This window comes from Archocentrus centrarchus, chromosome 5, assembly GCF_007364275.1.
Source record: "Archocentrus centrarchus isolate MPI-CPG fArcCen1 chromosome 5, fArcCen1, whole genome shotgun sequence".
Lineage (NCBI taxonomy): Eukaryota > Metazoa > Chordata > Actinopteri > Cichliformes > Cichlidae > Archocentrus > Archocentrus centrarchus.
This window is the reverse complement of record NC_044350.1, coordinates 18,016,732-18,158,286: the sequence shown is the minus strand read 5'-3', so window position 1 is coordinate 18,158,286 and position 141,555 is coordinate 18,016,732. Positions and strand designations below refer to the sequence as shown.

The 141,555-nt window shown below is 40.9% G+C and overlaps 10 protein-coding genes across 14 annotated transcripts in view; 3 read left to right on the top strand and 7 right to left on the bottom strand.

Moving 5' to 3' along the window:
* eps8l3a (EPS8 signaling adaptor L3a) overlaps positions 1-3,600 on the bottom strand; it is a 17,309-nt gene extending 13,709 nt beyond the window's left edge. The window contains exons 1-7 of the mRNA XM_030730254.1: positions 3,485-3,600; positions 2,615-2,709; positions 2,430-2,503; positions 2,144-2,208; positions 1,890-2,048; positions 926-1,075; positions 768-832 (exon numbers count right to left, since the gene is read on the bottom strand). Coding sequence (XP_030586114.1) covers positions 768-832; positions 926-1,075; positions 1,890-2,048; positions 2,144-2,208; positions 2,430-2,503; positions 2,615-2,694 — 593 coding nt within the window. The 5' untranslated portion in view covers positions 2,695-2,709; positions 3,485-3,600. The remainder of the gene's footprint in view (positions 1-767; positions 833-925; positions 1,076-1,889; positions 2,049-2,143; positions 2,209-2,429; positions 2,504-2,614; positions 2,710-3,484) is intronic.
* A 3,597-nt stretch (positions 3,601-7,197) lies between these two features.
* On the bottom strand, positions 7,198-12,445 carry irf6 (interferon regulatory factor 6). Of its 3 annotated transcripts, XR_004019959.1 has the most exons (9): positions 12,212-12,445; positions 11,778-11,956; positions 10,685-10,880; positions 10,497-10,595; positions 10,118-10,378; positions 9,387-9,779; positions 9,105-9,223; positions 8,391-8,681; positions 7,198-7,544 (listed from the first exon to the last, which is right to left on the bottom strand). XR_004019959.1 is itself a non-coding variant. In XM_030729068.1 (8 exons), the coding sequence occupies exons 2-8, from the start codon at positions 11,949-11,951 to the stop codon at positions 8,454-8,456; spliced, it is 1,470 nt and encodes a 489-aa protein (XP_030584928.1). In that variant the 5' UTR covers positions 11,952-11,956; positions 12,212-12,445; the 3' UTR covers positions 7,198-8,453. The 3 variants fall into 3 exon arrangements, 2 of the variants coding, with proteins under 2 accessions (XP_030584928.1, XP_030584929.1); XM_030729068.1 differs by having other exon boundaries at positions 7,198-8,681; XM_030729069.1 differs by having other exon boundaries at positions 7,198-8,681; positions 11,778-11,952.
* Positions 12,446-21,944: 9,499 nt separating this feature from the next.
* Positions 21,945-29,752, top strand: LOC115780453 (proline-rich extensin-like protein EPR1). Its single transcript, XM_030729650.1, has 5 exons — positions 21,945-22,152; positions 23,858-23,946; positions 25,687-25,777; positions 26,345-28,679; positions 28,779-29,752. Exons 1-5 carry the CDS (start codon positions 22,074-22,076, stop codon positions 28,861-28,863), a joined length of 2,679 nt encoding a protein of 892 aa, XP_030585510.1. The 5' UTR covers positions 21,945-22,073; the 3' UTR covers positions 28,864-29,752.
* A 1,069-nt stretch (positions 29,753-30,821) lies between these two features.
* Positions 30,822-34,299, bottom strand: wdr77 (WD repeat domain 77). Its single transcript, XM_030729464.1, has 10 exons — positions 33,924-34,299; positions 33,485-33,670; positions 33,264-33,405; positions 33,064-33,113; positions 32,721-32,791; positions 32,547-32,604; positions 32,142-32,213; positions 31,934-32,042; positions 31,783-31,851; positions 30,822-31,706 (listed from the first exon to the last, which is right to left on the bottom strand). The coding sequence occupies exons 1-10, from the start codon at positions 34,030-34,032 to the stop codon at positions 31,559-31,561; spliced, it is 1,014 nt and encodes a 337-aa protein (XP_030585324.1). The 5' UTR covers positions 34,033-34,299; the 3' UTR covers positions 30,822-31,558.
* A 9,242-nt stretch (positions 34,300-43,541) lies between these two features.
* On the top strand, positions 43,542-59,544 carry LOC115780552 (protein polybromo-1-like). 3 transcript variants are annotated; one of them, XM_030729808.1, is made up of 31 exons: positions 43,542-43,660; positions 44,923-45,134; positions 46,398-46,547; positions 46,680-46,777; positions 46,875-47,022; positions 47,125-47,274; positions 48,831-48,947; positions 49,033-49,101; positions 49,181-49,279; positions 49,361-49,446; positions 49,531-49,616; positions 49,730-49,946; positions 50,423-50,564; positions 50,754-50,848; positions 50,951-51,230; positions 53,172-53,277; positions 53,381-54,020; positions 54,127-54,338; positions 54,449-54,634; positions 54,744-54,901; positions 54,999-55,250; positions 55,334-55,479; positions 55,783-55,940; positions 56,043-56,226; positions 56,375-56,576; positions 56,689-56,890; positions 57,027-57,179; positions 57,704-57,862; positions 58,219-58,271; positions 58,703-58,916; positions 59,153-59,544. In XM_030729808.1, the coding sequence occupies exons 2-31, from the start codon at positions 45,081-45,083 to the stop codon at positions 59,314-59,316; spliced, it is 4,980 nt and encodes a 1,659-aa protein (XP_030585668.1). In that variant the 5' UTR covers positions 43,542-43,660; positions 44,923-45,080; the 3' UTR covers positions 59,317-59,544. The 3 variants fall into 3 exon arrangements, with proteins under 3 accessions (XP_030585668.1, XP_030585667.1, XP_030585669.1); XM_030729807.1 differs by having other exon boundaries at positions 57,701-57,862; positions 59,153-59,316; XM_030729809.1 differs by lacking the exon at positions 57,704-57,862 and having other exon boundaries at positions 57,027-57,095.
* Positions 59,545-62,897: 3,353 nt separating this feature from the next.
* On the top strand, positions 62,898-73,473 carry cse1l (CSE1 chromosome segregation 1-like (yeast)). Its single transcript, XM_030729159.1, has 25 exons — positions 62,898-63,024; positions 63,842-63,934; positions 64,068-64,210; positions 64,774-64,875; positions 64,970-65,115; positions 65,207-65,297; positions 65,421-65,528; positions 65,739-65,831; positions 65,916-66,083; positions 66,170-66,299; positions 66,415-66,480; positions 66,633-66,835; positions 66,970-67,054; positions 67,257-67,318; positions 67,405-67,541; positions 68,891-68,994; positions 69,118-69,215; positions 69,315-69,465; positions 69,570-69,778; positions 70,074-70,171; positions 70,288-70,373; positions 70,560-70,641; positions 71,321-71,467; positions 72,445-72,676; positions 72,819-73,473. The coding sequence occupies exons 2-25, from the start codon at positions 63,850-63,852 to the stop codon at positions 72,906-72,908; spliced, it is 2,916 nt and encodes a 971-aa protein (XP_030585019.1). The 5' UTR covers positions 62,898-63,024; positions 63,842-63,849; the 3' UTR covers positions 72,909-73,473.
* LOC115780144 (retinol dehydrogenase 10-like) lies at positions 73,119-75,846 on the bottom strand. The gene is made up of 5 exons (XM_030729160.1): positions 75,264-75,846; positions 74,419-74,517; positions 74,185-74,330; positions 73,947-74,078; positions 73,119-73,859 (listed from the first exon to the last, which is right to left on the bottom strand). Exons 1-5 carry the CDS (start codon positions 75,711-75,713, stop codon positions 73,739-73,741), a joined length of 948 nt encoding a protein of 315 aa, XP_030585020.1. The 5' UTR covers positions 75,714-75,846; the 3' UTR covers positions 73,119-73,738.
* Positions 75,847-78,816: 2,970 nt separating this feature from the next.
* On the bottom strand, positions 78,817-118,051 carry LOC115780944 (potassium voltage-gated channel subfamily B member 1-like). The gene is made up of 3 exons (XM_030730405.1): positions 117,754-118,051; positions 116,297-116,962; positions 78,817-82,985 (listed from the first exon to the last, which is right to left on the bottom strand). The coding sequence occupies exons 2-3, from the start codon at positions 116,849-116,851 to the stop codon at positions 81,141-81,143; spliced, it is 2,400 nt and encodes a 799-aa protein (XP_030586265.1). The 5' UTR covers positions 116,852-116,962; positions 117,754-118,051; the 3' UTR covers positions 78,817-81,140.
* An 838-nt stretch (positions 118,052-118,889) lies between these two features.
* On the bottom strand, positions 118,890-126,314 carry LOC115780411 (prostacyclin synthase-like). Its single transcript, XM_030729586.1, has 10 exons — positions 126,192-126,314; positions 125,478-125,601; positions 125,036-125,211; positions 124,498-124,641; positions 123,988-124,115; positions 122,651-122,832; positions 120,979-121,135; positions 120,000-120,181; positions 119,477-119,628; positions 118,890-119,348 (listed from the first exon to the last, which is right to left on the bottom strand). The coding sequence occupies exons 1-10, from the start codon at positions 126,248-126,250 to the stop codon at positions 119,198-119,200; spliced, it is 1,455 nt and encodes a 484-aa protein (XP_030585446.1). The 5' UTR covers positions 126,251-126,314; the 3' UTR covers positions 118,890-119,197.
* Positions 126,315-127,348: 1,034 nt separating this feature from the next.
* Positions 127,349-141,184, bottom strand: thumpd3 (THUMP domain containing 3). The gene is given in 14 exon segments (XM_030729587.1): positions 127,349-127,884; positions 132,814-132,919; positions 132,921-132,939; positions 134,402-134,506; positions 134,605-134,720; positions 135,138-135,211; positions 139,526-139,652; positions 140,192-140,508; positions 140,511-140,579; positions 140,582-140,615; positions 140,705-140,796; positions 140,859-140,937; positions 140,939-140,982; positions 140,985-141,184. Coding segments are annotated over 14 exon segments (1,518 nt in total). The 5' UTR covers positions 141,112-141,184; the 3' UTR covers positions 127,349-127,675.
* Between the last annotated feature and the right edge of the window lie 371 nt (positions 141,185-141,555).

Here is a 141,555-nt window from a genome sequence, read left to right as displayed (position 1 = left end):
CAAGCATGACATCTCAGTATACTTCAAACCAAGTCACACCCTAAGACAAAAACTGGTTCATCCCAAGGACAAACCCGCCAAACACAAGATCAGCGATGTAGTGTATGCTGTTCAGTGCAGTGAAGAGTGCTCGGACCTCTACATTGGTGAAACCAAACAGCCTCTTCACAAACGAATGGCACAACATAGAAGAACCACCTCGACAGGACAAGATTCAGCAGTACATCTGCATCTGAAGGAAAAAGGGCACTCTTTTGAGGATGCCAATGTCCACATTTTGGACAGGGAAAACAGATGGTTTGAAAGAGGAGTGAAAGAAGCCATCTATGTCCACTGTGAACAACCATCATTGAACAGAGGAGGTGGATTACGTCACCAACTTTCCCCCGCTTACAGTGCTGTCCTGAGCTCCCTTCCCAGACGTCTCAACCCCCATTCACACCTTTGTTCCAGTGACCTCAATAGGCCACAGGAAACAATGGAGCGGAGTCCTAAATTGGTTTCAACTGAAACCACTGATTAAATATGACCCACGCCCCCTTCACACCTGGGCACATGTGTTCACGCACATGATCAATAGAGGGTCATAACCACCTCCAAGGGACTACGCCCACAGGGGTTTAAATACCTGGGTCTCTCCACCATTTGGTTGAGAACTGAAGAAGCCTTTCGGATGAGAGGTGAAACGTCTTCAAGAAACAAAAAGAAGTCCAGTCGCCTTTTTCAAGCTCCAGAGACCCTTAAAGTGCACAGTGATTTTACAGTACCCGATGCCTGCATCCTCTCGCCTGCGCGACAGTGCCAGTGAGAGGTATTTTTCAGCATAGTCAGCCTGTAAAAACGAAAGAAAAAAAAATCACTTGCCCTTTGCCCTCACTTGATATGACTCATATCATAACAGCCATCTCCACGGGTTTGCCCTCACCCTGACATCCTCACACTGGAACATGAAGACAGTGATGTCACGTTTCCTCCTGGGCTGGACTGACACTGTGAGCAGGGACTTAAACACTCCAGCGTCTAGCAAGGCTTTGAACTCCCGGATATCACTGAGAGGTATCAACTCCAGCTCCTCCTGAAAAAACACAGTAACAAGTACAAAGTAATCATGAAGGCTGCTGTGTTGTTAAAGTAAGTTTGCATACTGCATCACTTCATAATTGTTCATTTGGTTTGGTTCAGGAAAGTACTGACTGGTGCAACAGGTTGAGACCTCTTGTATTTTTCTGATATATCATTATCACTTTTTTCCACCTCTCCTGTTTTTTTTCCTTGTTAACATGTCCAGGGGTCCTCACCTACATCCCACCCACAGCAACCATTTACCTTCACAAAGGGCAAAATGCACCACAGTGAAATCCAGAAACCAAACACTCAAGCAAGGACAGAGAAACAAGCAGAAACAACAACAGGCAGCGTGGTGGTCCAAGTCGCGACAAAACCCCCACTCTCATCAAGACCGCCAGAATCACCAGAGCCCGAACACCAACACACAGAGTGGTGACGGGAGCCCACATGAGTGCAGAAACCCCAAGTGGCAGCAACCTACAGCGAAGACCAAACTGCAGTGGACACCAGTGTGCCGAACCAGAAACATGTAGGAAGGCCTCCAGCAGTGCCCGAGGCCCCTGCCGAGACCCAACAGAAGACAGACGGCACATCCTGGTCTCACCGAGGCAACATGGCCCACCAGGAAGGGGAACCCACAGCACTGCAGGAGCTGAGGGACAGTAAGCAGACCCAAAGCCCAGGAAAGACACCAGCCAGCACAACCAGGGCGCTGGGGCAAACCCTAGAGGCACAGACTGACCCAGCTCCACAGAGTGCCCATTCACCTTTAAATAGATTTTTGGGATGAGTTGTGCTGATTTTTGTGCTGCATTTGTTACCTTGTTTTCAATGTCCGTGAGCAGCAGGTTGGTGTCTTGCACCTCCAGTATCATGTTCTGACCCCACACATGACCCATCTCATTCAGCAGGTTCAAACGTTCCACACAGTCTCCAGTGTTTCTCAGCTCCTTCCCATCCAGGTCACAAGTGATCAGGTGCTGTGAGGGATTAACACATGAGTATGACACTATCCAGAAGCATTAACACCTGTATGTATAATAGATGAATAATAAATAATGTTTTGATACTCCACCTCCACTCTGCACTGAAATCTGTCCATCATCTTGTTTATTGATGCTGCATACTCCTGCCTCTGCACTGCTGAAACACAGCATAGAAGTAAAAACTTGACAGGTGGAAGCACAATGTGCTGCACAGAACATACAATACTACAGCGGTTGCATCACAACACTAGAAAGATGATGTAAAACTACAGCTATAGAAGAATAAATAATCAATAAGATCAATCACAGTTATATAGAGGGAGTTAAAACCAATTAGTAAATTAATAAAACCTACAAAGACTTCAGTTTACGTACAGTAAATTGACTTTGCACTTGGCCTGGACAGATTTGATGTCTGTGATGACACTTCATCCATAGTGGAGTAACCACTGTCACAAAAAAACATCAAAATATTAAATATAAATCTTTGAAAAATGAATTAATTAATGAAGCAGTTGGGCATTTGATTGTTACTCAGATAAAACTGCCAAAATACGTACTTGGACTGGAGTGATCCTGCATCGCTGCTGTTATCATAACCAAAGGGGCTATTATTCCTGTACATGCTGACCAGGCTCATCTACAGTATCATATACTGTAAGACATGAATCATACACACACACCATACATGAAATAAACCCATAAATCTTTCAGCTTTACAGTTGTAGATAATGTGGTAATTCTTAGCTAATTAAAGCAAAAGAAAAGAAAAGAAAAGAAAAGAAAAGAAAAGAAAAGAAAAGAAAAGAAAAGTGTCGTTGTTCACTTCCCGAACTGGAAATGATCAAAAGCTCAAGAAAAAAGTATTGATCATCATGTGGTGACACAGAGGTGTGATTAATCTGTGGTGCTATAAAGGTGTGAGTTTTTATACAACAGTGTTACAAACCAATATGAACAGTGGCACACAATCAAACACACTGAACACACTCGAATATGGTGCATTTGAGGGAATTTGCACTGTAAGTCTAACACATGTTCTAACTGATTTCAATATGTATACTGCAAAGGAGCACTTACAGCAGATCTTGTTGAATGACATATCAAGAATACATGGAGTAAAAATCCTGACTGATATATATTGTGTAATTGATTGAGAGGAAAATTACGTAACAATGGTCAGTGGAACCCAAAATCATAAACCCTTTCAGGGCTGGATACAAAATCATACCCAAACTCAAAGATATAATTGTTCAGTTGTTCCCTCAATTAAAAACAGCAGTACATTTTCAAATTTTGTTGACAGATTATGATGTAGATTATCATAAACTCAATTGCATCTTTCAGCAAACCTTCACCGTACATCGTTCAGACAACTAATAAAGACATATGCAATTTACTGCTTCTACTTGTCACAAACTCTTTCTTACCTTTTATTGCCTGCCACATAAATGTCGCTGTTAATTCCTTGTGTGTTCTTTATGCTTCAGATCAAATTCTGTTCATATTTTAATCCAGCACTTTGGCTTCTTCAGCTTAGACTTCCTCATTAGGGAGAAGGACAAAGTTCGCTGCAGGTAGTAAACAGCTTCGTGGAGGGGCCGATTTAGATGAGGGCGTGAGATCTTCAGTGGTATCCTGTTTGAGCAAAGGTTACCAGATATGGTGAAAATCACCCTGCTACCTATAAGGGCTTAAAAGAAAACTTGATCAGCATTTTGTCTTTTTTTTTTTTCCATTTGTGAATATTACGTTAAGGTGACATCTTTTTATTCTTCCATATGTATGCTCTTTATCTATTAAATATTCAGCTTTTATATATTTTGTATATTCCACTGCATTTTTCTTGGTGTCACCCTCCATGTATTCTGTATATATGGGGCTAATGCTAAATAAGCATGAATGGAACGCTCTCTCTTTAGCCTTAAACTCTCCATTAAAAGAAGGACTGTGGCACTGCCCACTTGGTTTTATGTCCTTTATATCACAAAGTCCAACATTAACCAGGAAGAATTCCTCAGTGATGTAATAAATATGGAGTCCAGCATGCCTATATTTAGTTCAAATGAGCTCACAGAGTTCACATCATCTGATTTGATAGTTTACATAAGATTGATATCATCCATCCAGAAAATTAACGGAAGAGCCTGCAGAAATCGTGCCAGTTGAACAGCAGAGGAAAGCGGCTGCTGTAACTCTCTTATCATAATTTTGAGGCGGTTGTTCAAGTTTGGCTGCCTCATGTTGCCATTCTGCTGCATTTCAGAGAGAAAATTGCTACAGAAATTTGTTGTAACTGGCAGATTTAGGTAGCTGCTTTGCAGATTAAGGTCTTTAAATCTTGAAATGGTGTGTGAAGTCATGTTTTGACTTCACACACCATTTTAAGATTTAAAGACTAAATGTATGAAAAACAGAGCAAATTTGCTCCTCTGAAGTCAACATTTTGCAAAAGTATAATGAGTCATTTTGCTTTTGATACTAAAAATTACTGAGAAAAGTCTTGAGTCACCAATGATTTCTTTATATCTTGTTTCCAATGAGCTGGACTTTCTTGTAATTTTTTAAGTGGTCTTTAAAGTGGTCCTGAGCAGCAGTTCTGCAGCTTTCTGAAGCTCTTTCACAGTTTCTTCTTGGACATTGGCTGCTTTTTCACTCATTTTCAGTCCTGTCCCTGAACATTTTCAGAGGAATGCTTCTTTTGTTTTGCTTTGTTTTTGTTGTTGTTTTTTTTTGTTTTTTGTTTTTTTGTTAAGCCACCTACCACTGACCTTTGAATTATTCAAGAATAATAAAGGCACCTAACTGAAGGGATGAACCTGTGTTGTGTCTACACATAACAAACAACTTACCAAGGAACCAACTTTAAATTGTAACTTTATAAGAACACATAATTTGTTCCCAGAGGCGCTGCTTGCCATCAGGTGATTGCTTGGGGCCCCAGGCCAGTGGGTGACCCTCATGGCCTGACAAATTTATTTAGCTGACCAGAGCGTGTGTCTGGTTCTGCTGGCTATGATGTTACAAAGTTGAGTGTGCAGTTTTTTTTTTCTTGGTGTCACTTCATTCATAACACCACAGTGATAAATGCCGGTTGGAGGGGCCTCCTGTGAATTTTTGCCAAGGGCCTCCACAGACTCTAGAGTCACCAGTTTGTTCCCATTTCTTTAGGTGATTCAATGAAAAATGCCAAAGATAACACAGTTTGACAGGCAGAAAACAATACTTTTTACACCAACAAGGTGATTCCCAAAGAGCTTTTAGTTGAAAACTTGGCATATAAGATAAGATAAGATAGTGTTTATTTGTCACATGCACAGTTATACACAGTACAATGCACAGTGAAATGTATTTTGTACCTGCAACCATATATACACACACATATAAATAAGAAGAAGAATAAAAATAAAAAAAGTAATTCACACTATACACTATACTCTATATACTATACACTATACACACTTTTTAAATTATAATATTTACATTGTGCAATAATGGTCCAGTTAGGGCTCAGAGTTGAGCAGACGGATGGCTTGTGGGTAAAAACTCTACCAAATACCAAATATTGACTTTCAAGCTTGTTAGAATTGTACAAACTTTTTATCTTATATGCTGTATTTCCATGGATGTTTTTGGATGTTTTAATGAATCACTGCACCTATTTCCCATTTTACTAACAAAATATAAAGAAATGAGGGGTGGCTTGAGACTTTTGCACAATGCTATATAAAACTACTTTAAAACAAATATGTTGCTTTCACTTTGTCTGTTAGAATAGATCAGGGTTAGGGAACTCCAGGCCTCGAGAGCCGGTGTCCTGCAGGTTTTAGATGTGTCCCTGATCCAGCACACCTGAATCAAATGACTGAATTACCTCCTCAGTCTGCAGTCAAGTTCTCCAGAGTCCTGCTAATGCCTTCTATATGTGATTCAGGTGTGCTGGATCTACTTCACCATTAAGCCACTTTTAGTTCTTAGAACAAGTATATTATTTATGATTCAAACAGGTTTGAAGGAAAAAGGTATTTCTAAGTGACGCCAAAGTGTAACTGACTCGACAGACTGACATTCAATGCCTGTTCTGGGACCAGTTCAGGGGGACTTGTTCAACTAAACTGCTTGAAGTCAGCTATGTTTCATGAGCACATTTATAATTTTGGGGGAGCTGATGTGCAATTTACTCAAATATCTGTCATGCTTCAGTATTACCAGTGAGCTTCAGCATAAATAAACTCTGTTTTAACATGGAGCTGCAGATACAGTCTAAAACATGTCTAACCTGGGTTTTTTCTAAACAGCCAGTTCATTGGATACACCAGTTCAACACTAAAATGTAATCAGCAATGGCAGTGCATGAAGACATGAAGACATGAACAAGACGACCTGCTGAAGTTCAAACCTAGAATCAGAATAGGGAGAAAAAAAGGTGATTTAATAATGTGGAATGTGATATAGTTGTTGGTGCCAGATGCACTGGTCTGGCTGCAGTACTTCAGAAACTGTTCATCTGTTGGGATTTTCTCATACATTCTCATTAAACCATCTCTAGGGTTTACAGAGAACAGTCCAGAAAAGAGAAAACATCCACCGAGCGTCACTTCTCTGTTTCACCTTGTTTCCAGAGGTCAGAGCAGGATGGCCAGACTGCTTCAAGGTAACTCAAATAACCACGTGCTATAACCCATGTATGCAGAAGAGCTTCTCTGAACAAACAACACTTTTAACCTTGAAGCAGATGGGCTACAGCTGCAGAAGACCACACTGAGTATTGTAACACACCATCACAAAACTCGTATCATCTTAAACTGGGTCTTGAACATGTCAGTGAGTTCACTGTACTCAAAAGGCCTCCAGAGTCACCAATAGAGTCATCCAATAGAGCACCTTTGGGATGGGAGATTCACGTCATGGACGTGCAGCCAACAAATCTGCAGCAACTGTGATGCTATCACATCAATATGGACCAAAATCTCTGAGAAATGTTTCCAGCACCTTGTTGAATCTGTGCCATGACGAACTAAACCAGCTCTGGAGACAAAAGGGGGTCCAACTTGGTACTTGCAACATGCATCCAATGAAGTAGTCAGAGCCTGTATTTTATCCCTTTTGCCAAAAGACAAAATAGATTTATTTTTGAAAGGATTTCTCACACAGTCAGTTGCATTTTTATTGATAAAATAAACATGCAATCACAGGGTAAATACAGTTACATTCAATAAGCCATAAAACAATTCAGACCCAAAGTGCAGCAACATCCATTTCAGAAGAGACCCATTACTCAGTATTGTTTAATACAATGAAAGATATGAATGCAAAACATCTTCTACTGTAAGAGTAAGTACAAAAGCCAGATAAACTGTGGGCCAATTGACCACGAAACTCATACATACAGTATCGCAAAAGAAAAGACTTTTTTTGGTTACTGTGGCCACATACATGTGCGGGATCTCAAGTAGCTGGGCACCAGTGGACTGCTTAGTTATGCGTGAACTGTAGAAAAGAAAAAAAAAAAATCTATCAATCCAACTTTAATTCACATTTGTCTATTTGTCTATTAGTTCAAAACTCTACAAATCTCTAGATGCTAGACATGTAGCTTCAAAATATTTCTGCCCAGTTTCACGATTGGCAGACTCTAGGACCCTTCTAGGATAAATAAGGCACAGTGCAATATCTGTAACTTATTAACTCTGTTAAATGTTCCCTTGCAGCAAGCAGGACTTTGGCCAGTGAAGCCACCACATCAGTCTACGGTTTACGCACATATTGAGTAATGCAGTATTCAAGGCACAACTTTCATATAGAGAAAAGTATAATCGCAGCAAATTTATACCAGACAAAACATTATAAGTGTAAAAATCCTACAGTATTGGCTACACTTCTAAATATGATTACATGTAAGCAGTTCTTTGCTTACAATAGGTAACGCTCAGATGAAGTGTAGTGTGAAATACACAGATAAACACCAACGAGGCACAACATTAAAACCACTGACAGCTGATATGAATAATATAATTGCTACAATGCAGTGTTCTGCTGGGAATCACTGAGCCAATTCATGTTACTTTGACAACATACCTCCCACCTAGAATCATCACCCTGGCAATGGGCCACTGCAATGTGCTCAAAAATGACTTGAGAAACTCAATAAAAGAGCCCACAGAATTGATGCAGGATCTGTACACCCCAGATCCCAATCCGTTTAAACATCTGTGGACGCCCCACTCCGCAACCCACAGGACTCAAAGAACTCAATGCACTGCCAGGACACATTCAGTGTCCAGTGTCCATTTCCCATTGAGCAAGAGCTGTTTTAGTGTCACAGCAGAGACTTACACTGATTATAAGGCATGTGGTTTTAATGTTGTGGCTGATCGGTTCACAGGTTTGGCTGCTTCACTAAGTCTGCAAAGCCTGGGAGATGTTCAGGGCTGAGCCAGGTGGCAATGCCCAGTTTTCTTGACCCTGGTGGGTCTGTAGCAGGCAGTAAAGCTGCTTTAGGTGGGTCACTATGTTATCCTTGATGTCTGGGATGGAAATCTGGAGGCGAACGCTGCCACTGTCGAACGATCGCGTGTTGTCGCTAGAAAACATCTCGCTTATCATTCGGGCCACCACTGGAATGACCTGCAGGACAAAGGAGGGTGAGACGATCAGTGAGCTGGAGCAAGAGATTTAATGTTCAAAAACAAATGTGACCAAATGAGATTCTCTGCAATCTTATTTGTTCACACGTTGCAAGGATGTAGTCTTAAAAACGAGACAATCAGCCATTCTCCGGTTGCAGGTTCTCTAAAGTGAGGATTTGCTGATCATCTTTGGTTTAAATACTTTGGGCTTTGAAATTTTCACTACAGATTCTTAAAACTTCTGTCATTTTTTTTTTTACGATTTGTTGACATTTAAAAATGAAGATCTGTATGTGCTGCAATGACATGTACAGCTTAATTTTTTTTTTATAAGCAGTTTTACATGTAAGAGTTAAACATGCTGTTTATTGCCATCCATCATCCCTTGATGACCATTAAAATATGCTACACATTTATTTACCTGAACAATTATAAGTTTCCTCTCCCTGGGTCTTCCATCAGGCCACTCCTCCCCGAAACACAGATTGATTTCATAGTCAGGAGGGTTTGGTGACTGGCTACGCTGGTGAGCTATCACACCTGCACAGCAAACAAATAAGTATTAATAAAATTAAAAAAAAAAAGATTTCCACAACAAATTGTGTCATCTTTCTAGAATAAATCTTGTCTACAAAGACACTCATATCTACTGAACCAATGTTATTTTATGAATCGAAGGATAATCAGTGAAATTATTACTTACCAGCGAGAAAAGACTCAAGACAAAAGAGTTTGACCTTCCTCTGCCGCTCTATGAGATTTGGAGCAGTTGGATTTGGAGCGCAGGGGCCAGACCAGTACACTTTGCACTGGCAGAGACGGACTGCGTAGATATCGTGGCCGCTGACCTCCAGGATCAGACCTCTGTCCATCACATCCAGAAGGCGGTTAGTGAAGACCCTCTGCTTGTCATTGGTAATGTGCTCCGTGGTCGGAAAGCGTAGCTGTTCCAGGTTCACTGGCCCAAACAGCTCCTCCTGATTGACCATGGGCCCGAGGTCTCCGTAGAACAGCCTGCAACCAAGCGGGTTGCTGACCGTCACTGTAGGACACATCTCCTTCCCTCTGTACTGAAACTGCACCTCCAGGTCTGTCACTGGATCAGAGATAACGGTGGAAGTTATGTTTGTTATTGTTTCTTGAAAAGGAAAACTATGCAATCAGTCAATTATCAGAGAAGAGACTGAAGAATTCTGATGAAGACTGAATTAACTGCCTATTCATCTATTAAGAAAGCAAACATATTGCTGTTTAGAGAAGGATGAAAGATTTGAGGTTTTTCGGATGTTATATTTTCCTCATTTAAATCTCGTGACGTTCAACTGGACTGAGAGAGCTACAGCAGGTATCCCTACACCTCAGTCTGTCGCAACGCATCTGCCAAGTGCCCAAGTGGAAGACTTGTATCAAGTATTAGCAACAGTCCACACTCACTTGGAAGAGAACTGATCCACGTTTCTGGAGAGGCAAACAAGGTGTCAGGCAGGGGAGGGGGCTGCAAAGATGGATCAGGCAGAGTAACTGTGGGCATGTTGTGTGTTGTTTGCTCCATCTCCACATCCACAGGTTCCTCTTTAGGCCAGGTTTTAATAGACTCCTCTTTGGGCCAGCCCTCATTTGAAGGGGGACAACTTGAAGGCTGCATGGATGAGTCAGGCCCCAGCGGAGACCACATAATATGAGGAGAGGGAGTGCCTACATGAAGAATTAGTTTATTGTCAAGAGCAATCAAACTGCATCCCTTTGTTTTGCTTGTTGACACACAGTCACAAAACATAAGAACAGATGTAATGTTTGAAACAAAGCTATTCACCATTGGATGGATACGGCGGCAGCGACTCTGGTGTATCTGGAATATCTTCCTCAAGACCATCTTCATCACCTGGAGTCCAAGGACCAGCGTCTGAAGAGCCTGTGGGGTGAAAGAAATGGCAAATGTTACAAAATGAAAGATGAACTAAGGAAGAAGAAAGCGAACCACATTAAAGCGCTCTTATTTGCCTTGGCTGCTGGGGGGCTGGGGGATGTCACAGACATCATATATCTTCCAAGGATTCATAGGGATCTCTTTGGTGCCATCATAGATGAGGTTGAATTCTCGGCTTTTGTTCAGGGCACATCGAAGCTGAGCTTTCCACTTTGCGGGATCGGGTTCATCAACTCCCTCCTGGAACTTCCCAGTCTCCACAGCCCATGCCTGGAGGAACATTTAGATAGAATGGAGGTATCAGTATCAGACTGTTGTTTTATCGATTTTCTATTTCTGTGCAGGATACACTCATTCTCTCCTTAAAAAAAACAAAACAAAAAAACCCCCCAGCTTTTTTACTGATTGGTGATGCATTCTTTGAGATCTCATTATAACTACCCAAGATAAAAAACAGTGATGTTCTGGTTGGCATGTATGTAAGGAAACGGCGGTGAAACATATCACAGCTATGCCAGAAGAATAAGAGTCCCGTGCATAAAGGCTCCATTTTTCAAGAGGTACACACATCCGATCACAGATTAAATCCTGTTTAGTATTCTTTACAAAACAACTGACATTTATTTAAAAAAAAAAAAAAAAAAAAAAAAAAAAAAAAAAAAAGAAAGAAAGAAAGAAAGAAAACAACAACCTTTTCTTTTTGTGGACTATCTTAAAAATGTGACTTTCCCATTTAATGTGGTGGGTGTACAAAACAAAAACACAACATAAAACACCTGCATACTATTTCTTAAAAATAAGACCCATGGCTTGTACAAATAATGTTAGAAGTGAGACTTTTTGTAACTGGGCTGCAAAAGCAGAATTTGTATTCAAAGACCTGTTTAATACTACTACTAATACTACTACTACTAATAATAATAGTATTTTAAAAAGAATATTAAACAGGAATTAATGAGCATAAAACTTTGTAAAACATGGGATAAAAAAAACACACACACACACGCAGAAACCTCTACAGCTGGATTAAGGATTATTTTTAAATTCTGACTCCCTAAGTAATAAAGTTAATCACACACACACACACACACACACACACACACACACACACACACACACACACACACACACACACAGCTGTTTTAATTGTAGCCAGTGAGTTTTTACCTTAAAGATGGTATCCTCATCCTCGTGTTGGGGTGTGTGCCGTGTGGCGTGTTTCCATGGGATCCTGAAGCGCATGGCCTCACGGTCAATCCACGTCAGTCCCGGGTATCGCCCGCTTTCCACCTGTGCGACCAGCCAGGGCTTCAGGCGGACACGTCGAGGTGTGACTGCCATCCTGACTGCCGAGAAAACAAAACTAATCAGTCCAACCCGAGTCGGACTGGAAGTCGTAATAACCTCCCCATATCCCAGGGATCATAAACGCACCAGATGGCAAACCATGTTGCAGCAGTTTTAAGCTAACATAAATAAATAAAGCTGCAGTTGCTTTTAGACCGGACCTTGTGTGTTGTGAAGGGCAGCAGGTGCGTATTCGATCCAAAAATCAAATATCCAACGCAGCCAAACACGATAACAAAGGACGACACACATACCTGTGGCAAAGCAGGAAGTCGGATTTCTCGTCGGCCTGTTCACCAATAGCTGGAGGGGGAAAAAAAAGGCCGCCGGTTGCTTCAGTGGGTCCAAAGTCCCCACGAATCACCCTCGAAACAAACTCGCCGATTATCAGTTCGACGAAAGTAACTAATAATAACGACGGGAGGAGAGTTAGAGCTCCGAATGGCTTAAGTTTCTCACTCCACTTGGTCCTTCCCCTTTCCCCACCGAAACTCAGGTACGGGTGTGACGTCACGCCTGCAACACACCTTTTCTGAGCAGCGGGTTGATCGTTTTTCACCAAGCATGTGGACAGGGCACTTTTCCCACGAATATCCGATCTATTCTTGATGAGACAGCTCTTTTGCTTTAGGAAAGCATCTGATCTAATTTTATAGTGTTCCTGATTTCGGTAGTCTGCATTCATTGTATCATTTATTTTTATAAATAGCGCGACATTTAATTAATATTAAGACCACTTTTCTTTAAATATCTATTGTGAGATAAGACAGTTCTCATCCATCCATCCATCATCCATTTTCTTCCACTTATCCATTTCAGTGTGGTTTATTCGGAGAATTAAAACTAGCGCTTTCATGATAACACAATATTTGTCTCCTCTTATCTTTACCTACTTATTTTTCTATACATACACACGTATATTTTCAAGTCTTTTGCTTTGAATAGTTAAGAAATTTAAGACTGACTTGACATGACTCAGCTGGCAGGAAAAGGGGGAGTTTCCACAGAAAAAGAAAGACTATTCATTGCACACAATGAAGTGTCTCCAGACAAGCGGACGGTTGATGATGATCCTATCACTATCAGGAGCCAAAATACATGATGACAATAACAAACCACTCCCTGAAACTACTCGCGGGTTGCAGAAAGTGTGTCACATAGCCTGCTTTTGTGATTTTTTTTTCCGGGTCTTAGCATAATATGCATAATGTGTTTGCTGCTTCCTGTGTAATGCTAATAGTAGGTTTTTGCTTTCTGGGATGGAAAGAGATGGGTGCAAAGGGCCTTCAGTGGGTGGGTGTGATGGGCTGTTTTGGGTCATATGAGTCAGTTTGCTGTCTGTAGTTTATCAGTTTAGTTAACAGATGTTTCCAGTTTCCCCAACAGAAATCTAACCAAAAGTGCTGTAGGTTTACTAGATCATTTAATAGATACTTTATGTGCAAAAGTATTCTTTTTATTTTGCTAAGACCCCATGGCCCTGAACAGGATAAGCAGATGAAGATGGATGGATGGATTTACTGAAACATACGGAACATGGAAATACAGTATATAATGCTAAAATTGATATTTTTTTAGTTTAGTTTAATTTAGCTTTTTTTTTTTTTTAAGTGGAGTAATAGTTCTCCAGGTTTTTTGAAGGTCTTTCAAAGTTTTTCTTTGGACAAGGCTGCTTTTTCATTCATTTTCAGTCAAGTGTTGTACCTGACCATTTTCAAAGGAATTTTTTTTTATTAATCCACTGAATCAGGAAAGAATATAAAAGGCACCTAACACAAGGGTTGCTAAACTGTCTGTTATGTGTAGACACACCACCATTTTAAAATTGTATCTTTAGGCAGGGGTGGACGTTAGCACTGTTGCTCACAGCATGAGGGTCCTGAGTTCAAGTCCACCACCTGGCAAAAGCCTTTCTGTGTGGAGTCTGCATGTTCTCCCTGTGTCTGCGGCAGTTTTCTCTGGGTACTCTGGCTTTCTCCCGCAATCCAGAGACATGCAGGGTTAGGTTAACTGTGATTCTAAATTGCCCATAAGTATGAATGTGAGTGCAAATGGTTGTCTGTCCCTCTGTGTTAGCCCTGCGACAGACTGGCGACCTGTCCAGTGTCATAGGACAAGGCAGCCCTTGTCCTATGACACCTGGGATGGGCTCCAGCTCCCTGCAAATTGAATTGGATAAATGGAAGAAAATGAATGGATGCATCTTTAGGCACTTTGTTTCTAGCAGGCTGTCATAACAACATAATTTGTTACAGTTTTTTTAGTTGAATGTATGAAAAATGCCAAAGATAACACAGTTTGACAGGCATAGAATAGTATTTGATTCCCAAAGAGTTATTAGCTGGAAACTTGGCATATCTCAGCATGGTGTGCAGAGTGTACTTAAAAAAAATTGAGAAAACTGGACAAGGGGAGGACAAGAGAAACAGTGGGAGACCAAAAACAACAACAGCTATCTACAGCAGACGAACAGTATCTGAAAGTCATGTCCTTAAGAAATAGGAAAAAATCCAGCAAAGACCTGACACAGGACCTGAGAGATTCATCTGGCTCTTCAGTTGATTCATCTACCCTTCACTGAAGCCTCATCAGAAATGGTCTCAGTGCAAGGGCGGCTGTCAAGAAGCCATTCTTAAGGAAGAGAAACTGAGAGAAAAGGCTGAGGTGTGCCAAATTACACAAGAACTGGAGTGAAAAATCACTGGAAACAGGTCTTATGGAGTGATGAATCCCAGTTAGAAATGTTTGGTTCACATCATCAGTGTATGTGGAAAAGGTCAGGAGAGAGGTACAGCAGTCCTGAAGATATACTTAACCAAAGTTTTAGAAAGCTGCCTGAGCAATTTCAGGCTGTGTTGAAGAATAAAGGCAGCCAAGATTGTTAGAATTGTACAAACTCTGTTTCTGCCTTATATAATGTATATACTATGTAAGTTTGCAGATGTTTCAATAAATTTGCTGCACCTCTTTCCCACTGACCTAACAAAATATAAAGAAATGAGGGGTGGCTGACTTCCTCTTTTCTGGAATCACGGCACCTAAATTTGACACCAGAGATTCGGTTTAAAACTGACTTAAATACTTAAAAATGACTTGACTGTTATACTTTTCATCCAGTAGATGTCAGCTTTGCCCTGCTGCAGAACATTTATGATTCAAGATTTCTCACACCTTTCTGTCTTGAATGTATGCTTATATGCTAGGAAAGTTGATTACATAAATTTTGTAGTAAACAACAGCAAAATGATTGTAATGTCAATGGTTTGGGCAAAGCTTAAACCAAAAAGCAGAAAATTTAAATCCCAGTGGGACATGAAAAGTCACAGGAAATCATTCATAACCACATGGAACAAATTTCATAGCACACTATCCAGAAGTTCTTCTGGATAGTGTGGATAGTGTGTACTCGAATGGCTAAAAGACACAATATTCATGTTGATAAAACTATAGCATGTACCATAAATCAGGACATGTGACTGAGTGCCTTTGGAAACTCTTCTTCTCTGGGTTGTGCTCTTGTAATGCAGGTGGTGGCAAGAGCTCAACATCAGCAGTAGGAGGCGGGTGAACCTCCAGTACTGTTTCAGAATATTTATATATATTCATAGATGTCCTTTCTTAGTCTTCTCTCTGTGATCTTACCCATTCACTGGGTTACTAATTCCATTTGCTGTCACATCGATCTTAGACTTCTAAATGTGTTACAGCAGGATGTGCACTGTGTACACATATTGTTTTGGTTTCATTAAGCTACTGCTTCCATCACAACAGGAGGTTTATTTAGTGAGGAGAATACACATTAATAATCAAATTAGCCACAAAAAGTGCCAACATTATTTGGCATACACAGTTACATTGTTAAAGAGTTTAAATCTGAAATGAAAACATAGACAAAGATAAGATAAAAAATCCCTTTATTGGTCCCACAATGGGAAAATTTCAGTGTAGCAGCAGCAAGGCATTGTACAGGACACAATAAGCTAAATTATAAAAAGATAAAAATAAATAAGAAAATGTAAAAAATACAGGAGGTAGGATATAAAGAATGATTAAAAAAATCTGATAAAAACTGTACACACTATGCACAGTATAGACAATATAGACAATATGACCAGTGTAGATGATATGTACATAGTAGACACAAAAGTATACACTCTTATGTCTGGGAGTGATGCTGATTAAAAAGTCTCACTGCTGCAGGCAGGAAGGACCTGCGATAGTGCTCTCTCAAACATCTGGGGTGCAACAGTCTGTCACAGATGGAGCTTCTCAAGGCTGTCACCGTGTCACACATGGGGTGGGAGTGAAAAAAGGATCTTTATGTATTAAAATTAACTCAGAAAAATCTATACACAGAGTGAGCAAAGTATACAAAAACCATAAATCATTCTCAATAGAACAAAAGAGCAGTAACAAAAGAGGATATAAATATGTAGTACCCTGACTGCATACAGCAGTGTGCAACAAAGACAGAATATAAACACAGTCTACCAATAAAAATACCTAACTTCCAGCACTGGGATTCATTACACAAACAGCGCCTTCATTACTTGGAGAATCCACAGTCCCCTGTGAACACCCTTCACAGTAACAATGAAAACGAAAGCTACAGCGTGGGTCTACGATGCTGCGATGCACTGAAACTGCTGTACTGCACACATTCTTTCACAAACTAAATATTAAGATATCATCACTGCTTTCGTTTGCTCTTCTAGTGAGTTCATATCTCATCATAATAATGGAATGCAGAAATATTTACGGTCTTTTAGGTTTTCATTTCCTTTTACTTCAGTACCTGCAAGCTATCTTTGTCATTTTATGATTCATGACTAAAGTGCCAGTGGAACCAGCCAGAAGGAAAGAAGCGCTGTTTAATGAAACATGTCAACATGTTTATTACTTATTTAAAAAGCTCATGGTATCAGTAACTATTTCTGTTCCTGCTGTCTCATCCTGGACAGTGCAGTAGGTCCAGTGCTGTTGAGCAGGTAAACCATTAAAAGCACAGTCACACTGCCGCCACATTCCTCGCATTTCAGTGAAAATCATGGGCATGGTCAACTTCCATCAGGTACAGAGGAACTGGTTGAACCAGCCTGTCTCCATGACAACCAAGCGCACCAGGCTGACTTAGAAACACTGTGATTGTAGCCGACGTGAAAAAAGACCGACTGGTTTTCTGGACAGCAGTGAAAATCTAAACAATACAATTAAAGCCAAAACTGGTCTTATGTAATTACATTCTATATTTAAATGTGTGTATTTTTCACCCTGTAATTTAAGTAACTAGTAACAAGATGTATAGTCATTAAAACAGTCATAGTCATTAAAGTTTCATTTAAAATCCAACTTCATGGATTTTAAATGAAACTTTCAGCTTTAATTTAAGGGATTTAACTGTTTGGGAATTTCAGCCTTTTTTATATATAGTGAGAGGCTCAAAAGTATTTAGACAAACTGGCATAAGTGTAAATATAAGGAATGTTTTTAATACTTGGATGAAATCATTTGCAGTCACTGACTGCCTGAAGTCTAGAACCCGTGGACATCCCTTGAAATGCTCTGCTAGGCCTTTACTGCAGCCACCTGCCGTTGCTGCTTGTTTGTGGGTCATTCTGCATTCAGGTTTGTATTTAATAACTGAAAAGCGTTCTTTGTTGTGTTGAAATCAGGTGACTGACTTGGCCATTGATGAATGGCCCTTTTTTTTTTTGCCCTGAGAAACTATTGGGTTTCTTTTATAGTTTGCTTTGGCATTTGCACTGTGAAGCACTGTTTGATCAGTATTGGAGTATTTGCCTGAATCTGAACAGAGAGTATAGCCCTGTACACTTCACAATCTTCCTACTTCTATCAGCTGACATGCTGACATCAGCTGATATGCATAAACACATTCCATTAAGAATGTGCCAGGCTTCACCTGAAGATGCAAACAACTAATTAGCAAGATGAAGATGACGGCCAGGCTGGAATTTGCCAAGAAGTACTGAGACAAGCCTCAGAAATTCTGTGACAAAGTTCTATGGACTGATGAGACAAAGATGAACCTTTACCAATGTGATGGAGAGGCAGTTTGGAGAAAGAAAGGATTTGCTCATGATCCCAAATATACAAGCTTAACTGTGAAACACAGTAGAGATGATGTCATGGCTCGGGCTTGCATGGCTTCTTCTGGGACAGGCTCATTAATCTTCACTGATGATGTCACACATGATGGCAGCACTATAATCCACTCAGAAGTCTACAGAAACATTTTATCTGAATGTAAAGAAAGATGCAGCCAAACTGACTGGGAGATCCTTCATCATGCAGCAAGATAATGACCCAAAACACACACACACACACACACACACACACACACACACACACACACACACACACACACACACACACACACACACACACACACACACACACACACACACACACACACACACAAAACTACAAAGGAGTTCATCAGGGGCAGGAAGTGGAAGGTTTTAGACTGGGCAAGTCAATCTCCACACTTAAACCTGATAGAGAGTACCCCCCCCCCCCCCCCCCCCCCCCCACACACACACACACACACACCTCCCCCACAAAACAAAACAAAACAAAACAAAACAAAACAAAACAAAACAAAACAAAACGTTTAGTGATGTCAGTGGGTCACAGGCTTGATGCAGTTAATGCAAGCAAAGCATTTGGAACTAAATATTAAGTCTTATTCACTTTCATCAATTTTTAAGTTCATCTGTTCCAACACTTTTGCTCACAAGAAAAATGGGTGGGTTCAGCCAAAAGGTGCCATCTTGTGAACTGTACAGCAGATCCAGATGTAAATAACTGGGAATAAAAACTGAGACGCTGATATTTTGTTTCATATTGATTTTTGATGTCAAATCCAAATGTTTTCAGTCTACAGAAATAATAAAGGGATTGGCCTCACAGTTCCAACACTTTTGAGTGACAGCGTACATGAACATGTCTTTGGACCTCATATTAAAAATTCTAGTGAACAATTAAATAATGAAACTTCATGACTTTTATCCAATAGTTTGCCATGGAATAACAAGGGAACAGGCCTCATTTGGCCATGAAACTGCTAATCACTTAACTGTCCAATTAATTCTATAAAAATGGCTGTAATTCCTAAACATTTAAATCAGTAATTTTGTCAAACCTCTTAAATTAAAGCTAAAAGTCAGCACTTCAATTACACATTAATTGTCTAATCTAAAATCTGCTGTGGTGATGTATAGAAAATTGTGTTTTTGTCCAAAAATGTCAGAACCTGACTGTAACTGTTGCTGTGTGATATAAACATAAAATGTCAGCTTAGTATCTTATTTCACCATTTTAAGCTTGTTGACACGTATATTAATAAAAACCTCTAACTGCAGCTGTAAAATAAAAGTATTGGCATTACAAGTGAACTATTTCCCTCTGAAATGTAATAAAATACAAAGTATAGAGTATATCATAAAACTGAATACCAGTGTAAAATGAGCATACTTCTAGAGCCGTACTAATTAGGACTTTGGTACCAACTGTAAACAACCCCAAAGGCCCTCTGGTTGTTGTTATACTGTGATATAAGGTGGATGGCTGCTGTTGTAGGGTCACTGTAAGGGGTCAGGGTATCTGTTAAAGATTATTTATCTTTTTTAGTTAACATCATATTCATAGATGTCCTACTTCTACATGTCACATGCTTCACTATCCTTAAGAAAGTGGCACCAAGGAAAGTTTTATTTCAGTAATACCAGAGATTTATGTAAAGATTAAAAAGGAGGTTTAATACAGAAACCTAATATTCCAACTTGAGCTAACAGCTAACAAGCAGATATGTCTTGTTTAAGCACCTGCTACACATTAATGAAAAGAACGCATTTCTCCACTACAGAGTACCTATTTTAGTTTTTGATTACTTTTACAACACTTTATGGCTCCATTTGATCTTTTTTTATGTTTGGAATGTTTGCCAAGTTTTGGTGCTTGCACTCAAGACAAAGGAGACTTGTGCTTTTAGTTTTCACACACCATAGCATTTTTAAAACTGTTGTTCTATTACATTTTATATTAATATGTCAAAAAAAGTATTTTAGGTGCACTTGTAAATCTCACATGATGCATTTTTGCTTCAAAGGGCATCAAAACTATGAAGACATTATGATTTCTATATCTTGTGATTGGTGGGAATGTGTGGAAACCTAGTTTTCCTTTCCTTGTTGTTTACGACAGGCCATAAACTAACTTTGTTTCCTGTTTCTGCTTTTGTAATAGAAAGTTGAATGAACACACCGAGTAAGAACCTTTAAATGACAAATGTCTTTTATGTCAAATGAATGCATGGCCAGTCCCTGTCGGTACTCTAGCTGCAGTATTTCAGATCAGCTGAAGACTTTCCAGGGACGTTTTAGGGCAACCTGATAGTAATGCATTACAATAGTCCAGCCTAGAATTAATAAATTTATGAACTAGTTTTTCAGCATCACTCTGAGACAGGATGTTTCTAATTTTAGATACTGCACAATGAAGTACTGCACAAGAAAGCAGTCCTACATATTTGTTTAATGTGCTCACTGAGGGATCCTGGTCAACCATGACTCCAAGATTCCTCACAGTGTTACTGGAGGCCAAGGTAATACCATCTAAAATAAGCATCTGGTTAGACACCATGTTTCTAAGATTTTTAGGACTGGGTACAATAACCTCAGTTTTATCTAAATTTAGAAGCAGGAAATTAGAAGTCATCCAGGCCTTTATGTCTTTAAGACATTTCTGCAGTTTCACTCATGGATGTGTGTCAATCTGGCTTCGTGGATAGATAAAGCTGGGTATCATCTGCATAACAATGAAAATATATGCTATGCCTTCTAATAATACTGCCTAAGGGAAGCATGTATGATGTAAAAGTATTGGTCCTAGCACAGAACCCTGTGGAACTCCATGACTAACTTTTGCGTATGAAGAAGCCTCCCCATTTACATGACCAAATTGAAATCTATCAGATAGATATGATTCAAACCACTGCAGTGCAGTACCTTTAATACCAACAGTGTGCTCTAATCTCTGTAATAAAATATTAAAATATTGTGGTCAATGGTATCAAATGCTGCACTGGAGTCTAGCAGGACGAGCACATGAGAGCCTCATTTGTAACCTTCAATAATGCTGCTTCTGTACTGGGATGTACTCTAAATCCTGACTGAAACAAATAAACCATTCCTCTGCAGATGATTATTTAACTGTTTAATAACTAATCTTTCAAGATTTTTTTTTAAAGGAAAGTTAGAAAAACATTTACATTTGTACTTTGATGTTTGATTTTATTGTATTCTTTCTACTTTATATTTATGTAACAGAAAATTATGTTACACTTAAGCAAAAGTGCAATCAGCAAAATGTACTCTAGTAAAAGTGAAATCACCACGAGAGAGAAGGAGCCCTGTTAGGATTAACCTACATCATTAAAATGCAAGTTTATCTAATGTTGTGGCTGTTACAAGTTTAATCTAGCACACTTTACAAACTGATCATGGGGTTCATATTTGATATTTTGATTTAATTTCTAAGTAAAAGGTAAAAATGATCAAATCCCAAAGTTTTTAAACTAAAAAAAAAAACAAAAAACTGTCCGTCTGTTCAAACAGTGACCTTTAGTGACCCACGTACAATAAAAGCTTCCTTGTCTTTTTAAGATGCCATAAAAGTTAAACCGCGTCCCTGAGCATGTTTATGTGATCAATTCGACCCAGATGTAGTGATATAGGTAGACCACCGCGCTAAAGTGCGGATGCTGACAGCCTCATCTAACAGTGACACTGCCAGGACATTAATAAACTTGTGACAAGGTTTGTGCTGGAATGCAAGGAGAGCCTCACCTGTTGCTGCTGCTGTTGCTGGGAGTGTACGGACAGAAACAGGGAGGCACAGTAAAGTGGGCGGGGTTTGCTCCATTTTCTCTATCTGTTCGAAAAGTTTGCACCAAATCACTGGAATCAGGTGTACCTGGAGAAACGCTGTCGCGCAGAGCCGCCCATTTGCGCTTTACCTCGGATTTACCTGCCGGTGAGACTGCGCCAATGAACCGCTGAAGCCGAGAGTCGTCAACGCATCAACTAATCAATAACAATGAAGAAGGGGTCGCTGAATTTTCTGAGTCGAAAGAATCACTCTCTTTTCGACACCGATGTCAAAAGGAATGAGCTCGGTGAGTACTTTGTTTTAGGCTTACAGTGCTATTATGAGAGCAGGTATTTAAGCTTACAGTGAAGAATAACACGACCTTTGGACTTGGTGTTGAAATGAAGACACATCTGTTTCAACGAAGCTCCCGTATGTAGATTTATACCTGCTGACAGGAGTGAATCCTACAGGACAGTTGGGCTTTTTCATTTCATTGGCGTGTCCTTTTAAATAGGCAGCAGCAGGTGTCTTCTAAGAAATGTGATCAATGCTTGTGACAAAAACAAATACATGTGTTTAATGTGATCTGTCGTCTTCAAACTGTTCACCGTCATCCGAGTTTAAGTTTTGAAAGAGGTAACGGAGGTTTTTGTCTAAAATAGCTAATGGGTACTTTGGGTAGATGAAAACAAAAATCTGATGCTTTTATTTACCTAACACAAAGTCACTCTTCTGGGCATAACAGTATAAAACAGTATATTTACATAGTATAACAACAGAGTGTGTGACGCAGTTTAAAGCTGTAGGGAAGGAAACACAACCTAATAATCACAATATTATGGCCATTCAAATGCAGGACAATTTCTACTTTCACACACTGATAGTAGTTTACTGATAAGTCAACTAGCTCTCAGTGACATCAGTGACACTGGACTAGACAGAGCAGGAAACGAGAGGGCAATTGCTATGCAAAGCTGCAACAGGAGAGAGCTCATTTGGCTATTTAAATCAGAAAGGGGTAAAATAGGAAAATAATAATTTGGTTAGACTGATATACTTGTTTATTACAGCAGGCTCCACTGTCACTCTGGTTCCTGTCTCAGCTTTTGTAATAGAAAGCTGAACGAGCACAAAGACACTCTTAAGAGATCTTAGAGTGACACGTGCCTTTCATCAGTTTTTACTGGAAAAAAGGAATGCACGACTTTTTAAGTTTCCATTCTGAAATCCTGAGTTTCCCAGGAATGTTATTGTCTTCCATAACTTAAGTTGGGGAGGATCATGTTTCGGGTCTTTGCCTCGGTGTGCTTTTAAGTCATCCTTGAGCGTAGCCTGTGTCTTGGATTGCTTTTGATTATAGGGGAAATGTATGCGACATACAAAAAAAAAAAATCAGGCTTTTCCACTGACACAGGAAGACGACTATATGGTCTCTTAGTCACTTTGACTTAAAAATGGAAGACCATTGTGTCTCACTGTTTGCAGAAAGGACAAAAGGTAAAGCCACATAAAAGCAGCATGTGATGCAGATCCTTTCAGTGAGTGAACACAGTTACAGCTCGGGCTTGAAATCAAATCAATCTTCCGAGCTTTGCTGCAGATCAATCATTTACATCTGCATATATGATCACAACATTGCAGTTATGTACAGTATAAATTAAGTGGTGTTGCTGTAATAGATTTCAGTTGTCACCACAACTGCGTTTTCACTTAAAAATAATGGTGAACTTTAAATAAAGACTGCAATCATCAGCTCAGCTGTGCCTAGCTATTTTGTTGTCAACAACTATGGGGCACACAGCAGATCATTAAGCTGACTGACAACTACTTAGAAGACACACAGTGCACACAGTATCTCATTACCTGCACAGGAAAGTTTACAACCTCACTGTTTTGTCCTTTACTGGCAAATTTATTAAAAATTTAACAGCTAAAGCAGTTAATTGAAACTTGTTTTGCTATCAGAGGCCTGCCAGATATTATTGATCTATTATTTTTCCTCTTCACAGAAAACGTGGAGCTGCTCCTTGGGCCAACCGCAACTCCTGAGTCCGGGACTGCCAGCGTGCGGGCCAGACCTACGGTCAAGCATCATGCTGTGAGTATCTCATTAAAGCTGCATGGTTCACATGAATTTTTACATTCATTACCCAGTTTCTGATGTAGATGCAACATAAGATTTATGCGTGAACAGCCTCACCATTTATAAAGCCTTAAACCCTGTCCCTGCAGCTGACACTTTACTTTTGGTATCTGATGTGTGGCGTAGTCTGCACACTGAGTCTCCAAATAGAGCTCTAAATATACTTTTCCCTCATGTGAGAGTGAGAATGCTCACATCTTATTTATTTTTATTTATTTATTTTTAAATTCTGTCCAGTAATACTATGAAAGATGCTGTGCCTCACAATGATGCTGCCATAGCAGGAAGTTCACAGCAAAAATTATATTGCCATAGATGCAAATCTGCAAGAGTAAGATTTTATTTTCAAAATAGACAATAAGATTATTGATTAAATACATTGTTACAAAAAAAAAAAAGACTAGTTTGGGGCTCTTATGTGCAGTATGAGGGAACGGCCTTTTTCCAGATTAGGTAAGATGCACAACTTCTGTTCGTAATTGCTTTTTTTTTTTTTTACGTTGTGCTATTAATAGATTTAGGCAGGATTTCATTTTAATTAAGTTTGGAACAGTTCATCTTAGGTACATGCCTCCTATCAATAACATCTCGGTGCAGACAGAAATGACAAGCTCATCTGGGCGCTTGGTTCACACACCTCACCTCACCTCAGTGTTTTAGGAGTGTTCTGTGGCATGTGGATGCGGCACACCCTGCAGCACATGGGCAGTGCTGCGACAGATGAAAGTGAGTCATTGCGCTGAGAACAAGCGAGATGGAATCAAACTGGATCATGCTGACTTTAATGACACGCCCTCGCTCTGTGATGCAGTTTTCATACCTTTCCAAATAGCTACATAAGTTGGATTATTAGCAAAGGAGGGTGTTATCCAAGGAGGAACTTATCTATTGATATTATTACTGTATACAATCAGCCTGGCTGAAACACAGTATACGGGGAGCTCTTAGGTCATAAATCAATCGAGTTCACTTAAAAAGACTGCTGTTTGGTTGATGCTTTTCTCCTCAAATGGCCTGTAACAGACTTAAATTAGAAGATACAGCTGTTTTGTATTCCTGGAATGATTATCTGCTCCTTTGAAGGGCATATATCCTCTTCAGTCTCTTGGCTTTGTATTGTGTCAACATAGTCTCTGTTTATTTTAGTGCCTTAAAGAGCAGCTCTCTCCATACCTCTATTTTGCCCCTCTCACATACAACATAAACATGCATGTATCTAAGTAACACGCAATTTTCTCAGCCAGGCCCATTTTAGACAATGTGATGAATAATAGGTGTATCCTCTGATTCACCACATATTTCTCATGACTCAAGTATGCAAAACGTGTTGTGTATGACTTTTCTTTTTTTTTAAAAAAACCCTCTAGCTGTGGTTTTATTGTCAAGAACCTTAAAGGTCATGCTTAGACTTAAGTTGCTGCAATCTTACATATTTAACAAAGAATTATTTGCACGTAAGACGCTGTCAACTACCATCATAGAAGTACTGGACAGGCCAACCTGTTTTCAAGGAACACTTAGAGCTACTATAGTTGAGAACTGGTTTGTTCACCTCAAGACTGAATACTTGCCAGAAAAAAAAAATCTTTGTGTGTATTGAACAGTATGTAGCCTTATCTCATTTGTACTGTACTTCTTTGTCTCTTGTGTTGAGGGGTTTGAGAAATCAAGTCTGACACTCTTCTCCCCTCACAGTCCTCATCTGAGAGTTTTCAAGGCTTTGCTGTCCCAACACCTAAAGTCCCCCTCCTCCCCCCCGTTAATGGTCCAAAGATCAATGGTTCAGGTGAGCATCTATCTACCCTCTAATGTGTACTTCAGGTTTAACTTGACTAAAGGGCAAGAATTTCATTATTTAGACTGTGAAAGGGCCACATATCTTGTGGCGCTTTTGCTCAGACTTAGCTGATGGATGACAATAAAGAGAAGAAAAAGGGGAGGGCGGGTAAATGTTTATCTAGGCAATTGCTCAATAACCACCCTGAAAATGTCCAAACGTTATACTATAACAGACGGCAACCATATTTACATAATGGGAGTGTTTGCGTTCCCAACAAGAAGTGGAATCCATTTACTTCCTTTTATTTTTTTTACTAGCGATTCTGAATCTATGTAAGAAACTTGAATTTCAATCTTTAAACTATAATTTATTTCATTTTTTAAAAATTATTTATTGTCAGTTCTATGCACAGGTGAATTGCATTGTTTAAATGAAAGTGAACCATTTCAATTTTAGTGTGGTATTTATGCAGCAAACTTTCCTCACATATTTGAATATTATATCTCCACAATGTATGACACCACTGAGCGCTTTTCATTTGTCCTGTCTTTTTTTTTTTTTTTTTTAACACAGTTGGTGGAGGTCAGTTGTCTAATGGCTTCGTTACATCAGTGCCTGACCTTGACAAGGAGGAAATATTTGTTCCCCCTTGTCCTTCTGTAGCACCTCCACCCCCTCCAAATGTTTTTATCCCGCCTCCACCAGACTTCTTGGGTGACCTAAACAGTCTAGACCCAGCAACCCTACAGCCTCCTTCCATGCCTGCACCAAATCCTCCTTCAGTGGAACCAAAAGAAGAGGATTTATCCTTCTTAAAACGACCACCAATGGCTCCGCCAAAGCCTCCATCTACCTCTTCTACTGGCTCTGCATCTTCCATACCCATTTCTAGTCTGCCAACAGCCCAAGTTCCAGAGCATCCAAAATTTGCCGCACCACAGCCCCCTACTGAAAGGCGGCAGAAGACTCAGAAGACACCACCTCCAAAACCCATTAGAGTTTCCTCAGTCTCCAGCCTTGACTCTCCACCACACTCTCCTGCACCACCTCCCCCTGTGCAGGCACCCACATTGTCCACCTTCAATCCCCAACACAGGGCAAAGATTAACAGTACTCCTAAGACCTCATTTTATAGTGGTCTTGAGGATCGTGAGAAAAAATCTAACCACCTGTTAATCCTGGAAGATTCTGGGACTGCTAACTCCATTCCTGTGCTTGTCCAGGCGGATGGAAATGCTTCTAAAGTAGCTGCACCATCTAAACCAGTTCCCAATGATGTACAGGAGCTGAAAAAGAACTTGCAAGTTGCCCAACCTTCTGAATCACCCCCACCTGAGCAAAAAACTGAGGCTAAAACAGAGACAATTTCTGCAGAAATAACCAACCCAGTACTGCCACCACCTCAGAAGTCTCCACAGCTTGAGGGAGTTGAGAAAGTGAACAGTACTCCGATGAATTTAGAGCCCATCAAAGACAAACCTGGACGATACCAAAGTCCAGACCAGAAATTCAGCCCGTTATTGGATCGTAAACTACACAGCCTGAAAGGAAATCAAACCCATGGAGCACGAGATGGACATGCAGCTTCTCCGCTGGCTCTTCTACAGGCAGCTAAAGAAAGAGAGAAACACAGATCGACTCACTCTCTGTCACAGGATAGCAGTGCAAAGAAGAATGACAAGCCAAGTATTCACCCAAGTGAAAAAATACTACCAGAGACTCCAGAGTATTTCAGTCCAATACAACATCCAAAAACAAATGATGCTCCAGAAAATTCAAGCAGTCATGCACTAGTCAATGGCCAGGTACCATCTACCAGTCCAGCTCTCAACAACATCATAGAAACCCCAACTGTTAGCAAAATAGCTGAGCAGAGACAAAATGCATATCAAAGCAACTCACAGTCCCAGTCTGCACAGCCTCAGAGCAATAAAGAGATCAGCATGCCGTTACTCCCTCCACCACCAGAGTTTGATGATTTAACCAAGATTATGGAGCTGCCTCCTTCCTTCTGTCCACCTGACCCTCCCACAAAAAAGGCACCTCTACCACCTATAAGCTCTCTTTCTCCTGGCTCAGTTCAGTCTCCTTTAAATACAACACAACCCTCTTTAAGTCCTACCTCTTCAGCTTCAGTTCTATCCTCTCCTCTGAAGACGGCACCTGCAGCTTCAGCTCCAGCTCCTCCTGTGAAGACGGCACCTGCAGCTTCAGTTCCAGCTCCTCCTGTGAAGACGGCACCTGCAGCTTCAGTTCCAGCTCCTCCTGTGAAGACGGCACCTGCAGCTTCAGTTTCAGCTCCTCCTCTGAAGACAGCACCTGCAGCTTCAGTTCCAGCTCCTCCTGTGAAGACGGCACCTGCAGCTTCAGTTCCAGCTCCTCCTGTGAAGACGGCACCTGCAGCTTCAGTTTCAGCTCCTCCTCTGAAGACAGCACCTGCAGCTTCAGTTCCAGCTCCTCCTCTGAAGACAGCACCTGCAGCTTCAGTTCCAGCTCCTCCTGTGAAGACGGCGCCTGCAGCTTCAGTTCCAGCTCCCCCTCTGAAGACGGCACCTGCAGCTTCAATTCCAGCTCCCCCTCCTTTAAACCCACCACCACCCAGTGCTCAACCAAAGTCACAAATCCAGACAAAACCCAGGGCAGACCCAAGTCAGTCAGGACGTACTCTTGAACAAAGACATTTTGATCTCCAGTGCATCTTAAAAAAGAAGCTGGAGGAAATGGCCCCTAAAATGTCTCACCAAAAGGAAGATGCAGAGCCCCCTTCCGATGAATGGGAAGCCAGCGACCAACTCAAACCATCAACACCCAACTATCAGCACAAAGCAGGAACCCTGGACATGACGGAGTTGCAGCGCAAAGTGGAAAAAAAATATCAGGATAACTCATCAACAAAAGGTTCCATCAGGTAAGACTGTTGATGCTCAAATATCACACATTGAGTTTTTAAGATGACAAACCCAGTGGTTGGCTACTGTATCCACTCATAATGTGTTCTTCTTTTCAGCAATGGACCAAAGTCTAAATATCAACATGGTATGACCTTCACAGTTCGACCTGGAACCAAAAATCCTATTACTTATTATGAGTAGCGGGGATTATTAATGGTCTTGGACATTTTAGCTTCAGTTCCAGCTCCTCCTGTGAAGACGGCACCTGCAGCTTCAGTTCCAGCTCTTTGACCCTTCTGCAGAGTACAGCACACACTGTATGTGAAAGGACAGTTTTATCCACAGCAGTGTGTACCACAGCTAAAGGAAAAAAGTTTTCACACAGATTATTTACATACAAGTGGGTAGCAAATATGTTAAGAATGTCTCATGACAAAGGACTGCTGAGTTATGAAGATGAACATGATACTCTGTCAAATGGTGTTTTCTTTTCCATTGTATCACAGTTGGGTAGAAATGTTTAAACATTTGTTTAGTTGTAGCTAATTATTTAGTCTATATTTTGCATATGTCGACTTTTTAACTGTAGCTTTTGATTAGTGTGAATTGCTCATGGGTAATATTAATTATATAGATAGAAACGATCAAGTAAAAAAAAAAAAAGTCTTTTATAGAACCATTTATAGTCTTAATTGTGAAATATAATAATTTGGAGTATAATTCTTGTTTTCCATGCTGTAATTACCTGCTAAATAATGGGAAATGTTCTTTCACTGTTACATCTAGATTATGTAAGATTACTGGAGCAAAGTAGTGGAGTTCTAGTATGATTCTCACATTTATTTATCCAAGAAATCCTTTACTATTTGTATAAGGTTTATTATTCCACTGCAGTAAAAAGTGTTAATCTAGTTACATTTATGTTTTTATTGATGGACATATCGGTTTGTATAATATGAAAATGGAATTTACATATTGCAAGATGTAGTTATATGTACATGTTCAAGTTGTATATACAAAGCCATCAAAATAAGGAGTTTATCTACTCAGTTTCTCTAACTAGAAAATAAATTTAACCAATTTAAATGAATGCCATTGTGTTTTGTTTTTTTTACATATAAAAAACAAGCCCCAGTTTCCAGAAAGTTGGGTCATAATTTAAATGCATATAAATACAGATTGCAGTGATTTGCATCAGTGTTGTCAGTCACACCTCTATACATGGTGCTACAACAGCTGGTAATGAAAGAGTTCAGCTATGGCTCAGAGTGTAAGTGCAAACTTAATATACAGTGCTAGCACATGCCCATAAGACAGTATTGTTTGGTTTGTGATTTTAATCTGTTAGGTGGTTGCTAGGAAACGTGACTACACCACCTTATAAAATGATGCAATACTTTTATAAGGTGTTGTAGGTTCCTACATGCTACAAATAAGTCATTTTAGCAAATTCTTAGGTGGCTGGTAGACAACATGATGATCTCATAATATTTGATATAAATAAAAACCTTCAGGGCCCTGTCATGTACCTGTGTGCTAATTTCAGTTGCGCAACTCCTGATCGTGTAGGAGAAGTTTGTGGGAAAACAGATCTTGTGTATTACAGTAAGATATTTTGCAGCAGATGTGATCAAAAAGTTCCACCACCCATACCTAATTTAAGTTTAGCAGCTATCCCATTTGAGATTGTTTCCTTCATCACTTCTGCCAGGCTACCATTGCTTCTGCTATTGTGTTGTGTTGAAATATCATCTTCTGCGTCAAAGTGAACCATACTTAATGTGGAGGATTATCACTACTGACGGGTGATGGGTCCCAGGTCAAGAGTGTCACCAGGAGCATGTTTGTCCTTTTTTTTTTTTTAAAACTGGGTAATGCACTTTGCTGTCTCCCACGTCCTGAGGTGTCCGAGGATAAACATTCTTCACTCACGACTGACCCTACTTGCCAGGTTTGGCATTCCAGGAAGCAATCTCAAAATAGCTGCAGCGCTGGACGCAGTGCAGAGGTGCACAAGGAGAAGACCTTGAAGGAGAAGGTCATGGTTGTTGCTTTTCAGCAGAGGAACTTTTTGACTGCAGTTTTCATATTAGACATCAGTAAACACAAAGAAAACTCAAAATAATGATGGTATTACAGCATTATGTTACCTTTAATGTAAAATTCTGCAACACAAACATATTGCTTTGATACAAGTACACAAGGGAAAAACTATACAGTATGAATGAAGTGGGTAGAGACTGTGATGTGATTAGTAATCATAGACAGCATAAAATATGGATGTAGCTGGAAAAATTAAGTCAATGGGGAAGTGTCGTAAATCTGAATTTCATCTGAAGGCCACCAGGTGTGATAGGTGTGGTTACAGAAAGACTTCCAGTCCTGTAGAAGTCTATGGGAAAACTGCTTTCTTTCTTGACCTCTCTAAACACTTTCCTGCTGAGATTATGGGCTCAGTCACTCACTTTGGATCATGCTGAATATAAAATTTAAATCTATTTTGTAAATCTCAGTCATACCATGTTTCCATGGTATTTCCTGCTCGCTCACTAGCTAACGACTTGTCAATTGCAAGTTGTTAACTAATGAGTAAGTCAGACCCACAACTTCTCCTCACATCTTATTTTTGCAACCAAAATGGCGACAGCAGAAACGGTCATCACAAGACCTGGTCAAAACAGGACTTCACAAACCAACAGGCGACATCACAGTAATTATGTCCACCTTTTATACTGTCTATATTAGTAATGCACAGAAGTCAAGACAGAGAGACAGTGAGACACTTCAACCCATTTTTTCCAAAATGACATTTAGCTCTTGGACTCCCCTTATGAATGAGGGGAAAGTAGTGAGGGGGAATATGGCGCTTTTCCACAGTGCATAACCATCTATGGGTCTAAGAAGAGGAGCTGGGGGCTCCATCGACTGGACGCACTGTGTGGTGAAGCACAAGATGATCCCAGCCTACTGTTGTGAGGGTGGAGGAGCCATTGTGAAGCCAGCTCACACCTTTGACATAGTCCTGGTGCCGCCGGTCTCTGAGCCTGCAAACGAATATCTGATTAGTATTTTTATTAGAGCTGGAAACAAAATTTTTCAACATGAAGTATAAACACTCACATTTCTCGCAGTTCAGAGTCCATAACAGCAACACTACAGTCATCACTGACAGAGGCTAGCAAGGAGGTGCTGGGGAAAAAAAGAAAGAAGTTAGATTTTTATATAGGAGCAAGAAAGCCTAGGGTGAGATTGTGACACACTTTATATTTACCTATGTGTGGAGAAGGCGAGCCCATTAACTCTGCGTCTGTGAACATTCTCCACCCGGGTTGGCTCCGATCCCAGGAAATCTTTCACAGTCACTGTGCCCAGCTCATCGCCTGAGAAACAGTTAAAATGTTAAAAAAAAACCCAAACAACAAAAAAAAATGCAACTCTCAATTACATTTCTCACAATTAAATGTGAATCAACACTTTACCAAAAGCAATGGTGCTTCTGTGGTGGGGGTGCCAAGCTAGAGAAGTAGGGGAGCAGCTGGGCGACTCTACATCTGAAATGAAAACAAAAATTACAATAGACAGTGCACTGGTTATATCTCGTTATTCATACAGGATATTCTGCATTAGTATACACTCCTACTTCAATACAGTGCTTAGTCTGTATGTGTGTGTGTGTTAAAGATGGATGATGGAAAATCTAATGATTGTACTGGCATGAACTAGTAAATATAACATTTATAATATTTGTTTTGAAATCTAAAAGGTACAATTTCTTTCTCACTTTCCTAATTAATTTCCTGTGCTGCTCTATCATTACTAATCAACACTATTCTTGCAGTACCCTGTGGTGAAAGCAGTTATCCAAGCTTGGTGAAGCAGCTTACCTATTCTTGATGCAGGTTTGTTGGGCTTCCTCCTGTCCCACAACAACACACGGCCATCCTGAAGAAGTGGTGATAACATGAACAAGTTGAGTTTAGCTTAAGATTGGAGCTCTACAGTGCAATAAATAAACCTCTGTGACAACAATGCAAACAACACTCTGATCAGTATCTTACTTCACTACAGGAGAGAAAGAGAGATTCATCTGTAGGACTGCAGGCAACACAACTGACTGGCTGTGTGTGCACTGTGGGAAGAAAAAACATTAAGAACTGTTCAGTTAACCTTTTCAAGTAAAAACTTTAAACTTCTTCAATGTAAAACTTTCCCTCAGCATTACATTATTCATAAGAGTCAATTAGGATATGACACTGAGATAGTCTGGTAATATCAGTAATAGAAAAATATCCGGTAAGTTAATTAATCTAAAATATACATGAATAGGTAGAAGAATGCCGAAACCAGTGCTAAACAAGAATACATTACATTTACACATTAAAAAAATTTTAAGATACTTACCACTGTAGGTAGTGACAACTGTTTCCTGACTTAGATCCCAGACTTTGATTCTGTAATAAAGAAAAGATGCAATTTAGGGGATAAAAAAGGGCAACTCATCAAGAAATTAAGCCAAAGTTGAAACAGAAGCAATCAACATGATATTGATCTGTAGTGACATGTGGAATGGTGTACAGATGTCTATGTAAAACAAGTTTAACCTGCAGTCCATGCTGCCAGTGACTGCAGTGCTTGCTCCAACCATGGGGCTTACTGTAGTAACAATATTGTCGTGGTCGTGTTTGGTAAAGCGATTCACCAGCAGGCGCTCATCCTCTGCCAGTTCCCAGAGCTCCAACGCACCTGCACAGTCAAACCAAACTAGTTTCATACCAGTCTCAAGTCTGTGCTTGATTCAGCTTCCATAAAAACATCCCAGTACCTGAATCTGATCCAACAATAATTCCTTTTTCTGACACCCATTTGGCATCTGTGACACCAGTCTCAGTCTGCACACCAGCTTTGCAGAACCCCTCACTGGGGGCCTGCTCGGGGTCACTGTAGATCCAAACAGATCCCTGCCAGCTTCTACCAGTAAGGCTGGAGGCACCAAGCAGCAGGGTGCCGTCTGTGGAGAAAACCCAATGAGAAAACCCTTTAGCACATCAATATTTACATTTAGGCCTGACGGCTAAACATACGCTGAATAGATTTGAAACAAAGTTATACTTATTTAACATTTTATTGGATATATACACGGCAAATCCATCGCAGAACTACAGTAGATCAGTGCAAATGTAAACACGCTAATAACTAACTAACTAGCGGCACCACGTGTTTACTCGGTAAGTTACCTCCAACTAGCGCTCCTTTTTTCCTACCTGCTCTGTACTGTGCGGAGCACAAGTGCCTCTCCATGCATGCTGGAGCATTGGGGGGTATGTTCCACCGGTTATCCTTCATCATGCTGGTGTCCACTGCACTATTCATCCAGAAACCTCACTGTAAATTTTTGCTGAGATCTTCTAAATTTCTACAGCACAACTCCTACGTTAGCTAGCTAGAGCTACTGCAGAAATGCAGCAGTTTTAGTTTTAAGTTTATTTGGAAAGTATTATTAATAATAATAGTATATTGTCGGTTGCTAAAAACACGATTATGCCCTTAATACATGAAAATTTAGTCCGTAAATCTTTTGTTTCGCGAATGAATGATCGAGAGGAGAGCGACACATGGAACTAGCAGCATACACTTCCTGTTCAGTGGTGCTTCTTCTTCTTTTGGAGTTTTTGGCAGTATTACGCACTACTGGGTGTGTTACTGCCCTCTTCATGGGAAGATGAACTACTCCGACCTTCAGATTTGTGAATGACCATCGTGCAGAAACGGTGAAAAATATTTCGTAATCAGACGGTGCCTCTCATTTTGGCCAAAAAGAGATTTATCACACACACACACACACACACACACACACACACACACACACACACACACACACACACACACACACACACACACACACACACACACACAAAAGTATTACTGTCATCCAGAGTTATTATAGTTTTCGATTTTCTTATTAGTTTTAATTTTATTTGTTTTTAACTTTTGCTTTTAATTCAGTTCATTTTCAGTTAGTTTCCAGAGTGGGTTTGCTCACTTTTTGACATTATATATTTATTGTTTTCAACAACAAGTTATTGTCAACAGCGCAGCACTGACAAGACAGTCATCTGCATATGTATACATACACCATGTTGATCAGTCAGTTAAGACCAGTCAGCATAAATGGATGTTTACAGTGCTAGGACCTTCTTCCTCCTCTTCAACCATAGATGAGTCCATACAACAATAACAGCAGTGAACGGATCCCAGACTCCAACTGCCCAACTGTCAGTAGTATTATAGAAAAGATAAATAAACACAGTCCAGAAAAGACAAAAACAAGTAAAAAAGAAAACGGTAACACCCCAACCCACCCACCCATCCCAAAGTGAAGAATCAACAGAGTAAAGGTAAATAATAAATTGCAAGAAAAAAAAAAAAAAAGGGAAGGGCCAGGGGCAGGGGGGGATTCAGCTCCACATCAGTCTCTTAGAAGTGTGCGCGTATCCAGGTATGATGTGCAAAATTACATGTGGAATAACAGGCAGGTCAAGCCCCAACAATAAGTTTGCTCATTTTTGTTTTTAGATCGATGCTCCATCCATCCATCCATCGATTTATTTTCTTTTGCTTATCTAGGGTGGGGAGCAGCAGCCTCCCTTCTCCCGTCACTTGTGAACAAGACCCTGAGATACTTAAACTTCTCCACCTGGGGCAGCAAATCGAGTGGGCACTCCATCCTTTTCCAGCTGATGACCATGGCCTCAGACTTAGAGGTGCTAATTCGCATGCCAGCCCCTTCACACTAGGCTGCAAACTGTTCCACTGTGAGCTGGAGGCCACCACCCAATGAATTCAACAGGACCGCATCATCCATAAAAAAAGAGATGAGATCCTGAGGCCACCAAGTTAGAAGCCTTCTGAAACTTGGCTACACCTAGAAATTCTGTCCAAAGGGCAGCCCTGGTGAAGTCCAACACCCAAAGGAAACAAATCTGGCTCATTGCAATATGGACCCCCCCCCAAGAAAAAAAAATACCTAAAGGATGCGGTCGATTGCCTCCTCCAAGTCCAGAAAACACTTGTAGACTGGATGGGCAAACTCCCACACACACTCAAATATCCTTGAGAGGATAAAGAGCTGGTCCAGCGTTCCGTGACCAGGATGAAAACTGCATTATTCCTCTTGAATCTGAGGTTCAACTAACGGATGGACCCACCTTTCCAGCACCCTGGCATAGACCTTACTGGGGAGGATGAAGAGTGTGATCCCCCGATAGTTGGAACACACCCTCCGGTCCCCCTTCTTAAAGATGGGGACCAAAATCCCAGTCTGCCAATCCAGTGGCACCATCCCAGATCTCCAACGCGATGTTGCAGAGGCATGTCAACCAAGACAGCCCTACAATATCCAGAGTCTTCAGGAATTCGGGGTGAATCTCATCCACCCCAGGGGCCCTACCAACAAGGAATTGTTTAATTGCCTCAGTGACCTAACCCCAAGTGATGGTTGAGTTGTCCCCCATGTCCCCAGACTATGCTTCCACTACAGAAGGCATGTCAGTGGGATTAAGAAGGTCCTCGAAGTATTACTTCTATTACTTAACTATAGCCTCAGTTGAAGTCAGCAGTGCCCCGTGTGAGTAGAGCACTGTTTTTCTCTCGTTAGTGGCCTGACGGTTTGCCAGAATTGCTTTGAGACAGTCGTAAAGTCTTTTCCATGGCCTCACCAAACTCCTCCCACACCCGAATTTTTACTTTAGCCACCGCCTGAGCCACGTTCCATTTGGCTTGCCATTACCTATCAGCTGCCTTCAGAGTCCCGCAGGCCAACCAAGCCCGATGGGACTCTTTTTTCAGTTTGATGGCTCCCTTCCAATGCTGTCGAAGTTTTGGCAGAGGTGGGAGTTGAAGATCTTGCGGACTGGGGCCTTTGCCAGGCGTTCCCAGCACACCCTCACTATATGTTTAGGTGATCCAGGTCTGTCCAGCATCCTTCCCCACCACCTCATCCAACTCACCACCAGGTGGTGGTCAGATGACAGCTCTCTTCACCCAAGTGTCCAGAACATACACTTGCGGATTTGATGATACGATTACAAAATCGATTATCAACCTACGACCTAGGCTATCTTGATGCCACATGCACTTATGGACATCCTTGTGTTTGAACATGGTGTTTGTTATGGACAAACGGTGTTTTCCACAGTAGTCCAATAACAAAACACCATTTGGGTTCAGATCAGGGAAGCCGTTCCTTCTAGTCACGCTGTTCCAGGTCTCACTGTCAGTGCCCACGTGAGCGTTGAAGTTTCATACAGGCAGTAAACCGAGGGGATACGAGGCAACTCCAGACTCCAGCCTCTCTCCAGGACACTAGTTCCAGAGCCCAGGCCATGTGCTGTGGTGAGCCCGACTATATCTAGCTGGTATCTCTCAACCTCGCAAACTAGCTCAGGCTCCTTTCCCACCAGAGAGGTGGCATTCCATTAGCCAGTCTCGATAGCCAGGGACACACATTGCACCCGACCCCTACGACGCCTTCTGCGGGTGGTGGGCCTGAAGGAGGGCGGGCCCATGTCTCTCCTTTGTGTTGCTCCCAGCTGGGCACCACAGGCTAATACCCGACCACCAGACACATTCTCTCAAGCACCCTCCCCAGGCCTGGCTCCAGGGCGGGGCCCTGGTAACCCTATCCTGGACAGTTTAAATAGTTCCCTTGGTGTGTCTTCCATAGGGTTGTTGGAATCACTCTTTGTCTGGTCCTTCACCCAGGACCAATTTACCATGGGAGACCCTACCAGGGCCCCGGACAACATAGCTCTGGGGTAAGGAAGTCCAACACGATACAGTGATGATTCACCGGGGAGTTTAGTTTTATTTATAATGACCTTGCTGCCATATTCCGGAACTAATGACTTTTTTTTAACCTAATGGATGTGCAATCTATGGAAGCTTTTTTCTGCCACTGGGAAAAACCAAAAACCAAAAGAAAACAAAAAACTGCCATCGACAAGGCATAATTTCAACCTGTACTTCCATGTAACTGCCTACGTCTGTTAGTTATAGACAAATTAAGCTAAGGAGTTATTTAACTTTTTTTTTTTATTACTAATGTGACATTCCTGGGCTGATATAGATATAGATACAGATACTAACTTTTAAAATACACCTAACAATTTGTTGGATAGCCTTTTTTGTTGCACATTTTCTTTTCCCCCTTGTGCCAGGGTACCAGAAACATTTAAATTAACTGTGCCGTTTTAAAGCACTTCAGCTTTTCATCACACCATCTGTTTTAAATTAAGACAGCAAATAATGTGATGCAAATAAACCTGTTCATGCACTGCCTTTTATAGATGTCATCTCATCTGCTGGTATGCAGCACTGTAAAAAGCTTGCTGAGAATTTTTTGAGTAACGTACTGGCAGCTGGATGCCAGCAAGTTAAAGTATTTACAATATTATTATTTTATCATTATTTTAACTTAATATTATTTCTTTATTTTCATTCACAGCATTATTACCATATTATAATTTGCATTATTACAGGATTAGCACTATTTTTTCAAGTCAGGCCTGCGGTTTTATGAGTGTAGGTTTATTTGCTTTAGACATTAAAGCATGAATGAGCATATTATTTAAATAAGCTTAATTTAAATATGCTAAATAGCATAATTATGTAATTAATTATACAATTAATTATACAGTTATAATTTAATTGTTGAATATTTACATGCCAAAAGTGGAATATACATTTCAAGGGTGTTCATAAGTTATGTCTCTTCATTTGGTCTTAATGCTGTTTAAAAATGTGAATGTCTACCTTCTTAATATATTCTAGCCTATAGTAACCCAGCTTTTTCTTCATTAACCACGCTATTATCCATCCATCCATCCATCCATCCATCCATCCATCCATCCATCCATCCATTTTCTTCCGCTTATCTGGAGCCGGGTCGCGGGGGCAGGAGCCTAAGCAGAGAAGCCCAGGCTTCCCTCTCCCCAGGCACCTCCTCTAGCTCATCCAGGGGGACCCCAAGACGTTCCCAGGCCAGCCGAGAGATATAATCTCTCCAGCGTGTCCTGGGTCTGCCGCGGGGCCTCCTCCCGCTGGGACATGCCCGGAACACCTCACCCAAGAGGCGGCCAGGAGGCATCCTAATCAGATGCCCGAGCCACCTCAACTGGCTCCTTTCGATGTGGAGGAGCAGCGGCTCTACTCTGAGCCCCTCCCGGATAGCTGCACTCCTCACCCTATCTCTAAGGGAGAGACCAGCCACCCTTCGAAGGAAACTCATTTCTGCCGCTTGTATTCGCGATCTTATTCTTTCGGTCACTACCCAAAGCTCGTGACCATAGGTGAGGGTAGGAACGTAGATCGACCAGTAAATCGAGAGCTTCGCTTTTACACTAAGCTCTCTCTTCACCACGACAGACCGGTGCAGCATCCGCATTACTGCAGAAGCAGTCCCGATCCGTCTGTCGATCTCCCGCTCCCTTCTCCCGTCACTCGTGAACAAGACCCCGAGATACTTGAACTCCTCCACTTGGGGCAAGAACTCGTTCCTGAGCCGGAGAGGGTACTCCACCCTTTTCCGGCTGAGGACCGTGGCCTCAGACTTAGAGGTGCTGATTCTCATGCCGGCCGCTTCACACTCGGCTGCGAACCGTTCCACTGCGAGCTGGAGGCCACCCCCTGATGAAGCCAACAGGACCGCATCATCTGCAAAGAGCAGAGATGAGACTCTGAGGCCACCAAGGAAGAAGCCTTCCGCCACCTGGCTACGCCTAGAAATTCTGTCCATAAAAGTTATGAACAGAATCGGTGACAAAGGGCAGCCCTGGCGGAGTCCAACACCCACAGGAAACGAATCCGACTTATTACCGGCTATACGGACCAAGCTCTCACTGCGGTTGTGCAGAGACTGAATGGCCCGCAACAACGGGCCAGACACTCCATACTCCCGCAGGACCTCCCAGAGGATACCCCGAGGGACACGGTCGAATGCCTTCTCCAAGTCCACAAAGCACATGTAGACTGGTTGGGCAAACTCCCATGCGCACTCGAATATCCTTGAGAGGATAAAGAGCTGGTCCAGCGTTCCGCGACCAGGACGAAAACCGCATTGTTCCTCCTGGATCCGAGGTTCGACTAACAGACGGTCCCTCCTTTCCAGCACCCTGGCATAGACCTTTCCGGGGAGGCTGAGGAGTGTGATCCCTCGAAAGTTGGAGCACTTCTTAAAGATGGGGACCACGACCCCGGTCTGCCAATCCAGTGGCACTGCCCCAGATCTCCACGCGATATTGCAGAGGCGTTTCAACCAAGACAGTCCTACAACATCCAGAGCCTTCAGGAACTCAGGGCGAATCTCGTCCACCCCAGGGGCTTTGCCACCAAGGAGTTGTTTAACTGCCTCAGTGACCTCACCCCCAGTGATGGCCAGGTCATCCCCCTTGTCCCCAGACTATGCTTCCACTACAGAAGGTGTGTCAGTGGGATTCAGGAGGTCCTCGAAATATTCCTTCCACCGCCTGACTATAGCCTCAGTTGAGGTCAGCAGCACCCCACACGCACTATAAACCATGTGAGTGGAGCACTGCTTTCCCCTCCGCCTGATGGTTTGCCAGAATTGCTTCGATGCCGTCCGAAAGTCTTGTTCCATAGCCTCACCGAACTCCTCCCACACCCGAGTTTTTGCGTCGGCCACTGCCCGAGCTTCGTTCCGCTTGGCCTGTCGATACCTGTCAGCTGCCTCCGGAGTCTCACAGGCTAACCAAGCCCGATAGGACTCTTTCTTCAGCTTGATGGCTCCCTTCACCTCCGGTGACCACCATCTGGTTCGGAGGTTACCACCACGACAGGCACCAACCACCTTGCAGCCACAGCTCTGAGCAGCAGCCTCAACAATGGAGGTGTGGAACATGGTCCATTCGGACTCAATGTCCTCAGCCTCCCTCGGAATGCTGTCGAAGTTCTGCCGGAGGTGGGAGTTGAAGATCTCCCGGACTGGGGCTTCTGCCAGGCGTTCCCAGCGGACCCTCACAATACGTTTAGGTGCACCAGGTCTGTCCAGCATCTTCCCCCGCCACCTGATCCAACTCACCACCAGGTGGTGATCAGTTGACAGCTCAGCTCCTCTCTTCACCCGAGTGTCCACAACATACGGCCGCAGATCTGATGATATGATTACAAAATCGATCATCGACCTGCGACCTAGGGTGTCCTGGTGCCATGTGCACTTATGGACATCCTTATGTTCGAACATGGTGTTTGTTATGGACAAACTGTGGTTTGCACAGAAGTCCAATAACAAGACACCCTTCGGGTTCAGATCGGGCAGGCCGTTCCTCCCAATCACGCCCCTCCAGGTCTCACTGTCATTGCCCACGTGAGCGTTGAAGTCTCCCAGCAAGACTATGGGGTCACCAGATGGAGCACTCTCCAGCACCCCGCCCAGTGACTCCAAAAAGGGTGGGTACTCTGAACTGTCATTCGGCGCATAAGCGCAAACAACAGTCAGGACCCATTCCCCGGCCCGAAGGCGCAGGGAAACTACCCTCTCGTCCACCGGTGAAAACTCCGACGTACAGGCAGCAAGCCGGGGGGATACAAGAATACCCACCCCAGCTCGCCGCCTCTCACCAAGGGCAACTCCAGACTGGAACAGAGTCCAGCCTTTCTCCAGGAGACTGGTTCCAGAGCCCAGGCCATGCGTTGAGGTGAGCCCAACTATATCTAGCTGGTATCTCTCAACCTCACGCACTAGCTCAGGCTCCTTCCCCACCAGAGAGGTGACATTCCATGTCCCAATAGCCAGTCTTGATAGCTGGGGATCGGTCCGCCAGGGCCTCCGCCCTCGGCCACTGCCCGACACACACTGCACCCGACCCCTACGACACCTCCTGCGGGTGGTGGGCCTACAGGAGGGCGGGCCCATGTAACCTCTTCGGGCTGCGCCCGGCCGAGCACCACAGGCTAATGCCCGGCCACCAGACGCTCTCCCTCGAGCTCCCTCCCCAGGCCTGGCTCCAGGGTGGGGCCCCGGTAACCCAGGCAGTGTAAACTGTTCCCTTGCTTTTATAGACATAGGGGTATTCTGAACCGCTCTTTGTCTGGACCCTCACCCAGGACCAATTTGCCATGGGAGACCCGACCAGGGGGACAAGCCCCCGGGCAACATAGCTCCTGGGATCACTGGGACACACAAACCCCTCCACCACGATAAGGTGGCGATTCACGGAGGAATCTATTAAAATAACATATTCACCTGATGATGGAACTATATGCAAAGTACCACAAAAGTTACACAAGTTATCCTGAAGGAATGTCTATCACAATCCATCTAATAGCGGAGATTCTACAATGCTATACACCACAGTACTGCTCAAACTACAAAAATCTGTAACATTGAGTCAACACAACTGATGTTCATATCAGTGAGTCCTTCACTAAAATGATTTCAAGAGGGCTAACAGGGCTCTCCAGTGCCCACTTAGTGTCCCAAAAATCTGATATTGTCCTTCTTTCTGTAGCTTTAGAAGATCAATTATGTGCCACATGATCATCTGGCCATCTTTTAGAATTTCTAGAAGTATTTGGTAACATTACACCATTGAATGTGTCTGTAATGTAGACAAAAAAAAAGGTAATTTAAGCTATAATTTGTGAACACTCGAAACTCACATTTTAGTTAGCTGAATACATTCTTCCTTGTTCATCAACTTCTACATATAGGTCTGCATTAGCACTCATGTCTTGTTTTTCTTTATATATCTGTGAATGATGATTCTTGTGTCTGTGTATTCCCTTCTTTTCCAGGTCTTCAGGATTGCAGAGGAGAGATAGTGGATATATTGAACAAAGGATGTTGAAGATGTAGCTGCCAGGCAGGAGTAGAAGAAGAAGCCTGCAGAGAAGATTCATGAATATAGTGAAGGAGGACATGCAGAGGGTTGGTATGACAGAGGAGGATGCTGAGGATAGGGTGAGATGGAGGAAGATGATCCGCTGTGGTGACCCTAAAGGGAGCAGCCAAAAGAAGACAAAGACATGTCTGTATTCTTGATGTATTTTAAAGCATTTTTAAGTCCCTTTAAGCAAATATTTTTCTGTGATAATCAGCTATGTAATAAAACTGACTTTACATAACATTATGGATGGGGTTTTCTGGATTGGCTGGGGTGGCTGTGGCTCAGGAGGTAGAGCAGGTCACCTACTAATTGGAAGGTTAGTGGTTATATTCCTGGGTGCTCTTTGGTCTGCATGCCAAAATATCCTTGGGCAAGAAACTGAAACACAAGTTGCTCTCCAGTATGTTCATTGGAGTGTGAATCTTAGAAAGCACTTGGGTGTAGAAAAAAGTGCTTGTATAAATGGGTATGAATGAGATAGTGAGGCATGTTGTATAAAGCGCTTTGAGTGCTCAAGTAGAATAGAAAAGCACCATATAAGAACTAATGCATTTACCAATGCATTTACTGAATGTGGTAAAATGAATTTGTGTGGACATGACATAAACCTAAAACACAAGGCTCATGTGGCATGTATATGGAAAGTTACTGCTTCATGCAGCTGGAGTTATAGCTTATGTAAGTTAGAGAGCTGAAGAGGGTTCATTGAGCTAAATCAGAGGTTTAAAAAGTTAGTAAAACGGTTTTCAACTAACCGGAAGTCATTTTCGCTCCTTTTGATGTCCTTTTACATACTTTTTATTTGTAATTGTGTCACGGAAGTGGATTATATATATTACAGTGTTCACTATTATGCCAGATCCTTATCAAACAAACCCCACTGTAAAGTGACAAGGGAAAAAAAGCAATTACAATAATGTAAAAGCGCACTTATAACGACGTCAAATCATCTGCGCTTCTATTGTGAAGGTGGGCAAACGGAAGTGGAGGTTATATTGTCGAAAACATTACAGTTCTGTCCCCGTGCCTAAAATCGATAAGTGATTGGCTTTCTTGTTGGTTAACAATTTGTGGGTGTAGTACCGTGTTCACAAAAGGTAAGCACACAGCCATGACAAGTGGTAAAACGGATTGTTTTTTTTTTCCTCATACAAGTGTCGACGGCGCACATAACGGTAGCTTTATAACGTTAGTCGTCATTACAGTGATGCCTTTGTCTCGGCTTTAACCCACCAGGTAACGTCAAGGCTAACCGTTAACTGTAGCTAACGTTAGCAGCTCTGAGGTGTGTACCTGTCCACGCTGAGTGACAGACACTCAGGTGGGTGGACAGCTGCCGTTCTGCATGCTAGCCTGCTGATGTGTGCACACTGGACTGCAGTCTGTGCGCAGCTGCTGGGGAGCATTAAGGGAGAGCTGTTAACATTCTTGGCGAGTCAGACCTCCAGACATACCAGCATCACTGGCCGCCCGTTAAGAGAAATGTCATTCGAGGTGAAAGCAGTGAGCTGCTGGGACTGTAGCATTTAACTACGTGAAATAAGGCACTTAAAGCCTACTAGGAGACCAGAGGGGTTTGTTTAAAAATAAAAATTTTAATTAAAAAAAACAGTGATTTTCCTAGTTCTCCTCTCCTGAGGAGTCCAGTACCTTGAAGTTAATTATTTTAATTAGGGCTCAAACATCTACTGTACACAATGCCAATAGTATATTTGTTCTGCTTTCACCTGGTTCAAATCATGTAATTCTCTGGCTCTTAAGTGTTGCTGTCGATGGTTTGACACCAGCGTTTTAGGCTCAACGCTGCCTACTCTGTACGTTCGTACGTAAGTAATGTTAGTTTTCGATATATGCGCCTCTATATATCAGCCAAACATCTGTTTTACATTTACTAATAGCAGTAGCCAGTGTTTACCTGTGATGCCACATAAATCTTGCACTAACAAGTTTTTGTAATGGAATATTATTTGTTTCTATATTATATTCCCCAAAATATTCACTCGCCCATCCAATTAATTGAATTCAAGTGTTTTATTCATTTCCATGGCCACAGGTGTATAAAACTAAGCACCTAGGCATGCAGACTGCTTCTACAAACATTTGTGAAAGAATGGGTTGCTCTCAGGAGCTCCGTGGTACCGTGATAGGATGCAACAAGTCCAGTTGTGAAATGTACTAACTACTAAATATTCCACAGTCAGCTGTTAGTGGTATTATAACAAAGTGGAATAATTGGGAATGATGGGAACTCAGCCATGAAGTGGTACACCACGTAAAATGATAGAGCAGGGTAAGTGGATGCTGAAGTGCATAGTGCGCAGAGGTCACCAACTTTCTCCTTCTTTTTGTTATGGTGTAGGGTTGGCATCGAAGAACTTGACTGGCTTGCACAGAGTCTTGACCTCAAGCTGATAGAACACCTTTGGGATGAATTAGAGCAGAGACTGTGAGCCAGGCCTTCTCATTGGTTGATGCCCGAGGTCAGAGGAGAATACTCAGACTCATTCAAGCAGGGCAATGTGCCATGTCTTAAAGGTCAAATCATCTCAAACTGGTTTCTTCAATATGACAGTGAGTTCACTACTCTAATGGCCTCTACAGTGACCAGACCTTGATTAAATAGAGTACCTTTGGAATGTGGTAGAATGAGATATTTGTATTATGGACGCACAGCCAACAAATCTGCAGCAATTGTGTGATGCTATCATGTCAATATGGACCAAAATCTCCTCAGGAGTGTTTGCAGCATGTTGTTAAATTTACACCACAAAGAATTAAGGCATTTCTGAAGGTGGTGGTGGTGGGGCACTCTGGCACTAGCAAGGTGTACCTAATAAAGTTCCTGGTGAGTGTACATGAAAAGGAATGACTTGTAGTGTCAAAGGACTTTGAGTAGTCAATAAGACTAGCAAAGTGCAATATAAATGCCAGTCCATTCCACTCCACATATCACTGCCACTACTGCTGCTCCACTGCAGAGTGACACTGGAAAAACAGCCACTCATTTCAGTACACAAAAGCTCTCATGCTCCCCCGTTGTGAGGTATATGAAAAGGTTGGTTATAAGCTCATTGCTCTGCATGGTTGCTAAGCTTTACTTGCTTAGATTTGTAATTCATAACTATTAGTTATGCAGTGTGGTTGTGTGTACATCAGTTGGTTTGAGGAAATTGTTTCAGTGCTGTAATCTTGTGTACAACATAGGAAATGTGTTCTTGATCTCAGTGAGATTCTCTTGAAAACTAAACCTTAACCAAATACCTAATCTGTAAGTCTTTTACTATAATGAGAGAAATAACCTCAATAATCACCAGAATACTCGAGAAACCTGAATTGTCTCTTTAAATGAAGAAAACGGCAGGCACACTGTTTTGAACCTGATTTATTTGTGTTTATTTTCTGCCCTTTTCACGTCATTTGCAGCACCTGTTGCCTTTAAGGATGAGGGGATCTGTCAAGAAGGGGAAGAGAACAATGCTAAACCTTAAGGCAACTTTCTATGTTTAATATATTAAATAATTTCAGCAAGATTTTGAGACTGCATTATCAGTAGGTGTGGGAAAATCACGTCAAGTTGTGTATTTTACATTCATCCATTTTGACTCCACGGAAAGCCACAACAGTACTGCCGTGAACAGCTGGTATTCCCCAGCATTTCAGATCCTTTGACTTCGTTACCCTAATGTCAGTTTATATTTTCCATGAATGACAATCCTATCATCAGGTGTTACTGACTGCTGCTGATACAGTACAACTGAGTGTAGCTCTGTTCATGCTATCAATATATGGAGTATTTCCCACATAGTGTTACTTAATTGGAGTTTGTCTTCTCAGGGGTTCATCATGGCCTTGAAAAGGAGAAGGGCGACATCCCCCTCTAGCAGTGTGAGTGGAGGAGATTTTGACGATAGCCAGGCTTCATCGTTAGTGCCTTCAATTGGGAGAAAGAGGAGAAGGACCTCAAACATTCCTACTGTGGATCCTGTAATTTTACAAATTTCAGTTACCATTTCTTAAAAAAATTAACTGTGAGAATTATAGTGCCCACACTGACCGTGAGTATTTGATGATGAAAAGAGTGTGGATAAGTTTAAGTGTTTAATTTTTGCCCTATAGATTGCTGTATGTCATGAACTCTACAACACAATCAGAGATTACAAGGATGACCAGGGGAGGATGCTGTGCGAGCTTTTCATCAGAGCCCCAAAAAGAAGGTGGCGAGAGAGATGAGTGATCATTGGATATAATTACATAATTAAGTCATCAGTCAGCATTAGAAAACCTTACAAAAAAAGTTTCATTTTCTTACAGGAATCAGCCAGACTATTACCACGTGGTGTCTCAGCCTATTGACATGATGAAGATCCAGCAGAAATTAAAGATGGAGGAGTATGATGATGTTGAGCAACTAACTAGTGACTTTCAACTTTTATTCAACAATGCAAAGACTTATTATAAGGTAACAAATATATATTTAAACTTTCAGTGTTTGCACATATTTATAAAAGAAATCTTAATCTAGACTGCAAACATAAAATGAATTTGTCTCGCTTTAATGTAGCTGGACAGTCCAGAATACAGAGCTGCCTGTAAACTGTGGGACCTTTACCTGCGAACCAAGAATGAGTTTGTTCAGCGAGGGGAATACGATGAAGATGATGAAGACGGATACGATGCACAGGACAACCCTGGAGGATCCACTGAAGACGAGGTGCCATTTATGGATATATTGCTATTCTTCACTATGAGCTTCTTGCTGGCCAGAATCAGTGCTGAATCAGTTCTCAGTGTAGTCAATGTTGCTGTGTTAAAATATGAGTCACACAAAAAAAAATTAACCGATCAAGGCGGCAGCAGACCAACAGGTTGTGTGGTCTTTTTTTTTTTCCCCAAGAGAGCAGCTTCGGTTCATTGTCTCAAAGAGCTGTCTGACAGGAACCTAATCCCCCCAAACCATCCACAGCAGCACAGTTAGCATTCATATTAGCAGCATATTATGGCACTCCACTTAGCATTGACCCAGGAAGAGGAGTGAGGAGATGGGACTCTGAAACTATGTGGAAAAAGAGGTGACTTGCTAGGGGTCTAGAATAATGCCGGTGGTACACATAAATGTCTTCAGATTTTTACAGCTCATACTTTATACCTCAGATGTTAACAAACATGTTATAACATGATAAAAAAAATGCACATGCTTGTTACATTATGTACAAGATTATATGCTACTGTGGTGGCATCTCGTTAAACATTAGAAACTACACATCTACAATAGAGATTTCCCAGGGGTTAATCGATTAATATAGATCTGATGTCCAAGACAAATTTCTATCTATCTATCTATCTATCTATCTATCTATCTATCTATCTATCTATCTATCTATCTATCTATCTATCTATCTATCTATCTATCTATCTATCTATCTATCTATCTATCTATCTATCTATCTATCTATCACCTTCATACCAAGTGTGTGTAGTAGTAATAATAAAAATAAATTATGAATTATAGACAATTTTAATAGAAAGTACATTATTATAGAAGGTGTATTATTATACGCCTGCCGAAAAACAGGACTTATTATGGCAGGTGGGCAGGCAGGACTCCACTGAAGTGTCCTGTCAATAACTCGAGAACCATTTGGCCTACACTTACCCAACTTCATGGGTAGATAGCTTGTGACCAAAGCAAGGTTGGGATTGCATATGGGGTCACTGAGGTCAAGGTCATATGGTTAAATCTTTGTTTTTTCTAAGAAATAGTTTGAAGGATTTTGATGAAACCTTTCATGATAATTCTCCATAGCAAGACATGCAGAGATCAACTCCTCAAGGTCAAAAATCAAGGTCACATAATTATTAAATCTTTGTTTTTCATGTGACAATGAACAGAGTTAATACAGTGCGACGGGTGTATTTTGCCCGGCTAGGCGGTGCTCTTGTCTGAACTTTATACCAAGATAATAACCCTCATGTTAACATAACACGTAAATGCCAGTTATGACTTTAAGGCATATTCATTATTTAAAATGTTTACTATAGCTTGTTGATTTTAATGCGGCATTATACAGCACATGTGACTTGTTTTCTCAAGGTATTCCAGTTTTATCAAGCATAGCATTAAAAAGTGATGCATTTAGATCATGTTTCAAGAATTTTTAACTCCCAGTAGTAATAGGTCTGAAAGCCATCTTTTACTATGTCAGTGTTTATATAGTCTAAGGATGATATTGTATTTTGATGCCTAACTGGTGTAAATATTTGTATCAGAGTGCACCTACCTGTTTGAAAGAAGTTCTTGAGCAGCTCCTTGATGCTGTGGTGGCTTACACTGAGCCTACTGGTCGTCTCGTCAGTGAGCTGTTCCAGAAGCTTCCCTCCAAAATGGTATGAGCACCTTCAGGATGACTTCAGAAATGAAACGTAAAATAAGTAACTCTGCTTTGATCTGTAGTTTGCCTTTTTCATTTAGCAATACCCAGATTATTATGCCATCATTAAGGAACCAATCGATCTGAAAATCGTCGCTCAAAAGATTCAGGTATACAGTTGTAATTTCCTGTTAAATACTGGTTTAATATTTCCTTAGTGAAATGTCCAACCAATACATTTGCTTTTAGTTGGGCCATTACAGGAGTGTCAATGCCATGGCTAAGGACATAGACTTGCTGGTCAAGAATGCCAAAACCTATAATGAGCCTGGATCACAGGTGTTTAAGGTCAGCGTGCGTGTGAAAATATGATGCATGGTGCACATTATCACCAGTGTTCAACACGGTAACCTGTGTGACCTGTTGCAGGATGCAAACACCATTAAAAAGATTTTTGCACAAAAGAAGTCTGAGATGGAACATGGAGAGCCAATCAAGTCCAGCATTCGTATCAGGTACTTAGCACCTGGAATAATGTAGAGCGAAGCTGTATTAACTTTGTGATTTTAACTCTTCTGCTGTTTAAAATTTTCTGTAAGGAATAGAAGATCCGCACAGGGAGACCGCCTCTCAGCTATCACTATGGCCCTTCAGTATGAAAGTGATGAGGAAGGCATACTCTCTGGTAAATGTTCATTATCTCATTATTAAACTGTTGGACGTTGATTAAAATGCTCTGCACGGTATTGTAACTGAAGGTTGCATCGTTACCTGTTAATCTCTTCCTGCGTTTTTCAGGGTCTGTCCACTATGATGAGGGAGAATCAGAGGCAGAGAGTATGACCTCTAACATGGACATGAGTAATCCCATCTTCCAGCTATATGAAGCTGTGCGTGGTGCCAGGAATAGCCAGGGCCAGCTGATTTCTGAGCCTTTCCTGCAGCTGCCGTCCAGGAAAGACTACCCAGACTACTACCATCAGATCAGTCAGCCCATCTGCCTCCATCAGATCAAGTATGACAGAACTGTGTTTTCCTAGTGCTGTTTCCACACTGATCAGGGAAACGTATTACACAGCAACATGGCACATGTTTGCTTTCATGCTTGTTCTGATGTTTGATTGAATTGAAGTGGATTTTAATTTAAATCTGTGTTATTTTTAGTTTACCAATTAATTGGTTTTTATAATTTAGGTTGAAAAGTCTCAAAAGATACTGTTAAACTCTGTTTTTGGCAAAATTATATGTAGTTTACATCAAGAATATCAAGAAAGAAATTACAAATGCATTTTATTATAGTTTCTATTATAGCATTTTATTTGTTTCTTAGTGGGTTTTTTTGTTTTTTTTATCATTGATGTTTTATTTTCTTTCAGCAGCATTCTGTCTTTTTATTTTATGCGGAACAATGTGGCATCAAACACACTCACTGTACAGTTCAGTTTTTCTGTGCCCTCCTTCCCAAATGTGAGAGCCCATAATTCCCCACAGGAACAAGATGAAGAACAATGAGTTTGAGAGCGTTGAGCACATCGACTCCGACCTGACCCTGATGTTTGAAAATGCCAAACGCTATAACGTTCCTCACTCTTCCATCTACAAGCGTGCTCTAAAACTTCAACACATTCAGCAGGTCAGTGCCTGTGTCTTCTCCTTGTAGTTGTGGATCTGTATTGTTTTTTGTTTTTTTTTTTGCTTGAATGCTCTTTTTAAAAAGCGCTCCATTATGGTTTATTAAAGATTAGACATTTATGTCAGTTTTGTGGTATTCTTTTAAAATAATTATTGTAATACTTCAATGTATATATCACCTTTTACCTAGATGAAGAGAAAGGAGCTTTTACAGAGAGATGATGACGATGGAGACAGCATGCTCTCCTCTGCCACATCTGACACCAGTAGCACTAAAAGAAAAAGGTGCACTTTGTCACGTACTTGTTAAATTCTCCAGAGCTGGTAATTTGTTGTTAAGGGTCTATCTCTGTGACAGTTCTTTGATGGTCTGTATCTGGTTTCTAGTCACAAGAAGAATACAAAGAAAAACAGAATGAAAGCTCTCCTAGCTGCCGTGACTGAGGCACGAGAAGCTGGCACTGGTCGCAGATTGTGTGACCTCTTCATGGTCAAACCCTCAAAGAAGGACTACCCCGATTACTACAAAGTCATCCTGGAACCAATGGATCTGAGGACCATAGAATACAACATCCGCTCAGACAAGTACCTGACTGAAGATTCAATGGTGGAAGATATGAAGCTGATGTTCCGCAATGCACGACACTACAATGAGGAGGGCTCTCAGGTTGGTTTGAGTGTCTGCCTTTTTACTGAGGTCAGTTTGTTCTATATTTGCATGACATCCTAAAGTTAAAGAAGCAACATTTGTTTCTTGAGCTTGAAGATGAGTCCCTCTGCAATATTACATTAGATATTATAACAAAACTCAAAGGGCTTTGTTGTGTGTTTTGGACTGCTGTAAAAGCTGTGTTTTAGGCAGTTTTTTTGTGTTGCCTGCTGGGAGGCAGGGAGACACTTAGGGATCACGTTTCCATCGTCTGTCACACTTTCAGTATCTCAGTAACCGTGCAGCATATTGGCTTCAAACTTGGAGGATAGATTCAAATTCACACCATAGATGCATCTACTAAAAAATTTAAGACAAGTTTGACTCTCAGTCCCCTTGACCTGAGGGTTGAGGTCAGAGGTCAAGTTTTCTGAAAATCTTGTGAATGCGATAATGTCTGAATGATGTGTGGTAGGATGTTCGAATTCACACCATAGATTAGTTAGTCCTCTTTGTCCCTTTTGGGACATAAGGCCACTATTAGCTGCCTCCTTTTGTTCCTGTCATGGGCCACATGTTGCACTAAGGTTCATCTCCTGCAGCTCACCATCCTTCGCCATGTTGTTCTTGGCTTTTCCTGTTTCCTTTTACCAGGTGGTGTACATCGCAATGCTACTTCAGGGATACGCTGACTATCCATCCTCAGTACGTGGCCCAGCCATTTGAGAGGAGGGCGTTTTTTTTTGTTTTTTTTTACACTCTGAAACTTTCACACTTGGTCTTCTGATATAGATCCTCATTTGTTATTCTCATGGTCCAGAATATACCACATATTCTCTTCAAACAGCTGTTGTGAAAGACATCCAGTTTTCTCATCTTGGTCTGTGTTACTCTCCAACACTCTGAACCATACAGCAAAACAGATTTCACATTGCTGTTGTACCACCTCCGTTTAGTTTTGAGGTGGTATTGCTTTGACTTCTAGATAGGCCAAAGTCTGGCAAAAGTGACACAAGCTTTTCCCAACCATGCTGCGGTGTTATTGCTGGCTGCGTTGTCAGTGCTCATAAGACTTCCAAGGTAGGATCACTCCTGAACCACCTCGAGTGGTTTGTTATCCACAGTGACAGGTGCATTTGATGTTGGGTTGATACACATGACTTGTGTTTTGGTGGTACTGATGTTCAGGCCTGTCTGTTGAGCAAAGCAGTGCAGTCTGTTCATCTTTTCCTGTAGATGGCTCACTTTTGTGGACTGGACAGCAAGATCATCAGCAAAATCAAGAGCTTCAAGTTGGTAAAAGAGAGTCCACTGGATTCCTCTTGGTTTGTCTGCTGTGGTCTTTCGCAGGATCCAGTCAATTGCAGCTAGGAATAAGTTGGGAGTGATGATCAAGGTCCAAAGGTCAAGTTTCTGCCGAGAGGCTGGGATACATTTGGGGATCGCTTTTCCGTCGTCTGACTGTCTGTCACGCTTTCAGTATCTTAGTAACTGTGCAATATACTGACTTCAGACTTAAAGGATAGATACGAGTGTTCAGTTAGAGTAGAAAAGCGTCATGTATGAACTAGTCCATGTATTGAAGAGTACAACAACAGAATGCAAAAACTATAATCCTACCTCCTCTTACACTGGTTTAATCACTGTCATCAATCTTTCCATGATTCATTTGTCTCTCACCTGTCTCATCTCTGTATTTCCCCTGTCAGATATCTTTATCAATATTGAATGAAATAAACTTCATGTATAAAATTTAAACAGTTATATGCAGTACCTGTTGAAGAACAATGATTGAACTCCTGGCTTAAAGGTTTTGAAAGTGAAATAAGCTAAAATAGCTTGTTTCACATAAAGTTTGAACTTAGGGTCCAAGGATTAAAAAATTTTGTCTTGAAAAATTTTACAGTAAATCATGAGTGATGTCTACCCTGAATGTCTGCATTGTTTTTTTTTTTTTAGGTCTACAATGATGCAGACATCCTAGAAAAGATCATGAAAGACAAGCGCAAAGAGCTAGGCCCAGCAACTGATGATGACGACATGATGTCCCCAAAGTTGAAAATAAGTATGTCACTCTGTTAACCTGTTTGGCTTCACTTAACATAATCAAGCAATATATCTATATAAGAATTATGGTTTTATATATACAAATGTCACTTCTATTGCAGGAAAGAACAGCATTACTCTGAAGAAGTCTAAGTATTTAACACCCCTACAGCAGAAATTGAATGAGCTTTACGAAGCTGTCAAGAATTACACTGATAAGCGGGGCCGTCGTCTCAGCACGATATTCCTGCGCTTGCCTTCTCGTGCCGAGCTGCCTGATTATTACATCGCCATCAAGAAACCTGTGGACATGGAGAAGATCAAGAGCCACATGTTGGCTAACAAGTACCAGGATGTAGATGCTCTGGTGGAGGACTTGGTGCTCATGTTCAACAATGCCTGCACTTACAATGAGCCTGAGTCCCTGATTTACCGCGACGCTCTGTTGCTGCACAGGGTGCTGTTAGAGACAAGGCGTGACCTGGAGGGAGGGGAGGATGCCCATGTGCCCGATGTGCCTCGCCTCATCCAGGAACTCATCCGCAGCCTCTTTGTTTCTGTGCTCGGTCACCAAGATGATGAGGGACGGTGTTACAGCGATTCTCTTGCTGAGATCCCAGCTGTTGATCCCGCCAACCCAGAGAAGCCACCACTCAATTTTGAGATTATCAGAAATAATGTAGATCGAGGTCGCTACAAGAGGTTGGATGTATTTCAGGACCATATGTTTGAAGTGCTGGAAAAGGCCAGAAGACTGAATAGGTAAAGTATTGCTGAACATGGTAGACAAAAATCGAATCAGTGCTTATTGTATTTAAAAAAAAAAAAAAAAATCTGAAGTTAGCATTACATCATGTGTTTGTTACAGGACAGACTCAGAGATCTTTGAAGATGCTGTGGAGCTGCAGCAGTTCTTCATACGTATCAGAGATGAGCTGTGTAAGAATGGAGAGATCTTGATGTCCCCTGCCCTCAGCTATACTTCTAAACATCTGCATAGTGATGTTGAAAAGGAGAAGAAAGAGAAGCTTCCTAAGGAGTTTGAGGAGGACAAAATCAAGAGAGAAGAGGAGAAAAGGGGTATTATGCTAAACATTTAATTTATTAAAGCTCACAGTGCATAAAAAACATAATGTACCATGCATCTCTGCATATAGCCTTGTTTTGCTGACTATGTGGTGAATTCTCAGAAGCAGAGAAGAGGGAGGACCCTGTTGGAGGATCATGGCAGTCCGGCCTACAGCGCACATACAGTCAGGACTGCAGCTTCAAAGACAGTATGTACCATGTGGGAGACTATGTATATGTGGAGCCTGCAGAGCCTAACCTCCAGCCCCATATAATCTACATAGAACGCCTTTGGCAAGATGACACCGGTCAGTCCTTTAGAACTAGTGAAATTATTTTTTCATTCAAAAAAAAAAAACATATTGATATTTTCAGGCAGTCCAACTGAGTCAGTTTTTCTACTGCTAATACACACAGGAGAAAAGTGGCTCTATGGCTGCTGGTTCTATAGGCCAAATGAAACATTTCATCTGGCTACAAGGAAATTTCTGGAGAAGGAAGTTTTTAAGAGTGACTATTACAACAAAGCTCCTGTTAGCAAGATTCTGGGAAAGTGTGTGGTCATGTTTGTGAAGGTAAGTTACTGCTTTTTTTTCTTCTTTTTAGTTAAATACCAGGTTTTGTTTTACTGTGACTGTGTTTTAAAGTTGTTTTTCTTCATTGGGCTTTAAGGAATACTTCAAGCTTCATCCAGAAGGCTTCAGAGCAGAGGATGTCTATGTCTGTGAGTCCCGCTACTCTGCCAAGTCCAAGTCCTTCAAGAAGATCAAGATGTGGACCATGCCCTTGAGCTCTGTTCGGTTTGTTCCCAGAGAGGTACCCCTTCCTGTAGTCCGTGTGGCATCCATGTTTGTCCAAAAACAAGAGGAGAAGCCACCAGACATTGCAGATGAAAGCAAGATTACAGATGGTGTAATAGACAAGGTAAATAGTAATTTGGTTGCTTCTATAAAAACGGGTAGTGTACATGTAATTACTGCTGTCAGGAAACCGATTTGTGTCTGCAGGAAAGGGAGGATGTCCCATTGGATGTGACCAATGGGGAGCCAGGGTGTCAGTACTATGAGCAGCTCTGCTACAACAACCTGTGGCTTAAAGTAGGAGACTGCGTTTACATTGCTTCTCATGGACTAGTGCGCCACCGAGTTGGCAGGTAGAGTAGGTGCTCCTATGAAAATGGCAGTGCTCTGTAAGTGATGTCATTATATCCTTTATGACAGCTAAAAGTTCATGTTTTGTTTAATTGTGAAGAGATGTTTATAGTTCAGTTCTCTTTTTCCAAACTGCCATTTAGAATATGCCTCTTACATTCCTACAATTATGATAATTTAAACTCTATTGTTGGAGGGTAAAAAAAAAGGATTGAGCAATAGTGTGATGGTGGGTTATGCATTAACTTAATAATAGTAATTTTTAGCAAATGCTTATGACACGACTTTTTATTTCCATTGAACAGGATTGAGAAAATGTGGATGCGAGATGGAGCAGGTTATTTCTTTGGTCCCATCTTTATTCATCCTGAAGAAACAGAGCACGAACCTACAAAGATGTTCTATAAAAAGGAAGTGTTCCTCAGCAACCTGGAGGAGACTTGTCCCATGACCTGCATCATAGGTAACCTAAACAGAACACCATCAGTTTTGTGTATTACTTCATGGTTATAATATTTTGAGTAGAATCACTAAATGAATCATTAAATTAGTTCTCGTTTCACAGGAAAGTGTGTGGTGTCATCCTTCAAAGACTATTTGTCATGTCGGCCCACTGAAGTGCCTGAAGAGAATGTTCTGCTCTGTGAGAGCCGCTACATTGAGAGTGAGAAGCAGATGAAGAAATTCAAGGGTCTGAAGCGCTTCTCACTCTCTGGGAAGGTGGTGGAGGATGAAATCTACTATTTTAGGTGAACAGCATGTACACAACACATGTATATCGCTGTTGGTAGGTGAAAAACCTAAACGAGCAGAACTTAAAGCATGGAAGCAAGCTTTTCCTAATCTAAGAATTTATTAGGAAAAAGATGAATAAATTGCGCTGAATGTCTTATACAGGAAACTTATAGTGCCCCAGAAGGAGCCATCCCCTCTGTTAGACAAGAAAATCGAGGAACTGGAAGCTAAGTTTGCTGACATGACAGATGAAGAGCTAGAGGATCTTGGGGATGATGATGGTGAGCTTGGGGACCAGTCTCTTCCCCAGATGCAGTCTTCCATGTCTAGTGACATGGATATCATGCCTTACACTCCTCCACAGGTCAGTATGAGGAGTACTTTTTTTATTTGGTAGTTAATTAATTTTAGGCAGTTTTTTGTTTTTAGTTTATTTTAAGCATTTTTGTAAATGATTCCCTCTGTGATGGTTACAGTCCACACCAAAATCCATAAAGGGGCTTTCAAAGAAGGAAGGCTCAAAGAGGAAGATTAACATGAGTGGTTACATCCTGTTCAGCAGTGAGATGCGAGCGGTCATCAAAGCCCAGCACCCAGACTTTTCCTTTGGGGAGTTGAGCCGTCTTGTTGGCACAGAGTGGAGGAACCTGGACAGTTCCAGGAAAGCAGAGTACGAAGGTGAGTATTTTTATTTGATATTCTTATTAAATTCATAGCATAGAGTTTTGCTTGAATCTATTGATCCATTTATTTTTGGCTTAATAATTGTGAACGATAAAATTAAAACCATATACTTGTATTTATTGTGTGTCAGAGCGAGCAGCTAAAGTGGCCGAGCAACAGGAGCGTGAGAGGGCCCAGCATCAGACGTCCCCTAGAGCAGGTACCCCAGTAGGGGCACTGATGGGGGTGGTGCCTCCCCCAACCCCCATGGGGATGCTAAATCCCAGCATGACGCCTGTGTCAGGTAACCCCTCATAGATGCAGATGGATCCCCAGTGCACACTATAAGGCTGGAATAAGAAGCTTAACTGCTAGAATTACTCACATTTTTAATTTTATTTTTTGTGATTTCATTTTGCTGTGATCTAATTTTGTGTCACTGCTAACATTATTTCACTTAATTCATAAATCCAAGACTTAAATGGTGCATAACACCCATTATGCTTCAACCTCACACGTCATGGTAAAATCAATAGAATCAATATTACAATTGGATCATGGCAAATCCTACATGTGACTGCAGAACATAAAGCGTAAAGGCTGGTGTAGGCTGGTGTACACCATTTAAGGATTTATACAGTAAAATGAATGCTTGACCATACTGCACATGTACTAAATTGATTTTGTGAGCATCTCTCATTTGTGTGACCTTTTTCATTCATTCATGATTAAGCCACATATTAACATATAACTGCATGCTTGGTAGTGAATGCATGTTTGACTAATGCATGTTGCTGTTTTGTGTTACCACTGTTCCTTCCTAAGAAGGTATGATGGGTGCATATAGGTCAGCTATGATGCCCCTGCAGGGATATGTTGATGGCATGGTTAGTATGACTGGCATATCACCACATCACATGGGGGTGCCTGTCTTCCCCCAACATCTCCTGCCCGTTATGCCTGGGTTCCCTGGAATACCATACTTTGGTAAGAGTGCTGTCATAGCCACACCACCTGTCAAGCAGTTGCTTCCTGTCTCCCAATCTGACTTGCTGGAGGGGCTACCTGTACCAATAGGCTGAGGTCCTTAGCTTAGCGTAAAGTCTCAACTAGGACTTGGGCATTTGTTCAGCTCATTACCAACAGACTTGGTGGTAATGTGTTCATAACCTTGATTATAGTAGTAATAAATCCACGTGATCATTTTTTTAATGATTGGCATTTATGAAATTCCTAAAATAACACTGGTCAAGTTATAGTATTGCACTTCTAACATAGTATTTGGAATATAAACTGATCGAAAGTGGCTGGTGCCAACTTGTCATGGATGAATATCTTCACAGGTGTCAATGGAATGGGAGGTGGACCTGGAGCAGGAAGTGTTCATGGATCTCAGGTAATCGATTAGGCTGCGAAAAAGAGAGATTGTATAAGATCTGAGTTTAGATACATTTTGCAGTCTTGATGCAGATATAGGTGTTGGGATATAAATGGAGAAATCATTAGGTAATTGGTTAGATGTCTTTTTTTGTTTGTTTTTTTTAAGCTACCTTGTCTAACCTTGTGCAGACAATGTACAATCATTATGGGATGCTTGGAATGCTGGGCCACTTTGATACCATTGGCAATATTGTAGCTTTGTATACATGTAGGTACTGATGATCAAATGCTGTGTCAATGTTTTGTTATACCTTTATGTTTTTATACCTGTGAAGCCATTTGAACTGCCACATGTGATATTGGGCTGTACAGATTAATTGAGTGGAATTGAACTGAACAATAGTCTGAATCAGAGAAATAATGGAGTTCTTGGAATGTTTTCATTAGATGGGTTTGGTTGGCCCAGGGCAGCAGGCTCCCCCACCATACCCAGGCCAAGGCCAGGTGGGACAACCTGCACTCCAACAGCCATCCACCCCGGTGTTTGTGTCCCCACCTGCCAAAAATCAGCGGGTACTCCACTCTGAGGCTTACCTGAGATACATCGAGGGCCTTACTGCAGAATCCTCAACTGTTAGCAAGTGGGACCAAGCTCTCTCAGGTTAATTTTATACTTTTGCTAGCTAGTCATTCAATTTACATAAAAAGGTGGATACACAGGTTGAAATATCTTCACATACTAATATTTTGGATCTTGCATCTTTTATCTGTGAACAGATAGCACTCAAGTGTGAACATGAATATGTTGGATTTTCATGTAATTGTACCATGTGTGATTTCTTTTCCCACCAGTGAAAGATTTAAAATATATACTTTTTTTTTTCTTTGCAATTTCAGTTCAAAAACAAGATGTACGTCTGACAAAAGAGCAGGAGAGCAGACTACCATCACACTGGCTGAAGAGTAAGGGGGCCCACAAGACAATGGCAGATGCACTTTGGCGACTACGTGACCTGATGCTGCGGGATACCCTGAACATCCGTCAGATGCACAACCTGTAGCGTGTACATATTGCGAGCCTCTGTTCCCAAACCTGTGAGACAGGATGAGAGTTAAGCTCACTAAAAAGTCTTTACTTTGTGTTGTCATAAAAAAAAAAGAGAGAGAAATATTTGCATTCATATAAGCTGCTTTCTGTGTTGGTGCTGTTTTCTGTTTTACAGTTCAGATATGCTTTTCAAAGTGCATTATTGTCAATGACTGTCGTTCTGTATTGAAGGCCTTCATGCTTTCACAATTAAAATGTGAAGAGTTCAGATTGGTTGTGTTTATTGACTAAATACTAAAATGCTTGAGGAGCATCACTTGAGAGGTATTACAGGAGCTGATGAAGATGTAATTAGCCTTCATATAGATGAACTGACTAGTTATATCGAATTGGGATTTTGAATAATTTTTATTTATTATAAATATTTACTTCTTTGGTAGTTGATACCAACAATCAGGTGTAATACTGCCACCTGCTGGGCTGGGATGATAGACTCCAGAATGCAATCTGCAGGGGATGGGAGATTCCCATCCCACAAAAAACTGCACTAATTACAAACACCCTACTACTATATATTACATTTCATCCCTAGATTGTACTTACAGTTCCAGTTTTCTTTAAACTTAAGCCAACATTAACACCCCCTTTGCAATAAAACACGTAAATCTAACTTCTATAAACTCTTGTTTCTGTATTTTAGCTTGATATTTTCCCTGTCCCTTCTATATTCATTACATTTCTGTAACACATATTCCACTGACATTTTCTACAATGTCTCTTACCATGTTTTCCTAATAGTTGCATAGCTAAATTTACCCCAGTATGACCTATTCTGAGCCTAGAGAATAGGACTTCCTCCGTTCTGTTTCTTCCAGTCGCCTTTGCTTTTGTATACAGTACTGTATAAAACAATCTGACTTTAATCCCGTGCCCCACCTGTGCTGCCACTTCTATTTTATTAGGGCCCGAGCACGAACTGTGCGAAGGCCCTATTGTAATTGCTTCGTTTATTATTATTTTTTTTTTTTTTTTTTTTTTTTTTTTTATTATTATTATTATTATTATTATTCAGGCAAATGAATTGGCTTTTTGGGGGCTTTATCATATTCAAAAACTCATGAAACTTTGCACATGCGTCACACCTGGTGAAAATTTAAGTATTTTAATGGGCTCGGGCAAGGGCGCGCCCAAATGGCTCGCTAGCGCCCCCTAAACTGGAGCCCCACCGCTGTGTTTCACGTACATGAATGAAACTTCATACACATGTATATCATGTCCAGGCGCACAAAAAATCCTCTTGGAGCCATGCCCTAAACCCAACAGGAAGTCCGCCATTTTGAATTAATTATGCAAATTTGGCGATTTGCAGCCCTCACACTTTTTCTAATAACTCAGAGGTTTTAGACGTTATCATCTTCATATTTGGTTTGTCTAACCTACACCCCCAGGGGAATCTAAATCTCGAAAATGGTGAGTTTTTGCCAAGGGGGAGGGGTCCTTATGCCCCTTTGAACTTTGATCATTCGCCATGAAATTTTGATTGCCTCTCATTCATACCTACATGATCCAATGTGCATCAAACTTCTCCAGTAGGATGAGGGTGCCCCCCTGAACACATACATATGACAATATTTAATATCAGTCGCAGCGCCACCTAGTGGGAACAGGAAATGTCATATTTTACACTTGGAGGTCCAGCTCCAAGGTGGTTTAGCAGAACCATCTCAAATTTCACCTGGAAAGCCTTAAGAAGTTGGACTTACTGTGTTTTCAAAACTGTGACTTTTTGACAAAAGGGCGTGACCCTTATGGGACGGCAAAGTTCGATGATTCGCCATGAACACAAAAATGGCTGTAACTCCAAGCCAACTTGCCCAATCTGGCTCAAACTTCAGTCGTGTGATAAGCATGCTGCCCTGAACACATTCATATGCATAAAGTCCATAAACGTTAGAGCGCCGCCTAGTGGCAGCTCGGAATATCTTAAAATAGCATGTTTTTGAGTAGCCCCGGAGCTACGTTTTATCTACATGTATGAAAATGTACAGGCTCATGTAACATACTAAGACGTACAAAAAAGTCTCTTGGACCCATACCCCAAACCCTACAGGAAGTCGGCCATCTTCAATTGAAGGTGTCAATTTTTGCGATTTCCACGCCTGCTATTTGAACGAACTCGTCCTAGGGCATTTCACCCACTGACACCAAATTGGCTCCAGATCATCTACACAAGTAGCCCATCAAATATTGTGGAAATCTTTACAAAATATTAAACGGCCTTGTCACACCAGGCCATTAAATTTGGCCTTTGTTTTTCTCCCTCACCACCAAAATTGTTTGTGCACTTGTTCGCACATGCTTTGTCTGATCAGGCTGAAAATTTAATCACTCATGTACACACCCAGGCTGAATCCATAACTACAGATTCAAGACTGTAGGCGCAATAGCGCCCCCTACAGAAGCAAATGAAAATTTGTATGACCGTCCACAGAATTAGTTTTGCTCTGAAATACATGAAATATCTTTCACCATTCCTTACAAAATCCTCATCTATTTGATAAGCCTCCTGCCCTGAACACATTGATATGCATAAAGTCCATAAACGTTAGAGCGCCCCCTACTGGCAGCTTTAAATATCATAATATACCATGTTTTTTAGCTAGCCCCTGAGTTACATTTTATCTACAGCTCTGAAATTTTGCACACTCATGTAACATCCTAAGACATACAAAAAAGTCTCTTGGAGCCATACTCCAAACCCTACAGGAAGTCCAGCATCTTCAATTGAAAGTGTCAATTTTTGCCATTTTCAGGCCTGCTATTTGAATGAACTCCTCCTAGGGCATTTCACCCAGTGAGACCAAATTGGCTCCACATCATCTAGACAAACAGCCCATCAAAAAAGTCAATCAGACCCATGCCCTATTTTGCATGCTGGAGCCGTGACCACACCCCCAAATATTCCATTGCGTCTATGCCGAGAGCAAAAGATACCTTTTCCTATAAAAGAATTCAACTTTCTAGAGACCCATCACGATCACAAAACCTCCGAGTGCGGCACGGGTCGACGAGCGCCACAGGTCGACGCGCGCGGAGTGCGAGGGCCCGATATCACCGCTTGCGGTTTTAATTTTCAATGTAATTTGTATTTTTGCTTCCACCTCCACCTGTTTAGCCCCAGTGTCTGCCATTTAATTTCCACAAATACAAACGTGTTGATATCCAAATAAACTTGACCCGTTGCCATTTGTGCAAACGTCCTGGTGGTATTTGGGCTAGTGGATTACTCATGGAGGAGTAGGTGGTATAAATACTTTTTTTTTCCAGATCCAGTTCTCTTGCTGTATTCTCACCTTCCCACCCAAAAAACAACTCCTCGTTGCCTTCTCTCTTTCCCAGCTATCACTAAAGATTTATTTTGTGAGATCGGAGCCTCTGTGACTTATCATTGATAAGTTATCAATGAAACGCAGTAAAGCCTCTGTTCGCTGCTGACGCCTCCCCCAGCTCGACCTCAACAGCAGGGCTGTATGTGCTCCTGCACTTTAAACCTAAGGAAGGGGCGTGTCTTGCGACGTTTGCGTGACATCTGCGCTTGCGCAGTACTGTGACCGCGCAGTTCCTTTTACTCAAGGCATTTGAAAGCTGGAAAGGCGAAGCGGCACGTCTGTGCGACTTGTAGTGGCGCTGCATCCCATCCTAAATTAGATTCACTGTCACGGTAAGGCGTTCCGCTACTTTAACAGTTACCATATTCAGCAACAGTGAATACGGCGTCTATCATTTGTTACAGGTTAATAACTTGCGAGGAAATTCATATTGTTCGGAAATTAGCTAACTTTATGATTAGCAGCAAACACATTAGCAAGCTAGTGCTAACAGTAGCTGGATGACTTGGACGGGACCGGCTACTGGATCAGTCTACTCACTGGAATCAAGATCCTGTTTTCCATCTTGCTTTGAATAGTATTTAATTTTTTCACAGGTTGTTCCCGACAGTGATGAAATGGTTAAATACAACTTAGACCTTACATATTGTCCAGTGCATGCGATTCCCCGACCGCCATGTGCTTATATTTAAACTCGCAGAAGACTAGACAGCCTTTAGCCTGCTAGCTCAGACGTTACGCCGCATAAACCGATCTGGAATCAGCAGCGGTGCCAAACTGGCTACATCGCCTCAATCTGGCGTTAGCTGTCTAGAATGGTTAGCTGCTAATAGGCTAACTTGAATGCATGATGATTTAGACTAGCAGACGGACTGTAAACTTGGAGTCAAGAGTCGTGTTGGCTTGTTAGGTAGGGCAGTGAAACACCTTTAAAATCAAAGCACATCTAAATATAAAGATTTAGTTACGCATAAGGTAACTATATATTACTTTGCTGGAAACAGTGCATATGTTTTGAGGCATTGCTGAGAATTCTGTTGACGTTATTAGGCATTTACATGTAGTCCACCCACATGTGGTATGGCAATTAGGCTCTTACAACACACTTTTGATTTTCAGTCATCTACAGTCTTTTTTTCCCTTCTTTAGTTTTGATCATGGAACTGAATGATGCTAACCTACAGACCCTGACCGAGTTCCTCAGAAAAACATTGGACCCAGACCCAACAGTCAGGCGTCCGGGTAATACAGCCTAATGACAGCTTGCATTTGAAAATGGAGTTTGTAATGAATATTGTTAAGTTATTTATTGAGCTTTGAGTTTTTTACTTGATTGTCTAATATTTGCTTTGCAACACTTTTTTTTTTCTTTCAGCGGAAAAGTTTCTTGAATCTGTAGAGGGAAACCAGAACTATCCCCTGTTACTTCTTACTTTGCTGGAGAAGTCCCAAGACAACGTGATCCGTGTCTGTGCTGCTGTTACGTTCAAAAACTACATCAAAAGAAACTGGAGAATTGTGAGTCTCGCTGAATAACATCATGCTTGAAAGTGTTTGGCTCTGAACTTGCTTAATATCTTTGAATAGAAATATACTGTATTATCATTGCACCCAGGTCCAGTTGAGATAGGTTAGAGTATGCTTTTGTTATTCTAAACTAAAATAAACTGTCTCCTTTGTCTCTCTCATGCACATAAAAATACCTCAGTGGTAGCAGTGTGGTTTGAGTGTTTTGGCATAGGCCCATCAGCTTTACAGTCCAAGGGTGGGGGGCAGTTAAAAATGCACTGCCATTCATTCACACTGGCACAGGACTTGCATAGGCAGTGTGTTCAGCACTTTAACCATACAATGGAAAGCTGACATTTCTCAGGTTCTCTTGAGTTTGAATTTGAAGAATTTTGAACATTTTAAAGATCTAGATTAAGATTTATCCCTCCTCTTTATTCCTTAAGAAATAGTTGTTTTACTGTTGTCATGTGGCGGCTGATATTCTCAAAGCATGCATGTAATACATTTTAATCCCAGGGAGCAGGTGTATTTTTTTTGCTGGCCTAATTCTGTGGTTTGTTTCCTCACAGGTTGAAGATGAACCCAACAAAATCTCTGATCCTGACCGAACAGCAATAAAGGCAAACATTGTAAATTTGATGCTGAGCAGCCCGGAACAGATTCAGAAACAGGTATGGCTTAATCGTCCCTGAAGGGGCTAGTTTGAAGGCACAGAGCAGTATACGTGAATCCCCTCCTGTTCATGTGCCCAATCTGTTTTCACAGTTAAGTGATGCTATCAGCATCATAGGACGTGAAGACTTCCCTCAAAAATGGCCCGACCTTCTAACGGAGATGGTGACCCGCTTCAGAAGCGGAGACTTCCACATCATCAATGGAGTGCTACGCACTGCACATTCCCTCTTCAAGAGGTAGAACTCTCTTCTCAGCGATTAAAAGGTTTTGAATATGCTTTTATTATAAACTTTTGACTGATTCTGCACCTTTTCTTTTTTTTTAAAGGTACCGCCATGAGTTCAAGTCTAATGAGCTTTGGTCTGAGATAAAACTGGTTCTGGACACATTTGCCCTACCTCTGACAGAGCTATTCAAGGTTTGTGATATCTTGTTTAAGCTAAATGTTATGTAACACCTAACGAAAAACTTTAAAACGGTGTTTAAGAGTTAATTTTATTATGAAAAAGTATTTATAGTTTGTTTTCTCTTTTTATTACAGGCCACAATTGAGCTGTGTCATACTCACGCTACAGATGTTAATGCCTTGAAGGTTCTCTTCTCCTCGCTCACCCTCATCGCCAAGCTTTTCTATAGTCTTAACTTTCAGGTCAGTTCAATTAATTAATCAAAAAGGAATAATAAATAGGTTAATACAGTTTTATAGTAATTGATAAATTAGGATAAACTGTTTCAAAACAGGCAGCACTAGTACTTTTACAGAAGCGTTTGACTCCAGTTGGTCAGCTTCAGTCCGTTTGGGAAGTTATTCATGTACACTGGTGCTGTTTGCCTGTAACTGCTCTACCCTATTACACAGGACCTTCCAGAGTTTTTTGAAGACAATATGGAAACCTGGATGACCAATTTCCATGGCCTGCTGACTTTGGATAATAAACTTTTACAAACAGATGTGAGTTTATCATCTCCTTTACTTTTGCAGTACAGTTTTATCACTGCTTGTGAAATGTGTTTGACATTTGTGTGCATCTCTCAGGATGAGGAGGAAGCAGGTCTCCTGGAGCTGTTGAAGTCTCAGATCTGTGACAATGCAGCTCTTTATGCTCAGAAGTACGATGAGGAATTTCAGCCATATCTGCCACGTTTTGTTACTGCAATCTGGAACCTTCTAGTTTCTACTGGCCAGGAAGTCAAATATGACCTGGTGAGAGCACTGAGGTCCAACTGTGTTTCTTTTATTTTTGAAGTTTACTTTCCCTATACAAACAGTTCACCTTGTCTTTGTTGCAGCTTGTAAGCAATGCTATTCAGTTCTTGGCATCGGTCTGTGAAAGGCCACACTACAAGCATCTGTTTGAGGACCAGAATACACTCACTAGCATTTGTGAGAAGGTCATTGTGCCCAACATGGAGTTCAGAAGTAAGCCATGAGATTACACCTGGAAGTGCTTAGAGATTCAGAGTGCTGCTTGCTGGGTTACATGTCCTTATATGCTGAGTGACACTGACCAGATTGCTATTTAATGCCGAATTAGGTGCAGATGAGGAGGCCTTTGAAGATAACTCAGAGGAGTACATCCGGAGAGACCTGGAAGGATCCGGTAAAAATATATCACCATCTCTTAAATGAAATTTTAATGGAAAAAGTTTGACTGTTTACTCAATTTAAGATTAGTCAAAAAAAAAAGTTGTATTATTTATCTCTGTATATCAGAATGCTTGATGATAATCCTGTTTTCCCATCTTTTCTCAGACATTGACACTCGCCGTAGGGCTGCATGTGATTTGGTGAGAGGCCTTTGTAAATTTTTTGAGGGGCCAGTCACAGCAATCTTCTCTGGCTACGTAAACTCAATGCTGGCTGAGTATGCCAAGAACCCTCAGGAGAACTGGAAACACAAGGATGCTGCCATCTATTTGGTCACATCGCTGGCATCTAAAGCCCAGACACAAAAGGTATGGTGGATATGCATGGGCAAAAGTTATTGAATTGAATGTGTATCATACGTAACAGCTAATACTGTGTAGTAAAATGTAAAAATTGTGGTAAATGTGTAGTCCTTTACATTTGTGATGTATTATCCAAACAGCATGGAATAACACAAGCCAATGAGTTGGTGAATCTGACTGAGTTCTTTGTGAACTACATTCTCACCGATTTAAAATCTCCCAATGGTAAGAGCACTCCTGCACTTCTTAATATGCCACAGACTTAAAAGGTTTGTGTATTACTGCAGACTATCTTTGTATTCATTCTTTTGTAACCAATTGAATGATAGAGCTGCTGTTCATTTTTGATGCTAAAATGGCTTTTTATTGTGTAAACGTTCTGCTATTTGCACGTAAAAATGTGAAATTTGTCTTATTTTCATTGTAGTTAACGAGTTCCCCGTACTGAAGGCTGATGCCATCAAGTATGTAATGATCTTCAGAAGTCAGGTATGACTTCATGCTTTTTGGTTGGCTCAGTTTCAAAAATAAAAATAATTCAGTACTCAGGTATGTGTTTTTGTTGTTGTTCTCAGCTTCCTAAAGAACAGCTGCTGCAGGCAATCCCTCTACTAATAAGTCACCTACAGGCAGAGAGCACAGTGGAGCACACTTATGCTGCCCATGCTTTGGAGAGGCTATTCACTATGAGGGGACCTAACAACACAACACTGTAAGGATCAAGCAATATTGTATCACATAAAACGCTAAAAATAGTTATCACAAAATAATTTGTCCTTGATAGAAATATAAGACAGGCAATATAAAGTCAGTCGAACTTGTTGCATCTGTGGTTTGACAGACAACATGAAAGGCCAATGATAATGAGGATAGCACTGTGCTGAGCCAGTCATGTGGCTGCAACAGAGCCATATTGCACACAGCACATAGCGTAGGAGATGTAGCTGGCAACATGAAATCTGCGGATGAAATCTTTTCGTGCCACGCCTCACGTGAAGCGAGGTTCGCTCAGTGGGTCCCCTCAGTGGCGACGCAGCAGCATGACAGCTCTTTGTACACAGCAGATGGTGAAGGTGTAGAGTTTCGCTAGTCGCTGTGCTAACGTAATTTCCTTGTTTAGCTGTGAAAATGAATCCGATGTTCAACATTTCTTCTGCATGACTTTTCTCCCAGGCCGTTCGTGCCCCAGGTGTCATGACCCACCCCACAGTTTGAGAAACACTGGTGACCTCAAGGTCAGAGGTCAAGTTTTCTGAAAATCTTGTGAATGCCATAACTCCAGAAAGTTCTCACCAAGGATGTTCAAATTCATACCATAGATGTATCTACTACAAATCTTGGTGAACTTGACCTTAAAGTCAAAGGTCAATTTAAAAAAAAAAAAATAAAAAATCTGTAGAAAGACGTCACCTAGGATTTTCAAGTTGATACCATAGATGCATCTACAAATCTCGGACGACTTAGTTTTTACTACAAGAAAAAAGAGTGATTGTGTTCTCAGTGGTCGATATATTATGATTTTAGCATTCTTATCATTTGTAATAGAGAATTTATGGTCATGAAAATTTTGTCTCAAAGTCATGGAAATTCATTAGGAAGGAAAACTGTATTGACCTTGTAATATTGTGATCATTTGTAACCCAGTATTGGCTGTATTGCACTGTTAATGTCCTTTTCTCCCTCCTTTTATTATTAACCTGCCTGCCCTTACCTGCTGTCAACAGCTGGTTAACACAGAGTGTCACCGCTGTGACGTCTGATCAAAAGCACTGAATTATTGTAATTCCGTGACTGTTTGTCCTATTGGAAAAATTCACACGGTGTCTGAAAGTTTAAAAATTGCGTTTCACTGCCAACATAGGGTTATTACGGTAATTAGCGCCCGAAGTCCATGAACAGCGGGACATTTGAAGTATGCTGTGTCCCTGACATTTAATTTGTTATAGGGTTAAACAAATAAGATAAAATGATGCAGATGTGCATAAAGTTTTCTGGAAGCGGCCCACAGGCCGAGTTTGGGCACCCCTGCTCTAGCCCGTCGCTCTTTTTGTGTGTTTTCAGTATCACACCTGCAGAGATGGCACCTTTTACTGAACAGCTGCTCAACAACTTGTTCAAGGCACTGGCTTTTCCTGGTTCTGCAGAAAATGAATACATCATGAAAGGTAAGCTTGACTTACCTGTTGTCTAAATGCTTCTCAGTCGCTGTTGGACCAAGTTCAAAGTTAACTATGTAGCTTCATTGCCCCCCCCCCCCCCCCCCCCCCCCCTTTTTTTTTTTTTTAAAGCCATTATGCGCAGCTTCTCCCTGCTGCAGGACTCCATCGTTCCCTACATCCCAACGCTGATTGGTCAGCTTACTCATAAGCTCCTCCAAGTCAGCAAGGTAACATAGCTTGTTCTTTTAGATAGAAGTAGATTTGCTGAGATTTTGTTTGGCAGAGAGACAGGCAGACTAATCAAAAATGTTTTTGCCTGCTTTCAGAATCCCAGCAAGCCTCACTTTAACCACTACCTGTTTGAGTCTCTGTGTCTGTCTGTCCGCATCACCTGCAAGGCAAACCCCACTACTGTCAGCAGTTTTGAGGAAGCACTCTTCCCCGTCTTCACGGAGATCCTTCAGAACGATGTCCAGGGTATGTCAGTTATGTGGGAAATGGAGTTTTCTAAATGTAGGTTATGATAAAACACAGCTGGAGCCTGATCAGAGACAACTCAACATCTTTGTCTTCTTTTGCAGAGTTTCTTCCATATGTGTTCCAGGTGATGTCTCTCCTCCTAGAAATCCATTCCAATTCTATTCCCACTTCCTATATGGCTTTATTCCCTCACCTGTTGCAACCTGTACTGTGGGAACGAACAGGGAACATCCCTCCTCTGGTGCGCCTCCTTCAGGCTTACCTGGAGAAGGGAGGTGCAACTATTGCTAACTCAGCTGCTGATAAAATAGTGAGTATGGCACAGCTGTCATTTTTTAGTGGGAATTTCTTTGATGCTTCAAGTGTGGGGGAGAAAGAAAGTAAATAAACTAGAAAAGTTTTAAATTTAACACTTTGACGTTTGTTTTGCTAAAAGAGGGCATATTTAAAATTGAGCTGGACTGAATACTTATTTGCTAATCGGTAAAATAAATTTACAAGTAAATATACCACGCTTATTTTCATACTTAATACAAAGGATTGCATGTTTTTCTTATTGTACATGATAAGTGTATGTTCACAGACTTCTCAACTTTCTTCCACAGCCTGGCTTGCTTGGAGTTTTCCAAAAGCTCATTGCATCCAAGGCCAATGATCACCAAGGTTTTTACCTTCTCAACAGCATCATAGAGCACATGCCACCGTAAGCAGATAGGTTTCCTCCTCAGTGGTTTATCTAAAAAGTGTTGTACTTGGTGAAAAATGTTTTATGTTGTTATTTATTTACTTTATGTTGATGTTTTACTCTTGTTTTGTTAGAGAATCGATCACTCAGTACAGGAAACAGATCTTCATTTTGCTCTTCCAGAGGCTACAAAGTTCCAAAACCACCAAATTCATCAAGAGTTAGTTCAGTCTTCTCATTACCAGCATATTCTTGCTCTGTTTGGGGCTTTTAATGTAATGCAACATTGTCAGTAACTGAACCTTTCCTCTTGTGCAAATAACAATGGGTATTAGCCAGCAAGCATAGTGTATATTATCCAGTGAGTTATAAAACTAATGTTTTCATTCCCCCTCCCCCTCCATAGGTTTCCTGGTGTTTGTCAATTTGTATTGTGTCAAATATGGAGCAATAGCACTTCAGGAGATTTTTGACAGCATCCAGCCAAAGTAAGTATATTTTTTCCCCCAAAAAACATTATCTGTTGACAAAGTACAACAATGTTACTGCAGTTATTTGGTGGGGGGGGGTCATCCATCAGTGCAGAGATGAAGCATTAGGAACAGGCTCTGTTGATAAGCTGGCTGACCAGTTTAATTTTATGGCTAAATGAAGCCGTTTAAAAACATGTCTGACTTGCTGCAAACAGGCAAAAATTTCTAGGATATATTTTAAAAGTAACACTTGTGACATGCAGCTCTTTTTGTCTTCATTAGCTGGCTTCTTATGAAAACTGGGAACTATAAATGATTACAATTGAATGCATTGTAAATTTTTACGTGTGCGTGCGTTTAATGGTGAAATGGGTTTTTCCAACTTGCATCCTTTCATCCTGGTTGTCCAGCTTTTTGGATTGATGGAAATTTCTAATCTTATATTAAAATATATATTACCGCCTGCACAACTATACTGTGCAAGAAAATGCAGACAGATGACAAACTGGTAATTTTGGTACTCTATTTGGAGACATTGTGTCTACTGGACACCCTGAAAATGCCCTCATATGCATAATTACAGCGCATAATAGGTCTCTGTCATTTTCATGTGACATGTATAGCTTTAATTTAGTTTAATTTCAAGCAGAATACAAGTTAAAAATGTATTAATTTCATTGACTTTGTGTTGCAGAATGTTTGGTATGGTGCTGGAAAAAATAGTTATTCCAGAGGTTCAGAAGGTGTCTGGAACAGTTGAGAAGAAGATCTGTGCTGTCGGCATTACAAAGATCCTCACTGAGTGTCCTGCGATGATGGACACGGAGTACACGAAACTCTGGTAAGAAAACTGCTTCCACGAAACCAGTGGAACTGTGTTCACTTGTATTTGCACCAAAGCAGGTGGAGATGATTCAGACTGGTTTGCTTCATAATTTATAGCTGTAAAGTTTAACTGACTTTGTGTTATACTGTGATGATCAAGTGCTCCCTTAATTTTTTTTCAGCTCTCTGTGTGTGTGTGTCCAGCTTAAAGTAATTGTGTAGGGTTTCCACATATCCACAAGAATGCTTCTTTGCATTCAGTTTAAACTTAAGCCTGACCACTTTTAAATGGAACTCCACAGAACAACCACTTTAAGTACATTCAGCAGTGAAGACAGTGGGACCTGTTTAACGGCATTCCTAACATGTTATTTGCTCAGTGTTTTTGTACCTCACAAAAACAGCCATAGCTGCCAGCTAAGACCACAGCTGTGCTGCTAGGGAGACAGCCTGTTTCTGCAACTTGGAGTTAACTTTGTCATCACAGATATTAATTTCTGTCGACACATTGCTCTTAATGTGTGCATGCTATCAGCTGAGAGGTCATCATGCTAAATATAGATATAAGTAAATTTGAAGTGTTTTGTCATGTCACAGATGTTTATGGGCTCCATAAACACTAAACGTCTTTATTTAATGTATGCTTTTACTTACTTGACTCGTAGACATACACCAAAGCAGGCAATGCCGTTATCGTGACAAATGTACATTATGAGGAAAATTATGGTTCATCCCTGTAGGTTTTAAGAAATGGGATTAAATACACCGCTCTCATTTATCTTTCTTTGATATGTTTGTGTTTTTAAACCAATACACTAACTGTCAGTTAACATATTGAACATGTCAGGATGAATCTTAGGGTAAAAATGTGAATTCATAAATAATAAAAAGAGGTCTAGTTGTTATTTGTTACATAATAGTTTTTACATAATAATAGATACATGAGGTGTTTGTTTTGTTGTCTTGAGTAAAACTGTTAATGTGTCTCTTCAGGACCCCGCTGCTCCAGGCCCTCATCGGTTTATTTGAGCTACCTGAAGACGACAGCATCCCAGATGATGAGCACTTCATTGACATCGAAGACACACCAGGCTATCAGACCGCCTTCTCACAGCTGGCCTTTGCTGGGAAGAAGGAGCACGACCCAATCGGAGATGCCATCGGCAATCCAAAAATCCTGCTGGCCCAGTCACTGCACAAGCTCTCTACTGCCTGTCCCGGAAGGGTATGTTCACACATGCAGGCACATTATTTAAATGAATTGGTTTGTTTGAATGAGTTTTGGATTTCAAGAATCGTCACTTCAGAAATCATATTGATAATAAACATTGTGCTTTTTTTTTTTTTTTTTTTCCCCTTGGGTGCAGGTTCCTTCAATGCTGAGCACGAGTCTGAATGCAGAGGCTCTCCAGTTCCTGCAGGGGTACTTACAGGCGGCTACTGTGCAGCTGGTTTAAAACCAAACTGATGGCATTCACATAATGCAAAATCTCAATACACTGCAGGAAATAGCCACATTGGCCCTCGGTCACATGACAGACCTGCTTCAGCTGAACTTGAGACCCAAATGTTAGATGATGGGTTTACGAGAGAAATCATTTTTGCCTGAATTCAGGGTGTGTACTCCGATGGAAGTCATTTTAAGAGTTTTTTTTTTTTTTTTTTTAAAATCACGACCAAAACTGAATTGCGTATTTGGGCCTTTTGTTTGCTGTGGCAAAGCCTAACAGGGATTTGGATGTGATGTTGTGAAGCACTTATCAGTTTATTTCAGAAGCAACAGTTACAACATGTAAAAAAAAAAAAATGAACAGTAATGTGGAATGCTGAACATCTCATTCAAACAAGAGGGTTTCAATCATTTCTTTTGTATGTTTGAATTCCTTTTTACAGTTTCTGAGGTCTGTGGCTCAAACATAAAGCTTAATATTTTTCTGTTGCATGTTTCCCTTAGATTTGTAATGTCTAGTTTTTGTTTCCGCACTGTTTGTTAATGTGAATAAAAAGAGGCACTTGTATTGATCTGTTATCACTGCAGTATCTCTGGTTATTCTGTCTACACTGCTGTGAATTGCTTTTATTTCTTTTGTGAGGTCCTTTAGCATTAGCTACAGCTCATTTCTACTTTAAATGGCCCAACATTCATGACAAAATGCTTAATACAATATTGTGTTTGGGAAGTCCAGGGAAAAATGAACATGCAGAACAGTGTCTTGCATTTCATAATACACTGTATAAGCTGTGGGGGTTTTCATGGCTCTATCAGGATTATAAAGACACAGAAAAGTTAGCAGGATTTGATGTGGCCACTGGATGTCTTCATTTCAGTGTTCTTGATGAATGGTAGCATGCACTTGTCCCCTCCCATGAAGCGATATGTTGCAACATTTGCCTCCCAAGGCAGCATGCTTGAAATGGGAAAACAAAAGCTCCGTGTTAATTTAAACCTTGGTAACTGCAGCTGATAATGTTAGATTAAGCTAATTAGTACTTACGCTCTTGCAAGAAAGGGGATGTACATAAGACGAGGAATGCAGATCATCTGCTGTTCTGATAGGATGGCTTTCATAGACTGCTGCACGGTGTAGAGGGGCTCAAGGGGTGGGATTAGGCTTCGAAGCTCCTCCCTGGTAGAGGTTACATCCAATATAGAGGTATAAAAGTATGTACTAAAATGTTTTTACTCCACTCTTACAACCCAGCAAGTTCCAATTGTGAATAACAGCATCTCACCTGATTTCACAGCCTGCAAACATCCCTGTGTCCACGATATAGGGACACACTAAAGTGGTTTTGATGCCATTCAGGTTTTCTGCAATCAGCTCATGTGTCAGTGACTCATGGAATCCAACAGCTCCAAACTTGCTAGCACAGTAATCCTGGGAGGAAGAGCAGGGGGATGAGCCTTTAAGTGAGTCGTCAGGTCAGTAATCACATGCTTTGGAAATGATGGATGTTACAATGTACCTCAACACAGGCGGTGCTGAACAGTCCAAGTGCGCTGGCGACGGTTACAATATGGCCATGGTTTTGTTCTTTCATGTGAGGCAGGAAGGCCTTTGTCATCTGTTGTGTGAAATAGGGTGGAAGCAGAAAGTAAGAAACTAATAAAGGGGGCCAAAAGCTCAAAATCTGATTTGTTTACAGGCCTAAACGGTATCTCCTTTCAAAAATTAAAGTGCCCCTTTTGTGGATTTCCTTTTTAAATGTATTTATTTATTTATTTTTATCTCATACTGTTATAATGGCAGGTGCTCAGATTTAAAAGTTTCAAAAAAATGGGGTCCGTGAATGCAAGCAATTCTTGTGAGCCAAAAGTTCTCTAGACTGCACTAAATGCTCTATTTCAGACAGCTGTTCTAGTCTTGGCTCTGTATGATGTCAGAGAGCTAAAATGACTCGTTTTAAACAAAGGATGAACAGTTAAGCTGCACCAGGCCAAGTATGAGATAAATAAGTACAAGAATATAAAAATATAAAGTTGCAAATGAGCACAACAGTTTTTTTTTTTAATTTAAAAGACATTTTATGGAGTATAAAGTCCGATGAGGACATTCCCAAATGAAACTTGACTGTAATGTAAAATACTTTGTATAATTGGTCCAAACAGCATTTTGAGAAATATATATATATAAAATCCACCAGCTTTGCAGCGGGAAAAGCTTTTGATACATCAGTACAAAGGCACGACCGCAGCCAGCCAGCGGGGAGGACAGTAAATGTGTGTTACATAATCCATGTCAGACCGGTGGGTCGTTTTTTAAGTGATGCTTCACGGTGTTCATGAATGTGTGCATAAAAAGATGTCTCACCCAAAACAGCGCGTGGCAGTTCACTAGCAGAGTCCTCTCCAAAAGCTCGTCTGGACAGTCCAGGAACCTCCGTCCAGCCACCACGCCTGCGTTGTTGACCAGTATGGAGACATACCCGACCTCTGCTCTCACCCTGTTCGCCATCTCATAAATACTCTGACGCTTGGACAGGTCCACTGTGTACGTGCGCACCTGAGCCCCCAGCTCCCGCACCAGCTTGGCAGTCTGCTCGTTGGCAGCTGCGTTGCAGTCCCACAGCACCAGGTGCGCACCCTCTTTGGCAAACTCCAGGGCGAACAGGCGACCCAGCGCGCCCCCGGCTCCCGTGATCAGACACAGCTCCCCATCAATGCATTTAAGCCTCGGGGAGAGGAAAGTCTGCAGGATGGCGCTCAGGATAGAGCAGGTTAGGTCGATTAGCGTCAGCAACAAGTCCACGAACATAATCATGATGCTTCAACCTACCTGCTCCTTCTGCGTACAGGAGAAGCCAAAGAGCCGCTTAAAAAGACTGCCAAGCTTCGGAGTATCACTTGTCTCTGCGTGTGACGTTGGGGTCGGAGGCCTGTTTTATATAACTGTGCCGGATTATGGGACGACGACTGATGGTGGCCGATAGAGGAGCTTTTTGTTTGATGAATGAGGCGCTGATTAACTGGTGCACATTCATAACTCGTTCAGGGGCTGTGAGATTGAAGCAGGGGTTAAAACACTCTTCTCACTTTTTTGAAGTCCAGTGCCAAAGTCCTACTGAACGAAGTCCACACCAGAGTCATTACAGGCTTTTATTTTCTGATTAGTTTTATTTCTTCTTTAGTTTTGAGTTTATGTTTTGTTTTGTTTTTTATTATAGGATCGTTTAGTTTTCAGATTGAATTTGCTCGTTACAGCTGATCTTTTTTTATTAGTTTCAGTTTTACTTTTTAACACAGTATCTCTGTCAGAGGGCGACATTTAAGAAAATCAGAATAGGTGTTAGAGGACAAACACACTTTGTAAAGACACCTGACTCGCAGGTGTTTCTCTTCTCTTCCTCCACACAGCAGATGGTTGCTGAGTCTATTTCTGCAGTAAGTCTCTTCCTGTTAAAAGGGAGTTTTTCCTCACCACCATGCTTGCTCATAGAGGGCTGTCTGATTGTTGGAGCTGTCGCTCTATTGTAGGGTCTTTAGCTCACAATAGGCCACTAAATATTTAATGGTATTAATTGTTTAATGTTTTATCTGTTCATTAACTGGCAGAAATTTGGACACAGCCTGCATAACTGATTAATTTTATTCAGCTAGTTTGCTAGTTTGCCAAGCAAAAACTGTTCTCGTTCTGGTCCCGGTGTGCTAATTGTGCTTGCAGCATTTTTTTTTTTTTTTTACTGCAAACTGAATATCTTTACCTGAATATCCATGTCACCTCAAGCTATTGAAAATTGTAATGGTTGGCATTTATTATTTATATTTAAAACCAAACTAACAATAACCATAAAATAATCAATAAGTAAATAATGATAGGTGTAGGCACAGGATGGAAACTTTACTGGGCGTCAGTTAAAACTAGATGTGTTATTCCAAATTTAATGTTAGCAATTCATTTTTTAATGAATATGGAAACATCCCACTAGGGGGTGCTGTTGTATAAGACAAGCAGTGTTTATTAATGACTCTTAAACTCAGGCTTGAACAATTTCTCCAGTTTGCTCTCATATGTTATTGTGTATTCACTTGTTTTATAAAACCAGTGAGACTCGCAGCACCAACGCTGTGTTATTGTCTTTTATTAAGCTTCAGTCAGTAAAATGAGAAATCTGCTTCAAAACTGCTCATTATAGACATTTTCCTATAACTTTTTAAAATGGTTTTGGATAATATTTACATGTTCTGTGTGTCAAAGTTTAATAGCGCTACATGCACTGAACAATGGGAAACCACAAAGATAATATTCTACAAAGTCAACTGGTACAAAGTACTAAACTTTACAAAACAAACAACTTCCCAGACACAGATAGAGCAGCATACAGACCTGTGTGAGTAGAACAGAGTGATTATTTCCCTGAAGGAGGGGGATGAACAATCTTAAAATAAAATGATGTGTCTGTATTCGGTTTGAAATGCTTACTCGGTGATAATCTAACTTTTGCTTTCGGGAGTTGTGTTTACACCAATGTGTAACTTTGTGTTTTTTGACATTATTTTAATTCCTATTCTCGCTAAGAAGCAGAGCATTAAATTCAGGAAAAATAAATAAAGTGCAGTTCAGAAAAAAAGGAGAAAATTATATAAAAAGCAATAAAGACATTGTTAACATTCACCCAACACAGAAAAAATATGTATTCGTTCACATAGACTATGGCTTGTTTAGAAAGTCAACTAGATTAGAGGCTCATTTTCCAAGATTATTTACTGCATGTCTGACTTTTGAATGCTAATGAACCCTCATTCTTCACCATGTGACCCCCCCCCCCCCCCCAAAAAAAAAAAAATTCTAAGATCTCTAGCAACTTCAACAGTGAAAGTTATATGACCATTTTTCAGTTTGACATTTTTATTCCATTACTGCCCCCCACCCCCACCTCCAGTGAGTGTGAGTGTGTAGTTTCCTCTAAGCCACACCTTTCTGCAGGAGTTTGCAGCATGACACCATCTGACCAAAGACATTGCTGTAACTGAGCCTTTCCTGCAGGCCCAGACCTTTCCTGTGCATGCCCAGGATTATATTTATAGAATCACTGACATGAACACATCCTCAAAAGGATGCCTCAACTGGCTGCTTTGCATTGTCAAGGCTCAAGTAGAAGGCTGGTCCTTGTAATGGAAAATGCATATGAGTGATATAACCTGGCTGCACAAATTTTCTTCTTACTGGCAGTTGTTTTGCCAAAGAAATGCTTTACTCTCACCAAAAAAAAAAAAAAAGCAAAAAAGGAGGAGGAATATATCAATGCTTTTTCTGAATGATTAACTTGTCTTTGTTGGTCATGAGGTGACCAAGGAGCAGAGGAACGTTGGGTTTAATCAGGCTGACAGCTCTACTTCACAGCTAGGTAGCGGAAGTCTTCATAAACTGCAATATCACCTTAGATGCAGGCATATGTTCATACTCTGTCTGTTTGCTTGTAATTTGCTGAGTTGTGTGCATGTGTCTGTGAAAAAGGAAATAATGAACTAATATCAGATGGTTTAAGAGGCCCATAATTCAGTTTTCTGTTTGCACAAAAAAAAAAAAAATCTTCACCACACTCAAGTGACAAGTGAGCAGGGAACAAACTGAGAGGAATGAACAGAATGTGAATGCTGTCTATACTTTCAATATGCTATTTGAGTCTTTAAGGACTCCATCTCTACAAATTCGGCTGTTTGCTTGCATCAAATCTGAGCCATTCAGCCATCTCAACCGTCACCATGGAAACAGTGGTCGTTCACTCCACTGAGCGAGTCCCCACCTGTTTGTTTGTGTGGACCGGGCCTTTTCCATGCACGCTTTTGGCGCATTTAAGTGTAAGTGCACACGAAAGACATTAGGGCTGTAGAAATCTAATATATCAGCCTGACAGCATGATGACCCAGTTCTCTATGTGTTTATTTGCAGTACAGTTTGTTTTATTGTCATTCAGGCTCCATTAGACAGGGCACAGCGACAGATTCAGTGTGCAGAGTAGGCGTTTTTAAAAGCAAAGGCACAGAAATATCTAACTCATGTCACATCTATTGACTGCAAACATTGCACAACAGTAAATGTTCCTTTTAAGCTTAAGGTCCACTACTAAAAACGGCTGCTTGGAGCTTGCTTACATGATATGTTGTAAGTTAATAACCGTATAAAACCATACTTGCATGATTTTTTGTAAGAAAGAGCATGAGGGCAGCAGTCAGCCAGCACCCAGACTGTTCATGTGTCCGGTGATCAGGTGCATTCAGAAAAGCAGGATGAAGAATCCTCGGTTGAACTAGAGTGGCCTAATGTACCTCCTTGCTGTTTGTGTGTCAGAGTGGCAGGCAGCACATAGCTGCGAGGTGTCTTTAAGTTTATAAGAGATGTCATCTGGACTCATATGAGCGTGATGTTTTGGATTTCTGGAAGCGAACCACTTGCCAGAAACCACAGAGTGTAAATAATCAAATTAGCTTTCTAAAGGGATATGAAATAAAGTGCTTTGTTCCCATCTTCATTTTTCATTTTCTTATGTCATCCTCCATCAGCAGCCATCTTCTTCAGAGGCCTGTGCACTCTCTCTCTCTCTCTAGCTCACATGTTTGTCCCGAATGAGCGAGTATGGCTCCCTGAAATATGTCAGAATCTGTGTTTTTTAGAGAAGGAATTCTTCAATTTCTAATATTTCGAGATAACTCGTCTGTATGAGTTATTAGAAAGAACAATTCTTTGGTTCCTCGCATCACACAAAAACCAGAGGGACAGACATTTGCAGGGAGACAGCAGCAAACAACAGAAAAGTATCTACTAAAGAATATTATCTCATAAATGCAGCTCCTTCAAAATAATGCAGTACATATACTGAAATGCAAAACTATGAGATTAGCACAATATATTTATCTAAGAATCCATTCTTTTAGAAAATATCTTAAAAATATAAATTATTTTGATTCTTTACCTTGTACAATAAACATGTATCTTTGTAACAGATTCTACTCTTGCAGTTATAAATGTACAATATTCACACTACTACAAAACCAGAAGCTCAACATAGAAAATCTCTGATTTTCACTGCTGTCCTTCCAGCTGCTTCGATGCTCATAAGCAGTGTCGTTTAATGCAAAGTCTATCCGCTACAACGGGAATGGCGACTCCTCCGAGAAAGTTTTTTTGTTGTTGTTTTTCTCCAGATTCGACATGAAGTCTCAGTGACACGCAAAAGACATTTAGAAACAAAGAAAACAGGTAAACAAACATGGGTAACACAACTTTTCCCGTGTTAATAATAAAAAGGTGCTCTCTCTCTCTCTCTCTCTCGCCAGCAGTCTGGCACAACAGGAACAGGAAGGACATTTATGGATGCAACCTCACAGTGTGTCTCTGTGCCGTTTAATGTAATCTGTGCAGTAAAAAAAAAATATCAATAAGCACAACACTAAACCCCTCTTGGACACTTGATTCTTCTGAAGATCACACTTAAGACAAGGGACCACAAAACGCTACATAAGAATAAATATAATAGATATGAAAGGTAATTATTGCGCACATGTATATGCTGTCTGTCTGCCTGTCGGCTTCTGGCTTTCACTCTGCCATACAAACATAAAACATAGGAGACAACATGTACTAAGGCCAGTGTCGAGGAAGGAAGTTACAGGAAACCAACTACACATTTTTTTCCCACCACTTCGCCTTTGTAATATACACTGTATATAGTTATACACTGTATAGAAAGTAAAGGAAAATGCGTGTTCCCCTTACAGCTGAAATATCTCAGCTTAGTATGCCATGTTTCAATGCCCTCTGCGGTTTGCTACTGATTTGACAGCCTTTGCTATCATGGCTTTAAAGTGGTATCCAGGGATGCCGGAATCAGAAAAGTAGGTTTTTGCCTAATGAAAAAGAATAACTGTACTGGGCTGACTTGGCTAAAACAAATGTATAAATTGTAAAACTCCCCAGAATGCATTCCTTGCCTTTTTTTTTTTGAGTCCTCTGCTAAAAGGATTTACTTAGGATTCATTAGCAGAATTTTGAGAGAAAACAAAATTCTTTCCCAGTGTGCACAATTAGTGTAACTTCATGGGAGAAGTATTTTTGTAACTCTTTAAATGTTCCTGCAAATGTTTTCCATGCCTTTCATAGTGCTGGGAGGTTCATTGTGCTTCTTATTTGCTCTCCACCTCCTTTGCTTTCTACTCTCCTTCTGTCCATTGTCTCTTTCCTTTAAGTCTTTTAAGAGTTAGAGTGACTCTTCTCTCCCTGAAGTGGCTGGAGTTCCTGAGCCACATGGTTCTCCCGCCCATCTAACGGCAGTGTGCTATTTCCCAGCTTTCTTTGGATGCCCTCCATGTGGTTGGGACCCTGTTGGAAACTGGATCGATGGCCAAACTTGGGGCTGGATTTCTCCAGGAGTCTTTGGTTTGGGTTGGGGCCCGAACCATCATGTGGGTGCTCCTCCTCATCTGTATCAGCATCAATAAACTTACTGACTGAGGCATCATGGAATGTGAACATGCTGGGCAGTAGGTTTTCTGGGCTCTTGCTGGGTGTCCTGCTGCTGGCAGTTGTGTAGATGGACGCCTCGGGACTCTGCACGGATGAGCTGTCAGAGAGGACTCCTGTCCCTGAATCCTCACCACCTCTGAAGTTGACTTTTAAAGAATGACTTTTGAGTGGGTTTTTGAAATGCGTGCCTCTGGGGTTGTCAGAATACAGGCTGAACTTGGTGCCTGTCAAGGGTGTAGTGTTGCCTTCAAACTCATTTTCCAACGTGGTCTCCAGGCTTGGGTTTGTACTGACCTTCCCTGGCATGTTGCTGATAGGGCTTTGGGAAAAGCGAGAGCTCTCGGGTAAGTCAGTGGCACAACTGATGAAGCTGTCAATACTGGACATGCTCTTCATGTCTGTCAAAACCTCCACTGTGCTTGAGATAGCTTCAGTTGGGATGCTTCCCATCTCAAGCTCAGCTCTCTGTCTATAAGTTTTGGATGGCTGCCCCTTTTCCCTTTCCTTGCCGTTGAGGCTGGGTTGCGACTGGGTCTTGGTCATCTTGTTGTACAGCTCCTCCAGTTTCTGTGCACTGAGGTGCTGGGGGCTGCTAGAAGGCTTGGCCTGCTCTTCATAGTTCGATTCAAGGGTCTTGGTGGGGCTACTGGGGTTGGTCTTTAGTTTGTGTTTGGGAGTCCCTTTGTGGATATTAGGAGACACATGATTATCGTGGAGTTTCTCTATCTTTTCATCAGATTTTTCTACCATTACATCCATGAGCTCCACGCTGCGACCAAATGCATCTTTAATGTTCATAGAGACAATGCTACCATTTCTCCTAGCTCTCTCCAGAGCCTCCCTTCGTTTGATGGCTTTCTCCTGCCTCTTTTGCTCTTTGTAGAACTCAGAGAAGTTATTTACAATGATGGGGATAGGCAGGGCGATCACCAGAACTCCTGCAATGCAGCATAAACCTCCAACTATCTTTCCCAACAGAGTTTTTGGGTAAATATCTCCATAACCCACTGTGGTCATAGTAATGGTAGCCCACCAGAAGGAAGCTGGGATGCTCTTAAACTTGGTGTCTTCTTCATCCTTCTCAGCGAAGAACACCAGACTGGAGAATATCATAATTCCCATGGCTAAGAATAGGATGAGGAGGCCCAGCTCATTATAACTCCTCTTGAGAGTGAAGCCCAGGGACTGAAGGCCTGTGGAGTGACGGGCTAGCTTCAGAATACGCAAGATCCGCATGATCCGGAAAATCTGAACCACACGACGCACATTTTGAAATTGCAACACGCTCTTGTTGGATTCTGTCAGGAAGATGGTGACATAATAGGGCAGGATGGCTAACAGGTCAATGATATTCAAAGGACCCTTAAAGAACTTCCATTTGTTGGGAGAAGAGAGAAAGCGAAGCAGGTACTCCATAGTAAACCAGGCGATACACACAGCTTCCACATGGGCCAGTTGTGGATTGTCGGTGGGTTGACCAAACTCATCCGTGTCCTGCAGCTCTGGAAGTGTGTTCAGAGACAAGGCAATGGTGGACAACACGATGAAGAGGATGGAGATGATTGCCAGGATCTGGAAAACACAGAGAGAAATAAACGTTAAAAAATAATGACTGCAGCGTAAACCCCAATGCTTTATACTCATCTTTGCTATTTCCTAGGAACAGCAGTGTCGGTCAGTCAGTTCACCTCTTTGATTCACACTGAAATAGTTTAAACAGCACTCCACAGTCCAACAATGCAGTAAACCAGAATGGGGATAACAAGGTTAATGTTACCTGATAAACACATTAGTGTCAGTGGTTTCTGTTTTAGTGATATTTAGCTGAAATTCAGTTGATCATGGGGTGTATTTGTAAAATGACTCACTTTATATAAAAGCTGAGCCGAACAAATCAAAAGCAGGATATTGATCAGCACATGCATGCCAAATGCGCATGGCTTCAGAATGATTGCCCAATCCATTTAGTTAATTTTAGACAAACAAGAAACAAATGCTTGATCATCAGTGTGTCTCTTAACTGATGGTTGTTTAGACAGAAATGAACAAGACACTCAGAGATTAAAAGACAGCACAGAGTGTGCAACAAGTCTGAAGCCATCTGTTTTCTGTTTATGCATTACCCTAAATACGGAGCTGGCATCACAGTTTTTATTTCAAAACCAGTTTCATCAAAGTTATATTCATAACAAAAGAGGAAAAGTATCACAGAGACATCACACATCACGGTACATTTAAAGGAGTCATTTTGCTTCATTGCAGTTTATGGTGAATATTGGTGCAGATATTAAAACCATCTTTTGGCTAAGTTAATCATGCAGAGAAAATCTGATATGATGACAGCCTCGATGGATTTTTTTTTTTTAAAGTCCAGATGGTCTGAAAAGCTCCTTTCAGAACAAGACTCAGTATCTTCAAACGACCTTCTGGCTTTTTTCAAGCATGGCTGGTTAATGAAAACTGACAGTCAGGTCTGTGACTGACTGTCTGCTGATGAATGGGAAAAACACTGCGACTCAAACTCAAACTGGTACAGTGAAGCTGGTCTTCAGGGCTGGGGTGTAGTCAGACACTGTCCTGAATCAAATCTGATACATGAGTTTGAGTCTTGTAAGGCAGTGAGGAAGGTCAGTCCCAAGAGAAACCCCATTTGAAAGAGAAGAACTGGTGCGGCTCCATTTGCAACGTTTAACTACATTTTCAGAAATAACTGAAATGCCCCAGTTCATCTTTTTGATGATATTAGTTCACGGCCCCTTTAACTTTTCTACTTTCATGTCAGCATTTCAAAAGAAATAGGGTCTGAGCTAATGTGAACTCTGGGGCATTTTTTTTTTTTTTTTTTTGTAGGTCTCTTGCATTACACTGGGAAAGAGTGTAAGCAAAAGGGAAGAAAGCCAGAGAGAGATACTCTTTTATTTCTTTAAAGGCTTTGACACTTTACTGCCTCTGCCTCCATTTCTATTCATTCTGCTACAATCCTTCAATGCCCCGGGCTACAGGAAAACCCAGATGAATTACTTTGGTTCAAAGCACAGCGTGTGTAGCGAGTGAGACCAGGTGAAAGGCTACTGGAGACCTTTTAAAGAACTGAGCTACCTACTAATGATATAATCTGCTGAGTACAACAGGGTCTAGTCACACTGCTAGGGATTAAGAAGCCTACACCGTTGTGGCTGTGTAGGTGTGCCACACCTATTATTCCTGTCCTGGAGTCAGTATGAAATCCAGCACAAGGTCAATGTGGAGGCTATGTCCCAGGCGAATGGAGAGCGGGATTATTCCCTTGTGCCAATCAGCCTCCATAAGCTTTAATTAATCTTGACAGGTGAGTGATTGTACCCCTAGCTGGCCTTTAAAGAAAGAGGGGCTAAAGGCAGTGAAACCCTTGGGTGAGGTAAGAGAGGACAGGAGTTTAGAAGTAGTGAGGGAATTAAATGACACCCCAAAATGTAAACTTTGTCAGAGCCTTCCCTGAAATAGCCTGCCTCCCAGTCAAGATCCCAAGAGAGTCAAAATGATGGATTAAACTCCCAAATAAGACCTGTTAGAGGTAGATTTCCTGCAACTGAATAATTGCACTCAAGAGAAAACAACCAAAGTTAAAAAAAAAAAAAAAATGAATGTGATCCTTAACTCTAAAAGATAAAAGTTTGAGTCACCAGTTTTGGTACATTTGGGAGGATGTAGAGGTCACACAACTTAGCAGAAACCCTAAAGTGGAGTTGTAGGAAAAGCAAATCATGTAGCATGCACGCTGATGTAGCAGCAGCCTTTCAGAATAAACCACATCAGATTGGGACTTTTCTAGCTGGATGCACTGAGCGGGGCGGAGCGCAGTTAATGTATCATGCTGAAACCTAGCTGCGTTGTGTAAAGAGAACACCTGAAGGATGATGAGCTCCAGTTCCCATCAAATGATCTCTCTCTTACTTACCTCTTCTCCTTCCACCCTGGTAGCGAGCCAACTAGGGTCAGCCAGAGAGGAGATTATATGGATGTGATCTCACTACAGTGATACAGATAGACACAAGCAGAGAGGGATGTCTACTGAGGACACTCGGCACAGTGACAAATCTGTGACAAAGAGAAAATGAGGCTAGCCCAGTCTGTGCTTTGCAACAGAAACCAATGAGTTCCCTGTGGTAAGGACACATGGAGTGTAATATGATTGTGTTCCAAATGAATAAAATGAATCAGAATAATTTTATGTAGCTGACAGAGGGCACAATTAAAAGATGAAATATATATGGGTGAATGTATTTTACAGTGCAGCGGGGGACATTAAGACACAGACACTGCCAAAGAGGGTTATGGTCAGTACTGTGTTACCTCATTAGCTCTTAATGACAAGCACTGGAGTCATGAGGACAGCCCGTCCCACTTCCTGTTTGCATAAATGGAAGATAAATCTGATCAAGGCTATTGCTGCTTCTGCACAACCATAGCACACACTAACCCCTAACAAACACATGGAGAGAGAGACACACACACACACACACCATATACACCCCCCTCCAGCTCAGTAATTAGCCCCAAGCCTCCCTTCCCCACAGGCCTGGAGAGGCAGGAGCCTGAATATTTAATATCTTCCTGAAGTGCAAGCTTTGCTGTCCTGGAAAAGGTGTGCATGAGTGGATCCTCAGTGGGCCATGACAGACTGCAGAGCGAGAGACGTAGCCTAGTTTTCACACAGCTTTTGCCACACAGGGTTGGTTCTACTTCATGCTTGATTGAGGGAGGAATGGACAGGAAAGCAGGGTTTCTATTAACACCTGGCAGGAGACATCCTCAGGGAAGGAGTGTCCCATCAGGACAGGGAGAGGAGGGGGGGAATTGACAATGATATAGTGTAACCAAGTTGTGCACATTTACCAGGAGTGAAAAACAAAGTATTTCATTATTTTTAACAAGTCTCCTCACCTCTATATTTTATCAGACATATGTTATTTTGTTTCTTGCCAGTGTTGAGTTCAGATTTATGGTTAATAATTAACATGGACAAGTGCCATGGTCAAGTTGCTGTAGTGACTGTTTAAGAAAAAAAACCAAAACAACAAAAAAATCCAACAATAATGCTTCAGGCAAAAATATATCTTTGGTTATGAAACTTTGTCCAAGTTTGTGGCTTGTTCCATCACGAGAAAGGCTATAAAACTTGTCCATTATGGAGTCATAGCACTTACATGCTTGCAAATGCTTCTGCAGCACATTTCACTTATCAGCCTTCCATCCGTTTCTTGGCATATTGAGCTCATGTTCATGTTCGCAGAACAACAGCTTATGTTATTAGTTTTAGACGCATTTAATCAGAAACTAACCTCTGACCATGTTTACATTTTGGCCTCAAGTGGCATTTCTTGAAAAGTTATTAAAATTGAGGGGAATATGAGTACAAAAATAAGGGTTTAATTTTTAGACAAATTTTGGATAAATACACAATTTCTGTCTTAGTCCAGATGGTTGTGAAGCAATGAGACGCACAGTCAGGAGGCAGGAGCGATATGACAGAAGGAAGAAAACATTTAGGGCAAAGAGAAGAACGTCATAAAAACTGTAGGTGTATGAGATATTGATAAAGCACAATATTGGTCTGAGAATACACACACACACACACACACACACACACACACACACACACACACACACACACACACACACACACACACACACACACACACACACACAGTCAAAGTGAAACTGCAGTCAATCGTTTTGTTCGTTTGTGCGTTTAGGATTTTTCACTGCATCATGCTGCGTGAACTGTCGATTCACTTCTTCATCGTAACTGGATTTGCCCTTTTTCACCACAAGACATGAATCAATGGAGGGATTATGTCACACAGTGATTCACTTCATTTTATTTTATGTGGGCATGCTGAGTGCAAGATGGCACCTCTAATCCTCTTATTGTAGTACTTCTGTGTCTCGCCAATAAATGTTTTCCAGCCCTTTATGCAAACAGTTGACCTTCCTCCTACAGGGGCTGCTGTGGTTCTGCACTTATTTCCTCTGTGGGATACTGGGTCAGTGTTTTTGTTTTTTAATAGAGACAGGGGAACAGATGGATGGTATTACATTGCCAATAAATAAAGTGGAAAGTCCTCTCCTTAGTGGAGAAAAGGCCTGTTGCAGCTATAAACACTATAACTCCCCAGGGTTACAATCACCTTCTTGGAAAGTTCCACAAAGGGACTGCGGTGCAATAAAAACTGCTCTCACCTGCTGCTCTTACATAATATAATTATGATGAACCCTTAAACATGCTGTCCTTTTTTTATTCCCCACACAGTAGCTTTATAGTTTCTAGGATGACAGTGTTTGCATTTTTTACATTTTGTAACTGTCAACAAACCTCACAAAGGACTTTAAATCAACAGCGTGTTAGTCTGTTTACTCAGTAGTTTCCAGTTTCCCTAACCAGTCTGTGGCCTCTAGGGCACTGCTTTCTGCTAAAGAACAGCTCATAATAAAGTTGGTCACAATGCATAGATTCATAAAACACATTACTCAGGCATATTCCTAAACCAACAGGTGCTTTAGGTTTTAGTAAATACAAGTTTGACAAGAGGAAATTATCATAGTGTACATGATGCACATTAGTGAGTTGTACAGTAGCAGAAGAGTACACAACCCAAAACAATAGACTAAAAATAAAAATACAACACCAATGTTTCTGTTAATTAAAGAGCATGATGTAACAAAAATGGCTCACAGATGTATGTTCAGCAGTTATTGGACAATATGGAGTCTTATGGCACAATAAGAAATAAGCTAGATTAGGGGTTTTGTCAGGAAGGGCATCTGGGAGCAGTTGAAAGTAGCTTCTGCAGTACCACTGAAAAGCAATAACCAGCTTTTAAATAAACAATGTTCCCCTAGCCTAACCTTACCATCCAAACTGACAAGACCTTTTGTGTCCAACACAGGTGTCCCCCCCCCCCCCCCACTTTGTGTCACCTTCCCAGCAACCTTTTCTGTCCCAACTTTAAGCCTCTCTATAGAGAGCCTGTGTATATCCTGTGCTATGTACTGAGGAGACAGGGAGATGGATTACTGAGCTTGCGGCTACTCACAGGATGTGTCCTTTTGAAGGTGTGAAGGTGGTGCTAAAATGATGAGGCACACAGACAAAGTGCATTAAATGTGTGTTCACAGATTTCTGGTTTTTGACTTTATGTGAGCCTTTAGAAATCCAGCATGCACGATATTTTCCCTTATCTTAGTGGTTAGTCAGTTCAAGTTAAATTAAGCTCAGATAAAGTATAATTAAGATAAATGATTAAATTCCTTACATCAAAAATGCCTGAAAATTCAATGTAAATTGGAACAAACTGGAAGTGAATTGATCTGTGCAAATATTCAGCAGCCTGTAATGTGTTTCTTTTGACTTTTCGCTGCGCAGAGGCTCATCATCAGGTGCTCCGAGGCCAAAGTCGTCTGCCTTTGGAAGATGGCAGAGAAAAGGCTGAGGCTGAGTAAAGAACAGAGATGAAGACAAAATACGAGAGTAGGTGAGCAAGTGAAATGAGATTATTCCCTAAGGCTGCTGAACAAAACAGTAGCGGTGCTGCTGTCACTCTATGAGTGTCAGTCCTCTTGATAAAACATCTGTACTCTAACCAGAAGCCACAGAAAACCTTGAGTGTGAAATATCTAAAGCACCTGCATTATCTGGTGTAGGCTGAAGAATGTCTAGCACTACAGCCTAAAAAAAACAGATGTTTATTAAAAACTGTTTTAGACATTTTAAGAACAAGTTGCTGTCATGTTGCTGTCCATTCAAAAGTTTCAGAAGTAAGCCATATTTTAAATTTTATTGTACTTATGCATGATATGTAATGTTGTGTGAAAAGAGTTATTTTTCTGATAAACAGCCCTGAAATATTTTGGTCTACAGATAATGAAAAAATTATTTATTTTGATTGACTGTTTCAGATGTGTATTAAGATGTGTTTCTTAATACCATAAAGAAGAATGGAGGATACAGAGGGCAGTTGATGGTGGGAGATGTTTCTTACAAGTGCATATTTATAAGATGTTTGAATCTATTTATATATGTATATTAATTGATTTACATTAGCTTTGTAATTACATTATTATCTGTAGTAGATGAGTAGATGAAAATCAGTTTATTTATAAAAAAAAAAACCTCAGCTGTTGTCAGGCTATGATCTTTTATTGCTTTGAATTTTGTTGTGGACATAAAAATTATGACCTTTTCTTGCTATGTTGCTTTAAAATGTGCAGACAACATTCTGGATCTGTTTTTTTTTTCTTCTTTTTTAAAAAATTAATCTTGTAAAAATCACCTATTTTTTAACCACTTCTGCAGTTCAGGGTCGGTCAGGGGTGGAGGTTACACCTTGAACAGGTTCCCAGTCTATCATAGGCCCTCACACAGAGAGTCAGACAACCAGTCATGCTCAGATTCACATCTAAGGCCAATTTAGAATCACCAGTTAACCTAACATACATGTCTTTGGACTGTGATTACTCAGAGGAATGGGTTGATAGACAAGTCAGTGGGTGGCTAATTGATATTAATCTCTGGCTCTCTTCCACAGCATGTCTTTCTCTCCCCTCAGCCCAACCGGTCGCGGCAGATGACTGCCCCTCCCTGAGCCTGGTTGTGCTGGAGGTTTCTTCCTGTTAAAAGGGAGTTTTTCCTTCCCACTGTCGCCAAGTGCTGCTCATAGGGGGTCGTTTTTGACTGTTGGGTTTTCTCTGTATTATTGTAGGGTCTTTACCCACAATACAAAACGCCTTGAGGCGACAGTTTGTTGTGATTTGGCGCTATATAAATAAAATTGAATTGAATTGAAATTGGTGGTCACCACAAATTCTTGATAGAAAAGGGAACACTTGTCTGAAAAACTGTGTTTATTCAGGGGAAATAAGCCGAACCTTTAATGAACTGTGTGCTGGCTGCACTCTCTGCTGGGCCTCAGAGACAGGCTGGGCTTTCAAACAGCATGTCCCTGTTTGAATAAATCTACTGTGGTAACCCACAGTAAGCTTGGGAAGCTTTCCTCCAAGCTACAGAAAAAAAAAAAAAAACAGTCTGCATGGGCGAGCCCTACTAATGGAATAAGTATGGTGTCTGTGATCCTCAGATGTACAATCCTGTTAGACAGTGGGCGTTTTTCTGCTTGCCTGAAATGCAGCACACACTGGCAAGGCTCATGGCTCACAGCCATCTCACATCTCCTCTCAGTGAAGACACATCACACCCAGCTGAAAATGACAAGTTCTCAAAATCTGTCTTTGTTCTCGATGCTTATTATTTATTTCTTTTTGCAGGCTGGAGTTCCAGCTGTCTCTTGTTGCTATGGTCTTTGCTCACTATGAAACTGGCAGCAGTGTTGGCAGGCGAATGGAAAAAGAACAGAATATATGAGCTGAATCACTACCAACTCTGTGAAAATGGACCATTTGGCAGTGCAGTGCATGACAAGAGCAATGCTGATTCCTGTTTATCTTATATTAAGGTTGGGGTGATGTTAATTAGACAAAAGTATGAGTCAAGAAAGTAACCAGACTTTGCTGTAATTAATATGCCAGTCAAAAGAGGTTTAACTGTAATTAGAGAAGGTGATCAGCATCAAGAAGAAGACAAGTTGCTTAAAGAGAGTCAGTAGCCATCAGATACTCACCAGCCAGCAGTGGCTTAGTGATTGCTGACTATATGTATGGCTGCTTTTGCTGTCTTGCTTGCTTGTCATAGGAGGATTTGGGCTTTCCGGGTAATTTCAGGTTTAACGTGGGTTTTCGGTCTTACGAAGGTGGTTTGCTTCTTACTGGTACATCGCCAGGCAAATTATGCTGCAGACCTAACTTGCTCTGAAGCAGGCCATGCTCGAGATTGGAGATCAGAAGGTATGAAATCACAACCAAGTGACCAGTTTTCCAATTCCAGACTTGTGTCACCATTCATGGAAGATTCCTGAGACCGCTGTGCACAGATAGTAAGTGGATTGGTCAAACACTGCCAACACTGGACACATGGATTATAATCAAGTATTTAATTAAATTCAGTGTTCAAAAGGAAAGCTTTAGTTTTTATTATCTCAGCCACAGCCCTGGTGGTGTTTAATGGTCTAAGAGTAAGGAATAAATATAAAAACAAAATTCAAATGCAGTTGACACACAAATTTGATATGTAAGCAAGTAGTGTGCAGGTGCTTAATGAACAATAAAATTGTTATAAAATAGTTTGTAGCCAGCAGAAAAAAATAAGGAATACAACTGCACCCAAGACTCTATAAACACTGTCCTAATATCCACACACAGAGGTGTGAGGGATCTTCCAGGAATGCTGACGTTATGTCCTGGAGAATCTTTTGGTCAGTAGGTTGTTATTTTGTACCAACTGATTTCTAATCTGGAGCCTAACTTGCTACAGAGCAGGTTATGTTTGCAGCATAAGTTACCATGTTGAAAAGAAGTGAGCCAAAAACCCAGAATTAACCCTGAAGTTATCTAGATAAGACAAAATCCTGCTTCGTAGTATAGGCCTCTGGACTTGTGTGAGCATAATGGAAAATCTGACAAAGACTAATGGGAAGACAGCAGAAGACAGTTGGGGAATGAGTCACACCTGAAAGTAATTAACACAGGTGATAGCAGGTAGGTCAGACTGACAGTCACACAGGAGGGAAAACAGAAAGTGAAACTAGAACCTAGACATAACAACAAAAAAACAAACTAACCTTTAAAGTAAAACAACTTAAAGATAAATACTAAACACAGACCCAAGAAGATTTACACTAGACATGTTAACAGACGGGGAAAGGGCATTAGCAGAAAGACAGAGAGACAGAGACAGACAGGGAAACACAGAGGAACCGAAACTACCAATTACTAATACTAATACTAATACTAATTACAATTACTAATAACAAGACATTCACAGAAACAACGAATTTCAAAACTGAAACTCATCACTAAAATAACCACAAAGCAAAAACAGGAATCTGTGAATAACAGCAGAGGGGGAAAAAAGAGTAGAGTAAAAAAATAAAACTAGAATGATGACAAGAGAATCAAAACAGGAATTCAAAAAGTTCAAACACTAGAAATTGGAGATATTTCCATTATCTCCATGGCTACATTGTGCTGAGCCTAATCACACCTTAGACCTCAAGCTTACAAAGCCAGTCCAAGTGGTGAACACAGATTCCTTTACTGGTCTGGTGTCTGCTGACAGCTAATTAACATTCACTAATTTTTTCGGTCTCTGGTGACCTCCCTCTAAGGTGGCCGTAGTCCTTGTTTACCACTAAAGACTAAATGTCAGTGGGTTCCTGTGACAGGCTCAGGTGTCAGCACTGAGTGGAGAGAGTTACCTGTGACGTTCACTGTAAACACCACCAGCAACAGGAGAGGCCTGGTCTCTGTGGCCACGGGGTCGACACTAAAACGGTTTCAGTTTCAGTGCTGGACATTCAGTGACTTCACGATGGACAAGTGTGCTCAAGAACAAACAGGGACTGTGCAATAACTTAGGGGAACAATTCAAGATTTTAGACTGTACTGTTACTGCCTCTCATGTTCAGATACACAAGAAGTCTACCAATGCAATGGTTAAAATGCTAATGCTGAGGCTTCGAAATGCAGCATTCAGAATGCAGTGGGTGACGTCACGGTTGCTACCTTCATATTCATGCAGTCTATGGTTTATGCAGTCAGGTTATGCTCACCTGGCTTTCTAACAGCTAACTCAACCTGATAGCAGTTAGTGAGCTAATTATTTAGCTTTAGAGGTGTTGCTAGGCAGATTTTACCATTAGACCCCACCATGCTAACTGCTTTCACTATTTTTCTTTATGGTAAGTTAAGCTAACCAGCTAAAGTTTCATATGGAATATACAGACATGAGACCAGTATTGTTCTTCTAACTCCTAGCAAGAAAAGGAAAGAAGTATTTCCCCAAATGGCTAATTATTGCATCATCTGTCATTTAATTAAATTCTGAATATCCACCAGTTTGCTAGTGGCCTGTTTAGGATTGAGGCTTGGTTCATGTGTACCTATAGAATAAAGCATAGCCATCAATTTATCATGGCCTGATGGGAATCGTGTTGAATTTGAACAGTAATGCCAAAATGCACACTGTGGTAGAGTGGGTCATTTATCCATTGATAGGTCAGTGGATAGATCCCCTGCTACTCCAGTCTATGCAGAAGATACCGAACCCCGAGTTGCTCCTGATGCATCCATCAGTGTGAGTGTGTATTGGAGTGTGAATCTGTGTGTGAATATTAGATAAAAGTACTTAGGCATTGATAAAAGCTGTGTGTGTGTGTGTGTGTGTGTGTGTGTGTGTGTGTGTGTGTGTGTGTGTGTGTGTGTGTGACTGGGTGAATAAGACTTCTAATGCTCAAATTGAGTAGAAAGGTGCTATATAAGTACAAGTCTTCAAGTTACTTGATTTGAAAGGTAACATATACTAGTTAGCACATGGCTACATGTAACCCTACCACTAAGTGGTTTATGGTTAGGGACCTCTTAACATCCACCAGGTTAATGACCTATATGCCTTTATAAAAGCTGTGTTGATATACAATCTACCAGTGCAGCAGAGAAATTCTGGTAACATCTCACATTTATGTGTGTGTGTGTGTGTGTGTGTGTGTGTGTGTGTGTGTGTGTGTGCACGTGTTAGTGAAACTACTAATGCATCAAAACTAAAATTATCTTAACTGGTCCCAGTGTGCAGGCCCACCACTCAGGGTAGCCATGACAACAAATTCACCAGGTTGCAATTATAGAAAGTGCTGCACCACTGGGTGCCTGGCAGAATCTATTTCCTTCAGTTCCCTTTCCTTTCCTTTCCTTTATGTCTTTTTTGGTGCACGTGTGTCATATCCTTTTTTTTTCTAGTTTATAAAAAATGTTAAGCAGTGGAAGGTAAGTAAATAGACATAATAATGCTTGATGGAACATGCACTTTCCTCCATTTGACATTGTCAGCTTCACACACTTTGAACCACAACATTAAAACATCTGCCTAATACAAAGTATGATCACAAGCTTCCATGGCAGGTGATGGTGGATTCAATTTTTTGTTAATACTAATGTGTAAGAGTCTTTATTGTGAGGTAATGAATTTTCTAGTACAAGGTGCAATCACAATATTTAGTGTACCTGATTTACATTTGGTCAATCTACCCTTCAAGGTCATCTTCTCTTGCAGTTCTAAACCACTCCGAGTATGACTGCTATTTTTAGATCACTCCCTGGAAGTCCCATTCTGATCACCTGCATTCTGAGCTGGTTTCTTCTCAAAGCTATTGAAGCAGTGACCTTTCAACTTGAATTTCATTCTGGGAAGAGAATGAAGTTGAAGGTAGACAAAACTATTAAGTAGGGGAAGGGGGTGCTGCAAGTAGAGCATGCACGTCAATGAAAAAATCTGCAAGCATGCTTGCGATCATGCTCCTGATGGAAAATATAGTGAATGTTAACATTGGTATTTGTCTCAGTCATAGCTGGAAATGTATCTGACACTGTCACTGATGATCCTCAATATCATAGTCAGGTTTGTATATATATATATATATATATATATATATATATATATATATATATATATATATATATATTCCAAAGAATAATCTGAAAATGGAATTGGTCTAGAGGTATGTGGTATGATTCTTATTTTCTGGGCAGAGTGGATCTTTTCAGCTGTTGTGGAATGGATATGGGACCTTGTGCATTTCCTTATGGTGTCTGGAAATGGGACTTTATATATCAAAAGTATAATGACTGACAGATTCCACCTCTAGCTTAATTCTTCCAATTTTTCTTTTTCTACTCCTGTGTAGCCACACCCACTGTTCCGTTAGTTTGATGTTAAATATTGTTGAATAATACTGAATGCCCTGAAAACAATCAAATCTAAGGTCATACATCCTACGCACTTTATATAGATGTGACGTGCAACATAAAAACATCTATTTTCCTTTCTATACAAGTGAAACACCAGCTGTATACCAGCTAATGTCTCCTCCTAAATGATTTAGAAGAGTGGAAGGGCAGAGATTTCCTTTCTGATTGCAGCTGACCACAGCGGTGTGTGTACTGTGTTCGTACAGTAAGGCTTCTGTGTCGGTGTCAAACTGCTCATTTCTGTCCAGCTGAGCAATCCAAGACTCCCACTCATCCTCCATGGTAAAATGAAGTCAGAAATACGTAATGTAGAAAGAAACCAGGAAAAAAAGGATGTTTGAAGTGCAGTGTATGGTGTATAATATATGCAGCTGAGATGTACAGGCACTAAGGAACCCTAAGGCAACAGGCAGAAGCAAAACTTTGGAAGTGACCTATTTTCCTAAATACCTCACTGAAATGTTAAGAAGAAGTTGTGCAGTAATGGGCAACTTAAAAAAAGAAAGAAAGAAAGAAAGAAAGAAAGAAAGAAAGAAAGAAAGAAAGAAAGAAAGAAAGAAAGAAAGAAAGAAAGAAAGAAAGAAAGAAAGAAAGAAAGAAAGAAAGAAAGAAAGAAAGAAACTGAAAGTCTGACATTTACCATAAGAGCAGTTTAGAGGGATGTAACCTTTAAAACGAACATTAGTTCAGAGCTTAGAGGCCTGAGATACAAAAATAAAACATTCATTACAACCGACTTTGTGATGGAGTCTTTCAGTGCGGGCTGAAAAGAACAAGAGAAAACGGCAGGAACAAAGTATACTTAAATCCATTAAACTATACCTCACTGTATTTACAATGATATGTGAGAAGGCTGTTTGGCCTTTCAATCATGTGGTAACAGGAGTCGACAGAGATTGTAATGCAACAGGGATGCACGCCCAGCTCTGCAACAACATATGGTGAGTGCAAACAAAGGCCGGCAGCTGCATGTGATCTGTGTGACTCACCAGGATTTGCACACTGATGATAAAAAAAAAAAAAAATCAGGAAAGAGAGATTAAATTAATAGTCATCATGTACAAACATTGAAAAAAGAAAACATGGGCTCATCCATCACTGCCTCATGTAGAATTATTCCTCCCTGCAGTTATAAGAACACACATGCCCCGACAGCAGCACAGTGTACCCAGACCTCCTCAGGAGGAAACAGCAGTACTTTGTTGTAAAACCCAGCTGATAGTTTCCATGGTGACTTGAGGCTTTTAAGAATTTGCATAACAGATGCAGCTATTCATAAAAGAGGACATGGAAAAAAACAGAGGCCAGGGGGCAGGTTATCACACTGAAACAAACAGTACAAACTACAGTGTAGTGCACAACCCAATTGACATATTTCTATTAAGACAGATGCTCAGGAGGCTCAGGGCTCAAAGGAGCTAGTTGGGCACTCGTGATCTTTAAAACAAATCTACTAATAAACTGTATTGGTCACCTCAAAATCATTTAAAAATGTCTAAGGAGCTTAGAGGTACAAAAATAAAAGAGTGGCTCATCTACACTACATGTCAAAATACATCCTGGGCAAGATTCTTCTTCTGTTGGTTTCTCCTTTTAGCCACCACAGCCAATCATCTGTCTCCATCTCACCCTATCCCTAGCATCCTCTTCTTTTACACTAACCTTCTGCATGTCCTCCTTCACTGCATCCATGAGCCTTCTCTGTGGTTTTCCTCTCTTCCTCCTGCCTGGCAGCTCCATCTTTGGTCAGTATATCCAGTAGCCCTCCTCTGTACATGTCCAAAACCATCTCAGCCTTGCTTCTCTTCAGCCATCTCTGCCCCTATCCCAGTCAAAGTTCCTACATTTAAAATCCCTACCTTCACCTCCACACTCCTACCATTCCTGCTCTTCATGCCTCCAAGCACACCTTCGCCCTCTCCGTCTCCTCTGTCTTCTCCCAACATTACCTAGTTTCCACCAGCAACAGCACCAGTCAACAGCACCAGTGATGGGATGTTGTTAACAGGGGCCTCAACTGATGCAGTATGGAAATCTTATTGATGATCTTTGTGGTTAATTTGGCAACGATTTTACAGCAGATGCCATTCCTGATGCAGCCCTCCCCATTTATCAGGGCTTGAGACCGATACTAGGAGTCCACTGGTTTGTGGCCCCCAGTGGAGCCATTTCTGCAGCCTGTGTGTGTATGTGTGTGTGTGTGTGTGTGTGTGTGTGTGTGTGTGTGTGTGTGTGTGTGTGTGTGTGTGTGTGTGTGTGTGATAGATAAAGCTTTGTGTGAATGGATGAATGTGGCTTGCAGTGTAAAGCTGCTTGAGAAGTCAATAAGACTAGAAAAGTTCCACTGAAAGCTCTCTGAAGACCACATACAATACCCTTATATTACACAAATTAGATTACAGAGGGGGGAAAAATTTATCATTTTAGTTCAATTTCCGGCATTTACGTACTTAGTAGGCAGTAGGCAGAAAAAAAACTCCAGTCATTCTGCACAAATTCTGAGAAACCTTTAATTTATTAGATTATGAGATTTATCATTTAGTTGAGTAACAGAAGGGGAAAAAAAACAAGCATTAAAATCTGTACATTGAACAGCATTAGGGTTTGCACTAAAGGAGGCATCTGAGTGATGAAACAATTCTCCAACTAAAACGTTGTGTCCAGATTTAACAAAATCAATTTTCTGTGATTTCCTTACCTGGATTATTGAGCATGGGCAGTTTAAGGGGACCTCACTGTGCTGTTATGCAAGCAATAACGGATAAAAACACTCAAATCAAGCTTTGACCCCTAATTTGAGGAAACACAAAACAAATGCAAAATTCTCTGCGGGAAAAGAAAATTGATTTGACTCCTTTGAAAACCCTCTCACAGGGAGCCGCGGTGCAAGGACGTGCTTTTAATGCAAATACTAATGAATCACTCTTAATATGATTTTTGAATTGCCCCAGACTGCGTGTATATTTCTGAAAACACAAAACCCTCTTAGTGCGTTAAAAATAGCTTTCAAACACATAACTATATATTGTAGAACTATAACATTTAAATCTGGGTTAATGACTGCATTTGTATTTTTTCCTGTCCTGTGCAGTCTAAATTTTGCCTTAAAGGAGATCTGTTAACCAGTCTCTTAATTTTCACAGGTTAAAGCTGCTCATATTATACACGACTAAAGTTTGAAATAATGAGGTCAGCATAAAAATAATCCCTTTGAGTCAGAAGCTCTGTCTCCAGTCTTTTTTCTGCTCCTGGCTCTGTATGATGTCAGGAAAAGTGAATGTCCTTGATATATTCATCTCAGGCAAACAGCTCTGGAAGCACAGAAACCCCACCCACCTGCTGTTCAGCCAGTCAGCAGGCAACCGTCCCATTAGCTTAATGGGACGGTTGCCTTAAGGGGAGAGAAGCTAAACAGCTCATTTCAGAGGAGAACTGAGGGGGTGCACAAAGGCATGGTGTAAGATAAATAAGCATTATTTTCAACTCTGGGTCCAAGAATAAAAATATGGAGCTGAAAATTAGCATGATTGGTCCCCTTGAATAAAATATCCATAAAAATAAGGGATGTCAGCAAAGGCTGCAAAGCCAACATGGATTGTAGCAGACTGCTGGTTTCGGGCTGTGCATCCCAGTTGTATAAAGTGGGAATGACTGTCACAATGATTTGCAAGTGGAACAAAACCTTAAATTATAAAAGAATGTGTTTAATGCTGCTGCCATCGCCAGCATCTTGGGACTGAGATACTGGAAGTCTATGAGTTTTGAGTAGTTGTAATTTAACTACCCTCTTGTCTCATAGTTATGAGCCCTAACTTTAGTTTCCCAGGCATCATGCTCAAGAAGAGAGCTGCACTCACTGAATAAAAGGCTAAACACATGTCAGACTACTGGATGATGCTCCACACACTGCCTATATCCATCCAGCCTGCTGTAAACTGGCCGACAGTCAAGCATGCTGGCCCAGCCAATCACTGCCATACATGGAGATTCTGACCTCAGATTAAAACACACTCAAGACGTCTTCCACTGCTGCTCCTGACCCTCACTGTGCTCTCCTCAAGACAGCTTTCTTTGGAAATGATCTGTTTGACTGCCATTCCCACCCATACCAGCTGATCCTCAGTTTACCTGCACGATCTCACCTCCACTGACTTGCCACACACACAGTCCCTCTTACTGATCAAACTTTACTTCAGGCTGAGTAAACACCATTTTATTGCCCGTCCAGGCAGTCACTGTGCTTCCTATTATGAAAGAAATCAATCAGGGAGTTGTTTTAATTTGCATCTGTTATCCTTCTCACTACTAATCTGCCTCTTCTGCTGCTAGTGCAGCTGCTGTCCTGCCTACCAACTACTGTTTCAGTTAATGTATTAAAGAGCAGATGCAGAGTTTCCCGGCAGATGCAGAGATCATCTCGCCCCTACAACCTGCTGTGTTGCTGTGACTCCACACTTTGATATCAATGAAATGTCCAAGTGAAAAAACACTTCAATAAAATGTCATCATTAATTTGTCAGTCAGTAAAATTTCCTTTTAATCAAAACCATCCAACTAACCAAGCTCTAGCTGATGGCCAGCCAGATTGGAAATGACACTCCAATCACATACCAATTTCCCTCTGACCTTTAAACTAGCAATTATCCTACTCTTTTAATTGTATCATTTTAATCATAAAAACAATTAATTGCAGTTAGATCTTATTTTGTGATTACTCTCAAATCACTCAGATGACAATTACTTTCCTTTCTCACATGGCTCAAGTCTCCCATGTAACCACATAACCAGACTATATCTTATATAGAACTCAGTCACATAATTCCGTTCTATATTTTAAAACTATAAAACATATTCATGCACGTGACAAAAAGGTGTGTCTGTTAGCAGTCCCATATTACCATTTAACAAATCTGCTTCTCTTTGAGTATGTTCTGTTCATGTTAAATAGAGCATGTTTTACAACAAGATTTGTGAACATTTCCGTAATCACTTTTGGCATTAGACTCAGAAAGTGTGAGATCACACTCAGATTAGAAGGCAAATCCTTAGAGATTTGGCAAAACAGTTGTTGGCATTATCCAAAGAGCCAAGGTTGCCCTGGGATTTCCATCTAATACTGATTTTGATCTGGAGAGAGGGTTGATGAAGAGCCTCTAATAAGCAGCCCTTTTCATCTCATTTTCTTAAAGCCCTGTGCAACTAAAAAAAAAACCCTCTGGACTGACCACAGGAGGAACAGTATTACATAAGCATAACAAGATGTAGCCCAGGAAATTAGTTGCCACACAGGACACAACAACAGGGGTTCTTGCAGCGCTTTAATGGCACACAAATATACAAGGAGTAAAACACACACACAAAAAAATATATGCAAAAAAACAAAACAAAAACACAAGTACTTTTCAAAGTTTCACATCACCACCCTCCATGCATCTCCAGCTTGGTGCAGACCAAACACAACCCCAATGTAAAACCAAATTGACCTCATCCATAGACCAAGACGCACTTGGCAAAATCTCGGAGGGGTAACCACTGTTACCACCTTGTGACGGAGGTTTGTAATATTAGGTGAACCTCTGCCAGTACATTTGCAATGAGCTTTAGATCCACAAATTAAGAACAAATATCCCATTCAAAAGAAAGTGATAAAGAACATGTTTACTGGCACTCCAACATCTCAAGAGAAAAACAGATTTAGCGTGGCTAGAAAAGTAATTAAGTAATAGGTTTGAACCACCTGGCTACAAAGATGTGAATAGTTTGGACATGCTGTCTTTGTCATCACTGCAAGATAAAGTCAGTCAATCTTAACTCCTTAAAACACAAGGGCGCTTATTATTTATCTGACTTACAAGTCGCAGCCGCACAACAAACCAGGCGATATTTGATTCATGGCAAATGCTGAAGCAATGTGCATGCTCACAAATATTTCAAAGGTATCTTGTTTTGCAAAATCTGCAAAAGCAGGTGCATGCAGAAAAACTAGAAAACTTAGTAGATGTAGAAGCACAAGAAAAGAATGATTACTAGGGTCTAGGTGTTCATGTTTCAACACTCTGTGACCATCAAGCCTGTGGTAGCCCAAAAACTTAGGACCTTTATTGACTCATATCTCATTCATCAGAAAAGGTGTTTTGATGCACTGGCCACAGCAATATTGAATGTTGACAGCAAACAGTTCTGCTTGAAAAACCAACAAGCCCAAATAAGGTGGTAGGAAGGATGGTGGTGGTGCAAACACAAGAATGATGAGACTGTAATTTCTATTTGCTCTCACTCACTTTCACTTGTTTATTGGTTGGGTTGAATCACTTACAGTACTTGGTCAGTTTACGGATCAGTTAAAATATGCCCTTTCACAACATTAAGTGTACACATGAAAAAAATTATGGTAAATGTCATGCATAGAGGACCTGACCAGGGATCTTTCTGGGGTCCTTTTAATGTTTCCCCCTTTCCACCCAGTAGGTATGGGAGGGGCTACCACAAGAATACAGCCCACAGACTCAGTCCTCCATGACTTTCTTTTCACAGAACGACCCCAACTGCTGCTGTGTCACATTTGTTGAAATCTGTCTGTGGAAAAGCAGTACAAGGGGGTTGGGAGTGATATCGTTTATCCATTACCACAACTACTTTATCAAGTCCCAAAAAGTATAAGACCCTTTGTGGATATCTTAGATGCTACAGGGAACAACCAGGGAAAGAAGGTGGGTTTGAAAGGCCAGGCTGTGTCTAACAAAGTCCTATAGGAAAATGAAACAAAATGAAACTCTGTCAAAAGGCTGGACACAGGAAAGCCTGGAAAAAAACATGTTCGTGGTACTGAAAAAAGGTAGTGGAAGTGGGAGTCACTACTTGAGAAACTTGCTTTTATCCAGAACTGCATGAAATTGAAATCTAAAGAACACAATTTGTTTTAAAAAAAATTAATAGTACTAAGTGTGTACAGAAAACTTGAGGAGTTTGTGCTCCACTCCTTGGGTTCATACTAATATGATCTTCACACTGTCTAAGCTCAGGCTGTGTTTCAGTCCTGAGAGAGCTGCATCTGGAACCACAAATGTGTTAACAACAAGGGAGTCATGTTTCCCATGGATCACTAACCATTCAATTTACATCACGCCTGCTCAGTTTTCACAGGAGCCATCTTCTGTTCACATGGAAGAAGAAGCTGCTTGAGGTAGACATTAATACATATCATATAGTAAGTAATGTTAATAACCATAAAAAGAACAGAAAATAGATCATAAAAGATGGATATAGTTATCACGACATCACCTGCTGGTTTGTGGCTTAAAAATTTAGTTTTTTTTTTTTTTTTAAACGGACATAGTGACTTAGCTACACTATATAAAGTATATATATATATATATATATATATATATATATATAAAGTACAGGGCTGTCTACATTATTACACATACAGGAACTGCTGGAGTCTATCTCAGCTGTCACAGGTTGCCAGTCTGTCGCAGCCCCCCCCCCCCACGGTGTATAGAGCAGTGGAGTCGTGGATGTATATAATCATATTTCTAACTTGTCAGTGACAATGTGCTCGGTGTTAAAGGGTTAAGGCACTTGGACATTTGCTTCACTCTAAAGGGGTATACTTCCATCTTTTACATACAGTTAATGGAACAGAAAGAAGGGAGCAAAGGCGGCATTATGAAAGATAGAGACAGATGGTACATAGTATCAGCTGGTCCACTCCTCTCCTCTCCTCTTCTCTCCTCTCCTCTCCTCTCCTCTCCTCTCCTCTCCTCTCCTCTCCTCTCCTCTCCTCTCCTCTCCTCTCCTCTCCTCTCCTCTTCTCTCCTCTCCTCTCCTCTCCTGCTTGGCCCACTTAATACTAACATGCCTATATATGTGGCCTATATCACACACCAGACAGAGGTAAGCTGATGTGCTTGTGACTGTTGTCTGGTAGGTGGAGAAATGGGAAATGAGAACAGCGAGTAGGCTAAGGCTCTGGCAGTGGACTGAAGAAAACAGAGACACCTGGGACTGCTGCCTGGAGATTAGTGGGATAGTGACTGAAACTCACACAATCCACCTACTCTGCACTGACTATCAGCTTCACTGGTTCTTTCAGCATGGTATGCTAAGGACAGCAGTTAAATTCGCATGGATGCATACAATCTTTCCGAGGTCCTTTTAATGAGAAACCCCTGCATGTCAGTAATTTGATGTGCCGAGTAGCCACAGGGCTCAGGTGAACTACCCGAGGAGGTGCACTGCCTTCAGCTGCTCCCTAAGGACTTCCTCTGTGTTATCCTGGCAGTCATGTACCACTATGGTGTTCTTTTGAGCCTCGTATGGCTTGTCTGCACTACTGTGCTACCCGAAGCACTACTCTTCAATGTAATTACAGCATTAGTTCCTCTTCAGTCAGCACGCCACAGGAGTCTTACATAATTACCATCAATATTAGCATACAAATACCACAGAGATGTAACCTTTGATCCTTCCTCACAGAACCATGTGTTCACTTTGAACTGAGCATATTTTGAACTGACTTTTGCTCTCTCTCACTATTTGACTGGCAGGCCTAGGAGTGCATCTGTTTTCACATTTGCTTTACTAGATGACAACTTTGAAGCCTGGAGGATAAAATACACAGATGATTGGCAGCAGAACCAACACTTACTCTCATGCAGGAAAAATATAACATTATATCATTTTTTTTTGAAAAAAAAAAAAAAAGAAGCAAAATCAGCCTCAATTTTGTTGACCCAGAAAAATTCTTCATACACCCACATGCTGTGCGGGGACACACAGAGCAGCCACTACATTAAAACCACTGACAGTTGAAGTGAATAACAATACTCTGCTGGGAGACCTTTGCTCCTGCCATTATTGTGGATGTTAAGTTGGAACATACCAACCACCCAAACAGTGTTACAGACCACGTATGCTACCCAATTGGGCATTGTGTCCAGAAATGGCTTGTTGATCAGGACAAAGAGACCAAAATGCGACTCTGCTGTAAACGGTGCAACCCACAGGAACCTAAGGATGTCCAGCCAATGTCTGCAGGCTTCACAGGACAGCCCAGAAATCCTGTCCCCACAAATCCTTTGGCTCAGACCTGTTTTGGTTCTATGAAGACAGCCTACACAATATCAGGCAGGTGGTTTTAATGTTGTGACTCATCAGGACCTACTGTAGCTGTTCATACGTCATCTGTGTAGATGCAAAGAAGTTACTGCGCCCTGCTGTTGATTTTTGTTGACAGAAACATATAATTTTACCCCCGCCTTCAATCTTTCAATCTAAGTTAAGCTAATCAGAGAAGAGAAGTAACAGTCTTCATATCATATTCTTCACAAAAAAAAAGCAGATTTCCCAAATAGTATAAAAATTCAAACAAAAAGGGCATTTATTTAAATTTCTTTCCTCACCTTTACAAGCAGAGTGAGTGAGTGCACTGTAAAACACCACCTTCAGACCATTCTCCGTCTCCAGGCACTGTGCTATTACACCAATCAGTTAAGTGTCAGTCTGTCTTACTCGCTCACACTCCCTCTTTTGTCTTTGCCTCAGTATCAAAGAACACCTCTGCTGTACCTTCTGCTGATTTAGACATGAAACACACTTCTGAGTATGACAGTCCGCTGATGGTGAAATTAGATGACTGCCAAATAGCTTGACGTAGCCCAATTTAAAAAAGAAAAAAAAAAAAGGTTCCAGTCTGTCACTAACAATCAACTAAATTACAACATCAATGTGTCTATTTAAAGATGTGAGTGTGCGTGTGTTTCACGGGGAGAATGAGCGTGAAAATAACAGGCTGAAGCAGAAAGCCGGTGACAAGATGGGAAACTGTGCACTCCTATGTGTTTGTGTACCCTTGCGTTTGTGTGTACATGTGTATGACAGCGTATTTATTTATAGAAGCCCCTTGGGAACAGAATGCTATTACTGTGCTAAGGTAGAAAATCTGGTAGGGCTGTGCTGGATGTCACTCTGAGGTGGCTTCATAACTTCTTGCAAGCAATGCCTCATTAGGATTGAGCAACACCCTGTCCAATATTAAGGACTCCGTCTCCCCTGCAGTATCCTTCTAAACGTCTTTGTGTAAACATCATTATAAAAAATATAGTACATCTCCTTTGGGGATAAAACTGTTGAAAATACTACAATGTCACATGTTCTAATGGAAATTAATTGTGTGGGTTTTTTTTTGTTTTTTTTAGCTTTTGTTTAAAAAAAACCCACATATACAGGCAAGTTTTCATTCTGCCTGTCATCATTGATTCCCTCTGTTTGAATGAGTTATTCTGTTCCATAAGAATCAAAGAGAGTGGGGGGCTGCATTGATCCAGAAATCAAACTGAACTCCCCAAGACTCTTTCTCTCGCTAGATAGAGTAGGCTACATAACGTTTAGTATCACGCAGGCTACTGTGCAACCTTATAACTCCAAACAGACAAACAGAGAGGTGATGAGAACCAGGAAAACCTCTCATATTATTTTCACTGAAACCAACCAGACCTGAAGAGCTCCAGTGCCCATGTAAAGGCTCTATAAACTCCAGTTTTCTGTCTCCATTTTCCCCTCTGGTTCATTTAGAAACTGCATTTTGCACCAGGATCTTGTCTGCTTTGTTTACTGTCCTGCACAAGCATCGATGAAAATGATGCAAGGTTATATGCTCAGCACATCTTTAACCTGATTTTTTTTTTTTTTTAACTCAGCCTGCCTAGCATGGTAGACGTGGTAAACCCCCACAGCAAGACTCTGCAGGTGATTAGTTAATTAATTCAACCATGCTGTTGACCGTTTGTCCATGGAGCTTTTAGGTGTTGGGTTCTGTATCAAGTTCACGTAATTACAGTTACTCAGACTGCAAGTTCCTGCGAGCAGCTGCGTGCACGTGGATTTACTCCTGCCTTCAAAGACGAGGGACTTCAAATACCACGTTTGCATTTTATTCCAAGGAAATGTGAACTTTGTTCTTTGTAGCACTTTGAATCTCCACACACTGTCGTGCCGAAGTGGGTTTGTTTTTGTAAAAACCTTTTCACCACAGTTTTTTTTGCACCACATTACACTTTCTTCTAAAGAGGCGTATCTTGTCATGATAGGCACACACAACAATAAGCTAATGGATCTAGAAGGAAGCAGCTGATTTGAATGTGTGGGCTGAACCTCATCTACCCCTGTGTATCATGTGACCTGTCGCAGCTCGAATAGGAAGCCTACAAGAGATAAACATTGCTCCAAAGATACCGTACACTCAGCTCAGCAGTAAACTGCAGGATAGTAATTATACTACAGTTCTCTGTATTCTCTTTCTCTGAGAATCAACCATTTAGAAAGCTTTTTTTCCCCCCCTCAAGAATCAAACATTTGCCAATAGAGCCAATATCAAGAAAGCAGCACTTTTCCTAAAGGAAACTACCTCAATACAACTTGGATTACACCTTATCCCATAGAGCAATATTCTGTTCTCCAGAAGATGCCTAACACAGTTGTCTGAGCTAAATTCAGGCTAAGTTTGGGTCAAAAGTGAAAGTTCTGTAGACATTTAGGGTTAGGGTGATACTGGGGGGTTGTTCTACCCTAACAAAGCCAGCACTGATCCTCCCAAGCTAACTGACTATTACAGATAGGAAAGCACACCACAGATTTATGCTGCTTGCATTAAAAGGGCAGAGCGACACTTGTTATGCATTGCGACAGTCCAGAGGCCTGTAGCTGCAAATGAACTTACCATCCAACACAGAGTGAGACAAAAATATAACTTACATGTAGATACATATAAATGTGTTATCAGAAAAATGCCAGAGTGTCAGCCTTTCTCAATGAAAAGCTGTGAAGAAAAAGGACACACATGCTCTAAAAATGGGCTTTAGTTAGCATAGGGTTATGCTGAGACCTTTAAGACCAACCATCAGTTGTTTCTCATTTTTATTTTGTGCAGGACACAAATGATTGTTTTGTGTAATGTGCAATTTATTTTAGAGCCATCAGTGGGCTATAACTAGACTTGGCATACCACACCATTAAGAAATTTAAATAACTTTTGGATCAATATATGAAATTCAGCTGTGGATGTTACATATTTGCAGCTGTTAATTTGATATAGAATTTCTAATAATAACAAGTTAAACTCTTTGGATTGTGGTAGATGGAGAAAAATCAGACGTTTGCAGCTTTGATACCATTAAACCATCTCAAAAAAATAATAAGGATTGCCAATCAGATGAGCCCTGAACTTCCTCGGTTACTTAATCATGTTTCTTCACTATTTGCTCAAAAGCTAAGTGCTTGAAGATGAGATGTGCATAATGATGGTTCTAGTTGGCTAAAAATGCACAAGCCATCTTTTTCTGTTGTCACTAACTGATGACGTGTGAGGTAAAGCACATGTAGCGCTTCAGTTAGGATGAAGGCAGAGAAGAAAAGTCAAGTCGTGTAAAGAACAGTCTGTGATGCCTCAGAGATGGATTACACAGGTTTAAGCTCCATATAAAATATATCTGCTGTCAAAAAAAATTGCATCGGACTGAAAACTGAATTTCACAACATTAGCCAGTCTTTTCTTCAAGGGTTGCTGGAAATTGACCTTTTCAATCACAGCCCGCCAAGGGAGCAATGAAAACCTCGCTGTGGAGTGCAAGCGTAGCATGAAAAAGAAGTTGTTGCAGGAAATGACTTCAGGTTCAAATGTCCAACTCTCTGGAAAGTTCTGTTTTACTCTGCGGATGACCACACGGTCCCCATACCACTCTGCATCTTCTTGAGTGATGTTCTCTTACTGACAAGTCTGCCTGAATAATGAATGAAGTTCTGGAGTAAAGTAGTCATGCCCCCATCCCATCGCTATTGACCTGTCACCTTTTAAATGTCAGCATCAGTGAAAACTTCTACAGCTACAAACCCAACGACATCAGCGAGGAACATACGAAAAGTAAGATAAGGCATTGTACTAAAAATAAAGCACGGCTTTAGTAGGTCTGCCAAATAGAGATGCCATATAGTTAGGATGTGCGGCGCATGTGTGTGCATGCCCCAGCTGTCTTGTGTGATAAGCTAATGTAGCGTAGTAGATCACCTCTCTCCATGGAAACCAGCAATGAAAGCTTTCAGAAGGCTTCATTTCCCTACCTCTTTCTAAAAGTAGAAGAAGCACTCTTTGCTTTATTAAATTACAATATTTATTAACTCTACCTGCTCACATTACCAGAGTATTTCATCCCAAGTATCATTATTATTGTAAATGAAATGCCTTTAAAGTTGATGAAAAAAAACCTTTTCAGCTAACAGTTCCCAGCAGGCACAGATGAAGTCATGTTTCAGTATTCTCTCTTCTCCATTTGCCCTTCTCCAACTCCTGAAGGAAACATCTGGCTCATTGTTTCCCAACTGAGTGTTCATTTTTGGCTGGCGGGAGAAAGCTGCTGTACACAATGCGCTTTTAGAGCTTTTCAACTGAAAACAGGTGGCTGTAGCTGCAACTGTTAATGGTAATGAGCAAGCGCTGATTAGCAATTATTAACCTTTCACTTACACTTAATCACGTGATGCATAAAAATAGAAAAAAAAATAAGAAATACAATTATTAGAGCTGCTTCAAGAGGAAGACACTGAGCATATGACAGAGGTGTTTAATTAAGCAGAGCTTCTAATTGAACTCACTAACATATTGTGCAAACTCGTGTGGCTGCTGTCAACCCCAAACTAATTTTGGTGTTTTTCATGTCATTGCCTCAAGTAGAAAACATATATGTACCAGTGCATGGTTATGCAGGACTAATGCATAGCAAGCCTGTGCACAGAGAGATTTGTATAGCCACATAATTAGTCAAAGAGGTCCAGAAGGAGAAGACAGTTGCTGGCAGGCAAATTGAGCAGTGTGTTGGAAACATGGCACCTTCGTCAATGAGGGAAGTCATTTGCAGATGGCGGGATCTTCTTCAAGATCTCAACTTTTTTTTTTTTTTTTTTTTTTTTACAACAGAAAGTAGTAACAAAACTTTCAGGAGGCACCTTAGCTAAACCTTAGCTCTTACGCAATGTGGAAGCACTGCTTGCAACATAATGCTTTGAAGTCTCTGATAAATCATTTAGGCTTACCCCATAAGATGCATATAGAACACACTGTGACCGCTACACAAACAATTTAATCCACATCTCTGCAGCTCACAGATGGGCAGATTTTCTCTATAGATTAGCAGCCACTCTGATGGGACGATTACTTCCTAAGGTGAATTTCCACCAGCTGATCAAAGAGAATCAAAGGCATGTTATAGATCAATGATGCTAATGTCTCTCTCAGTTTACAGCACAGCTTAATTAGAGCCTGTGTGGTCGACACTGCACAGCAAGCTAGATTTCTTCTGAGTGAACACAAAAATGCAGACCACTCTAGCACTGGCCTATCCACAGCCTGTAGCTTTGCTGTTGTGGCTAAAACTGGTGGCCACAGTTTTAGGTTTTCTTACTCTGATAGATGTAAAGGGTAACAATTTATGGAATTAAATGGAATTTACCTAAAAGTGTGAGTCTGAGAATAGCTATTATCTTTATGCATTTGCATGGATAAAACTAATATATTTATAAAATTCTTTCAATCTTTATTCACAGTTTGTACAGTCACGATTGGTTATATGAAGATCAGATTTTTTGCATTTGAATAATCAGAGTGCGAGACGGAGAAAAGGAAAAGTAGAAACAGACAGTGAGGATGAGAGAGGAGCAAGGATGAGAATGAAAATCACACAGACTCTGTTGTTCTCTGTCAATGTGCCAAACACTCCTCGTGACTCTGTGTTATCCCAGTTGATGCTATATGGCACTGCAATCAAGCCTGGCAGCTGTGAAGCTGTGCAGCATTGATTTATGGCAATTGAAAGCTCACCTAAGCACAATAGAAGAGCTGCTTCACTTTGCAACAACTCCAGAAAGAAACTCATAAAATGCAGACTGTTCTATAGCCCTAAGCACGATTTTCAACATACATTTACACACAAAAACACACTCAAAAGAAAAAAAAAAGGATTCCTGGCCCTCATAAACATGAAGCAATAACTCTTAGTAAAATCAACTAAAATATATAGAATCAAATGTTTACTTATTTAAATAATCATTAAAGAAAAAATGCTTGGTATAAACTGAATGTATACAAATTCGATAACTTTCATGTTTTACTTGTGTTTTAACTTATGTAACAAAATCAGTAATTTGGGCATGAATTTCTTTTTGAGTGCAGCATGAGAAAGGTGAGAAAGAGATGCACAGAGACAGAGGAAGCTCTCTTTTCCATTACAAAGCTCCTGCTGAAAATAACAATAGAGTCACAATTACTGTACTGCCACATCTCTTCTGATCCTCCTGTGTTCCCTGTGTGACACACTACTGGAGGTGGAGTGAACTCCCTTATGCAGAGTTACAGTATCAGCAGGCAATAGCTCTTGGGAAGTCATACATCTTAGACCCTCTTAAAGCGTGTCTTAAATAAACCCAGTTTTCTTCATATCTTAATATGTTTGCCACTGATTTCCTCCCATCCATACAAAAAAAAAAAAAGAAAAAAAATTTGCCAAGCCATATGGGGTGCATATACAGCAGGTAACAGAACACAGTGGAGCACCGCACTCTGAGCCAATAGCCCAGACACACAGAGTGATCCCAGACTTCACAAACAACACAACAAAGTGCTTACAGAGAAGTAATTCGGGCATATCTGATGTGCGCTAAGAAGTTCAGCTAAATGCCTCTAGTCATGGTTGTCTCTGGCTCACTGGGAAGAGAAGTTTCCATGCAATTAGTTCAAATAGCTTCTGCTGAGGCAAAAGGAAGAAGTGTCAGTTTTTATTGCTCAGTATCCTGTTCTGGTCCAAAGCTTCAGCGGGTATAGAGGCAGCACTGAAAGGCTTTGAGAAGACTGCAATTTATATTTCAAGTTTAGGGAAAACTTTACAAGCATTATTGTGTTTTTTTTTATTAAATTTAACTGCAGCTGCTTACATTAAGTTTGTAAGTAATATTCATGGTCTAGCAACTATCCTTTAAGTTATGTGTATAAAAAAATATAAAACATGTCACATTCATAGCATTTGGAATTTGCAGTATCAATTTAAGTTACTTTAAATGTTTTACAGTATCCCAAAACCAATGATAACCTCCAGGAATGAAAAATTAAGCCAATCTAGAAGTGTCTAAAACTGCAGTTTGCCAGCTTCAAGCTTCCTCCACAACCAGCCCAATTCACTGAATGATCGGTGGATGTCAACAGGAGCAGGCAGCTAAACACTAACTGTCGCTGAATTTGAGTTCTTGAGCATTTTTGTAGTGCTGGTCCCTTTGATAGCATTTTTCTGTACAATTATTTGACAAATACTATGGCTTCCTGTGGCTTATGTGTTCAACTTTTTAAGCAGTCTAAGATGTCTGGTGGTTAGAAACATGGTGTCTAACCAGATACTTACTCTGGATGGCATTACCTTGGCCTCCAGTAACACTGTACCAGGATACGTCCTTCAATTCACATATTAAACAAATATGTAGGACTGCTTTCTTGCAGTTGCACAATGTCTCTAAAATTAGAAACATCCTGTCTCAGAGTGATGCTGAAAAACTAGTTCATGCATTTATTACTTCTAGGTTGGACTACTGTTATTCATTTCTATCTGGTTGCCGTAAAAACCTCCCTGAAAAGCCTTCAGCTGATCCAAAATACTGCAGCTAGAGTACTGACACGGACTAGAAAGAGGGAGGATATTTCTCCCATATTAGCTTCTCTTCATTGGTTCCCTGTTAAATCCAGAAGCAAGTTTCAAATCTTTCTCCTCACATAAAAGATCATGAATAATCAGCTCCCAGCCTATCTTAAAGACCTCATAGTACCGTATCACTCCAATAGAGCACTTCGCTCTTAGACTGCTGGCTTACTTGTGGTTCCTTGGGTATTTTAAAGTAGAATGGGAGGCAGAGCCTTCAGCTTTCAGGCCCCTCTTCTGTGGAACAGCTCCCAGATTGGATTCGGGAGACAGATACCCTCTCTATTTTTAAGATTAGTCTGTGGTCACTTCTGGTGACAGCTATCATGCTCATCTCCACTGGTCAGGCTATCTGGCTATCTTCATCTATTCTATATGTTTGTCTTCTGATCCTTCTATAAACTGGGCTCTTGCTTGCATATTAAAACAAAACTAAGGCATTCAAAATAATGTTAATAAAATCTTCATTATGAATGCTTTGATTGTTTGATCTGTTAGAGGTAAACAATAGCACTTGGGTCATGAGGTATTTTGGTGAAAGCTAATTTTGGCACAAAATGTTGAGAAAACTTCTGTTTTTCAAATAGTTTCACACTTTAGAGCAAAGACTGCTCGATGCCAAATCCCGTATTAGTGATTTATTGATTGATCGTGATTCCTCTGAGACCATCCTGCCCCTCAGGGAGAGCTGAGCAGCAGAAGCATGCCAGGATCTGCTGTATTACATGGCTTGATTTCATTCACAACTTCTTACTCTTTCATGTCACTGGGCCACACAACTTTAAACCTTCAGTACAACCTTCAGTATACACTTTCCTGGACCAACAAGAGCTTATTTGTTACTGTTGGAATGATTACTGGTGAGTTTTTGTTTAGGATGGACCCATTACAAATGCAGACTCAACTGTTTGTAAAACTATTCATAACACTCCCAAGCATGAGTGCAAACCATGATGTGCTACATGTATCTGTCACTGCTTTGATATGAAAAAAAGGCTTGTCTGAGAGAGAAAGCTCATATCTATGTGTATTTTGCGGGAGGTTTTAATGCCAAAAGGCCCAGAACGAAGATATCCAGGGTTATAGATATTTTGTATCACACCTTATCTCTCTGGCACTAAGTCAAGCATTGTTAATGTGCAATAAAAAATTTATCAGCACTGAAAAATAAATGAGGCAGAGTATGTGTTTGGGAACTAGCCACTTAACTGATGGAACTTTTCAATTAAGCTTTAGAAACAAGATTGCATTTAATGGCTGCCATTTAACCTCAGCAGGACTTTTATTCTTTTCTCTTTCACATATGGAAAAATACACCACAAGGAAATGGCTTGTCAAACAACACCTACTCCCCTCAAGCCTCTTTCCTCCAAATGTTTCTGGGCCCCATAACTGTATATACTGTCCACCATGTACAGTTCTTATGTGTTTACTTCAGGATCAGTGTTAGTATAAGCGCGGAGGAAGGACATAAATTGTGCTGCTATTTCAAAGTACTGGACTGTGTAATAAATTTAAGCCCGATGGTACAGCCTCAGTGGAGAACAGTCATGGGCCAATGCTGAAACATACAGTAATGTATGTAAAGAACCTAAAGGCACTTCACGAGCTGGAAATTGTTCTTCATATTTTGCACAAATGCAAGATGGAACTGATTATTCATAAATAATAAAGCTTATCAGGAATTTGCAACTCGTGAATTTGCAATGTAAACATGAGACAACTATTAATATTTGGTCATGCTCTTGATCTTTGTTTCATAATTTCTATTCATTTGAGCACAGGGAACAGCATCAGAGCTGAGTAAATATTCAGATTCAAGCATGTATTTGCACATGTATTCTGACTGCGATCAAGTTTATAATATCATGTATTAATGTACAAATAAAGCCCATTTAATTAGTTTACATTCACAAGGTGCATAATACAGCAAAGTGATTTTACTGTGGCCAACATCTACAGATGTAATACATAAGGCTATCTATCTATCTATCTATCTATCTATCTATCTATCTATCTATCTATCTATCTATCTATCTATCTATCTATCTATCTATCTATCTATCTATCTATCTATCTATCTATCTATCTATCTATCTATCTATCTATCTATCTATCTATCTATCTATCTATCTATCTATCTATCTAGCAAAAGTCTTGAGCCGTTCATAATTCCATCAATTTTTACAAAATTCCCAACCCCACTGGCTGAGCTGCAGCCCCAAACCACAGCAGAGCCTCCACAGTGTTTTACAGATGGCTGTAGATGCTCAGTGTTATACCACTCTCCTGACCTCCTCTGTATATATATGACGATGTGAACCAAAAGTTTTAAATTTGGGTTCCTCACTCCATAGTCCAGTTCTTGTGTAATTTCCTCCCTTTTTTCCTTCCTTAAGAATGGTTGCTTGACAACTACCCTTCCACTGAGCCCATTTCTGATGAAGCTTCAGTGAACAGTAGATGGATCATCTCTCAAGTCTTTGCTGGATTTTTTTCTTATTTCAATGGACATGACTTTCAGATACTGTTCATCTGCTGTGGATGATTTTTTTTAGGCCTAACACTTCTTATTTTGTCCTCCACTTATCCAATTTCCTTAAATTCATACAGCAAAATATAACATTCAGAAAAATTGTAACACCCTCAGTGTCAAACATTTTATTGGAAACAGAAGCTTTATTTTTAAACATGATCTGTGGAAGCTTCATTGTTAACACAGTTTAACAAAGAATGGGTAAAAGTCAGCTTTTGCTTGCTCATTCCTGTGCTGGCAGAAGGGTCTGGCATGCAGCATAAAAATGGAGGGCAGTGTCATAATGGGGCATGATGTCTTTGAGCAATGTGACTGAATATTAAAGACAAATAATTAGGAGCTTCAGGAATTCAAGGTCAGAGATAGAGTAGGTTCTTTGAATAGACGAGGTACATAAATTATGCAGGAACCCCTGTTCGAGGAGGTGTTTGAAATTTCTTTGAGTAATGATATCACCACAAGATCTTTTGTTTCTGAAATACTTAGCATACTGCTCCATAGGGGAGGCATCCTCCTGTCTTCCAAATTTATTTCAGACATTTTGAGCTGACACATCCGTGGCAGTAAACTCATTCAGGAAAAACAAAACTTTTCATCCTGTTTAGTAACTAAAAAGTTAGACTTTCTATAGTCCATAAAACACTTGTACTACAATATATAATCTTTTTTTTTTTAAACATTTAGAGTGAATATTGACCTGGTCACATCTCTGGTAAGTTGGTTCTCTTAAAAATGTTGTTAACATGACAGCATTCATTGATCTGGCAAAGTGCAGTTCTCTTGTTCCTGCAGCGTGTTATGAGCCTGTTAATGAGCTGGAAGATTAAATACTGAACTGGAAATGAGACAGAGGTGGCTAATGAAGCCAAGAGGGGTGACAGTGGAAAGGAGGAGGTGTTGTGTGATGGTCTAAAAATACTTCATTTGCACATGGATGCTTCTTGCAGCTATGACATGGATGAAACCCTTCATCCTCCTTGTTGCCATTTAAAAACAAACCTTCAGTAATTACCCCAAGAGACACTGTAGAGTGAAACCTATGAAGGGGAATAATGAAAGTTGTCATGTTTTCATCTAAAAAGACAAAAGGGGGTTTTAATTGACTTACCGGCGAAAACAGCATCCAGGATTTTCTCCAAGGAAAGTGCACCTGGTTGGCTTTGGATTATTGATTAGAGGAAACTAACAAAATGAGTTTCCACAGTTTTTGAATTTGAATAGAGAGTGATGAATAAGCAACTTTGCAGACAGCTTTGAAGCTCACCTCTGAGCACAACAACACCTTTCTCTCTATCCAGTGCTCATTTTTTCTGCCCTCTGTGCTCCAGCTGCAGGAAGTGACAGCTTAAAAGCACAGGCTCAGGTCAAAAAAAAGTCAGACATTAGATCAGGCCAGTCTCAAAGAGAGATTTATGCCAGCCTCTCAATGTTAAACTGGAATTCATGCTCTCTCTCTCTTTCTCTCTTTTGGTTGTTGTTGTTTTACTCTTTAGCAGATTTCTAAATTTAAACCTCAGTCGACAGGATCCAAATATGGACAAACGATTATTGAAAACTTAAGCAATAGAGGCCTTTCACGCTGCATACTACAGCCGCAATCTCCCAGGTGACCCACTACTTCCACCTGTTCTGCCATGCCAAAGTGAACACTAGTATACCCCCCCCCCCCCCCCCCCCCCCCCCCCCCCCCCCCCCCCCCCCACACACACACACACACACACTACCTTAGCAGCAAATGATGAGCTTGGCTTTTCCAAGAGGTCCCAGAGTTTCTTCCTCTTTTCGGAACAGCACGTGGTAGTAAACTCCTCTCCTTCCCTCTCTCTCATGTTCTCGGCCTCTCTTTTGAGCTCTTCGTTCATCTGCTCTTTTTTCTGGTGATATCTGGCCTGGCAGCAGGACTCCAGGTAGATCTCGTCGATGCCCCAGAAGTCCAGCTCTTGGCTGAACGAGAGGGCGCACATTTCCTCCATCATGTGCAACTTTCCAGTGCGGTAGAAGTTGAGGATGGAGGTGAAGGCGCCGGGGTGTCTGTCGAAAAAGTACTCGTTGGTATCCAAGCTGTAATCGTCGCATATCTCTATGATAGAGTCGTGAGTGTTGCAGTCTCGTAGTTTGCCCAGTCTCGTGCGGGGCAGCCTATCCAGCGTCCTCCACAGAACTTCATGGAGAAGACCCCCAACGTTGAGTCTTACCCGGCGGGAGTGGGTCTTGCTGCGGATGATGTCGATTGTATCCGGTGGCAGCGCGGTGGCCAATCGAGGTCCTGTTTTGATCATCTTCACTCAAGTTACTCGGTCACTTGAAAACACTGGAAGATGCAGGATGGTGGATTAAGGGAACATGGTCCTAGAGATGACCGCATCAGGGTCCCCCTTGGTTTCTTTTGCCTAAAAAAAAAGAGGAAGAAAAAATGGGGGGAAATTAATGTGGATGCTGCTTAACCGGCACTGCGGGTGTCCTACAATAGCAATGTCAGGTGGTTTATCCACTCATCAGAGAACGAAATAGATATTTTAATCAGCTTTAAGAGGCACAGCCGCTTTTCTTGCTGACAAGGGTGGCGGGGTGAAGGCGGGTGAGGGAGCGGGGCCAATGATAAACTGGATTCCACTTGCAAGCGCTCTCCGGTGCTGAAACGTCCATCACTCCAAGGACCGCCGTCTTCCGCTGTCCACGGACTCTGGTGCTGAAACGTCCCAGTGATCAATCTCGACTCAAAGGCACTTGTGTTATGTATTGTTATGAGCATGCGTTGTTGAACTGTTCTCTGGACTGGTATTAAGCTGGACTAATGCCGATTATCAACTTTGATTAAGAGCTCATAACACACCGTATTATCCTCTAAAACCATGCTGTGGACTGTCCTTACAAGTGATACGGGGTTTACATAATGACAAGTTATTATCAAAAGAGCAGCTATTGTCCCGATAAATAAAGTGTTTTTTTTCTTAAGTCAAACATGCCGTGAGTCAAATATGCGCGCATCTGACTCATTCGGCAAAACTGCACTTTTTTTAAGTAACCTACATGAGCCCGTACATATTCCAGTGATGGCCAGCAACGCCATACGGACAGGACACAGCATCTCGAAGTCCGCTACAAAGCCACAAAGCTTATAAGAACTAAATAGAAGCTCAAATAGTGTCGCATATAACAAAGAAATAAATGTAATGCACACCTGTCTTCCTTATATCCCGATTCACCTCCAGGAGCGGCATCGGCAACATTTCAAGAGTAAACGCGTTCAAACTTGTTACTGCTCTCCAGGTCTTCGACTTTCTTTTAGGAGCTGATGGGGGCATCATGAACTGCGTACCGACATGTTGAAAACTATAAGTGCTTTACATCGGAATCAACATGTCCAGTCTGGCGTGTGCATCGCTCCGAAGGCGAATCAACAAGTAGACTCCTGTAAGTAGTCGGGAATGCTCCTAGTATCTCTCCTCCACCTGCTCACAGCGTGCGTGCGTGCTGGCCGACGCCTTTGACTGTGAGCGGGATCCTGCAGGGGCTGATTTCACTCAGGCTCCTCCAGCGGCGCAGCCTGTGTAAAGTTAACCCTCACGGACCCAGGCAGCGAGTCATGGCTCAGTGCATCACCGCTTTGTGCGGGAGTGTTATAGACTTGCAAATACTGAGAATAAAACGCTCACACCCTCGGCCAGACAAAGTATGATCTTTCACAAAGTTCCTGTAGGTTAGATAAACTGTGGAGTGAGCATTAATCAAACAAATGTCTTTCAAAGCCGATAAATGCACCGTACACCTAACCCACAATGAATAAGAGGCAAGCTGTAAGTACCCCAGGAATATTACTTTCGATCCTTAAGTGCTTCCTAAATATTAAAATACAGTATCTGGTATTAGGGAAGAGTGGCGGCTACTTAAATCAATCTTGGAGAGGACAACCTGGCTGGCTGGGTTCTGTGGCTTGGCCTGATGTATTGCAAACGTTTCTCATTAATCCACACATTTAGAAGACAATTAAACTGAGGCCAAATCTCTCGGGGCCTAAGTCGCCCAATTTCATGCTTGTGTTCATACTTTAAAAACAGTATGAACTTTTAAAAAGTGTTATAACACACAGTGATGTTGTTCTTTGAAGACCTGTATAGTACTTGAATTTTTATGTTGCCTGCTTTCCAAATAACATAGAAATACAAACTTCTGATTCACCCTGCAAACAGCAGGCATGTTAGTGACACATGTGTTACTCGCTGTGTTTACATTACAGACAGTCTCCTCATTAAGCTCAGTCTCTGCCCCCCACTCAGAAAAAAGAGACAATTTTCAATGCCTTATCAACATTTAATTAATATTAATTATCAATATATTATTAAGTTATTACATTTTATTTACAACAACAACAATAGTAATAATAATAATGGTAGGTAAAGAAAGGGCATGTAAAAATCCCTCTAAAGGAGTCTGACACAAAATTACAAGATTATTCATTGATAAAAATGAAAGCAAAAAAAAAATTTCACACTTTATTACATAAATAAAACAAACAAACAAACAAACAAAAAAAAAAAAACACTAAATCACAAAGGGCATATGGACACTATATACAAAGTTTTTATGTTGAAATGTGCAGGCAATTCTTGTTCTTGCTCATTTTCCTAGTGAGCGTTTCTAGGTTTATATCGAACAGGCAAGTCTCCCTCAGGTTGTAGCATCCCAAATCCATAACGACTGGCATTTATTTCTGGCATCTGAGCATTTGGGTCACAGAGCTCCAAATCATAGTTAGTCAACACCATGTAAACAAACCTGAAGAGTAAACACAGATAAAACAAAATTAGGGCATTGGAGCAGACATTTAAAACTCTGCTGTGGAACGTTTTGAGGCTCTCAACGACCCTAAGGTTATCTAGTAAAAATAAATCTAGGGCACTCACTGTCTGATGGTATTGATAGCAAACTGCTTTCCCACACAGCCATTGGTCCCTGCACCCCATGGCATGGTGTAATATTTCAGCCGCCTCCCTCCTTTATAAAAATCCTTCTTTGCTGATCCATCCTGTTTCAGGAAGCGATCGTATTTGTATTTCTGGAAAGGAAACAGTTTTTGCAAAGCAGATATTAGATGCAAGCAATCATAAAAAAAAAGAGTCTCTATCATTAAAATGTTATGGCATTTGTCTGACCAGTTTCATTTATTTCCTAACTATGTCCTGCTATGCGCTTCCCACAACCTGCTCCGCTAATCCCTCTGGCCCACAGCTCGGACTTGACCTCTCACTGGGTAGCACAAGGTAAGCTTTGTGTAGGCATTGGTTCCATGTTACATAAACAACTACAGGTGCTAATTACACTTAACTCTGCCTTTAATCAGTCCCTAAGATAATTACTGCTACTCGTGTTGGCAGAACAGGAAGATTTTCATAGAGTAGAGATTGGAAACAAGGCAGAAAGACAAACCTGTGGCTCGTGGAAGATCTCAGGGTCCATCTGAGGGCTGATGTAGGGAAACAAACACACCCTGTCTCCTTTTCTTAGCAGGTACTCTCGGCCATCGGCCATGTAGAGAATCTTTTCCCGAACTACCTCTCTTGTAATGAAGGGGGCGGCGGTGAGTCTCAGTGCTTCTTCCAAGGCGCTATCTGAGAAGGGGTAGAAATGGTTGGTTAACTGCAGTATTTCTCTACTTTATGATTTTTACATATTTTTCAGCTACTAATGTGGTCAATTATTTTGAGTTTCCATCCAGCCATGTATACATCTCTCTTTTTTTTTTTTTTGTTAACTGTGGTGGTGCTCTTAAAAGTGCCACCATTAAAAGGACAGCATTGTAATGCAGTGGTTAGCTCCATCGCCTCACAGCACGAAGGGCCTGGATTCAGTTTTCTCTGTTGTTTGCATGTTCTCTCTGTGGCTGTGTGGGTTCTCTGTGGGTACACCGGCTTCCTCCCACAGTCAACAGACATGCATGTTAGGTTAACTGGTGATTCTCAATTGGCCATAAGTGATGTCTGTCACCTATTATGCCATTTGTTAGTGTGGTGGTTAACGCCGTGGTGTAACTGTTTGCTGTGCAATGGTAGATGCACATATTAAATGTGGCTGAATAAAATTAGTGTGTGTACAATTAATCCCTGTGAGCCTAAGACTTCAGACTCCTCTGAACACTTTTAGACATTTTTTTTCTACTTTTGGATTTATATGATGTCACTAAGAGCAAATATCCCTATTATAGTCATCTCAGCCACATAGCAGCCCCGCCCACCTGCTGCTCAAACCTACTGTTTGCGATGGACAGTTAATAAAAAGGAAGGTTTGCTTAAAGGGAGGGGGAAAGGAACGTAAACATCTTGTTTATGTTGAACACCGTTGCTCTTTTATCTTTTTCTGACACTATGATCAACCTACTGTTTACACAGTCGGGAGGAAAAGCCCTTACCAAACACTGGGGTGTTCACTTGACTGTCCATGAGAGGAGTCCCTGTGGTGGTTTCCATCTGTGAGATCTGGCTAAACTCCCTCCTTACTGCCACCAGGGCTTCAGGATTTGTCAACAAGTAGCCCAAGAGCCAAAATGCAGCAGGACCAACATTACCCTGGAAACAAACAAAGACTCACATGAGGAGGATGATGATAAGGTCTCTCACTCTGGCGTTGCATAGTGACAGCGCAGGTGGCTATTTGGTAACAGCAAATAAAACATCACACAGCAACCAGAGTACTTACATAAATGTACCTTCTGTTGAAGTGATAACGAGCCATCATTCTCAATTAAATAGAAGTTCCATTAAAACAAAAAAAGGTTAATGAATTTTTAGTTCTGGATAAAAAATAAACAAAGAATATCTTCCTTTCATGTGTCTGGGATGAGAAGAGCCACTCTCTGGATTGTCTCACTACTGGCAGAGGCACAGTGCTGTAATGGTTTACTTAAAAAGGAAAGCCATTGGAAACCCAAGGTCCCCTGCCATCTGCCTGCATCCAAGGGCAGGACATTGAAGGTATTCAGTTTTATGGCAAACTATAGTGCTATTATCCAGGAATAAATTAATCACAAAATTAGCTGTTAGGTTATTACAAATACACTATTAAGACTATTAATGATCACTTTACCAAATATAAGCATTGCTGATGAGAGCACTTGTGTATCCTTTAAAAGATTTGTCATCAGGACATGATATTATCCACACTACTGGCACATGTATCACAATACTAAGTGTGGAAGATCTTTCCCAGACACAAATATTTTCTTTATATTTAAAATTAATATTTTTTTCTTTTTGGCTTCCTAACATACCATTTGTAGTTGCAGCATTAAGTGTTTAGCAAATCTTCAGCACATCTTTCAAACATATTTGAATTTTTTTTTTTTGAGTAATTTGAAAATTTGTCAGTTATGAATTAAAAAGTAATTAAACAGCAATAAAACAGAGTGACAAAAAAGGGTAAACACCCCGCAGAGTAGGCCAAAACCCATGTGTGATAAATCTTTGATGCAATAAACCCCTCCAGCAGGGCTGCAGGCGAGGCTGTACGAGTCAGTGCAAAGTCCAGCTTCAAGAAGTTAAGATCAGCTCGGCTCAAATCCCAAAGGCCAACACCAACATAGCAAATACTTTTTGCTTTACAAATGTGAAAATTACCATTTTTTTTAAATATGTACATGCTGGTTGATAACATGATCAGGCACCAAAGAAATTGAAACAATTTAAACTAATTATTTTTGTTTTGATTCTTGAATAAAAATAACTTCAGCTGCACTACAGTGCTAGACAGTTGCAGTTTCTCTCCTGTCGACAAATAGTCACAGTCAGTACTGCAACAGCACTGAAAAGTGCTCTCAATACTGACACTGTGTTCCATTTTTGTATCACTAGCTGTCTAATTTTGCTGAATCCTTGCCCACTAAGCAGAAGTGAACAGCACCCTCATGTGCCAAACAACGATACTGCATCTGTATGTCTTTATTTTGGACTCATCTTACGATTCCTTGGACACGTGGAACAAAAACCAGTAACACAGAGTGACAGTGTTATTGCGTTCATCGTGACTAAGTTCTAGCGTATGAAGCCTTTTGTTTGCACAAACAGGTCCTTTGGTGTCTCACTCACCTGTGTGGACCAGAGTTGCATCAGCATAGCCCTGTTCTGCATTTCCTCATCCGTCCCATCTTCCTGCAGGAGCCGCCTGTAGGCGTGCACCCAAGGGCTTGACCCCGATTCATCAGTCAGACCTGCTGGAGTCAGAAGCTCCCAGAGTTTCTTTTGAACACTCTGTGCTGTCTTCTTCTCCTCTGTTACACAGATAAACATCACTGAGTGAATAAGTGACTGATGGGGTTATAGTAAATGCCACTGAACAAAATACCAGACAAAAATATGCTATTGTGTACAAGGAGTATGAAAGGAAAAACATTTCAGCTATGACATGCACGACTGGTGAAGGTACGTAATAATAATGCAGTATTGACTGTCTCAGATTTAATTGTACACAGTGACACAGTATATAAAGAGAGCCAAGCCCCAGGGCAATGAGGTATGTGTTGTGATAATGAAGCAAGCTATTAGCAGAGTGACATCACAGTCTGTACTGTCTGTGTTGATGAACCATAAATTCTTCATGTCTTAAGAAAAACAAACTCCTAGACACTATGTAAGCACCGGAGTTAGCAAACCCCACCATGGCAACCACAAAACAAATCTCAGGGAGCACTCATTGATGATGTCAAACCACATTAACTGAGACACAATGTAAACAGTGACGACATATAACGTCAAGTAACACCGCCTGCTGACTCATGACTTGCAGCGCTTCTTTTACTATTTATTTAGTAACAGTTAAACAGAAACTTCTAAATCTACATGTTTTTTCCCCAGCCAGCAGTGCGGTTCATCCATCCGGATTATTTTGCCAAGTTTTGTTTCGGCATGTGTGCCTCCTCTTGAATATGATGGAGGCTTCATCTTATGGTGGCCAAAGCGCCATAAAAATATATTTAAAAAACGCAACATGATCCGGTTACTCCAAAATAAAATCCACAAACCTTGTTGCAAGCAGTTACATGCAGGAACTATATTTATAGAACATCCACCACATCACTCTGTGGAAGGAGGCATACATCTACCTGTGATGGGAGGGTCAGCTCGTGACAGCTCGACTTCATGTGAATATTCACAGCTTCCCTAGTGGCTGAGCTGTAATGACGAGTAGCTTCACCCTTATTTTGCTCATGGGTGTAGTAGTTCCTACATGAAACTGCTCACAACACAGTTTGAGATATTTTGTTTTGAGCATCCAGGTCATGATTTCTGGTGTATCAACTAATTATACTTAAGAGAAGGCAGAAACCTCTGCAGCCAAAAGATGTAGGCCAGAGGAAAAACATGTATATCTGATTCTGGGGGGAAACTGTTTCTTCAAATGCTTTTGAAGTTTATCTCCTCTGTACCTGGTTTGAGTGTGCTTCGTGCCATTTTGGTTAAGAGACCATCAAACGTCTTGTACTCCTCGTAGACAGTCGAAGGGTCTGTGCGGTTGTTGTTCTGCTCTCCCCCGAACAGCGTCAGGTACCCCGCCCTGCAGAGAGAGAAGAAACACAAAATGTGTGAATGTGCGAAGAGAATCATCACATGACAATTTTAAACTACACTTTTCCATTTACTCCCCCATGTCTATGCCTACTTCAACTATTGATACAGTACTCATCACGTAAGACTTGATGTGAGTCACATCTGCTTTGCTAAAAATGTTCAACCGGAAAGGTGATCACAAACATTTGTATGACACAGTGTGGTCATCCTACATTTATCTTGCTGGGTTTACAAACACATAACCACAGGATGGATCACTTTGTAAACTGTTTGGCTTTTGACATGCTCACATTCTTGTGACGTAGTAAACAGCGTGGTTGCGTATGTGTGTGTCTGTGTGTGTGTGTGGGTGGACGGGTCTTTCGTACTTAAATAGCAAGCTGTAAGAGAAGTCAAACAGTCCCTCCTCTTTCCAGTCTTTCTGGTTCCGGTGCGCCTTTGCTTTCAGCAAGGCGTGCAGGTTTCTGCTCATGGTGCTGTTTAGAGCGGCCAAATTAATTCCCGCAAAGTGCCTACAGATAAGAACCATTAAAGAAAAGGTTAACTGCAGTTTCACTGAGGAGAGTCATGTAAATCAGCTGACAGTGATTGATTATAAAGACACTTTAGGAAACATTAAAAATATGTTGATGGAGCTAATTATAACTCAAGCACTGTAATTAGTAAAGGCACAGTGACCAACAATGAACCTGAAAGATTGCATCACTTTGTGCACTAGTTAGTTTTGCATGACAGAAAATTAAAACCTCCCAAAATAGAAAGTACGGGCAGGCTGTTCAACAGGAATATCCACAGCGCTGCCATTTATAAAAACTTAACCAGTGAATTTCCACCATCATTCTCACTTCCCAGTTGACATAAAAATGAAATTGAAAACTAAATAAGTGTTTGCAATTACTTTAATACCTTTTCATCATCTCTTTTGATTTAGCCAGCTGGTTATGTGGGAGCTGCAGTCTGAAGATCCTCTCCATCAGCACCTGTGCGTAACGTGCGAAGTCCAGGGAACCCGAGTCTTCCAGGACTGTGTCGTAGGAGTGCGGATCCAGCAACACCGTCACATAACGGCCAACAACACGCACCTGTAGAGCCAAAAGCCAACGCGGACACTGAGTACATGGTCTTGAAAACACGTGTGTCTGTTTTAGCAAAGGCACCGAACACAATAAAGACAAATCCTTCCTGTTTATTACGTTTCTGTAGGGTGGCAGCTCTGAATGAAATCAAAAATTTAAAGATTCCGCTTCATGGAAAACTAGCTATTAGTGCACTTCAAAAAAAATTTCAGAATCACAGTGCCTTATGTATCTGAACATGCATTTATAAATTCAAATATAAATCAACTCACAGTGAAAATGTCCCCATGTTTCACTTTCATTCGGTTTATGAACTTGGACGCATCTTTTCCAAATTCAAGTGCATGGCCTAACCACGGGATCATTCCTTTGTCCACAGGAGGCTCCCTCTTGGATCTAAAATAAATACATAAATAAATAGCAAATAAATAAATAAATTATCAAATCATTACACATGGCATGTTGCTACAGTTATATGTAACTAATATCCTCCTCGAAACAAAGTATAATGTTTGAACAAAACGAAACATAGTCACGGAAAGATGGATAACTTTTGTATTTAGTCTTCCAGAGCTGTCAGTGTTTGTGGCCACAAGTGTTCTTTACAGCTCTGCTGTAAATATATTTATATTAACCCTGCTGTAGACAAAATGCTATGTAAAATTAACGGGGATTAACTGGAAAGTCGCCATTGCATCATAGATTTTATGGTTCGTAATTCCCTCAAAGCAAAAACAAAAACCTGCGAGGTGCGAAGCTTAGAGATGCTTCTAAATTTAGCTACACGGATTAACAGCATTCCGCAAAGTGGAGCAGGGAAAACCCGCTAAACTAACAGGAACGGCGCATCCAAAAACACGTTTTTGGATGCGCTTTACGAGGATTGCGCATTAAAATTCAGGTAAAAAGTTTTTTTACAACAGCACTTCATTCATTGTTAGACCGAAGAGTATAAAAAACCACATATGGGTGAATAAGTTACTTACCTCCATCTGTTCGTTAGAATAAAAATCAGCAGAACAAGCAAAAGGATGGTGAAGATCATCTCGCGTTAAAGTGTGCGCTCACAGTGCCACTGGAGTCTCCGGAAACCTCTCACAGCATTTATCTTCTCAGCTGCGTCATAATGCGAATTACCTGCCACTCAAAAGACCGTGACCCAGTAACACGAGTTACTCAAGCGTCATTCACTTCATTTAAAGCACGTATAACACGTTTTGCAGGAGCTCGTATTTAGTCCCAGGGAATACGCAAGACAAAAAAGAAAAGAAAGAAAAAGGGCCGAACTAATTTTGTTTTCACTTTAGGATTAAAAAAAAAAAATTAAAAAAAAGGACCAGGTGTGAGAAGGTAGAAAATTCGTAAGCAGTACTTAATTTCTGTTACCAAAACCTGTTTTGTTGGATAATGAAATTTAACAATTAGGTGACGTTTTCATTTAGGCTCACTTCTTTATTTTCTAAGAACTGAAAACTCTGTTGTTTTTTTTCTGCTTGGGAATATCCCTTGAGTGTGGTTCCAAGAAAGACTAAATGAAAAATAATCTTGTCTGCAAATGTTCACGCAGAATGCTGTAACGCTAATTGCATCACTCACACATGCTGTTGACGTTTTCTCACATCTCTTGATGTGCTCAGGACAGCACGTCAGCTATGACGCTCTAAAAAGGAAAGGTGAGCCCATGGTGCCACCTCCCAACTACCCAGTCAAAAGTGCTTGAACTCTATAATATTGTCAGCCCCTAGTGCTAACCCCCTCAGCCACCAGATAGTAGAATCCAAGTCTCAGTAGATCTTAATGGGGTGCATAAGAGCCTCAGTGACTTTATTCACCATATCAATTCAAAAGCAAATGGCTAAGCAAGAACTAGGAATAAGAAATGCTAAAATCATAATAAATATAAACCACTGAGAATACTGTCACTTTGTGTGACTGGCATTATTATGGTAAGAACTCCTGAGATTTTTAGTAGATGCATCTATGGTATTAATTTGAACCAATTATCATGTTCACAAAGTTAAAAGTTGACCACCCGCCCGTCAGGGTGACCCCTTCAGCCTTTTTAGGGGTAACAACATTTCTCAAGTGCAGCTTCCCTCTGTGCTCGAAGGTGTGAAGAATGATTACATCGAGACACTGCATCCAAACTTTTATTAATGAAGAGACCATGTGCAGCTTCTGTATAGTGGACACATTTGAGGGGGTACAACCCCAACATTCAGTAGGACTCTGAACAGCGATGTGACAGATGAACAAACTTTGAAAAACAGTGTGAGAACATCAAACCTGCAGATCATGACAGCTTCTTACCAAATTAAAGACACAGTAAAATTGCTTGGCATGCTTGATCAGAGAACCTGATTTAAAAAAAAAACAAACAAAAAAAAAACTCCATTCAATAGGTAACTATAAATAAAGTAACTTTAACATGGCCTCAAAATAAATTCAGAACTGAAATGCCAAATGTAAATCAGTAGAGTTCCTTGTCTTCCTTTTCATCCCCCTGCGTGTTAACCATTCCTCGTGAATCATGGACATCCTCAGGAGTTTGACCAAACACAGCCCCGGTCCGCTTGAGAAGGTAGACGCCAGCATGTAAACCCCCGACATTGACCCAAACAGTGTGCAGCTTCCTCCACAGCCCTCCCATCCTCGATATAGCCTGGAGATGACATAAATCTCATGAGAGCAAACTAACAAATGAGACATTCGTTTTATGTAAAATGTAGACAAACATTTAAAAATCTTTTATTTCCCCATGATGCAGTGACTCAGCAGAGTTAAACCCACATTACTCAAACCGCTGAGGGATTATTTAGATATTTCAAGACAAATTCAACCTGCAAGCAATCCATTAAAGCAGAAAGACCAGATAATGTTTTCTTTTAACACTTGGAGAGCTACATAAACATATAAAACATGAGCATTTTAAAAATGATCACAGCTAAAGGATTGCAGTGGCAAATAACACAGAACTGTCTTTTTCCAGTTTTGTGACAACATTAATCATATGATTGCGTAAGCTTGGGAATTTACTCACATCGAGAATAGGCAGGTTCACACCAGATTTGTTATTATATAACCATACTGTAAAATGTCATCCTCAGTCATGCATTCATCTGTTTTAATTCAGCTCTACAATGTAAATTCAACACTATCTCCCCTTTGTCTTCATGAAGTGTGGGTCTATAATAATGATCAGTCAGTCCAACACTTTTTTATTTCCCAACTGCTGATCGGATTGCAGTAGGTTTTTCACAGACACATACAGCGTTTAAGATCATCATCGGGCCCTTTGTGCAAAAGTAATTAAAGTCAGTGACATCTATCAGTCTGGAAAAGGTTACAAAGCCATTCCTCAGGCTTTGGGCCTCCAGCGAACCACAGTGAGAGCCATGATCCACAAATGGAGAAAACCTGGAACAGTACCGAACCTTCCCATGAGTGGCCGACCTACCAAAATTACCCCAAGAGTGCGTCAACAACTCATCCAGGAGGTCACAAAAAACCCAGAAAAACATCTAAAGAACTGCAGGCCTCACTTGATGATCAAAAATCACCTTGAGGATCCCCAAGACTTTTGGGAAAAATATTCTGCAGACTGACAAGACAAAAGTTGAACTTTTTGGAAGGTCTGAATCCTGTTACATCTGGCTAACACAGCACTTCATAAAAAGTGATGGTCTGGGGCTGCTATGCTGCTTCACGACATCGGCGACTTGTCGTAATTGACGGAACCATGAATTCTGTTCTCGATCAGAAAATCCTGAAGGAGAATGTCCGGTCATCAGTTTGTACACTGAAGCTCAAGCAGCATGATAATGATCCAAAACACACCAGCAAGTCCACCTCTGCATGGTTAAAAAAAAAAGACAAAAAAACAAAATGAAGATTTTGGTCGCTTCGTCAAAGGACGGACTCAAATTCAATTGAGATATTTAGGCATGACCTTAAACAGGCTCAAAAACACTCCAGTGTAGCTGAATTAAAACAATTTTCGAAAGAAGAGCAACGTGTAAGACTCTTTGGCAGTTATTGCAAACACTTGATTGTAGTTCTTGTTGCCAAGGGTAGGACAGCCAGTTATTAGGTTTAGGGGGCAATAACTTTTTCACAGATGGCAGGTAGGTTTGGATAAAGTTTTTCCTTCAATCAATGAAATCATCATTTAAAAACTGCAAACTCAGACTGACGCAATCCAAGAATGACGACACAAGTCTTTGAAATCTGATATTTCAGGGTCATGATCAGGGTCATGACCGCTGAGAAGGCAGTGTCATCAAGAAACTTAATGATGTTAACATGTCAAAGCCAAAATGTGAGAAATCATTGAGTGTGTAGCATTAAAACAAACAAAGAATTAGTTTCTTTTAAAAGATCTTCCCATGGATTTAGATATCTAGGCATTAATATCACTCCAAAAATTACACAACTCTTTGATTCTAATTATGGAAAATTACTTAAGGAAATTAAAAAGGATCTGAAAAGATGGGATATACTCCCCCTGTCCCTCTTAGGTAGAAGAAAATCAGTAAAAATGAATGTACTTCCAAGATTGTTGTTTTTATTTCAATCCCTTCCAATATTAGTATCACAATCCACATTTAGAACCTTAGAAAAGCTGGTGTCAAAATTTATTTGGCAAAACCGAAGACCAAGGGTGCATTAAAAATATTAATGACTACTAAAGAACAAGGAGGTTTAGGACTGCCTAATTTTAAATTTTACTATCGGGCAACACATTTGCATATCACAATGGCCTGGATTACTAATAATAAGGAACCCAGTGGGTCTCAATTGAGCAGAACTCACTCCCTGGGCTGCCACTGAGTACACTATCATTCTTGAGTCAAAGTTTTCAAAAAAAGGTAAAAATCAACAATCCCTGGATTCTACAAACTCTAAAGACCTGGACTGTAGCTCAAAAACAACTCAGACTATAGGATTATCACATGCCATGCCTATCATGGGTAACAACGAATTCCTTCCATCTGTTTCAGATCGTGTCTTTAAGAGATGGGCGGACAGTGGCCTGATCGTATTGGAACATTTGTTTAACAGGCAGACACTTAAACCATTCTCTCAATTACAAGATCAATTCTTCCTACCCCAGGTGATCTATATAGACACTTCCAGATCAGAAACTATATAGCAAAATATGTGGAACGGGAAAATATCAAGACGGAACCTACTGATCTGGAAGTATTGTTTGTGCAGGCGTTTGAAAAGCAGATACTAACAAATAAATTAATCACTGTAATATATAGAAAATTGTTGATCAAACTGTCAGATAAAACACTAAATATTAAACAACAGTGGGAATTAGAGATGAATGTAATACTAACAGATGAACTCCCTTAAAAACTTTTTTTTTTCCAGGATTACAACTACAGACAGATGTTGGAGGAATTGTGGAATAGTCGGTGACCACGCACGTCTTTTGGGACTGCCGAAAAGTCAAGACCTTTTGGGAGAACATTAAACAAAAGATTGATGACATTCTAAGGACAGATCTCCCCATGGACCCTCTTTAATTTTTGCTGGACATATATCCTAAGGATTTACTCACTAAAGATCAATGTTATATACTGCACATTCTGTTACTAGTTGCAAAAAAGACTATTACACTAAATTGGATTAAACCCTGTCCACCGACCGTTGCCCAATGGAGACAAAAATTGAAACAAGTCTACATGATGGAGCGTCTGACTGCCCAACTACAAATGAAACTAGATACTTTTTCACAAAAACGGTCATAACTGTCTTTCCTATCTGACTAGAACTTGGTATGTACAGATATATGTCTCTTGTTTGTTTGGGTATGTGTTTTTTGCCCAATCTCAATCTCAACACCCTTTTTATCCCTTCCTTTCTTTCTTTTTATTCTTTTTGTTGTATGTAAATTGCCTGTCATTATATTTTAAGGCAATAAAGTTCAAACAAACAAACAAAGGTGGTGAATCACCCCTGAAGGAGCACGGTGTAGGGAAGCAAATACCATTTATTAAAACGCCATTAACCTTCACTTACTGAGATAGTTCAGTTAAAAAAATCCATGAGCCAACAAATTAGGCCTCCATCACTCCACTGCATCTTCATCACTGACTTTACCCTCTCCCATGCAGAGTAAATACCTGTTACCGAGCATGTTCCTTGCTCTGTCTCTGACTACATTTAGCAAATTTTAAGTCCTTTGTAACTTGGTCCTGTAGCTTGGGTTATAATTGGGGTAAAGGTAAACTGATTCAGGAGGATGAGCAAGGTCTCACAAAATGTCATATATGCACTACATCTGAGCAGATCAGAGACATTGTTAAAGGAGTCCCAGTCTATGTAGCTGACGCAGTCCTGGAAACACTGATGAGAATTCTCCAACTGGAATGGAACTAAAATCTCTTCCCGAGTGAGTTTCAGGATGGGGGGGGGGGGGGGGGGGGGGGGGGGGGGGGGGGGGGGGGGGGGGGGGGGGGGGGGGGGGGGGGGGGGGGGGGGGGGTGGGGGGGGTGGGGGGGGGGGGGTGGGGGGGGGGGGGGGGGGGGGGGTGGGGGGGGGGGGGGGGGGATTACCAATTTTTATACCATCTGACATTCCAAGACACACATAACATTGTGGCTTCAGTGTGGGATTGTTATAAACAAGAAAAGTGGATTATTGCATAGATACGCAGACTGGAAAAAAAAGAGGCTGCAGTTAGTTTGTAAGACTTATATATTTGAACTGGATAGGAACTTAAAATCTGACTGTGTCAATACTAAACTGCACCATGGCAACAACTTTTATATTTACAAACATCGTACGTACATATTAGCTAAATCTTGACACACCTCCATTTCAAGCTCACTGAGATGTGGAAAATACAAAACAACAAATAATGGGTGTAGACACAAAGCAGTACAACTTTCCTCAGGTTGAGCATGCGACTTGTAATGTGTATTGTTCAGGTGTACTAAGAACATGTGCCTGCTCCACGTCAGTGACCAAAGAGGTTGCACAGGGAGGCAATTGATCCTGAGCTCCATTCAGCAAGTAAGCACAATGGTGATTTGTTAAGCTGGTGCATCTGCCACTTCCTGCTCAGTATGAATTAATACTTTTTAAAAAATATAATTGTTGTACCATGGCATAGATAAATAACTGCATTTACCATTAATTTCTTCATTGATGATTTAAACAAACAAACAAACAAAAAAACCACAACTAGTTAGGAGGAATGTCACACAACACAAATTAAAGGCAGGTCCATGTTGTTAAATAGTCTGAATCATTTTTTCCAAATAACTTCAGCAGGTTATGGCAAGCAATCAAACTAAAGAAACCGGATCCTTTTTTTTAAACATACCATCTCAGGTTAAGGCAAATCAAAGCCCTGATCAGGAATTGAGGAAGTACGACAAGAAAACATTGTTTACCATGAATTACCAGAAAGATTGCAACAGGATAAAACTTGCACTGTGAATTCTTTTTTTCCCCGTCTTTTGCATTGAGTTTTACTTCCCTGGAAATTTCCTAGAAATATACAGTAACAGCCAAGGTTGCACACAGTGTGTGCAAACCTTTGGCTGATACTGTATGCCCAAATTTGTGTTGTGCAACATTAATAATGGCTACCCTTGGCAAAGCACTTCTTGTCCTGCGTTAAGAGGACGGCCTTTCCTGAGCCTGGTCTGCATACACGAGCCATTTCTCTGAGACATGACGGGTACAGATCCCAGTTTCTTCTTCTTTGAGCCCATTCTTTGTGAAAGCAGAGACAAAAACACAATCACACAGTTACTTTAACTGCTTGATGTGGGTTTCATGCTTTGTCTTCCAAAACTGGTCAAAAGGATTCCACCACGTGAACATGCATTTTTGTTATACTGTGACCTTAAATTTAAATGACTTAAATCCACTTTTAACAACAAAGGTCCCTTTAACATCTTCTATTTAGAACAGAACTTCCAGCCAACACTTTAAAGACTGTAGTTACATTAGGGTCGCCTCATTAAAAAAAACATCCATCCATCCAGCCACCTCCTCCAGCTCATCCGGAGGGGACCCCAAGGCGTTCCGGCAGGGGCCAGCCGAGATACTAATCTCTCCAGCGTGTCCTGGGTCCTACCACGGGGCCTCTTCCCTTGGGACATCCCGGAACACCTCACCCAGGAGGCGGCCAGGAGGCATCCTAATCGATGCCCGAGCCACCTCAACTGGCTCCTTTCGATGTGGAGGAGCAGCGGCTCTACTCTGAGCCCCTCCTGGATGGCCGCACTCCTCACCTTATCTCTAAGGGAGAGGCCAGCCACCCTTCGAAGGAAACTCATTTCTGCCGCTTGTATTCGCATCTTATTCTTTCGGTCACTACCCAAAGCTCATGACCATAGGTGAGGGTAGGAACGTAGATCGACCGGTAAATCGAGAGCTTCGCTTTTACGCTAAGCTCCCTCTTCACCACGACGGACCGGTGCAGCGTCCGCATCACTGCAGAAGCAGCCCCGATCCGCCTGTCGATCTCCCGTTCCCTTCTCCCATCACTCGTGAACAAGACCCGAGATACTTAAACTCCTCCACTTGAGGCAAGAACTCGTTCCTGAGCCGGAGATGGCACTCCACCCTTTTCCGGCTGAGGACCATGGCCTCAGACTTAGAGGTGCTGATTCTCATGCCAGCCGCTTCACACTCGGCTGCGAACCGTTCCACTGCGAGCTGGAGGCCCCCCCCTGATGAAGCCAACAGAACCGCATCATCTGCAAAAAGCAGAGATGAGACTCTGAGGCCACCAAGGAAGAAGCCTTCCGCCACCTGGCTACGCCTAGAAATTCTGTCCATAAAAATTATGAACAGAATCGGTGACAAAGGGCAGCCCTGACGGAGTCCAACACCCACAGAAACGAATCCGACTTATTACCGGCTATACGGACAAGCTCTCACTGTGGTTGTACAGGAACTGAATGGCCCGCAACAATGGCCAGACACCCCATACTCCCGCAGAACCTCCCAAAGGACACCCTGAGGACAACGGGTCCGAATGCCCTTCTCCAAGTCCACAAAGCACATGTAGACTGGTTGGGGAAACTCCCACGCACACTCGAATATCCTTGAGAGGATAAAGAGCTGGTCCAAAAAACATAAAACATAAAAAAACATATGGACTATAATTTCTACATACAGGAAATCAACCTTCTAATGTGCACTAGTGCTATGATAACTACGGTACCTCTTGCCGAATGGCATATCAGTGATGATAATATCAACAGAGCTGGTCCTTATGGGTAAGTTGCACAAATCCCACCGCACTGTGTCAATAGGCAATCCAGATATTCTGTTTAAAGCCAGAGAGTTTACATCATTATGGGGATTATCAACTGTGTGCACTACATTCAGTCTCGCTCTCTGTGAAATGTTAGTGTTCACTCTCACCTGCCTTTGTCCGCCCTGCGTTTCTGGATGTGACATATATTATTGACTGTGCGGTTAACTGCCATGTCATTGTTGTCACCAGCAATGTAGAATGAACTGTTGAATTCAATGGCACCCTGGAGAAGAAAAGCATTACACAATCAGCAGCCTGTGGTTTAGTGTTACTGGAATCTTGAGGCTATTGCTGAATAATTCTGCTTCCTCAGGAAGACATTTGTTAGTCTTCACCTTTAGCAGTATTCAGGTGTGTGATCAATACAACAGTAATAGCAAGGTTGGATAACAACATACCAGTGATAAGTTACAGACTCTGCTGTAGGTTCAAATCATTTGTCTCAGAAAATAGGAACAAAAGTAAGCTTTTTTTTGTTTGGTTTTATTGGTACTCATGAGAATTGATCCAACTGCTTGCAGATGTGTGGAAGCACTGATGTGTAGAGTTTTCACTGTGCAGCGCAGCAAACCATTCTTTCTGATGAAAACTGATGCTGTTGTTTAGGTACCGGTTAAAGTCTATCAGGGTTGCGTCTCACCTCCAACGGTATAGCTCCGGTCCCACACATAGGATCAAGTATTACATCAGATGCCTGAGGTTTACACAGCCTGTCAACGGACAAGGAAATTAATACAGTGTATTTCATAAATATTTTATCTCCCATCTCTCATTTTCTCTCACATTTACCTCTCTTGTAATGTTTGCATGCAACATTCAACATTCAACTCTTCAGATGGCTTTAACATATACTCGATCTGTTTATCTCTAACTGTTGTCACTATAAAAGGCAACACAAAGCAACTTCATTTATTCTGTCAAGAAAGCAAAAATATGCTGACCTGACTTATTTTGAACCCTTTCCCCTTGCAGAAAATCTACTTTTAAAAGCTCAGTATTTCAGGACCAATTCTACTCTCTACTTTTGGTCAATGCTAAAAAAAACAAAAAACAAACCAAAAAAAACCAAAACTGCTGCACCAGCACAAACAGTTTTGGGTTGCCAGAATACACAAATTTCATAAATGCAAAGTTGTCCATTTACAAGGCAATAGTGCCTTTAGGCAATATTTTAAAAATACACTCATCTGTATCTTTTCCAGACTAAATTGTCATTTTTTGGACACTTTTACTGTGGAGGAGCTGACAGAAGATTTCTGAATAGAAATCATTTTGTAGAGCTGAAATGGGATGCTTTATACGGGTTTTTATACACACTGTCTAAATGGAACAAGTGTAGTGACTCATAAGTATCTAAAGCCAATTTCTGAAATCTCACCGATTTGAAATTGTTCAATATTTGTGTATTACCACCTTCAGATCAACTATTACATTAAATAGATGCAGATGTACCAATGGTACAGAAGCCACGGTTCGGTTCATTTGCATACAGTAAATAGTTATTTCTGGATCAAATGATGATTCATGTGACTAAAACAAACAATTACTTAGTAATTCTTTGTTCCTTGCAAACAATTTAAAAAAAACTTAAAATGAAAATTAAAGCCACATTTGTCTAGAAAACAAATGAAAACTGAGTTAAAAAAATAACTGATGATCAACAGATCAATGTCTACTACATATCACCTGAGAAGTCTGTTATTGTTTCACTACTGAAACACAATGCAACACAACATTCCTCAGAAAATAAAACTGACAAATCAGAATCAGAATCAATTTATTGTCATCATATGTCAGACATGCAATGAAAAGAATTCCAGAACACCCATCCATAAAGACAAACAAATCAAACAAACAGGGGAGCCATCACAGGCGCTGCAGTTTTACAAAGATAAGAGGGAAACAAAGCGAACACAATAGGATAGGTGTGGATAAAAAAAAAGCATCTCATATTTTGCCCCATAATGGGGGCACAGTATGAGGTTAAAATAACCTCTGCATAGTAAGCACATATAGCAAATAGCATGGGAGTGCTCGGGTGGGTAAGATCAGGGATGGAAGGAAGCCAGCGGAGGAGAGGGGTTCGGGTTACTGTGGGCTGACTCAAACTGCCCCCTAAGTTAACAGTTCCTGATAAGAGATGGAACATTCATCAGCAGCTTGGTCTAGGGATATCAGTCCACACAGGTCAGAAGATGGGACAGCGGGGGCGTAGAGCATCTGTTTACAAAACGTCCAGGAAAAAAATGAGATAACTGGCAATCCAAGGCCGTCAGAGAGCCAAATTTCAGATTCTACAGTTGTTTTGATACTGATTAATTTGTTGACAGCGTTTAGTTTTTCTGGCACTCTCTCAATGGTGAAAAATCCAATCATCCAAATTTCTTGGTTTGGTCCTTTGCTGTGCAGAAACGAATACGTCTCCAAGATCTAATCTCTTCTGATTCAGCTCCAGATATACTGAGCCTGAGTTTGGGTTTGTACTGCTCTGCATTCCCATCACAAGCAGCCTTAACAAGGCCCAAATGGCTGCCCACACTTCCCGAATTTACGATAAGCCAGGTATCCCCAAGTCAAATCAGGAGAGATCCTAGTATCAATAAGCCAAATATATGCTACCCCTCCTCAATTGACAGTACAGCCAGGCACGCCATCTTCCACCCTCCACAGGAATCCATAACGTAGCCAGCCGGGTATGTCAATCGGATAAGAGGAAAGAGGGTTCTCCTTTCCCCAATCTCCTCATGGTGAAAATTTGATCAATCAATAGCATTGAGAGACCAGCTGACCAGATCCATAATTTTAATTTCCAGTTCGGAAGATGTGTGAAGAGAGGCTCTAAAGCAGCAAAGCAGCAAGCAGGGTAAATAAGGAAGGGTTAGGGAGAGAAGAAAAATGTGTCCGTCCGATGAGAGCAAGAAGAAGAAAAAATCCTTCTAAACAAAATTAATCAGTCTCTAGTAGGGATGTGCGCGACCAGTCGACTAATCGTCACTAGTCAGTTAGCCTAATTATTAAGGTTTTAATTGATGCCCGGTGCCATAAATGGTTCTCCTTAATGTCACACATCGATCTGCCACCAGATGAAGCTGCAGCCCTGACATCGTTATAGAAAAATGCCATAACTCTTTACCTTGGACTGATAACTTTTATTAGGTCTAATATTGTTGGTTATTTTTGATTTACAACGTAGCCTAGAGCGCACCTCCAGAGAAACACCGTCATTTCCTTCCCTGCATTTCTGGCTAGTCTATTTTTTTTCCTTGTTTAGATATTAGTTTCCAGGAACATCCCTAGTATCTACATATTACCTGAGAGGTATATCTACATATAACCTTATTATCACCTCATACTTATTTATTCCCAATATTGTCACAATTCTGGATTTTCAGCAGATCAGACTCGTTACCCTCCTGTTTACAGAGAGCTGACAGGGGCCGGTGTTCTGTCAAAGAGTGATTTCTGGTATTTTCCAAAAAAAAATGATTGGCTGCATTTAAACTTTGTAAATGGCCTATAATCTGTCAAACATACAGTAACTCTCATGAATGATGTCAAGTCATTTTGCGCGACAGACAACATTCCTGTCACAAGGTAGAAGCTACAATCACTCTTTGGCAAAGTGATTTTTATATATTTTTTATTTATGAAGGTAAAAAGTGTCATTGACATTAAAATCTGGTTGACTATAGTCTATAGGCAAAGACATTACACATAAAAAAAAACAAACAGAAACCACTTTTTGGCACTAACACTATGCCAGTTAATATTAAGCTTGAGCTTCCTAAAAAATCACACTTTTTCTCTGTTAAAAATGTGATTACATTCTCACATCATATGAGAGTTTATTCGCTCAGTGTCTGAGTCGTCCACAACATTAGCTCCACCACCGGCTAACAGTAACTAACTGCCACAAAACTGACCGCGGTTACCGACAGAGAAGTCCTGGAAATCCTCAACAACTGTCCTCAGAATCGCTGTAATCGGACAGAAGTGAGCTTCTCTGACACACACTTGTTTTGGACACACAAAGTTTTACAGCCTCCTCCAGAATAAATGGACATGGACACTTCATGAGGGGAAATGCTGATCTTACAGCCTGCACTCACTAGATAAATGCTGGCCAGAGCGTTTGAGGGGACTTGGGAGCAAAAACATAAAACACTGCATAATAGTTAATTAACACATATCCATTTTTTCCTGATGTATTGATAAATGTTGATATTATATAAATATAGTGTATAAAAAGTGTTTTTATACACAAACAGTAGTAGAAGCATGCCGACCAGACATGGTTGTTATGGGGAAACTCAAGTACAGAGGGTCAAAACACAGAAAGAACTTGAATTTATTTAGCTCTTTTTTTTTTTTTTTTACTTTCAGTACAATACCCATCTGCTTTGTTCATGGCTTCACTAAACTGTGGCTTCTAACTGTTTCACAGCTAATCAACACCACCTAATGTTTCAAAACGAAAACATGAATATCTTGTCACACCTCGCAACCTACTTGTGCTTATCTTTGTGGAAAAGATGAGTTAGGAGGACAGTTCTTTGTGTCTTTTGTTACCCTTAAAATAAACACTGACGTGTGAACAGATGTATCGCAACACATAGGAATTTCTTAGTGTAATACAATATGATGATATTGGATATACTTGCATTTCATCAGGGTGCATGACTACCTCACTGTCAACCTGTCTGAATCCTTCAACAACCTTATAATATCAAGCCAACAACCTTCACTTTCTAACAAAACAAATTCAGAGCCTCAGCTATATCCATGAAACCAGAATTGGACAGTAGGACAAACAGTGGACATGCACCACTGCTTACTACACATCTGAAAATTTTAAATAAATAACTAATTAAAAGGCTGAAGCCAGCATCTGCTTGGACATGAACAGACATGAGCACAGGACAGAATGACAAATCCCATCGACTCAGCAGAAAACGCAACGTGAACTCCACAGTGTGAGGTCATCTGGATCAAACAGTGCAATCATTGTTAGAAGAGTTACCTGAGCATGCATGCCGTAGCACAAAGTAGAACGCAGGGTAGTGGGTCCAAAGTGACTGATGTTTCTCCTATGAAGACTCTCCTCAGTAAGTGCAATACCAATCACCATCTCCTCATTGTGTATGTTTAGTAAGACCTATGAGAGAGAAAGAAGTCTATTATGATGTGTCCTGGAGCACTTTATTATATCATATGAAGAGGAGTCTATAAGATTTTTTTCTTAAGACTAAATTAAGCGAAACTAATCTGCAGGTTAATCAGTAATGAAATTACAATTAAATGTTATCAAAAGGTTTAATATCCCTAAACTTGAGCAAGATACAAAAAGCTGGCAACTGGTGGTTGTGGGAGGGTAATAAAATAACTGTAGATGAGATTACCACCACAATGTGAAACGTTTTCTTTCCCCAACACTGATTTATGGAACATCCACATCATCTCCAATACTTTAACCTTTAAGGTGCTAAAGCAATTTTCTCAACTTGTCACATGATATAAACACTTCCTAAATGGAAAGTGATAATTAATGCCTTTGTTATTTTGTTACTTCCTAAATTAAATATAAGTTTAGGTCTTGCAGGCTTTACTCAACAGATTTCTTTTTTTGGGGGGGGGGCGGCTGACAGAATGGTAATCCTTGTGCATTTATCGATATCGATACAGAAGTGTGCCTACCTCTATGTCAAACTTTGTCATGTCTGCTTTCCACTGGAAGAATTCCTGCACAGCTCCCCCAAAGTCTCGAGCTGCCTCATTGGAGGAAAAGCTGTGTTTGTCGCCGGCCCTGTTACAAGTCACACGAAACTTGATGACTTTGGCCTCGGGCGCCGCCTCTTGCGAGTCCTGTTCGCAGGTCTCGAGGTCAGCCGGGCTCTCCGCCTCCAACTGGCCTTCAGCACCAGACGCCACCTGAGGTAGCTCTTGCTGCTCAGCAGCAGCAGCTAGATCAGCTGCCTCCCTGTTTGCTTTCACTTTGGTGGTGTTCCCTCCTTGCGGTGGCCTTTCTTCTTTTTAAGCGTTACATTTAGTTTCCAAACCTCTAGGGCATTGGTCCAGGGGAGTTGGAGGCAAGCTGCTGCAGCTCCATCAATGTGTCCTCCTGTAGAAGCCACAATGTTCATTATCCTGACAGTAACAACTATGCACTTAACGTTCAGCACCAAGTGAATAAAGATGGACCTGGGTTACCTTTGACTGTTTAAACTGGTAATGATCATATTCCTCAACCACAACGAACAGGTTGTCTACAGACCTCAGAAGATGAACCTGCAATAAGGAATGCCAAGAACAGATAATCACATACACTGATTTTAGATGGGCAAGCTTGAAAAAAACATGGCAACAGTCTTACCTGGAAAGCTTGTCAGTAGTTATAGGAAGTATATGCGACCGCGATCTTTGCTAATTCGTGCATCCACCCCCAATTTTCTCCTTGACCTCCTCTGCAGCAGTGTGTTCAAACCCTGTGGCACAGTTGCTCCGATGGTAACAGTAATTACATCTCCATTCCTGGTATCCGTCTCCGAGGAAGAGGAGGTGCACGGTCCCACTGAGCTGGAGCCCTGCGCTGAAAGTCCATCTCCTTGGCAGGACATGTTTATATGAGCCCACTCCTCACTAGACACCGGTATACGTGTTAATATGTGATAACCACTACCAAGCTCAGCAGCTCACCTGGAGAGAGGGAAATGTGAGAGCATTATATCTGGGCACATATTTACAACAAGGCATTAACGTGTTGTAAATGGCTACCGTGTGCTATTACATTGCATGAACACAGTAAAACAAAAAAAAAAAAAGACCTTTATTTTAATGCTCGGGAAACGCTTTCAGTTAGCTGGCTAACGCTAAGCTTTGAAGGACTAAAAAGTTGGTTTCCATGCAAATCCAGGAAGCGTTAGCCGCTGACAACCGCATTATATTATATAACTGCCGTCACATACAAATATGTATTTATGCAATGAGCCCACCGTTTGAACTCAACAACCAGACAAAAAACATAATTTAAGACTCAGTTCTACCCACTTTGCTAACTGTAT

Bases quoted from the DNA above. Each gene is read 5' to 3' on its own strand.
- LOC115780552 (XM_030729807.1), top strand. From the start codon at position 45,081: ATGTGCCATGTCTTAAAGGTCAAATCATCTCAAACTGGTTTCTTCAAT. The intron at 54,902-54,998 runs GTAAGTTACTGC...TTGGGCTTTAAG, and splicing joins GTGTGGTCATGTTTGTGAAG to GAATACTTCAAGCTTCATCC. The intron at 58,917-59,152 runs GTTAATTTTATA...TTGCAATTTCAG, and splicing joins GTGGGACCAAGCTCTCTCAG to TTCAAAAACAAGATGTACGT.
- LOC115780144 (XM_030729160.1), bottom strand. From the start codon at position 75,713: ATGATTATGTTCGTGGACTTGTTGCTGACGCTAATCGACCTAACCTGC. The intron at 74,518-75,263 runs GTGAGACATCTT...TTCACACAACAG, and splicing joins ACTGCCACGCGCTGTTTTGG to ATGACAAAGGCCTTCCTGCC. The intron at 73,860-73,946 runs GTAAGTACTAAT...TCCCATTTCAAG, and splicing joins ATCCCCTTTCTTGCAAGAGC to CATGCTGCCTTGGGAGGCAA.
- wdr77 (XM_030729464.1), bottom strand. From the start codon at position 34,032: ATGAATAGTGCAGTGGACACCAGCATGATGAAGGATAACCGGTGGAAC. The intron at 32,214-32,546 runs GTAAGCTGCTTC...TTTTCATTTCAG, and splicing joins CAAACCTGCATCAAGAATAG to ATGTAGAGTCGCCCAGCTGC. The intron at 31,707-31,782 runs GTGAGTGTTTAT...ATTCGTTTGCAG, and splicing joins GACTCTGAACTGCGAGAAAT to GCTCAGAGACCGGCGGCACC.
- LOC115780944 (XM_030730405.1), bottom strand. From the start codon at position 116,851: ATGATCAAAACAGGACCTCGATTGGCCACCGCGCTGCCACCGGATACA. The intron at 82,986-116,296 runs GTAGTGTGTGTG...TGTGTTTTCCAG, and splicing joins GCTCATCATTTGCTGCTAAG to ATCCTGGCAATCATCTCCAT.
- irf6 (XM_030729068.1), bottom strand. From the start codon at position 11,951: ATGGCAGTCACACCTCGACGTGTCCGCCTGAAGCCCTGGCTGGTCGCA. The intron at 10,881-11,777 runs GTAAAAACTCAC...ATGTTCCTCCAG, and splicing joins ATGAGGATACCATCTTTAAG to GCATGGGCTGTGGAGACTGG. The intron at 8,682-9,104 runs GTAAATAAATGT...TTTGTCCTGCAG, and splicing joins GGAAACTTATAATTGTTCAG to GTCATTCCAGTGGTGGCCCG.
- LOC115780411 (XM_030729586.1), bottom strand. From the start codon at position 126,250: ATGATCTTCACCATCCTTTTGCTTGTTCTGCTGATTTTTATTCTAACG. The intron at 120,182-120,978 runs GTAAGGGCTTTT...ACCCCTTCTCAG, and splicing joins AGTGAACACCCCAGTGTTTG to ATAGCGCCTTGGAAGAAGCA. The intron at 119,629-119,999 runs GTTTGTCTTTCT...TTTCCTTTCCAG, and splicing joins AGATCTTCCACGAGCCACAG to AAATACAAATACGATCGCTT.
- cse1l (XM_030729159.1), top strand. From the start codon at position 63,850: ATGGAACTGAATGATGCTAACCTACAGACCCTGACCGAGTTCCTCAGA. The intron at 66,084-66,169 runs GTGAGAGCACTG...TCTTTGTTGCAG, and splicing joins AGGAAGTCAAATATGACCTG to CTTGTAAGCAATGCTATTCA. The intron at 67,542-68,890 runs GTAAGGATCAAG...GTGTGTTTTCAG, and splicing joins GGACCTAACAACACAACACT to TATCACACCTGCAGAGATGG.
- LOC115780453 (XM_030729650.1), top strand. From the start codon at position 22,074: ATGAAGAAGGGGTCGCTGAATTTTCTGAGTCGAAAGAATCACTCTCTT. The intron at 22,153-23,857 runs GTGAGTACTTTG...TCCTCTTCACAG, and splicing joins TGTCAAAAGGAATGAGCTCG to AAAACGTGGAGCTGCTCCTT. The intron at 25,778-26,344 runs GTGAGCATCTAT...TTTTTAACACAG, and splicing joins TCCAAAGATCAATGGTTCAG to TTGGTGGAGGTCAGTTGTCT.